The sequence below is a fragment of the Ambystoma mexicanum genome, chromosome 1p (genome assembly GCF_040938575.1).
Source record: "Ambystoma mexicanum isolate Mex_15411 chromosome 1p, UKY_AmexF1_1, whole genome shotgun sequence".
In the NCBI taxonomy this organism is placed as follows: domain Eukaryota; kingdom Metazoa; phylum Chordata; class Amphibia; order Caudata; family Ambystomatidae; genus Ambystoma; species Ambystoma mexicanum.
In genome coordinates, this window is record NC_090921.1 from 381,500,467 (window position 1) to 381,644,645 (window position 144,179).

At 48.2% G+C, this 144,179-nt stretch overlaps 1 protein-coding gene and 1 long non-coding RNA gene across 2 annotated transcripts; both read right to left on the reverse strand.

Annotated features, from left to right (window-relative positions):
* Positions 1–14,555: 14,555 nt before the first annotated feature.
* Positions 14,556–78,174, reverse strand: TMEM221 (transmembrane protein 221). Its single transcript, XM_069649126.1, has 3 exons — positions 77,042–78,174; positions 32,906–32,991; positions 14,556–15,779 (listed from the first exon to the last, which is right to left on the reverse strand). The coding sequence occupies exons 1-3, from the start codon at positions 77,323–77,325 to the stop codon at positions 15,241–15,243; spliced, it is 909 nt and encodes a 302-aa protein (XP_069505227.1). The 5' UTR covers positions 77,326–78,174; the 3' UTR covers positions 14,556–15,240.
* Positions 51,522–77,035, reverse strand: LOC138570530 (uncharacterized). The gene is made up of 3 exons (XR_011303575.1): positions 73,527–77,035; positions 73,323–73,420; positions 51,522–51,631 (listed from the first exon to the last, which is right to left on the reverse strand). It is a non-coding gene; the product is annotated as an uncharacterized lncRNA (long non-coding RNA).
* Positions 78,175–144,179: the final 66,005 nt, after the last annotated feature.

The window sequence follows — 144,179 nt, forward strand, 5'->3', positions numbered from 1 at the left end:
ATGCCTACCCATGTGTTGTATAAGGACTTGCATCAAAAATTCGGGCACACACAGATGAAACATAAACTTCATGTTTACTTATATTGTGATGTGTTCAAAATTAGTTCAAACAAAAGCAGTTTGCAAGAAATAGACAGGTTTCTCAGAACAATAAGCCTTTCATGAAACAATGGAACTAAAGAATGGACAGGTATTACAATACAATTGACCTGTCATAGAAACCTAGAGGCAACACATGTTTCGAGCCAAAAGGCTCTTCCTGAGGGGTCCCAAGTTTACATTCATTTGACATAAATCCAAAACAGAATCGTTTTCTATGATAACAAATTTAAATGTCCTCTTTTTGTTATTAAAGTCCTTTGCTTTTGTGAATAAAGAGATAATTGTATGGATGTCTGTAATATGTCAGACCATTCTGTGCAGCCAAAGTACAGTTCTGTCCTAAAAGATTGCCCCTTGGAGACGAGATGATTAATTATGCTTTCAACAATTGAATAGTACTCATGTGCATGTTAACACACTAAAGAGTATGCCGTCTTAGAATGCGAAATATAGTGTAATTGACTTTCATCTCACTGTTGACATGTTTCTCCCAATTGGTGCTCCCCTACTGGTCATAGACCTCCTGTGTTCCCCCAGGGTCGAGCCCTCTGATGTCTCTTCTTTTTTCACTCCGCATGACCATGACTGACTCCAAGGCTAAAAATATCCTTTGTAAGGCCTGTTTTAGTTGCAACCTTAAGAACATATATATGTCTTTATTGTTTATGTCTGGACTATGATGTCAACTCCAACTCCATATGCCACTCATTTTCAAATAAAACTTTAAACCACCAGCACAAGAGACTGATGGCCTGGCTGGATGAAGGAACTGTGGCCTCAGACTTGGCATCAGTGAGGATCCATTCCTCCTTGCACAATAGCAGGCCCCTAGATCGTGCTCCCTCTTCTAAGCGGTCAAGAGCACACAGGAGGCTTCATGTGGAAGCAGGGCGAGGAAAGCAGATGCCACCCATGCTCTTCCACCCACGGATAACGCTGCTGCCAAAATCCTCTTCATGGAATAAATCACCTGTTTCGTCAGTGAAACTATGGTGACAATGCCTTCAGCGAAACCGTCTGATACACCGACGAGCCACCTCGCCTCCAGGGTGCAATCTCCGTACACGAAGCTTCGACACTCGGCAGCTTCATTAGCGCCTTTCCCATCAGCGACAATGGTGAAGCCCGTGAAAGCCTGCTTCAGTGACACCTTCGACGATGACGACTGAGTCAACGATAAATATCCTGATGATGTCTGCACATCATCCCCAAGAGCCTCCACTGGTCAGGTCCACTGAGAGATCCAAAGAGCCAATCCTCACTCTCCAACTCTAAGTTTTGCTGGCTTTGCCGGGACCATCAAATGTGACTACCAGGGACATTTTGGAGCATGTGATTGACACTGAATAGCTGGAAGGAGTTTTTCAAGAAGATGACAAAGCTTTGTCTCCTGGGCAACCACCTTGTGCAGCACTGCCACCAGCCGAGCCTGGCCCATCACTGTTGTAGACTCATTACCTCTCCAAAGACATCTGTTCATGCTGTCCATGCTACAGACACGCTGTTGGAAGCGGCTGACTGCTTTCAGTCAGTGTGGCTTGACGGCATACTGCACGTCTGAGAGTCCTTTCATCAAGGGTTCCTGATCAGCACAGGCCAGGTGACCACGTTACGGATGGCTGCTGTGTGGGACAGCATTATAGTGGTACCAGAGGGGGCCATGCACCGCTGAGTAGCTGGCCAGTGGCTGAGTGGTTATAGTTTCTCTCTATTGTGTTCCAGTGTGAATTCTTGTGGAGCGTTGGGTGAGTTGCCCCAGTAGGTCCTGCTTGTTTGTTTGTTTGTTTATTTATATAGCGCTCCGCACCCATGGGTAGAAGGGCGCTTAAGAATGCGGTTACAGGCATGAGATATACATTTCCATATTACAACAGTTTACATAATTTACATGGTACAACAATTTACATATAGTATAGGCATGGTTGCGGTCTTAGGGAGTTAAGATATTGGAAAATGGAGGTGAATGCTATTCTTTGTTCAGTAACCAGCTGATAACATGTTTCCTAAAGATCGGAAAGGACTCAATAGTTTTAATGTTAAGTGGTAGGGTGTTCCAAAGTTGGGAGGCAAGCACTGTGAAACTGGCACCTCCTGCTCTTTTTAGGGCAAATCTAGGCACTGCCAGGCATAGGGAGTTGGATAATCTGGTGGCGAATTTTAAAGTACATTTATCAGTGAGATACGGTGGGGCTAGGTGGTTTAGGGACTTGTAAGTGAGGCAGATTGTTTGGAGGTCAATTTTGTGCTGTATGGAAAGCCATTTACACACTTTCCTGGTTGTGGAAATGTCCTCTCGCCTTGGGATGTTGAGTGCTGCGTGTAAAGCAGTGTTTTGGAGAACCTGGAGTTTGTTTATTATGGATTGGTTGGCTCCTAGGTACAGGCCATTGCAGTAGTCCAATTTGGACTGGATGAGGGCTATGGCAAGAGTGAGGCAGCTATTGGAGGATAGGAAGGGTCTGCTAGCCCTAATTAGCTTACCCGTATAGGCAGTGGCTGAGGCAGTCGTGTTAATTTGTTTGTTGAGGTTGGTGTTGGCATCAAAGTGGAAGCCTAGGGTTTTCACACTTTTGACAATGGGGATGGTATTGCCATCTATGATAATGTTGTTGTAGCAGGGACTGAGTTTTGCCAGGTTATTGGGAGAGCCGACCAGTAGAAGCTTTGTCTTCTCATCATTCAGGCAGAGGCCATGGGTGGCCATCCATGCCTGAATGAAGGAGATGATCTCGTTAATCCGGGTGACGTCCGCATTGTAGTTGCCAGAGATGGTGAGGAGGATCTGGGTTTCATCTGCATAGTTAGTGTAGGTGACGTCCAGGCGGTCCAGTTTGTCGAATAGCGGCTTTGTAAATATATTATACAACGTGGGAGAGACACAGGAGCCTTGTGGGACTCTGCATGTGATGGGGATAGGGTCCGCTGCTGCTGTTGTGGAGAAAACTTGCATAGTACTATTAGCCAGGAAGGATTGTATCCATGAGGAGGCAGAGGAAGAGAAGTGGGCATAGATAGATAGGTGGCTGCAGAGGATTTCGTGATCGACTAAATCGAAAGCCGCTGAGAGGTCTAAGAGAAGTAGGATTGCAGCATTGCCTTTGTCTTTGATTTCATCAATCTGGCTTTTGAGGTCAACCAAAGCGGTCTCTGTTCCGTGTTGAGGTCTGAAGCCAGATTGACGTATGCCTAGCAGTTGGTTGGATTCTAGGTACTCCTGAATCTGGATGTAGGCGACTCTGTCCAGGATTTTTAACAGGAAAGGGACAGTGATGATGGGTCTATAATTGGTTGGTATGGCTGGGTTAAGTGATTTGTTTTGTTTTGGTGAGGGAGAACCCAGGATTGTGTTAGGTTGCTGTGGACAGAGTTGTTAGCAAATGACAGGTTAATTAGCTTCGTGATAAAAGGGGAGAGGTCTTTGGCTGCATCTTTTATTATCTGTGCAGGACAGCTGGCCCCTTTGCAGTTAGATGGTTTTAAGGAGGTGATAATTTTTTGGACTTCTAGAATAGTTACTTTCTTAAAGGTGAAGGCTGTATTAACTTTGATAGGTGTTGGAGAGCTTAGGATTGGGTTCATGGTCAAGTTGCTGAAGAGTTGTTGACGTTTGTCCTCAATTTTGGTTTGGAGTCCTGTGATTTTGTTGTTAAGTGCGTTCTGGATGCTGGTGCACCAAGGTTATCTTTTGAACAAGTGTCTGGAGGTGGATTGGGGTTTTCTAGCTCCTTTAGTATTTTGAATAGTTCTTTATTGGAGGAGCCTGCCTGATCTATCATAACGTTGTAGGCCTCTTTTTTGGTGCGGTTTATCTCACTTTTGTATAGCACAGAGATGTTCTTAAGAGTGGATTTGTTTTCAGATGATGGGTTAGTTTTCCATAAGAGTTCAGATTTGGCCTTCTTTTTCCTAAGTAGTTTAAGTTCGGGGGTGTACCACGAATTTAGGTGGCTTATTGGCTTGCTTTTACGTAGTTTCAGAGGGGCAATGGTGTCAATGGCATGGCCATAAAGTTGTTGAAGGTGTCAACAAGGAGGTTTAGGTCAGCATTGTCCAGTAGAGCGTTAAGGATGGGTAGGACCAAGGGTAATAGGGCTTCGGCTGTGATGTTGCGCTTGTTTCTGGTTGGGCAGGCTGGTGCCATGGGGCACTTTTTAGGAACTGTATGGTTGATGTGAATTTCGAGAGGGATAAGGTAATGATCTGTCCATGTGAGAGGTTGGCGGTCCCTACAAGTGGTGTTGCAGTTAAAGGTTGCTACCCAGTCGATAATTCTACCTTTCTGGTGTGTCGGTGAGGTACTCAGTTGATTGAAACCATGCTCAGTTAGGGCGTTTGCTAGGGATGTGGCTGGGGCGTCCTTGGGGTCGTTGTAGCCAAGATTGAAGTCACCGAGGATAATAGTTTGTGCTAGAGGTTTGGAATTTTCAGTGATGTGTGCAGAGATGTCTTCTTCGAAGACTCCAGGAGGGCCTGGGGGTCTATATATAAGGTGAAGAGTGATTGTGCTTGTGGGAGAGGTTTGAAGCTTGACTGTGAGTAGCTCGCAGGATTTAAGTGTTAGGATGGAGACTAGTCTACAGCCTAGTAGTGTTTTAGAGATAATTGCTACGCCTCCTCCCTTGCCATTAGGTCTGTCGGCTCTGAGGATGGAATAGTTTACAGGAATAGCTAGCGATAGGTGTGGTCCTGATGCCTCATGTAGCCACGTTTCCGTTAGGGCAAGGAAGTCGAGATCGTAGGTTAGAATGGTATCGTCAATTTCTGTGGGGTGTGCGACCAGGGATCTGACATTGAGTAGGGCTCCTTTTAGGGGGAGTGGTTCAGGCTTGTTGGGGGTCTTTAAATTCTTCTTAGTTTTGGTGTTGAGTTTTGCAGGGTGGTTGCTGGCTGTATGGGGGAGCCTAGTGCCTAGTCTGTTGTTTCGGGCCATGATATCCGGGTTGGTTGAGCATACGGATTTAGGGGTTTCAGTGTGGGAGGTACAGTGTGGCATGGGGCACTGAGTCTACTATGGTTGGGAATGTTGCCAAGGGGGCTATTGTCTACAGAGGAGGTATGGTGAGGGTAGTGGTTGGGTGGGAAGGGCGTGGGGCAAGGGATCGGGTAGTGCCTAGGGCATCCAAGAGTGGTTAGGCCATCGGTGAAGGTTATGAAGTTGTTGCCGCTACAGGGTACATTGTCTGGCATGATGCAGAAGGGGAACATGGTAAGAGTAAGCCAGGTGATCATGGTCTAGGCGCAAGGTTGCACAATGCAGGTCCAGTACACTCTTAGGGTAGGTTACAATGGGGCAATGCCTAGATTGGAAAATACACTCTAAGGTTAAATGCCGTGAGGCAACAACTAGGAGTATGTGCTAGGCAGGTGTAGGTAGGCACATAGAGATACAAAGTTGGAGCACTGAGTGCAGTGACAGGTATGGTAGGCGAGAGACGGGCTAATAAGGGCTTCCCCTATCGATAGTTGGGCAGTAAGGCATAGGGCCACCTGGGGCTGGGTGCATCAGAGCATAGTCAGATCAAACATAGGCTAAATGCAGTAATCCAGCATGGGCAAATCAACATAGGCTAAATGCAGTAATCCAGCATGGGCAAATCAACATAGGCTAAATGCAATAATCCAGCATGGGCAGATCAGCGTAGGCTAAATGCAGTAATCCAGCATGGGCAAATCAACATAGGCTAAATGCAATAATCCAGCATGGGCAGATCAGCGTAGGCTAAATGCAGTAATCCAGCATGGGCAAATCAACATAGGCTAAATACAATGATCCAGTATGGGCAGATCAACATAAGCTAAATGCAATAACCCAGCATGGGCAAATCAACATAGGCTAAATACAATGATCCAGCATGGGCAGATCAGCGTAGGCTAAATGCAATAATCCAGCATGGGCAAATCAACATAGGCTAAATACAATGATCCAGCATGGGCAGATCAGCATAGGCTAAATGCAATAATCCAGCATGGAGCAGATGTTGTTGATCCAGTATAGAACCATCTAGGTCTAGGTATATCAGAGCAGCAAGACGGATTTAGTGCAAGCAAGTATCAAGGTTAAGGGTGACAGGCATACAGCATGTAGGTCACAGGACATGATTGGACAAGGTAACAATGGAAAACGCTGGTTTGCGCCTAACTAGGCAACGTGTGGCTTTTTGGCAGGGTTATACTAAATGAACAGATGGGGCAGCCAGTATAATGCTTGTGCTATCATTAAGAGGGAGTAGCATAAAGCAACATTGTGAGTTAGGCTGGACATGAGTGAAAGTAAGTGTTCCTGGTTGATTCCATGTGCGGGACGTTTGTCTGGATATTTGCATGGTTTCTGTGCCTTCTGGTGCTTGCTTTTCTGTTTGGCTGACCCTGCCATAGGTAAGAAGGATGCCAAACAGTTTACTGATTAGTAGCTTGTAAGGCTGCTGTACGCTGTGTCACGTTTTTCCATATGCTACTCGCTACTCCCCCTACTGCCACTGTTTTTGTGGTAATGTGCCTACTGGGCTGCTGTGTCTATTGGGGCTGTTGCAGCACTAATGTGGCCGTTTGCTCTTGCGGTGGGGGCTTGGGCACGAAAAGGTCATTGAACTAGTGGAATAATTGCTGGCGAAAGCTCGTTAGTGATTATTGCTAGGATTATCATTTGGATTTCATGCCTACCACCACGGCCTGAGCCAAAGTGACTAAAATGTTATTTGGAACTTCTGCTCATTTTGATGAGTCACCTGCTATTGACCATCTGACAGAGCCATCATGATTGGGAGTATTCAAATTGGCCTCAAAAGAAAGTCCCAACTTAAAAATGCGGGAGATATCTTTCACAAAGCAGGCCCCTAGTTCCGACCCCAATGCCTAACAGGAGTCAGTTAACTGAGGTTTTGGCCACAGGTACACCTAAAAGTAGGCACCTCCAGGATACAAGAACATGCCCTTCTGATTATGAGGACGTGGAATTCATAACAGACAGTCATGCTAAGCAGGGAGACTATAGCTATACATCTAAGGATGGCAACACTACTATTCATGCCGGACATCCTGAGTTCTTAGCTCTGTCTCTGCCTACGCCTGTCCATTCCAGTGTGGAAAAAGGGGAAAATGCTGCTATGAAGCCCCATTCACAGCCTTCTATGGGGTCATTGAGGATAAGTAGCGTGCGCTTTGTCAATACTACGCGTGGCATCTAGTTAAAGAAAGACTATTTGTTGAACTTCATTAATGTAGTAATTTTCATGATTTCTGTACATGGTTGGAATTACTGGATACAACTGTGCTACAATGCCTCCCAGTTAAGACGGACAACTCGTGCGAAACAGATCTGGTGTATGATTTGGATAAGCATGTATTACAAGCATGTTCTGATAAAATAGATAATTTTAGTCAAACATACTCCAACGTTGATATGGCAAAGCAGAGTTGCCAAACTTCTGAAAATGATTGTAGTAATCAGGTATGTGGAGTCAATAATCCATCTCAGACAGTTGACTTGACTAAGCATATTTCGGTTTTTAAGGATACAACCTGTCAGACTGAGCTGGATGCTTTGAATATGGCCAGAACAGGTTATTTGACCCATGTTCGTTCTCAGTAGAGGGGCTCCCACACTCCTTTGTAACTTTGTAAAACTTGGGGTTTCACCCTAAGTAATCCAGGGTAATCCAGACGTGGACCCCTTGCTCAGTGTGTCTTAGAGAGGCTCAGCTTCACCTCACTGATGAGGCCCAACAAGGCTAATTTAAGGAACAATTGCAAGGAACAGGGGGCGGGAAACGGATAAACCATGTGCGTAAGAAATATTTCACTTAGATAAAAGAAGAAGAAAACATTTGCAAGACCCAAGTACTGGACAATTAAAATAGCAGTAAATAAGATGTCAAAATTGACAAATTTGTGTTCTCCTCACACATGATTCAGAAGTTGAAAATAAAGGCTATTAATTAAGCTTCAGATGAACATAGTGATGTGCTTACACTGCCTTAAATGTCCAGGAACAGAGAGCAAGCTACAAGGTCAACTACAGACGGGAAACTCTGGCTTGTGGCCCGACCGATGAGAGATGATGGATTCATTGGGAAAGCATGGAATAATCTGACGTGTCTCAAACACCTGGGTTTCATTTCGCTTACATGCTGCTAACGAGCCGGAAGTCCACGGTTGGGTGAGAATGCCAACCAATCATCGGCTCTGTGGGGGCAAAGTGCTATGCAATGTTGCATAGACGAATCTGCTGCCGTTTTCTCTGCTATAATTAGTATTATTTGTATTTGGAGGTAGTTCGAGGGGTGCCTTACAGATAAGGGCAAGCCAATGATGTACTAACCCCTATGTATACCATATGTACATATGTTCTCTTAACCAATCACCTCTCTTCAATAGGTTTTACAGTTTGCCAGGTAGGATGACGTCATAAATGACGTATAGTGTGGTATAAAACCTCTGTATAATGAAGTTTGTGTGTGAGTGTGCAAACATCAGTCTGTTGTTCGCCAGTTTGCCCTGCTTTATTGAATTGGGAATAAAGTAGTATTTTGCCATATTCTTTGAGTTTGCCCAGTTGTTTGGTCTGAGATCTCTATTGGTAATCCCATCTAGCACAAGAGACGCTTCAAGGAGCTACAGCACATATATAATCATGGTCCTACTTGGCCTTGTGACATTCAGAAATGCAAGTGCATTGAAGGTAAGTGCAGGAGATAGGGAAGGGAGAGTGGTGGTAGGGGGGAAGGTATGGACAAGCGATGGTGGGAGCCCCAGGAGGGAAGTGAAAGGGGAGCCCGGGTGGAGGCCCGGGTGGAGGCCGAAGGCAAGTGCTATGGCGGAGGAATCTGTAAGGAAGGCATGGTATCAACAGTAAGACAGACACAAGTGACCACAGTTCAAGGGTGTTTAGGATCAAGCTACGACCATCAAATAATAATAATGCCGTCCTAGTGGTGTCTTGTCAAAATAAAAAGGCTTATGCTAAAAAAAAACTATTGCCAATCCTTACCTCTAAATACAAATAGTGTGGGGAATAATGTTATGAAAAAGAAAGAAGTGTTCAAAATGGTATGTCAGGATGTTCAGGCCATTGGTCTCCCTTCCCCACGGTTTCAGCTCGGGACAAGGCGGCACACTCGAGCATAGCACACTCTCTGGCTTCTTCGGCAAGAGGACACAATTCAATTACCAGCATCAGGGCCTTCTGTGCCCAAGTCACTTTACTTATCAAAGTGTCTTAATTCAAAAGCCCTGATGTACCAAAACAAACAAAGGTTTTTCTTAGTATATTCCCTTTTATTTGACAAGACGCCATTAGGACTGCCTTATTATTATTTGATGGTCGTATCTTGCTCCCATCTTAGTTTTAGGTTTAGATTAGGCGTTTTTCCAACCCACATGTACAATTTAATAAACAAACTTGAACTGTGACCACTGTGTTTGTCTTTACTATTGCCACCATGAGTTCCTTACATAACCATAAGTCGTTACGCACAGCAACAAGGAGCCCCGATTTCGGTCTGCCACTTGAGCCACAGATAGCAGTATTCAGGAAAATGGAGCAGCCATCCAGGCTTCGCTTGTTATGCAGCCAACTCTCCTCAAGGCAGAAAAGGTCAAAAGCACCCAAGTTCACCTGCCCCTTCACAAAGAGTTGACTGTGACCCATGGTGTTCCATGTGGCCAAAGAGTATAATTTCCTTCCCCCATCTGCCCTCTGCTAATTGGAGCTCTTAAACCCGGCCCAGGAGTCCTCCTCACCGAGCGCTGCATCTCTCCCCTCAGCTGTTTCAACCTTCCTTCCAAACTCAGTGCCTACCCTACACCCTATGGTGATGCTAGACTTATGTTTAGTAGGCACCATTTTCTCTCTCATATTCAAAGTCTGGTTATCAGCCTGTTGACCGGCTGCTGAGCAAAAGGCAACAGGACCCTTGCTTGTCTCCTTGCTGACTATTTGTTCCTTTTGACAGATGGTTAAGGGAGGAGTACCACCCCGCTGTCACAAATTGTCACAATCTGACTTTTCTTCTATTTGGTGGTCCCACACAGAGGTCATATTAAAGCCCAATAACATTAACCTTACACTCGCTGCCATGATTGAATTGAATATTTAATAATTGGTGACAAAATGTGGAGCTACACTGCTTCTAAGCAGACTTCGTCTACAAATTCTGTTAAAGCAAAATCATCGGAGCGAAGTTGCCTTAAGTTTGGAATACAGTGTAACAGCCCCAAAATATTGTGTCTGTTTAGTATTTGTTCCACCTCTCTATCAACCAGTCTTTCCAGTTTCAGGCTCCTTGTGGTAGCCCTGTTGATTATTTTAACCAAGCACTCCCCCTTCTTCTTTTGGGTTCCGTGTCTTAAAATTGCGGCAAAAATGGCCGTGTATACAAAATATTGCAGAAAAAATGCTGTGGTTTTGCCGCCACAATCATGTAAAGGATGCGGGGGACACCCACACAACCCCTGCTCCCCTTAAATGGAATAATGGGGTACACCTTTACCGGGACATACCACAGCATTTTTACCGCAATTCTTTTTTACCAGCAACATTTTTGCGGTGATTTTATTACCTGATACACTTCTTTTGCTGCTCATATAGCCAGCTAAACCCACACTGCGTTGACCCGTCCTTTTTTGGTGGAAACTTCACTCCGACCTGAGACAATAAGTTCACCCTCAGTAGTTGATCATCCGCAGAATCTAAATATCTATCAGCCTCCTCTTTTTTTCGCTAATGTCTGGAATTTCGTGTCTGCAATAGTCAGGTCGATTTTACAGGAGGGTTCAGAGGGGGACAAACCACCAGTTCCAGGGGCAGTAGGTGGTGCTTCCATTAACAGTCGCATTGTCAGCACATGAGTAAACCGACAAGTCCAACAGGGAGGTCAAGCCCTCCAGGTGCTCGACAAACTCGAGTGCTTTGTTTGGTGAACTCAGTGTTTGATCTAGAGCTTTGACTTCTTGGAGGCTTTCCTATTGTTGTCACTACTCAGCCCCTTCTGTTGCACTGGTTTGACAGGTTACTGAGGAATTTTCGCGAGTCATTAGGTCTCATCAATGCCTGAAGTTTTTGATTCTTCAACTTTGGCATTTGTGGTATTCTTCCCGTTTCTTTCCTCCTTTTACGACCAGAGATAGGGTAGGGTCTTGAGAGTTCTGATAGCAAATCACAGTTGGGTGAATTTTCACCACTAATATTCGCTTGACCTTGAGTTTGTGTATTTGGGACCACTTCCTGATGGACTACTTCATCAGCTATTTTTGAAGCTGGGATTTCCACAGGAATGATCTCAGGCGCCCCAACTAGGGGCTCAGGCTCCATCTCATCCCCAGTTGTGATACAATCACGCCCTTCCCTGACCAGGTTTTTCTAGCTAGTAAGCCACAAATGCTGTTCTAATGAGGTAACCGGAGGTACCACCTGATGCCTGAGTAGCCTGCTTGAGGGATAAGTCACTGAACCATTGGCTTCAAGATTTGCTTTCCTCTGCCGCAAATCCCGCTCTCCGATTTCCTTTGCAGGATTGATATAATCCTCAAGAAACAGCACTTCGGTGTGCAGCATAGCTATTAAGGTTGCTTGATCCTTCATGGTGTCATTAATGGACTTGTATAATTTCAAAAAGGGAGCCAAAGTGATGGTTAACATAAACATCACTCTCTGCGAGTCTACATGGTAAGTCCCTTCCTCTGCGGGGAGCCTTGTCTTAGGCCTCAAGGCCTCCTCCCTTCTTGTGTTATATATGACGAATCCAATGAGGCCGATGAGGAGTATGGCGACCGAGGTGCTTCTGCCCACTCCTCTTCCTCTACTTCTACCTGGTCTCCCGGCCCATGGGCCTCAGTGTTTCCCAGCTTGTTGATGGTTTCTTCAAATGGCTCCAGGCCCTCATTGCTACACACAAGAACCTCACCACCCAAATCCAGACCTGACTTGATTTCTCAAACAGGGGGCCTCAAGCTGGCCCTCAAGGTACAACAATCCACCATCTCAATCAACTTTTCAATCCTTGCGATGTCCAACCTCAGTGAGGTCTCCAGGAGTCGAGTGTTTTGTCTTATCCCAGCCACAACTTCATTGCTTGGGGTGCTGGTGTGAGGGGGTGGTTGTTCTCTGACACACCCCTCCAGTAAGATTTGACAGTTTGAACTTGCTTGTAGAGGGAAGGTTGCACTTCCATCCAGCATGGAATTTATGTACGCCAAGTTGTGTGGGGGGTTTGTGGTCAGTGGATCCCTTGGTATCTGACATGTTATTACAATAGCCTCGTCCAGCCTGTCTGCCCCTTCTAGTAGTTCAACATCTGTGAGGTCTCCCGTCGCTTTTTGATGCCAATCCAGTTTAGTTATTTTTTTCAGAAACGCCATGATTTTCAGACTCCAGTCTAATGCCAGGTTTGACCGATGGAGGTTCTTCAACTGTCAGATTCGCTCCTTGGATATTCAAGCTGTTCACCATTCCGTTTTGTTTTGGGGGCTGAACAACACGCCAGCCTTCTATGCCTCTCTGTGGCTGTTATTTGTCGGTTGGCCCCGACCATACAATGCTAGGGCTCAGGCCTAGCGCTGATGCCTCCCTGTATAGGGCCATGAACACCAAGCACACTCGGCTCAGACACCTGCCTGATCTCCAGGTCCTGCACCTGCTCCAGAATACATTTATCGGTTATAACCCCACCACCCCCCAAACCCCATTTAGATTGTACATAGGGATGGTCAAGTCCCCTCTTGATGTCTTGTCAAGGACCCCCCACACACCTGGGCTCGCGTGTCCTCGGGTTCCTCCACCGCACAAGAGGCAGTTTTCGGTGCTAACGTTAAACATACCCTTTGCGATAGGTTTGCAGGTGAGGGAGGGTTGATCATAGATGGAATAAGGTGGGCCTCGGCGGGAGTTCATATAGTGCAAGGGTTGGTACCACAGGGGTCTTACTCCCCTTACGAGCGGCGGTGTTAGTGCTTCTCGTCTGCAGTTCTCAGGTCAGAGGCGGATGCAGAAGCGCTGCCGAACGCAGCTCGCCGCACTCGCCCGCTTCTCACGTTTCCTCCGTCATCCGACATTGCACAGAGGTGACCACAAATCCAGGCTTTCTTGGCTGGCTGGCTGACTTCCGGCTGACTGTTAAGTAACTGAATACACCTGCCGGACTGCCACGTCTGGCGCTACGCGCCTCCAATGTCCTTTTGGATTTTAATTAAAGGCACGGGCAAAATTCACCACTTTTCCAGCTGCAGAAACGCAGTCATCTTTGTGTCGCACATCAGTGGCGCATCTCTGTTGGACAAGATGTAAAAAGGAACAGGATGCTACTGTACTAAATGTATGATTCAGCATGGAGATGTCCGTTCAACAACACCCCCATCCACTCCGTCTCCTCCGTTCTATGCCTAAGTGTGATGTATAACATGTGTGCAACATTTAACCATCTTTATATGTGTCTAACATGTCAATCCTTTTTATGTTCCATTTATCAGAAATGCAGATGCAGAACGGCAAGCATCTGCATACCAACAATCAGCTGACCAGGGAGAGTGTGTTGATGACCAAGCACAGCAGTCCCCAGTCACCATCAGGCAGGTCAACAACCCAGAAGATTCCAAGGGCACAAATCAAGAGGTACATGCACTGCCCCCACCACGCCAGCTCAGCAACGTGCAGACACCATCAGCCTGCGTGTCCCACATCCACAGATATTAGTGCCTGAAATGGGGGAGACTGAGGATGAGTGTGCTGACCTCTATGCACAGCTGTTGCACATACATAAATCAGTGATCAATCCCTGCATGTGAGTGCAGAGGAAAGTGATGCTGATCAGCTTACTGCCATCCAACCCATTGCCACACAGCCACCTTTCAGAAGAGGCACACACATTCGTTTTTAGTGATGCCTCTGTGGCCCCCAGTTCTATTGCGACTTGCGCGTGTGATATCCCCTCCCAATACCTCCCTCCTCACCGCCCAGCTGAGTGCCTCCACTCCCAGGTGCACACTGGCGGCTGAAATTACTGAGCAGGGCGGTGCACTTTGTCATTCGTCAGGGGTCACCCCCCACTTTTTAGACCTGATTGTTACTGCCTGCTTCTGCCGACAGTATGGCCGCCTATTTTCTTGTCTTATCCTGATTGAACCTGAGGTCCCACCTGGACAGGTGAAATCCTGGGTGGTTTCTTGTTATTCCTCCTGCCATAACTTTATAATGAGGGCCGTACTATTGTTCTTCGCTGCTGCAGACAACAATGCCAAAGGTTTTCGAGATGTCATGTTGATCGCCATCAGTCGTTTTTCTGCTCCTTGCCTGCTGTTCCCTTCTCGTTTGTAAGTCACCTGCTTGCAGGACTGCCAAGAGTAGGTTCCTGTGGAAGTGCTTGTGCTCGAAGCACCAGGTCCCCAATAATAATATGTTTACAAATACCAACACACGTTTTGTTTACATTCTTTTTATTGCTGCCAAAAATTTGCTCAGACAATTAGGGTAAAAGGTTTATTGAAAGTTGTATGCCAAACAAACTAACAAATGAAAGCCAACAGAGCAGTAGCCGCAAAGATTCCTCTTCCTACAATTCAAAAGTTTCGACTTGTTCCCAATGGGGCATGGGGAGACAGGAATCAACGAAGGACTTCGAAATACTTGGTAATGTGTTGCAGTCATCAGTTTCTGCAGACATACCTCGGTGTGTAAACCTAAATCAGCCACGTGATTTCACAGGTTAGTGTTCAAGTAGGTTGCTTTCCAGTTTTATGGAATAACATGTGTTTTTGAAAGTCTATGTACTAAGAATGGGGTTCTTTTGCACATCTGTTCACCAGCAGGCAGTTTCACCCATCTAATACTAACATGTGGAATTGCCATACCTATGTTCTCGGAGGTGGATTTTGTATTTCTGTGTATTATCATGTGGATTTCCCATCTCTGCGTACTGGTCGATAGCTTTGTACGTTATCTTTGTACAAGCCAGCAGTCTTGTAAGTCCTGGAAACATCGTGTGCACATTTACAAATGGTCGTGTTGGATGTTGCCTTACCGCCATGTGCTCTTCTACATTACTGTGCATTGCCTTGTGAAATCATTGTTGAATGTCTGTGCCTTGGGATAGGCCTTCGACCGCTGCACTATGCCGCTTGCATGGAGTCCTTGCTAATGGCCTCCCATTTTTAAACCAAGGTGGAATCTTTGGTGGCCAACCCCTGTTTCCGTGTCATCATAGTCCTCATCTCCTGTGTGATGCCGTTCCAGGGCTTTGAGTGTGATCGGAGTAAGCCCGATTCAGCCGACAAGGTGCGGTGCATACGCGGTATAGTGTAGCCATCTTTTTCGGCAGAGCTGCTCATGTGACTTGGGGCTGTGCCCTGGCTCCCTACTGATGTGAGGTCACTGCGTGTTGGCGAAATAGGTTGTGACTTCTCAACATAAGGAGGGTAGGAGAACTCCCTGTGGATCTCTGGCCGAGGCCTTGGGTTCGGCGTCTCCTTGACATTGTTGGATCCATTCACCGGGGTCTCCCCTCCGTGGGCAGAGTCGTTCTCATACATGGTGTTCGCCAGCTCGTTGCGGCCACGTTTCTTAGCCTGGGAGGCCTTGAAGATGGCATGAGTGGCAGTAAGCAGCAGCACAAGGATACCAGAAGACAGAATGCAGGCACTTGTCACTCCCGTCTCCATCTCAAACAAAAGCAACATATAGATGGACAAGGCTGAAAGGCAAGAGAAGAACAACAGCAGTGATTTTAGAGTGTTATAAATCATTTTACATAACACAACATAATGCACATGAGAGCATCCTGGAACATGCATGCATTGGTATGATTGTATGGCATTACAGACTTCCAACAGCAAATCAAATTCAGCATCTTACAAATCAAAACCCCCCAAATTAAAAACATGGGTAACATTCTTTTTCCAAATGAGGATTTCCATACTAACCAACATCCTACCCACATGTCCATGACCTCACTTCCTGCTCTGGACATGCTCCTTCTCTGACTTTGGGGCTTACCAGCAAATTAGGTTGCTATTTCGCGTAGCTTATAATATATTGCTCGTTGTTGTATAATTTGTTGGATCAGTGCAGTGTACACCAGCATTCACAACACTGTTTGGCGCCTGCACAGAGCCCGTGCCCAGGTGTAAGGGTCTGATCTGTGTATGCAGGATTAGTCGGGGTTACCTGGCACTCATGAACGGTCACCAAAGAATCGAGTGGTAGCGACTCTATTACCACACACACAATACGCCCCCAGCAACCCCCCCCGCACAAGCTCTTTATCTTTTTATCTTTGCAATCCCAGATTTTGAGTCTCATTAATTTGTAAAAGAAACGTTGATAAGTGTACTGGTGCATACTGCAACAATATACCCACTGACATATTTCTTGATACTTGGTACTTTCTATACTCCTCTACTCCCTTCCACAGACCATGCTAGTATGTCCATCTACTAATGCTCTGAACAATGAGCAAAATCCTCACATGCTATGTGACTGCTATGTGTAGGGGAGTCATGGCATCGCAAGCATGACACTGACACAATAGATACGATTTGTAAAACCTTTATTGAAGTTTATGGGGATGAAAAAACTCCTACGTTGCCCTATAACTAAGATGGGAGTAATCTCGACCATCAAACGATAAACTAAACAATCCTAGTGGAGTGCGTCAAATTAAAATGGCCTATGCTAACAAAATATAATGCCTGCCCTATCTCTTGTACAAAAAGTGTTTAAAGGAGAAATGTATGTAAAGGAAAAATTCAGTGTTCAAAAGAATACATTTGGCTGAATCAGCTCTCCACCCCACGTTAGACAGCACAGAATAAGGCGGTCCCTGTAGGCAGGATGACACACTCTGGCTTGGGTTTTCAACACAATAAACAGTCCAAAATGTGATTCGAGGCCCGCCTGGCCTTCCACGTTAAAGTCTCTGTTTCCAGATTTCGAAATAATGTTTCAACACAAAGTTTATTTAGGCCCCCACTGCGTCGGATTTAGACCTCTTCAAAACACAGTTCACGTGGGTCCCCCTTTGTTGGGCTCGGACCTCTCGTAGGTCCCCCTATGTCGGGCTCCAACCTCTTCAAAACACAGTTCACATAGGTTCCCCTCTGTCGGGCTCAGACCTCTTCAGACCAAATTTTAACAAAGCTTGCAAGGGGGCTCTCTTCCCCAAGCTTATTACACTTCGGGTCTCCCTTAGTCGGGCTCAGACCGCTTTCCTGATGTCAAAGACTTTAGAATGTACATGGCTTTCTATACAGACATCTGCAGGATCATGTTGACTAAAAGTGAAAAGGTTCAACTTTTATTCTCCCCCTCTCTAGGAATTAATTTTGCTTATTTCACTTTTGCAGTTCATTCGCTTTATCGTTACACACAATGTACCTTTCACTGAGACTTTCAAGTGAACTACTTCCTTTCGCTGGACCGTTCCGTTACTTAGTATTGCTGATTTCACAGCTGTCTTTACTTCAAAGTTCATTCACAGGTCTGCCTTTATTTGAGTCTCACCCACACGCGTACAGCCTTGACTTGTAATATAATGTTGCCACTTAAAATGTTCTTTAACACACACCTGTCTTTGAGGTCGCTTGCCAACTCACCTGCTGTGTGCGTTTCTTTCTTGGTTTTATAATTTCCAATTCATGAGTCAAGATTACTACCACAGGCTTGGCCTCACCTCCCCAACTCTGCCGTTCCCCCGGGAGGGTCGCTGGCATCCTTGAAACACAATGCAGCCTTCTGATGTGGGATCTGGCCTTCTCCACGTGTCTTTCATGGCCTGTGGGAGGCAAAGAACTACAGTAGGGAACTCTTGGTGTTTCTGGCCCACTGCTCTTGTCCCTTGGTCCGTCGCTCTGCTCCAGTAGGTTTGCCTTCACCATGGAAGCAGAACAACATTTCTGTTTCTTTTTTCTCTCTCATTGAAACTAATGGCCTGCTAATAGGCTTAAGTGGATGTGGAAACGGTTTCTATTGCTTGTCCATTGAAACTAATGCTGCCATAGCAAATAATGGAAATGCAGGTAAAAATAAATGATGGGCCGTGTTGCTATCTGGTGTCCAGTCAAAGTTTTGAAACAAAAGTTTCGAATGACAAACGTTCTGAAACAAAGGTTTAAAAAAAAAGTTTTTCGAATGTATTTTTTTTAATATTAAAGGTTTTTTGTAAAAGTTTGTCTAGTAAAATAAGTGTTTAAAAAAAACAAGAGTTTGGGGGGAACCCCCCCCCCCATAAAAAAAATTGAAACTTTTTTTTCCGACACTTTTGTGTCGGAATTTTTGTCATTCGAAACTGTGACTGTCGAAACAGTCACTATGAACCTTGCTATCTCATTGCAAATAAAGCTCCTGATGAAGCCCCACCCCTCAGTGTCCTACAGGGCAGATTTTCCTTTTCTCATTTGCGTATTCTAAAATGAAAAGAAAAGAAAAACAAAGGATCTCAGGTGCATGATGCAGCACCAGGAACCCTTCAAAACAAAAGAGAACATTAAACCTGACACAAGCAGGGGGCTTTTAATTCCATTTGGATTATGCCCGACCCTGAATTCTGAGGGTCAAGCTGGTAATAAAGAAAAGACATTGGGCCTCATTACAAGTTTGCCGGTCCGGGAACTACGGTATCGGTAAGCTTGCCGGTACTGTAGTTCCCGGACCGGCAAACTACGAGTTGTGCTTGCGGGTGCCTTTCTGCCCGCCAGGTCTAACCTGGCGGGCAGAGCGGCACCCACGAGCACAGCATGCCGGATACACCGGCACCATTCTGAATGGTGCCGGTGCATCCGACCTTGCCATTCCCATTAATGGGAATGGGGAGCATTTTCTTTCCGGCACCCGCGGATGGGCAAATAACGGGTCCGACGGGGCTGGATGCCCCGGTAATTGCCCATTCGTGGGTGCCAGAAAAATCACAAGTTTGGCGGCAGCCTGCCGGTTTTACCGTCAAGGCTATCACCAAACTTGTAATGAGGCCCATTAACCTGGTTGATTGTGCCGGGAACACTGCAATGGCCTGGGATTCGTAAATCTGTGGCACCTTGTTGCCTTAAGGGGTGCTGCACTGAATTTCACTACCACGGCCCAGAGTTTTGATTGGTGCTCTCCATGAGGCCAGGGTGTGCTCAACGTCACCACTGCCCTTCCCAGGCAGCATGTTACAGGCGCAGCGCTCCCAGCTAAGGAAGGGGAGCACTGCGTGAATACGGCAGGGCCTGCAGAGGCAGGCCTGCTTAGACTCCCCTGGCCGCTTCTGGAAGACGGTTCCCGGTTTGAAAGAAAGAACTGGGCCCCCCCATGCTGCAGTCAATGCCGGACTGTACCTGGCATGTACAGCCACTAATACTTAATACATAGCCCGCATCACGCTGCTGCTAATGTGTTTGCATGCCCCTGACATACGCAGCCCAGCCCACTAGAACTTTGGAGCCATTAACAGACTGCCGATGCCCTACTTGCCAGCTGATTACCCAGGAGCAACAAGACCTGAAACAGAAAGGACCTCGAGACAGCCCTGGTCAGGCTGTCTGTAAGGCTTTATTGTATATAGTTTTAAAGTGCACTTTATACATAATCTTTCTATATATTTACTTGCTTAGTTTCTTATATTTTTAAGAGAACTATTTTTTTTAAGGACTCTTTTTAGTGTTAAGGAACTCCTTTTTTTCTGCAACTGATTAGGAATGGGTATGGAGTTTGAATATAGTGTTTATTTTGATTCCCCCATCCTTTTATACAAAACATAAAAACTGTTGGTGTATTCGGGTAAAATGAAGTTTCTATATATCACAAACAACAACTAAGGGAACCTTACACCAGTATTTCCTTATCTGCCTTTCCTTGTGTGTGGTTTCTAGCTATTATAACCTCAATTTTCTTTCCTAGGGGGTTTGGGGAATCTTTACCATTTCCTTTCCTACCTGCGTCCATTTTCGGAAGCGTTGCACTGATGCTGATTCAGAGCTCACGTAAGCAGGGCTTGCCAAAGACATATAAGAGGGGCATCAAGTATTTAAATGCAAGAAAAAGTGCAAGACAAATGGCCTCATTACGAGTCCGGCTGTAACCCCGCTGGACTCGTAACATTTTACTGGTGCCTGACTTCCCGGTGCCACCAGGAGATTACAACTCCGGCGGCCCGGGAAGTCAGGCGCCGGTATAATCTAAGTCCCCATTCTCACAGAGTCCCATAACACTCTATGGAAATGGGGACACTGAAGTGTCAGCACTGTTGCTAACAGTGCCAGCACTTCCGTGAAGTGTTTGCCTACCGTGGCCACTGTGCCCGGCAGGGTCACACCTGTCAGGCACAGTGGCCACTGCAGGCAAATGCATAGTTTGAAAGTCCAGAAACAAGGGTACCGGTAAGCTTACCGGCACCCTTGATTCCGGACCAGCAAACTTACAATGAGGCTCAAAGTGTATTGCTGTGCCTGCTTAAACCTTTCACATAATGTAGTACAGTGGGTCTGATGACCCACACTTGAGCAGGACTTTTAAATATTTAAAGACCCTTCAGGTGCCGGCCATAAGACAAATTGAGAAGGAGTGGAAGTACCAGATGTTTGAGGAAGGTGCAGGAGACATAGCCACCGCTGTCGTGGAAGTGGGACGCTGCGTCATAGCTGTTGCAGAGGTCAGGAATCCTGTAGGATGCAGAGTGTGCACCGGGAAGCAGCATAGAAACTTGCTGCCCGGAGGGAGAGAGAAGCTCTCCCTTTCCTGCCTGCAGCTCCTTTGTATGACGTTCACCGTACTGGGAGCGGAGCAAAGGCAGCTCCAACTACAGGAGATGTGAGCCACAGAACCTTTACTGGGGCTGTCAGAAGCCTGTGTTTCCCCGACGAGAGACAAGAGCAGCATATCCAGAGGAGATGGATGAAGAGACCGATGAGTGGCATTTGTTAGGTCACCCTCGGACGCGCCAAAACCGACCGCTGGATGAGAAGGAATTATTTGAATATTGAACGACTAATTGAGAGCTTGGGTGATCAAATTTAACAAAAATGTTTCCTTTTAAGATGCAGAGTCTAGCTGCGGAATAACATTATTATTTTTATTTTATTATTTTTTGTTGCACACTAAACAGGAAGTGATCAAAAGAAAACAACTTCCAGCAGGGTTGTTATCATTAGATGTAGGAAAGTAGTGAGCGAGTTAAGCGACATTCTCTTCTCTATCCCCTTTTCTAGCTAGGCGGCACTACAGCACCAACTAGGGAAAGTAAAAACTATTTTGGGGCAGTTAGACTTTCCAAAAGGGAGATTTAGCAAGCAGTAGGCATCTATATATATAGAAGAAAAGAATAGAATCTCTAAGAACTTCTTCTCATGTTGTGTTACAAAACTGTGAGCATCAAGTAGACGTTGTTGCTCTTTGGCCCTTGTCCATGACAGTGTTGTTGATACAAATGTTTATTGAAATAATAATGGGGTTTGGGAAAGGCCTCACTGTCCCTAATCTAAGAGGTGTTTCCCTACCTCAACCAATAACTACGGGTCTGTCTGTTGTCAAGATGTCCAAATCAAAAAGGTCCTGTGTCCGAAATCCTATCCTAGCACTCTCACACTAAAAATAACTATAAGGTGCTAAGTTTCATGTCTTTGGCTTGAAAAAGTGCACACATGTTCAAGTTCAACAGAAAGTGTAAATCCAACAGAAATCTCTAACGGATAATGTTCACAGTTCCAGGGGATGGCCCCCTTCCCCAGGTTTCTCTCTATCAAAGTAAAAAGTTCAAAAAGAATAACCAAGTTTCTGAAGCACAAAGGGACAACTCAATTCTCATGGTATGACAATTCACTCCTGGGACGATGACTCCCTTCCCCAGGATTTCACCTCATGCAGTTTAGTTCAAAATCCTTAGGGTAAGCAACTTCCTTTGGATTCCTTTCAAATGTCCCAACTTAGGTGTGACTCCCAAACTCATACACAACACCTGGTATACTCCACTGACAGGTATTTTATACATTTCTCATCAAGAAGTGTTATAACTCTTCCTTTCTGTTTTGCTTGAGCTTTCTAGCTTGCCTAGTATACTCTCCTGCCAGGACTTTCAACACAACAATCAATAGCTTCAGGACCAAGGGCTATTTAGCTTCCCCAGGTTCCCCTTTCCATTCGGGATACTTGTATTTTTCTACTTCCCCAAGTACTGGTACTATGAAGATTACCCGTGTTAGAAGCCGTAGGGATTTGCCTCCCACTTGTGCCTGAGAGCGTCTTCTCCCATTCTCACACGGTGCCCCGGCCTTCTATTATGGGCTCATTGGTGCTGGGTCCTGTTCCGTGGCCTCTCTCTCCCTTCGGTTTGGATGGCTCGGCGCTGCAGTGGATGACGTTTGCTGTGCCGCCCCAGCTTCCAATGCTGGTCTGAAGCTTTGCATGTATCGTCCACTTCTGTGGTGCCTGGGCAGAAAGTGTGCCACCAACCCAGGCTCTTCCCTTCCAGCTCTCCCCTTGCTTTTCTGCTTTGCTCGATTCCTTCTGTTTCTCCACGGTTCACTTGAGTCTTTCTGCTTGTCTGTCCACCTGACAGCTTGTCTTACCCAGTGTAGGCTAGCCAGTTGGATCTCTCTGCATTGCTCAGTTGTTCCATCTTTGAACTCCCACACTGAGAAAGGGAGATGCTCAGAGCCAATCTTATTTCTCCAACTACTAGACTGCATGTTTTGGTTGATTTGAGGAATCTTCATCGTGGTTGCCCTGTTCCTTGTATCAGTGTTTGTCATTAGGTTGGTTACACAAAATTGAGGGATATTGCCAAGAGGTTTTGTGGGTTGCTGATGGGGTTTGCAATATGCCGTCATAGCATGTGAAGTGGAGGGGATATCCTTTGAAGGGAAAGGAGAATATCATGTCTCATCCGACAATGCCATACTCCCCCCTGAGAGTCACCTCCCTCCATGTGGTCCTCCCTCAAATAGCCAGCCCCAGGGTCAGGATCAGGTAGTGGCTGCTGTCCCCTGGCCACATAAGGAGAGTCTATCCTCAGGAGAAAGTGATGACATTATCAGATTCATCACAGATGATACAAAGCAGGAGGAACTCCCCTCCTTAGGATAAGAACAACCCCCTGGGTAAAAGTAGGCACAACACCCCAAGCCTAACCCCCTCATGCCTGTTACCAAAACAGTACTGAGACCAGGTGGACACCAGAAGCCATGAATAATGGCACATAGAAGATACAGGAATGGCTTAGACTTCCACGGGGGCGTTATCCTAAGAAACACATACAAACTGACAAAGGACTTTGAGAAAGAGAGCCACATACCATCACAAATGACAGTCAAAAGAAATGCAGAGGACGTGGTGGGTAAGAAGAGAGCAGTCCACTCCGAAAGGCAAGAGGCCGACGACGGGAGTGCTTTGCCCGTTGTTGTGGAGCTGGTCAAGGACGTGACTGGGGCCGGGAAGACGGTGGCATGACCTCTGGGAGGTGGACCAAGCGGCCATTAACAGCACTTACACCGTTAATGAAGAGACCGGGAAGAAGGTATGTGGAGTGAGAGCAGCAGGAGCCCGTGCAGCCCGGTGAGAAGACGCAAGCACCCAGGCAGAACCAGCCAAGAGGCCCGGAGCCAACAAAGGTAACGGTTATGTCACAGGGACCGGTAGGAGCTTGAAGATGTGCGAGAGAGAGAAACCGCACTGGAATAGCGATATGAAGCATCTTCCTTGTGGCATACTTGGGAAGAGAGTCAACCAAGTGGGCCTTGTGAGAAGTGAAGAGAATCAAGGGTCTGGGCCCCAAATCAAGTTGAAGTATATGTTAATATGAGTCATCTTCCTCTTGGCAGGGGAGTGAATCAAGTGGGCCTAATAAACGAAGAATAGAAACCAGGGTCTGGGACCCAATTCAAAGTCACGTATATCAGCATACTAGTCATTCTCCTTGTGACAGTAGCTGTCAGGAGAGGGAACCAAGTGGACCTGACAAGAAAGGGGGAGCAAACAGAGTCTGGGACCCAAAGATGTACAAGGCAAATGTCGGAGGGTGGAACCCTTTAAACAGTGGTAAAGAAAAGACCACTGACTGGCTAAGGAGAGCCTGGGACTGTTGTAAAAGGTACTTAAGAAGACGGGGGAAGGGAGCCATTCCCTCTGACCTCAACTGGAACTTTGTTAGAAACTAATATGCAGGGGAAGGGAATAATTCCCCCTGGGCACATTTGGCACTTTTTTGATACTAACATCCAGGGGAAGGGAGCCATTTCCCCTGGAACCAGCTTGAATATTTTCAGAGAAGCCAGGGGAAGGGAGTCATTTCCCCTGGTCGCTATTGGAGTACTGAAGAGACTTTCTTTTAAGATACCAGTAGAGGGGAGTCATTCTGCTGGTGAGATAACTTTACTTTTGATTAGGACTTTTTAGTTGTGGTGTAAGGGACAGGTGTCGGGTTCTGACTCAGGATGGTGGCTTTTCCAGTTTTTCAGACATTCTGATAGATCCTTTAGTTTTTAGTTTTAGGCAGGGAAACCCATTTTAGAGTTGGGGACAGCTAGGTTTTGAATTCAATAAAAGTATTTGCCAACCACCATAACATCTCCTGGTCAGTTGCCTTCTTCTGCACCCTTACAATATCCTTTTTGAGTTTCTTCATTCCAGTCTTAATAATGTATGTTTTCCTTTGTTTTCACACATCCAATGGTACGACTAGCCTGAGGGAGATCCTCATAGGATCGGAAGTCCTTGTCCCCTAAGGGGTAGTCTCTCCCAGTGAGGTCCCACTTGCTTCTACCTGTAGGGAGAGCATTATGGAGTGGGCTCACTTCCGTAGCCGCACAGAAAGGGGCTCCCCCTTGGGGAGAAGGGAGGAATTCCCTCAATTCGTCACATATCATTCCCCTTATCTTTGTGACTTCCCATTCCAGAGTTACTGTCCTTTTTGATCTTTTACTGAAGACCAGGTGTCTCTTTGCAAACTCATACATGTCAGTGGAGAGGGATCTGTGATTAGTCTAAATGTTCTGCCAGTGTAATGTTTATGCGAAATACGAGCTGAAACAACATGGTGTTGGTGCGCAGCCATTTTGGACACACATCTCCCAGCACCGTAATAAAAGCCTGCTTCTCTGCGGGCTTGGTAAAATAAACGAGTATTTCAGTATCGAAAGCAGAGCATGGTCACATAACTACATAAATATTGTTGCTGTGTGGACGAACTGTGGAGAATAGTTATTGTGTTGTCCACTGAAGGAGGAATACGGGAAGGGAGTCCAAGCATTCTGCAGGTGCATGATAAAGGGTTCTGGGAATGAATGCAAGGAGAGGAGCGCTAGGTTTTTCCACTCCTGACTGGTTTTTTCCACTCTCTGCCCCTTCCACTTGTGAACTGCTCTTCAGCCGAGGGTAGTCACAACTGAGAAGGGCGGGGCCATGCCCCATAAAGAGAAGGGGTATTCTGTGGAAGGCAGTTAGAACTTGGACCCCCGGGTGATGCAGTCTCGCTGAGAGGGAGGACGCTCTGCCTCAGACCCTGTTAGTACGAGTGATCTCTTCACCTACCTGCTCTGGGACTAAGCAGTGTCGTAGTGGCCAAGATGAAGGTGTCTTCTGCTTCCTAGCTAACGGTGATGCCATTTTTCTATATGTTTTTATATACCTGATTATATGTTTGTTTATGTATGCTGAGTTCATATACATATATATATCGAGAGAATAAAGGGCCTATAACGAGCCATTTTCATTTTTATTATAATGATTAGTCTAAGTGTGATTATCTTTTTGCCTGTTTGAGTCCAATAACTTGTTTTGTCAGGGGCCAGGGAAAACAAAAGTATAAGGATTCTCCTCACATGGCCAAGCTAAATCAAAACAGCCCGTCAGATAGTATCTCAAATAGGTAACAGCCCATTTTATGTCCAAGCCTTCCAGTTCCACAGTAGCATAAGATTGTTCCTGGTTAAAAGGTTTTCACCTGCTGTAATAAACATGATGTTTGACTCCCTTGTATTCTTGTGATAGTACAGCTCCTAACCCAACTTTAGAAGCATCTGTTTGTAACAAGAACTCTGTTAAAGTCCAGCATTTTAGGAACGGGTTCGCTTCAGAGAATGTTCTTTTTATTTTTCCTTTGATCTTTTATTCATTTTAGTGCCATTCAAACCTATATGGCACCCATTGGTCACCTCGCACTTTAATACGCACCCCAACTATGGAATTACTTTAGCAAGTACCTCCAAGATCCAACCACTTCAGAAACACAGGGGCAGACAATGTTCTTGAGGCCGTTGAAACATTCATGATCTTCCCTGTTCCAAATCAACTTTGTGGCTGGGCAAGTTGTCGGTCAGGCTAGCAGTGATGCGTGTATAATAAGAGATGCATCTTAAATACTAACCTGTCAACCCCAAAAAGGCATATAGCTCTCTCTAAGTCTTAGGGATAGGTGTTTTAGAACAGTCTTTACTTTCTTGAAGCCTAGGGATTTTACTGCAGACTGCCCTAGATGGCATGTACGTGGGTTTGCTTTGAGCCTGGCTTTCGTTAGGGTCACAGTAATCTAATAGGTGATGCAGGTGTTCCGGCCAACTACTACTATGGACCACAATATCATCTAGCTAAGCCCTGCAAATAGAAGAATAAGGTTTCAAAATTCTATCCATTAATTGTTCAAATGTAGCTGGGGCTCCGTGCAGGTCAAAGGGCAAGACCTTAAATTGAAACAGACCCTGTGGGGTTGAGAATGCTGTTTTTTTCTCTCAGTCGTCGGGATTTAAAAGTACTTGCCAATAGCCTTTTGTAAGATCTAACATCAATATATATTTAACTGTACTCAATGTCTCTATGAGTTCATTGATCCATAGCATCGTATACTTATTGAATAATGATATTGAGTTCAGTTTCCTGAAGTCGATACAAAATCGCCACGACTGATCGGGTTTAGCAAGCAAGACTATAGGGGAACACCAAGAACTCTCTGATGGTTCAATTATATCGGCCCTGAGAATGTCTTTTATTTCTTTTTCTATCACCTCCTTTCGGGCCTCAGGGACCCTGCATGGATCAAGATTTATAGCGTTCCCTGCTGGTGTGCTAATACAGTAGAAGAAGTTGGTAACTCCTCCTGGCTGGTCTGAGAATACCTCTTGGAACCTCATCTATCTTGAAGATCAGTGTATTGAGAGGGTGACAGTAGAGGGAGGATTAGTGTATGTTCCTTGGGGGAGTTAGTATGGATGGTGGCCATGGTAACCATAGATTTCTCACCAGGATCTATTTTCCACGGCTTCTGTACGTTTATGTAGTAGGCTTGTGTCTTCGGCGTTGGTCGGTATGAGCTATAAGATAGTTTAATGGACCCTTCTGTTCTTGGACCCTATAGGGGCCGTACCATTTTGAGAGAATTTAATTTTCTGTAGTGGGTACGAGGACCAATACCGACTGTCCAATGGAGAAAGTACATGACTGCCCGTCTATTATAGACAGCCTGCTGTTGTTCCTGGGCATGGCCTAGATGTTTCTTTGCAATTTCTCGGACAGCTTGCATGTGCTATTTCAATGATTGTGCTGTTTAGGAAATTGTTAATATGGCCTACTCTCTCTCCTCCAGCATGTCTAAGACATAGCACGGTTCCCTCCCATATAGGAGTTCAAGGGGAGAATATCCCAGAGAGCCTTGGGGGTTTTCCCTGACTGCAAAAAGAGACTCTGGGATCATCACGATCCAATTCTCTCATCTGTCTCTACCAGTATCCTTAATATTTGTTTCAACTTTTGGTTGAAACATTATTTTTATTTTTTTATAGATTTGATTTTACGCCCAAACCCGTGGGTATCACGGCGTAGGTTACAAGCATATTAAATACTTTGCAGTTACATGGAAGTTTAGACATCTTGGTATAAACCATGGCTTAATTTGCAGCTTATAGGTTACAAAACAGTGGTTACGATATTTGAATCACAATGAATACATAAGTAAGATATCCTGATGGTTGAAATAGCTTGAGTGGGGGTGCTAGATGGCGTCCGGCTTTGTTGAAGAGCCATGTTTTTAGTAGGTTCTTGAATATAGGATGGGAGGTCTTGTTGCAAATGTTGGGTGGTAGTGAGTTCCAGAGTCTGGGGGCTGCTAGGGGGAAGCTCGAACTACCTGTTTTAGCTTTGATGAAGCGCGGTATGATAAGGTGTGTATTGGCACTGGATCTTAAAGTTCTGGCTGAGGTTGTATGGGAAATGTTTTTGTTAAGGTACATGGGTGTGTTGTCGGAGATGCAATTTTGTGTGATGGTGAGGGTTTTGTAGAGTATTCTAGCATGCACGGGAAGCCAGTGAACCTCTCTTCTATGTTGTGATATGTGTTCTCTTCTGTTTATGCCCAGGGCTGCTCTAGGGCTTTATTTTGTAGTAGTTGTATTTTGTTTCTATTTTTCTTAGTGGTGCCTATTAGGGGGATATTGCAGTAATCGATTTTGGTTTACGCATATATAAGCATTCTACCAGACCGCTAGTCAGGCCATGGTATGCTGAGGTCTGAAGGTCTTGATAGTTAGTATTTCCTTCACCTCTTGCATCAGATTGGACATAAAGGTTGTACCTTGATCAATAGGGATCTCTTTCAGGACTGGCAACCGGTGTTTTAAAATGTTTTGCATGGTGTTATTTCGGTTGTATACGAATTGTACGAATGACAATTGTTCGAATAACAATTGACCTGCACAATTGACCGAATTTAAATGGTCAATTAGGATATATATGTGGGGGCGTAACCACCCCGCAGCCCACCACCCCCCACCCCAACCCCAACCCCCCACCCAACCCCCTTATATTATTATTACCCCAACCCAACCCATTATATATATAAAAATGACCATACGGTCAATTGTGCAGACGGTCCATTCGGACTCCTGTTATTCGAACAATTGTATCATTCGAACAATTGTAAACAAACAATTTGGGTAATACCGTTATTTCATAGAGGGAAAGCTTCCGGATAGCACGTGACATAATCCATGATTTCTAGGATGAATCAGTTCCACAGCTTTGAAAATGGGACATCAATTATTGGCAAAGGTTGTAAAGGTGCAGGTGGTACCGGAGTGTTGGTAGTTTTCAGACAGATCTCACAGGTAGTTATAAAGAATTTGATGTCAGCAAAGCCACCTGGTCAGTAGAACCTAGGGGTTATTTGGTCCAATGTTTTTCCTATTCCCTGGTGAGTTGCAGTTAGGTGGGAGTGTGCCAGGGGGCCTATTGGGTACTGGCCTCACCTCCCTTGCCTCATGGGATGGGACACTCCCATGGGAGCAGCGACAATATACTGGGATTTGTCACATAACCCAGAACAAAGCTTGGATGTCCCGTCCAATAGAGTGACTGGGTGATAACATGAAGCAAGGGATTTGCTACCTTTTTTGTAAATAGGCACAATTATACCAGTTTTCCAACTTGTAGGAATCTGCCCTGAACAAATAATAGCATTACATTCTTGTGTCAGAAAGGGTGGCCACAAATCAATATTGATAGTAAAAAGGTAATTGGGGATCCCATCATAGTGTTGCACAGTTTTTGTCTTGCAATTACCAAAGCAAATTCTCTACCGACAAAAGGTGTCAAAATGTCATGGTCCACAGGAACACAATCCTCGACTATCCCTACAGTATTGTCAATAAGACTATACAGGGGGGAGAGATGCTTGCTCCAGTCCCTTTCAGAGATATGAACTTCAGGGGTTTCACAGAACTCAAGATCCACGCTATTTATGGTTCTAGCCATGATCCTCGAAAGCGATTTGGAGTTTAGACGTGGCTGCCTCACAAAGGGCTTCCCAGTGGTACCTAGGAATCTCTGCTTTCCACAATTTCAGATCAGCTTTAAAGTCATTCTGCATCATCCTGTTGCCAATTATATTAAGGGGACAATCTTAAAGAGCTTCTGGGTTTCTCAGGACCCACAGTTGGCTAAATACAAACCAACAGCAGTAATAATATCTATTTGGGAAGATAGGGGGTGTAGGCAGATCTGCAGAGCTCGCCCATTCAAGACAACCACCTAAGAAGAGAGTTCGGGATCCCTCTCCACATTCCAGCGAAGTGCTCGACTTTGGGGTCCCTTCACCAAAATCTGAGGATACACTGCACCTAAATTAAATGCTCCCCATCCTCCCCAAGTCCATCCAAGGTCCTATCTTTAACATTAGTCCTTTTGCCAACATTAGGTCCATACTTGCCAGTATCCTGCACAGCTATTCTGATACCTGTTCGTCTCTCCCCTGAGAGACTAACCTATGATTGAACAGATTCAAATTCTAAGGTATTCCATGGGGATCCTGTGATTAGCTCGCACATGGCAATATGAACCTTGTAAACTGTGGTAAAGAAGCAACCTGGAATTTTTACACGGAGGGTAATGCCATCTTGCAATTTTACATGTGAAATTATTAATGATTTTATCACTTAATTATTTAATTTTAAGGTGTTTTCTTTACTTGGGGAGATTTGAAATAATGATGGTTTGTTTTATGTGCATCTGCATAAAAAGTCTTTATTGACTGTATTACATGTAATTAAAAAAAGATAAATAGCTTATCATAAGGCCACAGTGATCTTGGACCTTTCCAACCCCAAATGAATTACCTGTGACTGTACATATTGTCTTACCTACCTCTTGCGGAATTTAAAATGTATTTATATATCCTCTAAGTAAGCTCTATAAACATCTGCAAAGCAGAGCTAATATAAACACCTTACATCTCAAAATGCAGATGTGCTACATTAAACAATATTAATCAACCTGTTTGGATGAAAAATCATTTGCAATGTATTCAATATTACGCAGAGGCATATATATTAAAAATACGATATAAAAATAAACATTACTATTTTATTTACAAAACCAATGAACCTCGAGGGGAAGAAAGAAGGAATGTGCTAGAAAGTGTGTTGCCATGCCTAATACAAAAATATCCTAAGTCCAAAGAAGGTCGTCATCAGGACACGTTTCCCTCCATGTTACATAGTCGTTTGTCCAAATGCTCTTCAATATTGATTGATTTCACTTGCAAAGCACGCACAAGCCCTCGGGCCTCAAAGCAGGGCATTGACAGAGAGAAAAGAAAACCCCAAATGCTAGTATTCTACCAATACACTGTTCACAGGTCACATTGAGGACCACGCACGCTTTACGGAGCATGAAATAAAGAATGAGCTGTGACAATACTTCTATGAACATAGAAATATCATAGTAATCAGTGTTGTGTGATATCCTCATTAATGTAATCAGTGATGGACACCTAGTGTGCTTTATGTGACTTGTTTTCAAAACACGGAATTTCACACTTAAAGAAATGACAATGTAATATGGAGAGAATAGCGTTCTGACGAAGACCCTCGTGGCAGAATGTGTGTAAGGATTGAAACATCCATTTAGCTGCTTTTTCAGTGATGTAGGTTCGTGTATATACGGAAGTTTATAATGGACTTCTCCTTTCCTGTTGTTGCTTCTTTTGCAGTTAGGATGCTTTTGTTTTAGGCACAGCACAGCACTTTCTGGCACATCCTCCTTTTGTCCCCACGAGATTTGTTTTGTAGATGAAATATTTGTTTTTTATGTTGTCTTTTAAACATACATGCATGTACACAATTTTGAATACATTGCAAGTTATTTTTCATAGAACCAGTTTCATTAACCTCTGTGTGGACATTGCTTTGTATAAAGTAATACTGTGTTACTCTTTATTCTTATCTACTTAGAGTTAAATGCATGTTCACTACTAAAAATACGAGAGCAACAGAAGCTAAGGGATACCATTTCTGAAAATATTTGGGAAGGTAACACCGGCTCCTAAGCCTAGGTCTGCAGAACCCTCCTAAAACGTAGCAGCTTGAAAACCCTTTCTAAGCACCCATTCAATTTTCCAGCAATGATTTGTACAATCTACGTTCACTGGCCCCTTTTAATCTTTATGGATATTTTGGGCAATCTAGTCTTGCAATTTTACTTTATGGCTTATGCTTGTCAATGCAGAAATATTTTCCAACACTCTAGTCAAACCTTAAACGTTTGATTTCTAGGTTAAGAAAACATGTATTTGTAATTGGTTCAAGTCTATCTAGCTGGTACCCGCAGAATTAATCAATACAAAAATACCTAATGAGAAATGACCGAATTTATTTGGTCGAATTTGTTAGCTATTTTTATACATTTTTGTTAGCTATTTTTATACATTCTAAATAATATATACATGTGGGGTGGGGTAAGGGTATAGGTGAAGGTAGAGGGTAGTCGGGGTGGGGGGCAGGGAGTCTCCCCTGCATTATTAAAACAAGAATCAACCACATTTTTGGGTCGAATCTTTTTTTTTTAATTATTTGTTTATTTTTCATTAGGTATCTTTTACAGAGTGGGTACACTTTTCAAAGTGTTTTCATTCTGACTTGGAATGTTAGACAAGGGGTTGTTTCTTTCTTTCCAGGATTCCCAGTTCTATTTTCTAGAATACTTTGGTTTTAATAAAATGTGTATCTCTAATGATTTTGCCTGTTCCTTTATGCTCATTTTGCCTCTATTTTGTATGATGTGCGGGTGAGAGGTGTTGCATTATGTCATCTTCTGAGAGCAAACCCCAGTTTCTCAACCACATTACCCCAAGATAAACAAAAAGGATTTCTTACACAATAAAATGTAGTCGTACTGAATTTCTCAATAGGCCCATGCTGCAGACTGCTCTTCCCTTTCTTTCCCAGGTCTGATGTCGGATTTATTCCTTTAGAAATGTACCTTGCTCTATGCCCCTTCTATGTCCCACTCCCAGCATCAACACACCTTCTCAGAACGGTTAGAAATTCATTGAGCAGTCTACTGTCTACGTGTCAAGCTATAGAAATATACCTGCAAGGTACACAGCAACTCCGAAGCAAAAGAGGCCAACTGCTACATGTCGGATAATCCGGGTGTCCAGAAGGAACCAATCACCCCTAAAAAAAGAGGCAAGGGGAAAACACACAATTACTAATTTTTCATGATCGCCCCTATTCATTGTCAGTTTCTGTCACAACATATTTGAGCAGCACAAGCCCTCCCACCAGTCTTCACTATGCATGACAGCCAATGATTATTCTGGTACCACACGCTCAAATGTCACTTGAGTTAACTTTCCTGGGTAATGTCTTTCTGTGCATTTTTTGGGCATCCTTGCTGGAAGGGAATAACTTGGCCACATCAGATAAATAACCCAAACTCTCACTAAATTCATTTGAGTGCTGCTTAGTTTTACAATTAAACTCCAAGTTTGACAAACCGCGTATACATCTAGTTTGCACAATGCCTGTATAGTCTGTTGACAATCTCACTATGGCTCCAGTTTGACAGTATTCTGGGGTTGACCATCCATTTATAATCCTTGTTTGTACAGCTCCCCATTTGCCAACACCATAAATTTCCAATTTGCACTATGCCAGTATGTTCCTAGGTTTACAATCCTGGCATTTTTCCATTTTGTAGAATCACTCTATAGTATGATAATCCCTGTAGCTTTCTATTATTGTGCAGTATCACAGTATGCATAATTTAAGGATGCTATCTGTTCATTATACCAGTATATAGCCAGATTGCACCATGGTAGCATACTTCCAGTTGACTGTTGCTCAGTTCTTGGTATCATCGCACTGTGCTTTACACAATTACATCATACTCCTAGTTTAAAGTTAAATCATTCTAGTAAACCACCAATTCGAAAAATCTAAAGTCTCTTTGCAGCCTGCATAGTTCCTGTTTACCAGCAGTATATTACAAGTTTGACATTCTCTCTTTACACAGCCCCAGTATATTCATAGTTGATACATCTAGTATATGGTAATGACATTTGCATTGCTCTGTGGCCTAAGGGTATCCAAGTGCTTCGGCCCAGGTTTTCCAGGTTCCCAGTTTGTGTAATTAACATATAACCCTAATTTGACCATCCCAGTATATGTCCAGTTTGCAAAATGCCAATCTACTCTCACCTAGTTTTCACAATACCAGAATTTTTTAAATTTAAAAATCCTCAAATATTCCCAGTCCATCAAACCCCAGTATGCCCAACACCAGTTTATTCCCATTTTACCCGATTTCAGTGTATTCTCAGTTGGACCCTTCCAGTAAATTTTACATTTTACAATCAAAGTAAACTCCCAATGTGGCAACACCACTAACCGGCCAGTGTGATAAGTCCAGTTTTCTCCAAGTTTGCCAGACAAATTATATTCATGGGTTGAACTATTCTAGTAAATATCTAGTATGTACCATCCCAGTGGATTCCATAGTTGCTAACGCTGATAGAATTCCACCTTTTACAACACTGGCATGTTTCTAGTTAGAGAGTCCCAGTATCCTCTCAGTTTGCACTAGGCCTCCATATTCCTGGTTTTACTTCCCTCCATGTTTCCTTTGAGTAAAAGTATAAGACTAGTCTGACAATCACAGCATTTAGCACATCATCGCAATGCACAGTATTCTAGCATACTCCCAGTATATAATGTGCCAGAAAATGTCCAGCATACTCCCATCTTACTCTTGCATAATTTCTATATACTTCTTCTATGCGATTACACAATCCCATTTTAATGTCATGGTGCACTTCAAGTTTAACGATCCTGGCAGTTTCCCAATTCACAATAGCCCTGTGTACTCAGTATGATAAGACCAGTATACTCCCAGTTTGACAAACTCAATATAGTCCTACTTTGCACAATTTCAGCAGTTCTAATTCGAGTACACTCAAAATGTACTCTATGCCAGCACAATGCAGTGTTTCTAGTGTGTCAACTCGAGTTTATCTGTTTGACAATCCCAGAGATTTCCCATTTTGAATGCATTCACAATACACACAATTCCAATATGCACCGAACACTCACAATCCCAATGTATTGCTGGTTGAACAATCCCTGTATGTTTCCAATTTGGACATCTTAGTATACACCCTATTTCTACAGCCACTGCATATTCGGTTTGACTATCACAACATAGCCCCAAGTCTGACAGCCCCTGTAAATTCCCAGCTTGACAACCCTGGAATAGTTCCCATTTACACATTTCCAGCAGACATCCAATCTGCACAAACCCAGGATACACATAGTTTGACATCACAGTGCTTTACCAGTTTGCACCATCCCAGTGTGGCCAATGCCATTAGAATTTCAGTGTTTACACCCATAGTAAATTCCCAGTTTGTAGACTGCACTATACGCCAAGTGTACAAGTACTGTGACAGAATATTTCTAGCTTTACTACCCAGTATTGTCCCAGTTTTCTCAATCAAAGCATGTTGTAAGCTTTACAATCCATGCGTTTTCCAGTTGTGCATCGTATCTCCCTATACACAATTATAGTACACTTGCATATACAGAATTCCAGTATGCTCTCATCTTCTTCTTGCATCATTTTGGTATGATCCCTCCCTGTTATTGCACGATTGCATTTTAATTACAATTTACTTTTTTACACTCCTAGTCTATTGCCAGATTGCACAATTCCTTAATGTGGCAATTCTGCACATTCCTTTATACAATCATATATTCTGCACAATTCGTGTATACACCCACATTGACAATGCCAGCATACTCCTAGTTTGACATTCTCTGTTTTCATAGTCCCTGAATATTCCCAGTTTGACAGCCGCTTAAAAGACCCCCTTTACGGAATCCTACCACATTGACTGTTTGACAATCCAACACCATACTTATTGTTCTAAATCTGGATGGACAACTCATGTATATGTCGTGTTGGCCAATGAAAGTATCCTGCCATTCAGACTAGCCCGATATAGTTCCAGTTTAAAAACCCCATGTCACGATCTCAACCCGGCACAGGCGCTCGGCCCGTTTTTCCCATTCTGGAGCCTCCCCGTTCTTAATGCCATGGCGACTCGGTGGACACAAGGCACAGAGACGCTGCTCTGCAACGGTACGGTTTCCCTGTCGCACAGACTACAAATCAATACAGTCATATGACCGTCCGCACAACGTCATCACGTCAAGCCCGTTCCCTCGGGCTTCATAAAGAACTGCAGAACGGCAGAATGAATGCTTCTGATTGATGTTAGTACCCCTGCTTTTGTACTCTGTTGAAGAATCTTCTTGTTCTGTCCTTTGAGCCAGTTTCCTTGTCACGGACTGCCTCCGCCTCTCGATTCTGTTTGGTTCTGCTGATATCACTATATATAATCTTTTCTGCCTTGCTTTTGGATTGTCCCTTTGTTTATCCGATTTGTTACTCTCTGAAACTTAATATTGGAATCTGTCCATAGTACCTTGGGATATTACTAAGCGCACTGAACTAAGGATGCCTTGCTGACCATCACTGTGCACCATCCCGTTGTTAATGCGTCCTCATGCCGCCCGAGGTATTGGTCCCTTATGGATTATCTTAGATTAACTTCTGTGCCTTCACCTTCAGTTATTAACCTCTCATTTATTCCTTAGGTAAGGAAACCCTTGTTCAGAAATACTCTCTGTTTTAGAAAATCTAACAGGTGACTTACATTTATTCCTTTCCTATTCGATGGTGAAAACAGAGCTTTTGTTTTTACAACATCAGACGACAGTTGAAGCCCAAGTGTGTGGAATAATAAGGTCAGTGTTGTTCTTCACCCTCGTTTAATTGGTCTGTCAATCTGCAAATCGACACTAAGATCTGATCTTCTTTTACAGCCACACGCATACCTGGTGGTGTTTTTTCCGTTGCTCTTTCATTTGATCTACACCTCTGTTCATGTATACATAAACGAACAAAGGGGCATATCAACAGAAAGGTCATGTGATGTTAAGGCTGGTGATGGAGCTTGAGGATCCTCTATTTACCCCCTCTGGGTTCTGCATCATGGAGCGTGTGTTGGAACCTGACGGTCATGGTCTCACCAGTCACTGCACCCAGCCTATAACATGGGACAATATCCTTTCTGGTATATTCTCTGTTTGTCCTATATTCAGATAGATTGCCAATCTCAGTATTTTCAAAATGTAACCATCTAGGCAACCTCACAGGTTGGCAACCCTAGAATATTATTAGTTTGCATAAAACAGTATATTTCAAGATTAACAGTCCCATTACACACCCAATTTGCTAAGCCCCAGTTTGTAGTTATAGACGTACAATCAATGCATACTCCCCATTTGACAATCCCAGTATATTCCCAGTTTGCATAATCCAAGTACACTCCCAGTGTCATGATTTGCATCATCCCTGCATGCCAGGTCAAAATGCCCACTTGGGGCTGTGGCAAGTTTTGCAGCAGTGAATAGTGCGTACCCGAGACAAAGTTCTAGAGAGAGTCGGATTACCTGACAGGCCTACTAGTGGACGGCAATAGTGTCATGGGTCTATCTCTAGAGTATCTACAGGCCAATGCAGATTGCCCTTGTGAATACGATAAACATTCAATGATCTCACTATCTTCGGTTTTATCAATAAACCAAAAAAGCATTTATACTTGCAATATAGTGCCTTATGTACTCGCAAAGAAACATATTAAGAATTGTTTCACTCACATGTTTATCATTTATGTATATGTATGCTCTTGTGGAGGTAATATGAGCATTAAAAAAAATATAGTCAAACAATATGCTCTTCCCAATTTGAAAAATAACAATTGTTGAATAGATTCCCAGCATTCTTCCCTTCTATGGACTTATAAAATGGTAAAGCTTCCTTATCAATCAGCACGGTGTGTGTAGCCATTGTGGCACAATACAACTTAAAATCATAGTGCAATCATGATTGCCGAGCAAGGGAACAGTTGAGGTCATACCAACAGACCAACATACCAACCCCTGAATGACCCATGAATGAAACGGGTTAAAAAGCTCTGTCAAAAGTCCATGGCTTCTAAGAGCAGTTTACTAAGAATATCCTGGAAGCAAAGGATCCAACTCTTTCGTCCGCGGTGCTTTGATGGATACACTTATCCTGGCCAAAGAATTATGAAGGGCAGCACAGGCTGATTTTATGAAATGTGCCAAAACTAGGTATTGTGATAAACTTAGTGTTCCACCAGCAAAACAAAAGGTTGTTGAAAGGCTGCCTAACAAAAATACATCATGCTGTTTGTACCCCAGGACGAGCACTGTCGAGTGCTGTAGTGTTGGGGTACTAAGAGTTTGTTATCTCTGGAAGGTGAGAGAGAGAGAAGGTGAGCATTGGCAATAGCTGGCCAGCGAGATAGAAGGCAGGCTACCAGGAGGTAGATCCCAGAAGATGGAAACTCCATTAGCGAGGTGTCGACACCCCAAAACGAGTGCAGACACAAAAACAATGCAGCCTGTGCAGAGTTGCGTACTGTGGTTAAGTGTGGAGTAACATGAACCCAGGCCATGACAGGTGAGGTATGGTATTGTGTTGATGGAAGAAGTCAGCAAGCGGGACACAGCTAGGAGGAGTGCAAGGCCGGTGATGTTGGGAGAAGATTCAACATGAATTAGCCTTATTAGCCAATAGAATGATGACGCTTTCCCACCATGGGTACCAATTAAGCTGTGTAGCTGTACTAGGAGTTATGTTATGAAACGTGATGACAGAGTTAAAGGCCTGAGCGCAGCAAGAGCGTTTAACAGGATTTATGGGCCCAAAACGCCTGGTACGACTCAATGGGGGAGGAAGGTGGCCTATAAAACTATCATAACCTGCATCAGTTTTGATACCATAGAGAATGGTTACTCATTATACAGCCTTTCAGATGTTTTGAACTTCAACCGCTAGCCAGCATAGTCAATAGTGAAGAGCCATGGGAGTTGTAGTCTGAAACCTCTAAAGGCCAACATAATGAGTAACCACAGTACCTTGCTGCACAAGAAAGAGGACAATGGATGCTTCTTTCAAATAAAGCCCTTTAGAATATTATGTTGCCGAATAACATCCAACCTTATCTCTAAAAGTCCAGGTTTTCCAAACATTGTTTGTTAATCACTACATTAAGGTTTATTTATTTACCAGTGAGAAATGATCTTACTGGAAGGATGAAATGATTATTAAGAACATTCTTATCAACGTTGACATGTGATCTGTAAGAGGATGCTTTGGATTAATTCCAACCGTGGTGTAAATTATCCTACAGATGACTAGTCATTGGCCAGTAGGGGCTTTAACAGGGATCCTTGCACAGGGCATTGTACTGTTGGGTCGGATTTTCCCACTACATAGTTTAGGCATGCTTTAAGTGTATTTGCATTTTACCTTGCTAGTTTTAGTATGCAATTGATTTTATTAAATATTCTGACTTTCACATATTGTATTGTCTGTTTTTATTACCTTGCATATGCTTTATGGGATGTTTTACAGAGTGCGAATAAATGTATTTGAAATTGGAGAAAAAAAATGGGGAAACCATGGTTTGATGAATACCTTTTTATTTTATATTTTTATTTCTTATCGTGCGAGCCAAGTACGAGAGCAGCAGAGCGCTTTACAGTGGAGCCGGCCAATATTGGTATATAGTAGTTTCTAGTACATAAATCTCCTTGGGTGATTGTAGGGAATAGGCTGCAGGTTCACTTTGCCCTGAAAGTAGGTTTGGAGTGCAGTGTTGTGATCAATCTATGAGCTCTACAAACCAATTTGCAGGCTATATTGGTTCATATTGCCCACTTATGGTCCAGTGAGGTTGCTCTTTGAGCGTTCCAAGGGTTACTATTAAGACTCACAGACCGAGAAGAGGGGCAGGGTCATTATCGCGGAAGAATGACTAGCCCTCAAACTATTGCCCAATGCAGTGCTGAGGGCTATAAGTTGGGAAAAGGAAATTTTCTCAAGCAATAGTGACCTTTCCTGAATTCTATAAGGCTATTAAAACATGGAGTTCTGAAACTAAAAAGGAAAGTATTTTTATTGTGAAAATAAATGTACACACACACAAGTAACGTGTAATGTTAATTTGATGAGCATGGAACTAGTATCAATTAACCTAACACATTTTGTGTTTCATTTATGTTTGTTAGTTTGGGGAATTGAACTGCACATGCTGTTTTCTGCCTTTATACAGCAGAAGACACGCGTTTCTGGGCTGCTGATAAAGCTGCTGCTCATATCCGGATGTTTGGAATGAGGTCTATACAAGAGATTAGTACCTGGCGAGTGCCAATGAGCTTGTAACAAGCGAGCTCATTGGCCCTCGCAGGGTCGTTACCAGCCCAACAAAGCCTTTGTCACAGCACCCCTAGCAGCCGTGTCCTGGCCACCATGGAAAGACAGAAGGGATTATTTGTAGTGTTTCTCCCTGTTTCCCTGGTGGCCATCTTTTTTGTTGACTTTTTTCTTTGTTTTTTCAATGGCGTTCCGTGGCGACCATTACTTTTTCTTTTTTTTCGGTTGCGTGATGCCAAAGGTGTCAAAAAACGTTTTAAAAGTCACTATTAGTACCCCGGTCTAATGGGCCGGTGTACTAAAAGCAATGAGCCCCTCACCAGTGGCAGGGCATTAATGCATCAGGTAATGCCCCAGGGTGTTCGTAACTATGAGTCCCAGGGCATTACCTGACACGGTAATGCTCCCCGGCTTGGGGTTTATATATTAATTATAGACTAAATTCCAAACATTCTGATGGGCAGAGAGGAGGTCTATAATGGAATCCAAGGGATATAATATTTTGAGGGTGGATTATTATCGCACGATTCTGGCCATTTTTTGCATAGTCAAAGAGTATCCTTATAGGACAGTCGTGGTCTCTACAAAGCAGTATAGCCCACATTTTGCTCAGAATGCTGCATTCCATGGTTACTGCAAGTGTAGGACTATCCTCAGCCAATGCCCTGTGACCACCCAGGTACATTTATGTTCTTACAACTTCTACATTCTTTCACATACTAATTAGCATGGTTACTCATGTGACCCTCCAGATGTTTTCGACTGGATCTTCCATATCTTTCTGAATTGACTATGCTGGCAGCAGATCATGCAAGTTAAACTCCAAAACATGTGTAGGGCCACATAATGAACAATGCTATATATTATTAAGAGTGGCGCGGGGTACAATAGCGTCATAGACCTCACTCTCAGTCCATACCAGAAGGTATCGATCTGTGTTTCTTGTTAAATGCCCTCACTGCTCTCAGGCCTTTAACTTGGTCTTCTGGGCCCATATATCCCGGTGTGGCCCTTTGGTGGGGACTATCAAGCTTAATAAAATAAACAATACTAAAGAACCATTTTAAAATATAAATCCTAACACCACTCAATAAAAGTTAATAGCTCCCAAAATTAAACCCACCGTTGAAAAGCTCCATGTGTACAATGCTATTGGTTTCCCCACGTGTGACTTGATGCATGTAAAACAAATCGTACCAAAACTTCACAGAAATCAATATTGGAGTCCTGGGCCGATATATATTACTGAATGTGAACTGATTTTGCCGTTCGTGGTTATTTAGGATCTGATTGCTGCCAAGCGGGTAGTATGGTCCTATCTTCTGTACCCCTCTTAATAGAGGTGCTGACCTGTTACTCTGAATAGTTGCTCTGTGTGCCTGGGCTTAACTAAGCACTTCATGTAAAATGTCCAAATAGAAGAAATGCATACATGCAGTTTTGACTAACACAAAGGGGAGTCCCCCAGATGAACCATTAACACAATAGTTCAAAGGCCCAGTTTTTTCTACAACACTGACCTAGGATGTGCTTTAGGTCATGAATAATGATTTTTAGAATGTAAACTAAGTAACACTGTTTAATCGAGGATGTCTATGATTTATTAGAGAGATACGGCTAGTAAGATAGTTTTTGCCTGTGCATCCTCCAATTGGATTATTATATTGGGTCACTTAAGTTCCAACTGATTAATTAAAAAAAATGTTGATGTGTATATGCATGCATTTTTCATATTGGTTCATGTATTTATGTTTTGACTAATTTACATAACTACGAACAGATCTAATTGATGTTTTAAAGGTTGTAATCGTAGGACCTATGGCCTACGCAATAAATTATGGAATTTTTTATATAACAAAAATACTATTCTCTGTGTGTACTGTTCCTTGAGGCAATTCAATAACCCTTGGAATAGGGCCAAGTTGTAGAAAAAACGGGGCCTTTGAACTATTTTGTTAATGGTTCATCTGGGGGACTACCCTTTGTGTGTTAGTTCTGCTACTCATTTGTCCGCACAATGCCTTTTAAGTATTTATCCCTTTTGTGGCAATACATGCAGTTTTAAAGCTGGAGCAGTTATGAATTTCAGAAAATGATTAAACACACACACACACACACACATTCGATGTTTTGTGTGGTGAGCATAAATGAGTACCATGTGTGTTTCGTAGGCTTGTTGGCCTGATCGAACCGAGCTTACGTGCAGCTTTTCATATCGAGAGCACCTAGCTGTGAAGCAACCTGTTACTGTACACAAATGTGATTCAGTAATAGGGTATAATACAGCGGTAGAGGTGCACCAAAAAAAGTAGTGGAAATGTGACCCCGGCCGGGAGCAACGCACAACACAGTTTTCAAGGGTTGCAGCCATGCTGCTTGACAGCCAATTGAGTTGAAACAGATTTCAGTTTAGCTGCAACTGCTATTTGGTGTTAAAGTGGAGAAATAAGCTTTAACTTCATAATGAACTGTTCTGGAATGGGTGAAAATGGTTGAAAAAAGTAGTGGAGCTGTTAACTCTGCTCCTGACCGTTCCCGCTCACTTCGATCACTGGAATATGGGTACAATTAGATGGATAGATTACAGAGGGTAAAGTTGGACATCTATGGAGGGGAGGGGATGCACAGGTCAGCAAACAGGGAAAAGAAGGATCCCGTTTTTTTTTGTTTGTTGATGATCTGAAGCCCTGCTTGCGTTAAGCTATACTGATCGTCCTGCCTCCTTCTGCTACACGAGAGGAAGCAAAGTGTGTTCCCTCCCCCCAGAGCACTCCAATAGGTGGCAAGCCATTAAGCAACTCCTCACACGAAAACATTTTTTTGGGATTATATACTCCTCACACTTTTTTACTGCCTTTTTCTATGCCATGTTTAGATGGTGGCATGCAGAATATTTACAAAACGTACTGATTTGAAGGTAAAGTAGTGCCCGCATGTAAATACACCAATACAGCCAGCAGTGGCCTTGGCAAATTCCAATCCCTCAGCTTTGTCCAAAGCGGAACCCTATTGACTGTATCAAAAGCCTGAGAGAATTCAATTGCTGCCACATGTATAGGTAGAGCTTTGCTGCCTCTTGCGTTTTCTTGCAAACAGTGCATTCATTCCTTTCCAGAAACCGGTATGAAATGTTTGTAACCTCCCTGTATCTATTGCCCTCTTTTCCAAACCTTGTAAAATAATAGATGCAAAAATGTTACTGTCTATATCTACTAGGGCAATTGGTCGATTGTTCAGGGGCATGGAATAATCACCCTTCTTATATATATGAATAACAACTGCTTGCTTCCACAAGGGCGGGAAGGTTTAAGCTACAAGTATGTTATTAAATAAGACACATAATTAGTTACTCTAGAATGGAATGTCAGACTTCAAGGTGCAGTTACTGAGACAATTTGGTCGAGGGGTTCTTTAGTTTGGTGCTTTTCTTATAATGCGCTCAATAGTTTCGATATCAAAATTCAATTGCCAATCAGTTTCTATACAGACAGTAGCTGACTTCCACGATGCAATATTATATAGAGTGCCAGAATGTAATTCCCAAGCTGCTTCCGCAGCTGGGCTACACTGATGGGAGTTTTGCTATCTATTTGCTTGTTGATCAGAGACCAAAAGACACGCACATTTTTCCAAACAACTGTCCTCAACATTTATTCTCCTTCCTTCTGCAGCTGAATGTGCTGGTATGCCACCCGCCAGTTTTTAAATCCCTGTTTAATTTGTTTTGCTTTATGCCCATAACCTTCTACCACGGTGCCAGCTCTACCCAGTGCCCTTAGATGAGACCTGAGAGCTTTCTTTTTTACTGAATCATTGAGTTCACCTATTGCCCTTTACCAGTCCTGGCGATATTAAATCAATCTTCTTTTCTGAGGTCAAATCAAGATAACATTGTTTCATGCTACAATTAAATAGCAGTGGTTTATCTACACTTCCAGCAATATGATGTCCATTGCTATGCACCAGTAAGTCATTATATGCCGACTTAACTGCACCCTCCACTTCTAACTTGAAGGTAGCAGTCAAGGTATTATGGTTGCAAGCGTCTGTGTGAATTACCTCCAAGCCTATACAAGTATCACACAACTGAGTCGTCATGGCTAAATACTCAATGCAGGATCTAAAAACATGGTTTTCCCTGGTATATCTCCATCTATATTACCATTTGCTATTCTCAGATTCCAAGTTTCTAAAAACTTGACCCATTTTCCACATTTTTGAGGCTATTGCTTTTGGACAGGTGAGTAACATTCGGGTTTTTTAGCCCCCATGATTATCTCATCTACAGTCTGAATTGAAGTCACCAGCCAAAATAAGATTCTGCCCCTGCTTATCTGGAAAGAAAATTTCACAAACCTCTGTTAAGGTAACCAAAAAAACTTCCAATTTTGAAGACGAGAGGTTCCAATATACGTTGACTACCAACATATGTTTTGACTTTAATACTCTCTTTAATGTAATTTTTATTGAAAGTAAGCCATAGGCGTTATCTGAAAGAATTTAGCAATTTTGTAAAATGGTATTCTTAATCAAATATAAGGAGGCCTCCGGATGGACGGCCACCCATGGATTGTGTTGCTAGTTGCTGAAAATAAGCATAGCCATCTACCACAATTCCCATACTTAACCCAGTTTCTTGCAGCAAAATGATTCCAAATACATCCATCATTATTTTAATATCATTATTTTTAAAACGATTGTAACCCCTCATATTGTAATCAAAGATCTTTAAAACATCAACCACAGCCCCTAGATTAATTGCCAATTCCTCTTTATTCCAGTTTTCTAATGTTATTTGATACATTTTGAGGGAGCCAGGGACAGTCGTTCTGACCTTCAGGACTATTATTTCTTATAGAGTTCACAACTCGAACTGCGCGAGTTTTATGATCACCATTTCCACAGGCAATTTTTAACGGCTCATTTTTCCAGCTGGAGCATCCATGTTGAATATATAATACTGCTGACCCCCTGTTATGGTCTAACTCTGTAACACAGGGGGTAATGTTGCATACAATTTGCCCAATAGCTTCAACTTCTGCTAGAAGCATTTTCACCACTATTTTATCTCATATTGTCAATTGTACTATATCCATCCAGACATCATCAACAAAATAAACCAAGTCTATGTTCTTAGATGTTAGAAGGCAAAGGCAGGGTACTTGGTGAAATAGTCCTAAAACATGTGTACCATTCAAAATAACAGCCCTTCCATTGTTACAATTAATTCTAGTAAATGCTTCTGTGGGAGGACTTGGTCCAATGGAAGGCCGTCATTATGATCATGGCGAGACCCCCCCTGAGAGTCTAAGGGGCGTCTTAAGCTTGCTTGTGAAGGTGGTCAATCAATATTGCATGAGAAGAATGTGGCTACCTCAGTATTGTATTGTCTATCAGATGGTAATGACCTACTCCTTAAATCAGCAACCGTTTGTGTTCCTATATCTATTCTATTGTAGTCGGACTCCAATAATATGGAAGCTGCGAAGTTTTCCTTTGCTGGCTACTTCTGAAGGCACGGTCATATCCTCCACTATTTGAGTCACACAATCCTTCAACTCCATAGTAGCAACATGTGGCAATTCCCAACAGGCAGCACCTCTAAACAGTGGCGAAGGGAGTTTATTGAGGGTTTCTTTTGTTAGGGACATGCCGTCTTTTGACATCACTATAAAAACCTTCCCCAACTTGTCACATGCCATACCTCGAGTCAGGTCTAAAGGAGGTTTGTGTTTCTCGACTTTTTTTCGAGCGGTATCAGCCTACTTCCCAGCTTTTACTGCAACCTGCGAGGCGGCCTCTCTAGTTAAATGTAAATTGCGTAAGAATTTGTGGGAGGCTTATTTGTTCGTATTTGATTTATGACCATTCTTTCTGTAGCTTTTTGGTGAACTGGCTTATCAAATGTTAAAGGGACAGTGGGTTCTAAAACTGACACTTTAGGCAAGGCCATATCTTGCAACTTAGACAGACCTGCCGGAACCACAGATATTGTCTCTGCTTCTGCCCATGTAGACTTACATGTTAGTACCAAACCCTCTACCGCCTGCAAATTTAGCTTGAGATCACTTAATTTTATGTATTTATTTATTTATTTTATACTGCGCTGTCAGACACGCCTGGAGGCATAATAACGCACCACGTGAACGAACACACAGGCAACAGGAAATGTACTCCACCAAAGCAGACTGCAGATCAAATAAGATCAGAAGCAAGGAGTACAGAGTCAGAAAATAGGTGAGCATTTATTCAAAGAGATGTGTTTTAATCTGCTCTTGAAAAGTTGCAGATTAGTACATGACCTCACATCTAGCGGAAGCATATTCCACAGCCGTGGTGCTGCATGAGGAAAAGTTTGCCACTCCATGTAGGCCAGGTATGCTCTGTCTTTCCAGGAGGCTACTGGCATTAGACCTAAGAACTCTACGTGCCGATAGTCGAGAAATGCGACTGGCCAGGTACTTCGGGGCTTGCCCTGACAAGCAATTATGTGTGATGCACATCACCCAGAAAATAATCCTTCTGCGAGTAGGGAGCCAATATAAAGCTCTCCTAGCTGATGTAATATGGTCTCTTCTTTGAAGCCCTGCCACAATACGCACAGCCTTATTTTGAAGGAGGGTAGGGTAGATTCAGTGCTGTAATCTTTTCTGTCGCCTGATTGTTTAACACCCAAGATCTCATGAGCTGCCAAAAAGGCTTCAATCTGTAAGTGAGCCACCTTATCCAAAATATTAAACAGATAAGGCACGTTTGTAATAGGCTGGTAGTTTCCCGCAATACCAGGGTCATGAGATGGCTTCTTAATGAGAGGAGAAATCCATGCTTGCTTTATATTTTTAGGGAAAACATTTTCCCTAAATGAAGCATTAATAAACTTGGTAATAACAAGTACCAAATGTGAAGCACATGCCTTAATAGTAATTGCTGGACAGATATCACCTCTGCAGTTTGTAGGCACACTGTATGTAATAAGTATGTAATTAGAGGGTATGGGCTGACTTCATGTTGTCATACAGTGTTATGAAAGAACTGATCCATGTTCTGGGCTGATATTGAGGGCGCTGTTAGCTTAACATTATTCTCGAGATCCTGAAAAATATGTTCCAATCCTTGCCCTCCTGAAACATTACTAGACTGGCTTGAGTTAGGGTCAGGAGTGATTGGTACTCAGTCATCAATGACAATATGGCATCCCGTAGGTCTGTTGAACAGTCCTGATCAAAGAGGTACTTTCTCAGCTTCTCGTGTGTCATTGAATTCTAAGAGGCTGCCATCACTTATGTAATTGCTTTCTTCTTGCAAAAGCAAGCTAAGCCTTGGATTATGGCGCAATTCTGTACAAGTGCCCGCCACAGGATAGACCAGCCGAAGTTTTCTCTTCTTTTTTTGATGAAGAACCCTCTGAAATTTGCCTGATTGCATTCGCTGTAATTTGCACCACTGGGTTATTTCTTCGGATGGCTTACCTCAGTGCCGAGTTGAGTAGTTGAAGTACTTCTGATCCCCCTATAGTCACGGGAAATGCCTCATGATTGACACGCTCCTTATTAGCACATGTATCATTAGCAGATCATTGTTTGTGATCATCTATATCTACTGCGGGTAACTCGGCCCATGGCCAAATTGTCACCATCCGTTAGTTCCACAAAACAATCATCAGGAACTGACTTACTTGTGAGATTGTACATTTCTCGGGATGGTGAGGAAACAAACACACCAGGATTGTTTAACTAGCAAGTCAGCTGGTATCAATGGGTTAAGATGTGAATTGTGAATACTCACAAACGTCTTGGTCTGTATTATCCCAGACCAGTTATTCAAGTGCAGAAATTAATCTTCTAAACAACGCTCATCCTCCCAGCTCAGCTGTCCGCCTGCAGACTACTGCTGCAAGCAACACTTAGCAGCTCACTTCGCGCGGTGAGTGAGTACTTGAACCCCCTGGGAGCGGGGCACAACACGCCTCCAGGCACGTCGCCCAACTGGTATCACAGCCGAAAAGTAACTCCTTAGCCACAGAATAGAGTTTTGCTGTCGACTCCAGCAACACTTCGCAGCTCGTTTCGTGCACGCTTCGCGCAGCGAGTATTTGATACCCTTGGGGCCGGGGCACAACACGCCTCCAGGCAAATCTACCAATTGGTATCACAGCCAAAAATGTAACTCCATAGCCACAGAATGCAGTTTTGCTGCTGGCTGCAGCAACACTTAGCAGTTCACATCGCGCGCTGAGGGAGTATTTGAAACCCATGGGCGCGGGGCACAACACGCCTCCAGGCACGTCGCCCAACTGGTATCACAGCCGAATAGGTAACTCCTTAGCCACAGAACAGAGTCTTGCTGCCGACTGCAGCAACACTTCGCAGCTCACAAAGTATTGTTTGTTTACCCTGCTCTTGGAATAACCCATCTCTGACACCTGTTGTTCTCACGTTTTAATACTATATTTCCCATATGTTCCTATCTGTTTGGAAGTTGTAACATTGATACGTTTGGCTTCCTTTCTGCTTCACCCTGTTAAAGGATACAAAAAGTAAACAAAGACTTTTTTATACGAAAGGAAATATATGCAAAATATTTTTTTCATGTGAGGCTCGTGTAAATGCTCTTTTTGGGGGAGGGGGTAACGGCCGACGAACTCTCCAGGTGCCTCTGCCCCCGGTAAGTTCGCCTCCAGTCCATGGATGGAGGTTTTGTTGCCGTGTCACAATCGACCAGTTAGTGGCTTTTGTGGTCCACCCTCTCGGTACATTCAGTGCAACCGCGAAAAAGTAGGCCAGTAATTCAGTGTGACAGACAGGAGACGTGGGAAAGACAAGTGCGACGTGAACCGAAGGCATAATGAGGCTCGGACACAAGGCCTCCAAGCCCTCAGCACACACAGATGGAGGAGGGGGGATGGGCATAATACCCCTTGCTGATAATATATGCAGATTTATGTGCACTCAGTCACCAGATAATGACAGGCAGACGCAATCGACCATGCGTGAAAGGGCAGGAGCGGGAAAACTTTTAACTCGTCATTTCTTCTTGTGATGTTCATTTTGATTTTTTATATTCTAGGATATGTAAGTTGTGTAGTTCTGTGATAAATAGCAAGTACGTCACGCGGGTTTCTAGAAACGGGCATTCATAAACTCGTGTCTCGGTCCATTCCTGTCCCACCTCAGCCACGCGTAGCTGCCCTTTGGCTCCTCAACGAGGACCCCTTGCTGTTTCTGCCAAGTTGCACAAAACAAAGGCCTTTTAATGCAAACAAACCAGCTGAGTGCAGCGCCGCTGAAGTGGGCTCTGCGCTCACAGGGCAATTGAAAGTTGGTACAAAAGAAAGCTGGATACCGTTTTTTTTTAAAACATCTTACCCAATGAACTGTGGTCTTGCCAACTGCCTTGTCAGGAGACCTATTGCCAGGCATCGGATCAGTGAGTATATAAATCGGGCAGTCAAAATACTAATACTATAAATGTCAAATAAAATAAAGTACATTAAAAATCCCCTTTTAGAGGCTCAGTTAGCAGGAGGACTTCTTCAGTGGTGTGTGTAGGCTGCCCATATGGTATTCTTAGTGCGTGGAATAATGCTTCCTTTTTCACAGTCTTTTGTACTCAATGGCTCTGCAACCTCTCTTTTGTGTTGCTATGCCGTGCAGAGTGTTGTGGATGGTGAGGTGAGGGTTGGTCTGCTCTTGAGGTGAGGCGCAGCAATGATGGGTGGAAGCAGGAACTCTTTGCTAGGAGTGTTTGGCGTTGTGAGGCTAGTGTGCGGTGTGGAAGCTGTGTGGTTTGTGCGTGCTTGGGTGTGGTGTGGTAGCTGGTTGTGTGCTATGGGTACTTTTTACTTTATGTTATCGTTTATAGCATGAACCTAGTTCGAGAGCAGTGGAGCTCGTTGCAATGTGGGGAAGCCAGTGATGGGCATGGCGTTTTTGGACAGGTTGCCCGCAGTACTGTTGGAAGAGGGGCAGATGCACGTGGATTTTGTCGTGCCAGAGGTATTGGTGGATTGTGATTTTAATTCGTAATATTTTTCAGTTTGCTGGTTATGGGTTAATGACCCACCCCAAACTCATGGTCTGAGACGAAGCCCAGGGACATAAGTTGGATAAAGGTCCTTATCCCAAATAATAAAGTCTATATGGATCTTATCAAAGTGGTAATAGCCATATAGATGTTGGAGTTGTGGTGGTGAAGTAAAAAGCGGTACTTTGAAAGTGAGTACATTGACAACAGGTTTTTATTTTGAAATATTTATTTAACAAGATTGCCTTTATAAAGTAAGCATTTTAATTGTAAGCAGTGGAACAGTTTTCAACATGAGCACGTGCTGGATAAAATGCAAAAGAAAACAGTTTCTCTACACGAAAGTGAATGCATTTTTCCATGTTTTAGCTTTGACTATGCCACGTTGGCCTTCGACTGTCACATTGACGGTGCAGTGAAACTGCATACTCCCACAGTGTACGTGTATTGTTGAAAGAAACCTTACTCCTTCTTAAATGCAGAAAGAGGCTTCCTGCTGTTTCCTTGTATGCTTCTGAAGTTAAGATGTTTGGAATGCAGAACCAATAGTAATTTACTGCATTCCAAGCATTCTTATTGGCTGAGAAGAGGTCAATCATGATCGCCATGTGATAATAGGAGTTAAGGTCTACCAGGGCCATTTTAACAGTTTTTGGGGTCCGGGACACATGCAGCTTTGTCTCCCAGCCCCCGAAACCCACACTTGCCTCACCCCCTCCCCCAAACACCATGCCCTCCTCCCACACCACCCCCAAAACCCACACCCCTTCCAAATCCGCAAAATGAAAGGATTACATACCTCAAGTCAAATTCAACAGAAACTCGTCTAGGCTTTAAATGAAGTATCTAGTTAATAAAATACAAACATTACACATCTCTGTGACCTGTTTCCCCAACATGGGGCTGTGTTGATTTTGAAAGAAAATAAAGGAATACTTATTTAATAAAAAGGATAACCTAACAGTTCAACCTGATCATTTTTTTCTGTATGAATGTGTTCCAAGTACAGGCCATTGGAAAACATTACATGACTAGGCAGCAGAGAAAACAAAAAGGCATGTAACAAACATGAACATTCAAGTAATCATAGACTGAAATTAGAACCAACCAGTGAGTATATGCTTTGCTTTCTGCTGCTCAACACTGATGTGCCTGAAACACTTCCAACATTAAACTATATATTTCCATCAAGATTTGCATATTTTCCATCTAGATTTGCATATTGCAAAATCATTAATTATGTCAGAATAGTCTATCTCTTTAATCATTCTAGTCTCAAAGCTTAACAGAGCCAACACATTCAATCTGGCTTCAATCATAAAGGTAAAACAGGGACAGTTAAGAGATATACCTACTTTGCCTTTTGTGGTAATGTGGGCCCAAGGAAGGCTTTTCTCTTAAGAGGAGTGTGAAGGTGAACCAGTAGCGACTCGAACAACACAGGATCACAGTCCAAAATAAAGGGAATGTCCAATCAAGGTTCTATAAAAATGTATATGCTTTAATTAAACATACCACACCACCTGTTATAGAATACATTGAAAATACTTTACAAACTCCCACCCCAAAGGAAGAACAGAGAAGATGTAAGAATAAACTAGCACTCCGAACGTAGTTCCTCGGGTGGTAGGAGAATTACTAGCCACAAAAAGGATATGCCGGTGTTGAAAATATGGGCAATCGTGACCTAACAAGTCTCTAGGGCCCAAGTGGACCGAGGGGGTAGTTCAGGGTCAACAGTACCTGGATTCAGTACTTTGTGGGTGCCGACTAGGGGCGAATGTGGTCGATCTGTGCAGTAGAAGTGGTGCTCTCAATGACGCAGGTTGAGCGGTCCCAGGATTGCTTTGCAGTTGAGCCAGGCTGAGTCAGGCTTTAGCTGCTGGGAGGGGTCAATGAGTGATGCTCCAGTGGTTCCAGTCGGCAGGCAACAGTCGTCGAAGTGGTGACTTTGGGGGCGTCAATGTGCAGGTCGATGAGGCGACCGTTCAAGGGCTAGCTGGGCTGTGCCATGCTTGGAACCCTTTGTCAGATTTGGTGTGTGACTCACCAGTGATTCAGTTCCGATCCTGGCACTGAGCAGTCGTTTCGGGCCTAGCAGGTGACAGTTTTAGCTAGGGCATGAGGCAGCGTCAACCTGGTTCAAAGTGCAAGCACTATTTTGACTTGGTGGAGAAGCTTCAAAGCCAGCGCCTCCCCTCCCGTTTACGGTGCAATAAACACAGAGTGACCGGTTCGGTATAACAGAGAGCTTTGGTTGCTCTCATCCTCCAACTGCTGTGTAGACCGCTCAGGCAGACTTGAGGACAGAATGGTTCCGTTCAGGGTCTGCTTTCCCAGCTTTAGGAAATTCTGGTGCAGAGTGGAGGATCCTGGACCCCTGGGAGTGGGCAGCTGGCAGACCTTCCCTGGGGCCTTGGCCAGCTCTTTCTTCACCTTAGGCTGAGGGCTTTGGAAAGCACAACTTTCCCAAAGGAAGTCCAGTGAGTTTTTCTGAGGTGAATCGTTGTGTCTTGAGAGGATCTGAGAGGATCTGAGAGAATCTAAAGAAGGGGTGGGACATTTTTAAAGGCAAAAGTCAGCATGTGATTGAACTAAAGCTGGCCTGATTTAGGGGTCCAATCCCTGTTCTTGAACGTAGTGGATTTTGCCCTTCTGATGTCCCACTCAAAGTGCTTTGCTCCAGATGAAGTGGAGGGGACAGGAAAAAGATAGAAAGACAGAGAGAAACAAGATGGTGGAAGTCTCCTTCCATTGACCAGGGCCTACTGCCTACTCTAATCCCACTCCCCTCCCTTCTAACTGGTGTGAGGCTACTCCTTTTGAATAGGTGTGCTCCTTTCATTCCCAGGCACAGGACAGCTGCCTCTGGCGGAGCGTTTAACCTGCCCTCAAAAAGAGATCAAAGAAGAGACCCAGTCCTCCAGGTTCCTGTCCTTCCATTTCGCAGTCTCCATCCGTCTGGCCAGATACACATCACCGTCCACAGCACAGCTGTCTCACTCAAGCTGACACATATGCAATATCAACTGCGATGTCGTAGCGATGATCATATGTAGTACCATGCACCATGCCTAAACCCAGAAATAGCTTTATTTTGAGTTTACCCTGTCAACAGCATGGGTTACTAATAGTGTTTGTACAGGGACATTTCTTAAATGCCGCCCCTGCGCGGCAGACACTTGGCTGTCACTGTGACTGTCGAGTGGGCCCTTGTGACCTTTGAATCTGCTCTACGTCATGAGCAGAGCAGGTGCTGTGGATCCAGCTACGGATGCAGCAGGGCACAATTGCACTATTCTTTTGGCATGGAGTTGATGAGAAGGGGAATCTGGTTGGCAGATTACCCTTTTGGAGATGGAATTATCTGCATTATTTTATGCATTAACAAAAATAAAAAAGCCAGGGCTTTGCATCCTTGTCAGATGCCAATTCTTCACACTGTGTACATTCTAAAATGTGACATGCGTCTTGCTCAGGAATTGATTAAAACAACAGGACATTGATCAAAAGGGTCACATAATATGAAAGATACTTCTCAAAGAAATCACAGATTAAAGTAAAGTAAAGAAGAGATGAAGAGGGCAATTATAAGGGGGCTTTGAGATATGGTAACATCACTTCCCATTGCACATTTTGTATAAACTAGTAGATGGGTTACACTGAGAAATGTAGCAGCTATCATTTGTCTTGCAATGCTGTTCTTTCTATAAAAAATATTGGTGTGAGGAAAGACATGCACCACCACTAACAAGACCAGCACCATAATGACACTTTTTCCATTTATATAACTAGTAGTTTTTATTGTAGGTATGTTGTTTAGTAGCACCGTAAGTGCTCCTATCAACAGCATCTATATACACAAATATGTATCCCAGTACACAAACACATATCTATGCAACAAGTGTTTAACCAGCTATCCACTTCACTGTGGTGGAACTCAAACTTATAAATATTATTTCAACTTTAATTATTGCATTTTATTAATATACTAGCCTAAGTATTCGGTTTCGCCCGGGATGTCCATTCTCAGATTTGTATTCTTATTCCACTGCATCCAAAAGATGAACAAATATTGTTGTTTGGCTCAATGGTAAATTTTCATTTATCTCTGATTTAAATTCTCACATGAATATTATATTCATGTGGCCATTACATTCTCACATGAATATCATATTCATGAGGCCATTTTCGCTGCTAAACAAACACTGCAAATAATCAGAGTAAGCATATAAATATGATATTAATGTGAGAATTTAATTTGAGGGAAATAAAAATTGGGTGTTCAATTAATTAGTGAAATTAACATGTATCGAGTTTATTGCAAAACAAATCAATTAAAAGAAAGACACACACTCTCGTCTAAAAAAAATGAGAAAGCAAAAAACGCAAGATCAGTTCAGCACAGGCAGCGCGATGATGTGCACTTTCTACAAATGACCTGTAGATGCTGGGCGGAACACCACAAAACGTAATACAGAAAAATCAAAAACAATTAATTATCTCGGGAACGGAATGACCTGAAGCTAGAAATAGTTGCATTAATTCGGCAATGAAATAAAGAATATTCCATGGAAAATTCATGACGCCAGACCTCACCGTTCATGGGGAGTTACGTCCCCAAGATCAACGCCACATACAAACCCACAAACAAACACGATTTTGTTTTTTATATATAGATTCCCCAAAGAAAGATGGAATTGCCACAAAGGTTGTTCTGTAGTGAATGCACAAACTGGGCATTTAGAGGTTTAGTTGATATGATCTAAACTTGGTTGCAATACCTCATCAGCACAATATGCATTATAATGATGTGTTTAAGTCTTTAAAAATGTGTAACAACTTATTTGCTGGGTGGAGGCACCTTCCACAGTGCAACATCTCAAGTAGACAGACAAATAGATCTCACTTGCCCTGCCTGTTATCACTCACCTTATGTTGTCAGCTATCACCCTAGCTTGGCACTGATTGAGATTTACAAGTTGCTACTGGCTAGGGTGTGGATGCCAGCTCTGCACCAAAGATGAATTATAACAGGCGTGCTCTATTGCACGCACTTGCAGTAAGCATGTCAGTGGGCCTCATTACAACTCTGGTGGTAGACATGCCGGTAAAAATGGCAGGCTGCCGCCAGAGTTGTGTATTTTATACGGCGCCTGGCAATGGGGAATAACTGTGGCATTACAGCCCTGGCAGTCCCTGAAGCCAGGCATCGGAAAAAGTCACTGCCCATTCCCATTTGTGTCCCATAGGACTCAATGGAAATGGGGAAGTTGGCAGCACCAGCACCATTTCTAATGGTGCCGGTGCTACCATCAAAGTCTACGAGCGGGTGCCTTTCCGCCCACAGTTGTTTTCAGAATTGTTGCCATCTTGGGCTATACATCCCTGATTTCTGAAACCATACACTTATTTACAGACCCCATGGATGGAGGAGCCCCCTCACTGTGTGCATTGCAGAAACAAGGGCTCAGGGGGTGGTGCCACACCAGAAATACTTTCCACTATAGTGAGGACCTGCCAATGCCCTCCTCAGGCTCCCTCCTCCAATGTGGCAACCACAGTTCTTCCTCAGACAAGAATTTTAAAACATTTATGAGTCATGTCATTTTGGCACTTTAAGCTAACCTGGTGCTTCAGTAATCATGGTTTTCAATGCTCAGCTAAATGGTACTCATTTTATTCCACTCTGAAAGGATGACAGGCTGAGTCGGCCTTGATGGGGTTCAGGAATGGTGTCCTGCAGGTCGCAGAGCTCAGTGCCCCCTTTCCTTTTCCTTTAACTTTGTGTATATTTTTTGTACTCTGAGCAGGTTATTACAAATCCACCATAATGTAAAAGGTGAACTGGTACTGCCTGTCTCCCGTATCCTGCTGGATAAAAGCTGATATTTGACATAGATAGTGGCAGGGCCGCGCAAACATGTGCTACCGCAGGCATAACAATCTGCCTCGGGGCTGTGGAGCCCAAAATAGAGAATCCAGGTAGTGACGGGACGATATTAGCACACAGCAGCACAGCAACTGGCGGCTACAGTTTCACATCACATTCCACATAATAATTGCACTTATAGACACAAGGAGATCCAGAAATTGATCCAGAATAACACCATGCTGATTATATCCTGAAGCTAGGATTTAAATCAAAGTGTATGTATGCTAAGCTCAGTAATGTGGACACTAGGCCACACCTCCTAATTCATTGTCACTGGGATTTGGCCACTGACGCCAGAATTGCTATGCAAATAATAACCTACAACACAACACATGAGGAAGCCCCGCCCAATAGGGCCGCCCTGCGAGGTCTGGGGCAGTTTGCCCCTCTGACTGGCACCCTCCTTGTGACAGCCCTGCTTGGATGATGGATATATATGTACCTTCTCCAATTTGATGACCATCCGTCTCACTTGCCTCAAGCCTGGAGGAGGAGCAACTCGAGAAGAGATCCTCAGGCTCCTGGCTGGCTGTCCTTCTGTGGTAGGCAGGCTGTAGGCAGCAAATTGAAAGTGCTGGTCGTGGGGGGCATACAAACAGTAACAGTAGCGGTGACCTGCTACACCACATGCCAAGGGAAGGCAGAAGCAGAACAGCCACCTCAGGTAAGCTGCTGCAGTGTGCCAGCTGCACAGGAGGAGGGGAAGCATCCGATCCAAGGCAGGCAGGCAAAGAGAAAACTGACAAATGATTGGCTCACTGCAAAGAGGGGTGGAGGCATCCGACAACACAAGCACCTCTATGTCAATCATCAGTTCTGTTTTTTTAGCTTGGGCTGTTAGGTGGCACTTATGCACCACATATAAGCTGAAACTATTCATTAGAGTACAGATAGGAAGACATGGAAAAAGAGGAGGGACACAAAGCTTATTGTTATTTGCCCACCAGTTGACAGCCCATGGTCATGCAAATCCCTATTGCCATTCCCACCCAGTTACTGCCCAAAACACCTCCTCATGGGAACTCTTTTAGCTCGCTCTAATCAAGCCTTACCATGAAAATTTGTACCCGAAAAACACCTGCCAGTATTTTCTCAAAGCAGTGTTCTGAGATGTAATGACTTACTTGAAGTAATAAATGTGCCACTGGTGTAATAAAAGTTTATTAACCAGGTCTGCCTTCGGCCACTTGATTTATAAGCACTATGCATGTCCTTCAATGAAAGCCATTTAAAAACGAGCATTGGTAAAGCCAACAGTTTTGTCTTGTGTATAAGTATTAGGCATTTGCAGGCACTGCTATTAGATGCCCAGGTACTCACACCATTTTACACCTGACACCATCAATAGCCAGTTAAAACCACTGTGGCAGTGCCTTTCCTAGGCCTACACAAATGCTCAAACCGTTGGCTTTGCCATTGCTTATTTTGATATCTCCCTAGTTTCTGGCTGTCATCCTTGATCTGTCACCAGCAGTGAGCAGCACATATCCAAACTGATTGGTTACAATGTGGTGGGGGCTGCGCGGCCGTGGCGAGCAATGTGCCATCTCATTAGTTTGGGCTATTAGGTGGCAAGCCAAAGCAATTGCATTAGAGTACAGAGAGGGTGAAATGGCATCTGAGCAGGGACACAAAGGTTGATGGGGTTGTTTGTCTATTTGCCCACACATTGACTGCACATGGTTATGCTAATCCTTATGGCAATTCCATCCCAGTTCCTGCCTCTCCTGCCCCATAACACCTCCTCATGGGAACTCTTTCAGCTCACTTTAATCAAGCCTTACCATCAAACATTTCTTTCAAAGTGCCTGCCAGTGTTTTTTCAAAGCAGTCTTCTCTGAGTTGATTACATTTGAGTTGTAAACATGCTACTGGTGAAATAGAGGTGTCAACTACGTCTGCCTTCAGCTACCCGATGTATAAGCACTATGCGTGTCCTTCACTGAGGTCCTGTTAAAAAAGAAGAAGCATTGGCAAAGCCCACAGCTTTGGCTTGTGTATAGGTATTAGGCATTTGCCAGGTGCTGCTAATGGATGCATCATTTTTCACCTGCTACCATCAATGGCCAGTTAATACCACTACACAGGGGCTGGCAAGTGCTTTCTCATTCCTACACAAAGTCCAAACTGTTGGCATTACCAATGCTTGTTTTTTGGTTGTGAGAAATGCGCCTGCAGGGAGGCACACACAAAGTATATGCCTGTTTAGATCCACAAAATGTTATGTCTTGAGGTGGCTTGATGATCTTCTTCAGGGGAGAACTGATTGGGAGACGTTTCACCTTACTATACCCCTGTTGATGGGAGAGGAAGAAATCATTACATTATATGTCCATAAAAATAATTGTAAAGACATGTGGTGGGTATGTCATGTACACTGTGGCCCCCTGCAGAGCTTCTGTAAAGGCTGTGCATACTCATGTAAACAGTTCATGAAGAAAGGGCCTGCTGCGACTGGATGTCAGTAAGGAGAATTTGCATAAGTGACCAAATGTTCTTGTAATGGGTATTTGGCAGTGAGCTGCTGCGCAAACTTCGTTGATGCCTCGTGCACGGTGAAGAAAAGTGGCTGCACTCTGTGGCACTCACACCTATCATACATCAAGAACGACTCCCTTACACAAGACAATCTGGCTAAGTATAGCCTCACCCTACACCTTTCCTTCATCAGAAAGATCACAGAGTCAGCCGTCTCGCTTCAGCTGCACAAAAGGATCTTCAACACAATCTCTTAAAGCATTGCAAGCCTGGCTTCGAGCCACCATGCGGGATTGAGATTGTCACCATCCTAGTCATTGACAATGCCCTACATATCCTGGACAAAGGAGACACTTCATCCTCTGCCTTCCATTTTAGTTGACCACAAAGGACTCCTCAACCCTCTTGCCACCATGTGGGATTCAATTACGCTATTTGATGGGTTGGAGGAAAACCATAGTAGGACAGAAATCATTTCAACAAGATGAGCATCAACATTTCCTCCCATCGCCTATAACCCGTTGTGTCACACAGTGCTCCATCCTCTCACCATCATCTTCAACTTTTAGATGGTTAATTCAGTGGATACCTGGTCAACCACAACATCAGGATACACCAGTATGCTAATGACACACATCTCTAGCTTAAGGTCAACAGTACTAATGACATCCACCCATTAGAAAATCTGTGTCAGCTGCAATTCAATGACATCAATGACACCCCCTACCTCAACAAAAGGCTCCCCATCTTAAGATGCTAGCGCAGAACAAGACGCTAAAACATCACTAGGCTGCACATTTTTAAGTGCAAGACGGATAAAACAAGACCTCAAACATTCTCTTCATAGGCTCCTGAACTAAGGGACAATACTCCAATGCACCTCAGGATGGCAACCCCTCATGCACCCGAGAAAGGGACTTAAGAGTCTGCAGTTCAAAGAACACATCATCAGCAACTGAGATGTCAGAGGAGGAAACTGCTCAGTACTCCTCACCTCCCCTCTTCAATGGCTAAGTGGGAATTCGGGCAAGGCTATCTTGGCCCTTGCCCTGATGATGTGAGAACTTCTCTCCTGTCTATCTACTCTATTCATGCGTGATGCGTTTTCCATTGACTGTGCTTTCTCTGACTTTCAATGTGCACTTATGACTCCATTTGACCCACGTTATCTTGTTTGCACATTCACATCGTCTCATCCTAGTTCTCAAGCTTTGGTTACCGCTTAAATTAAGACCCTCAAAACAAGCATGCACCATCACCTACGATGCTGGTGCAAATGACGGCCACCTTCCCTACTGCTAGCCTACAAAAATGAATGTGCTGCCCTAACCTCTGCACTGGTCTCTGCCAAATCCTCCTACTTCACAATCCTAATCTCCTGGGCAATCACCCCTGCAAACTTTCATCTACCCTCCCATCTTTCATCACTCCTGCCAAGCCAATATCCATTGGCTCCGGCCTTTCTGCCAATGACGTTGCTCACTACACTACTTTTCCTAAAACATTCATGACACTCTCATAGCCCTCCTCTCTCTCCCTCCCCAACCCTGATTCCGTTCACTACCTCTCCCTCTACATCTACACTCAGCTACTTCTCCCCTACCTCTGGTATTGAATTAGCACCCATCCTTTTAATTGCCAACGCAACTTGCGCTCCTATCAACACTTTTGCTCCCCAAGTGGTCAAAGACTTAGTCTCAATAACTTGCTGTATCTCTCTGAACTCTTTCACCTCTCTTTCTCTCTCTCTCTCACTCCGATGGACTCTTCCCTGAGTCCATCAGATCGGCAACCATCTTACTCCTATTGATGAAATCATTTGCTGACACAAACATCTCAGCAAATTATTGCCCAGTTTCTCTCCTTTCCCCATTATTCATCAGGTGGTCTTCGACCAGATCACTAAGTACCTTGATGATAATGGCCTTGGAGATCTACTTCAATTTGGATTCTGTAGTAAACAATCCACAGAGACTGCACTCATGCATGTCTCCAACTTTGTCTCTAATGCTCACCTCTCCAAATGCTCTTTTATACTAATCCTTTTGGACCTTTCTGCTGCTTTTGACACTGTCAGACACTCCACTCCTCTCTTCTACTCACTCTTCAGAACCTTAGGTTTTGCAAGTCTGCTCTTGTTTTGACCTGGAAGGTCAATCCTTTAAAATCTATTGCAACTCACAAACCACTGACCCCTCCCTTCCACGTCCCCCCATGATCATTCCTTGGATCTATTTTCAACCTCTACACCTCTGCCCTAGGAAGACCTATCACATTCTTTGGCTTTCACTGTCACCTTTTTGCTGATCACACACAAATATTTCTCTCCTTTTCCTCCTTCGCCCCCAACAATCTTGCAACAGATTACGAACTGTCTCACTGCAATTCGACACTCGCTGGCTCTCTGCTGCCTCGTGCTCAACTCTTCAAAAACAGAAGTCATCTTTCTCACAGCTTTCAATGCCATCCCTCCCCTCCCCTATATCCTTCCAATTTGATATCTTGCTCCCTCACCCAAGACATGCAATCTTGGTGTCCTGCAACTGCAACAATTCATCACTACTAGTGCCTCTGCTGCTTTTATTAACCTCTTCAACCTTGTAAAAATGTGTCCTTTTCTTACTAACCACTCTACAAAAATTCTAATCTTCACTCTTCTGCTCAGCAAACTGTGTATTGCTAAATCCTACTCCTTGACCTTCCTCTTTACTCCTTCCTCTTTCCAGGTAAAGTCCTCAACTTTGCTACTCGCACTCTTTACAACCTACCCAGATGTTCCCACACTTCTACCTACTGACAACATGCTGGTTGGCTCTCCGTGCACAACCACTCCCTTATCGAGCTCCTTCTACTATCTACAAAGCTATCAGTGGTCTTGCTCCTTAGTGCCTGTCTGATTGTATCAGTTTACTCAAAATCTCATTCCCTGTGATCCTCTTCTGCACTCAACCTCACCATCCCACACCCTCCATGTGCCTCCTCTTACTTCTGCTCTGCTTACAGGCCCCGCCCCACTAGAACCCACTGTCCATAACAATCGAAGCCAGCGCAATTGTGGATCTCTTCAAAGCTCAGCTTAAACTTCATATACTTGCTAAAGAGGAAGCTCCCTTTGCCCTCTCTTCCATCCTCCATACATGACCACAACACTGCACCTAGTGGCGCTTAGTAATGTAATATTGTAATTAGTACTCCTTTTAGTTGGAAGCAATTTGTGCTTTAGTTTAATTTTACCTTTGTAAGTCACTTGTTTTCTTATTTACACTTTGTTCCTGTTTGTTTTGTCCTGGTATATGTCCTAATTTTGTATACCATCATAAACTGGCTCACTTCTTAATCTCATCTTTATGGTATGTACAGGCACCCTTTGTGGGAATGTTTCTGGCATCTGTAAAACTGTTATTTTAAGTGATTGCTGATTGAAATTGACATCCCTGTTATTCAAATAAATAAATAAAGATACAAAAAATAGCAGCAGGCACCATCCTATCGCTTGGTGGTCTAGCAAAGGCACCTTTGTGTAGGTTTCCATATGTTCTTTATAACCAGTTTGAAAAAACACCTACCTACAGACCATCTCCACCGTGGGACAATGTACATTGTGATGTTCTTTACAGGTCCCTACATTCAGTACTATTTTAAGCACTTTTGGGGCTTGGGCACAGACACTCCTGGGGGTCGTCAGGAGTTGGGTGGAACAGTAAAAATGCATTTGTAACGCTATTACCGTCACATTACTGATCCGCCCAATCCTGAGTTTGGGCGGAAAGTGGGAGGTTGTCCTCCAGCTTTTTGCTGAAGGTAAAAATCTCCCCTTTCTGCCCATTTTCACGGCTATTAGCACCCAGAATGTCTTATTGGGTCCATTGGACCCAATGGAAATGGGGATTTACCACCCCCCGAAACTCAGGATCCGGCGCTAATAGCCCCGGACCAACTTGCGGTAACGCAATTTGCGCTGGCGGTATCCCAGCAGAATTACCGCTGGGATACCGACAGATTTGTGATAGAGCCCAAAAAAGATCCAGAATATCTGGTTGCACACGTCTCGTCACAATCACAACCCGTAGCTTGAAATGCTGCCTCGCAGTGATCAAAATAAGCATGGTTACTCCCATTCAGTCCCCTTACGCTCTTCATTCTTGCTGTAATCATAATGGTAAACAAGTAGCATTTCAAGGCTAACATTAACAGTCCACGACAAGGGTACTTGTGCACTTGTGTTCTAGCATAGGTACAGGACACTTGTTATCAATAGCATTCACAAGGAAGGTGTATGGCCCATACGAACAATGGTACACATAACCCGTAATAGGACTCGATTAGCAGCCTCATAGAATGCAAAAGTTCTCAAGCATGGATACAGGAGCCCAATTGGAAGCAAAAGCAAGGAGCAAGCTACACTTACCATAGCATAGATAGTGGATGAAGATTAGAAGCTACCAGGCAGATGCCCATATCCAGACAGACTGAGATTAGAAGAGGGACATGGTTTTCAAGTAGTGTTACCACTAGAGAGCAAAGAAGCAAGGGGCTTTGGTGTGCAATATATCAATGCTCTCTATTATTATAGATGATGCAACACTTTCGCCGGTGAAACCAAGAGTGAGACTTTTTTTGAAGATCATGCCTTGAGAATTAAATCATTATGAAGGGTGTCAATTTTGAAAGGTTTAGGCACTGGCAATTTTGGTGAGCTAGGCAATACGAGATTATATGATATGCCCAGGATCACACACTTGTTAAGAGGTAAATGGATTTACACCAACTCTGCAATTTCTACACTTTAACACTTTCTTTTCAAGTTCTAACCATGAACTAAAATAATGCCATTTTATAGAACTGACTTGGAAAGTAAACGTATCACAAAACCAAACATGACCATTTTTTAGAAATAAAACCTTATAGATGCATATTATACAAAATGAGAATGATTCTAGCTTTGATTCCATCATCAAGGGAATTATATAAGTACCGGCATAATAACTGATGCAATTTAAACGATTTCACCTGGGTTTCTCTTTTGTATTGTTTCTCTTTTGTATTGTAAAGCTTTATATAAAACTCAGGCTTGTGAAATTGTTATTTATAAATGTGCAGAAAAACCTTTTACAAAAATGCAAACCATTTTTTGTGTCAAATGAGTAGGCCTTAAATTGCCAGAGGCCTGCGATATCTGGTCTACTCTGTTCTGTCTAGAACCCGTTCCACTTCATGAACTACATAAAAAGAAAGATTACTATATAGGCTAAACAATGCCACCAGCATATGAGAAGTCAAACCTTTTCACAGAAGACAGTACAGTATTGTAACTGATATAAGATGATTTACCCAGGATCACTGTATCGTCTGCTGGCAAAACCAGGGTACATGAATTAATGCTGTGGTTCCACTGTCTTGAATTTGGGTACCCAATTACCTCACAGGCTAACACTTTATGCTCAACGTTGGAGGTGATTGCCTTGGGTTTTCAACTCCTGATCGGAACAAACCAATTTCTAGACCTTCACCATATTCATGTTATGTTCGTTTTTATGACAACTGTTATTTGGTTCAGGTGCATTGCTAATAATAGCACTGGTTGTGCTACAAAATAAAGCACATACATATGCAGGTTTATCAACTTCAGACATAGAAAAAGCTGAGTTAGCCTTGCAGGAATTTGCAATCTTACATTTGGACACAGATCTCTGCAACAAGTGTTTAACACACTGAGCTAACTTCTGAACCACCATGGCACTCAAATTCATCAATATACATTTCAACTTTGGCTATTGCATATGATCAATATAACTGCCACGGAAAGTTGAAAATGCTACAGGAATTATGCCAAGTGAACGCACCAAATATGTTTACCACAGTAAACACAGAAAGCATTACAGGGGAAATTGATCAGAGCTAAATGTACTAGTCAGCAACAGACAGGCAACAGGTTTAGATCCTCAGCAGCACGCTATTAAATATCCTGACGTGTGCTATTTATGCCTGGTGAACAATGGGAATATAGCTCAGGCAGCTTTGTGTCCCCCACCCCCTGCTGAGTGGGGGCCCGGGCAGTGCCCCTTCTACCACCCCCCTTAAAGACGTCTATGCCTACATAGGCTGGTGGAGGAAGTATCAGTGTCACCTGCTACCCACTGATTTTAGAGCTAGAACAAAAATTTGTATTTTCTTCACTTCACTCTATAGGGAAGTGCCAGCAACATCTTGCGCAAAATCTTCCCCAGCACCCGTACCTCCCCCATCCTTCAGTGATTGTAACCATGGCACCCATATTGTTTAAAAGGAGAAGTGCGTAGGAAAGGTGCATAGTGTCTGACCTGTCCCACCCCCTTTCACACCATGCCTCCCTTTTGGCATCTTGACACTAGGGGTATCCATCCGGTATGTCATTTGTTCAATTGGTTTCTGACAGGCGCAGAGAGATGGGCTGCTTCATGGGTCTTTCAACCTTTTTTCCTTCATTTTGGAAAAGATACTCCCAAACCAATGTGGAATGGGTGCACCCAGGCCCCAAGCTCCTAGATTGCATAATGACTTATGGCAGAGGCTGAAGGCAGCGGAGGTAGGAGTCACTGTTAGTGCAGAAACCAAGATATAGTTAAGAGAGTTGCTTACCGGTCCAGGCAACCTAAAGATGTAAGGCTATAAATCTGACTTTTTGGTTGCAGCTCATCCCCGTGAATGCAGCAATAGAGACACAGCTCGGGCTAGAAAAGTAAGTGCCACGAGAATAAATAAATGAAGGATGGAGGGAAAGTGTCGCATGCTGGGCGTCTCTCCCATGTAGTCTCTGAATCCTCAATGACTTCACTGCCACAGGCAGTGTCATGCCTCCATACACCCGCTGCCTCCCACATAATCTCCGAAAGCCTCTGAAAAAACTCTATGCATATAGGTCCTGGACTATAAGGCATTCAACCCTTCACCTGCTTGCTCATCTACTGGCGAATGACCGTCCATGCTGGCGCAGTTTGCACCCCAGTACTGCCCCCCACCTGGAGTAGCTCCCCTTCCTAACCTCCCATCCCTGCCTAGAAGTGCCACCGTCCTGGAGTGGCTGCAATGTCCGAATTGTGGTCCCACCCCCAGGCTTTTCGCTCACCCTGTAATTGTTGTTCGAGGGCTATTGTCACCCATTCTGAAAGTGCTGCCAACGCTTGGTGCCAGCGTAGAAATTATTTATTTTCCAGTAAATGTCGCAACCATCATTAAATGAAAAACTGGAATTGAAGCAGATCCTGAAATCGAGGTCTTTTCTAAAATGGCTGCCAGCCTTGAACCTGTCGCCCAACCTGGCACTCATTCTGAGGCTGTCACTTGCTTCATATCTACTGCCCAATCTGAAGCTTTTTCTGATCCTGGATTCTTGCTCACCTTGAAACATCCACCTTAAATTGCTTTCTACCTTGAAAAGTAGCTCAACCTGCAGGGCTCACTCGCTGCTTACTGTTGCTTACCCTGAAGGTCCTCCTGCCATGAAATGTTACTCATCTTGGATTGGGTATGGTGCCTCCTTGTATCATTAGCCATTTTGTATTGCTGCATATCCTGAACGGTCATTTGGTTGGAATTGGAGTGTTGAACATCTTGAATTCTGTGCACAAAGGGTATTGGTCAACAGTGTTTAAATCACCTTAAATCATGAGCCACCGATTGCTGGGTCTTAAAGATTTGCTCTACCCTACCTTGTTCCTAGAGCACAGAACCCTCCATGTCCTTTCTCTCTCTCTACCACTTACCGTTTCACTATTGTATCCTCCAGTCTGTTGTGGAGCGCCCTGTTGCTCTTCAGGTTGGTACACACTTCAACACTCCCTTCCATATTTAATTACAGTGGGTGTATCCCGCGCCAATGGACGGGAGCGGTTATCTCACCCCCGTGAACACGCTAACCCTAAAGCCTAATATCTGCAATTTTCGAATGTGTTTATAGCGGTTCATTGAGGGAGGTTGTTATGAAGCACCATCTCCTTTACAGAGATCTGAAAAGAAAGTTATTGCTAAAACTTGACCCAGACACACATCCCTGAGACTTAGGATCAAACCCTCAGAGTTCCCAGGTAAACACGAGGAGCGCTCAGAGCAGCCCAGAGAGGCATGCGCCAATCAAAAGCTCTGAGGACATCTATCAGAAGGAGATGTCAGGGCAAGGGGCATGACCACGCCTTGGCAGAAAAGGCAAAGAGAACATAAAGCATTAGGAATATTGTTGGAGTTAATTCGAGTGGCTTGCCAACTCTTTGGAAGGTGAGTAAAATGAGAAACAAAGTTCCCTTACTCTATGGTGCGCCATATACTAAAAACATAACAATGGGGGACGGAAGGTTGTTTCACAAATGTGAAACAAAACATTTATTAAAATAATTAGGGCCTATTTCACAGAGGTCTTTCATAAAGGCAAAACCTCATTGGAAAACGCTCTGTGAATCAGGGCTTTAATGTACAATGAAAACCGATTTTTAAATCAAGGAAAACATTTTGCAGGCGAGTGTGCTCTGCTAGTCCATATCCAATTCATGATAATATTAGTGCAATTCACCTCAAAGGTTCCTATTTCAAAACCCCTAGTCGTCCATTTAGCTTGCCACCATACACTCCTGTTGCATGCATCTCCTTCATTCAGAGAACAAAGAATAGAAAACGTGTATTTGTTCATACACACATGAGTGTTGTGTGATCTCTTGATCACGTTTATTGGGATTTTCTGATTCCATCAAATACTGTCTTTGAATCAGTCATTCAAATTTCTTAAAAGAAAGGAGGTTATTTTGTCTTCATATTAATCCAATATATAAAAGGAGAGGCTGCTAGTTTCAGCTAAATGCGCCTCAATGGTTTAACATTGGCATTGCCTTCTTCAGGGCCTGATATATTTGCTGAAATAGACCATCGCTTTATAAAACCGTGGATTCCTCTTACCAGAGGTCTATGATGTTCACATGAAAGGGTTTGAAAGGAGAACGGTCATATTTCACAGTGGCTTCCTTCTGTGTTTCTTTTGATTTCTGGCAGATAGAAGAGTCTGAATGCATTTGTACTTCCATCAGTCCGACTTAGGCTTGTTGTATGACCATGTTTTGCAGACCATTATTTAAGAGTCTGCATTTTTTCGGCTACTTCTGGTCGATTCCTCCAAATACATATACATATGTGTGTAAGGGGGCAAGAGAGAAGGGAGGAGGGGCAAATGGAACCCCATAACCAAAAAAGGTTGAATTTAGGTCGAGGAAAATTAGTCAACCAAACTGAAGACTTTTAATTAATAGTATATGTAACAACGTAGAACCCCATAGTTGTGTACAGGAAGGGTTTTAACTATACAGCCCAGACAGCCTGCACTTCTGTTTTTCTCTACTGGCAATGAGGGTGGAGAACAGACCTTTTTTGAATACGAAGGCAAATGGCAGGTTCCGTTAATTGGAGCCCGGGCTCAGGGGCAGACGGTCCAATAAAGAGATTGGGCATTTGCCGGTTGGCCAGCAGCATCAGAGGTTCCAAGGCTGATCTTCTGTTGGTTTAGGGGTGCCACCCTCCTGTGTGTGATCAATGGCCTCCCCTTTCCCTCTCAAGCTAAGGGTCCTTTCAACAGGGACAACACAATTGAAAATCATACATTAGCAGAACTAAAGGACCTGCGAGACTAGTGTGAATACCAGTCATCTGCAGCTACATGACTCACTCTCGATGACCAGATAGCTCACTGCATTGGGTGCTAGTTGCTGAGATCTGTCCTTACACTGCACATACCATGTTCAAGGGCAGTAAGGGCCAAACCATTTATTTAGATTGAGGTTTAGAAAATATATCCTATTAAAAGGGATAATATTAACAACAGTGCAGTGATGCAGTGCAGGACGCATCATGTAAACGACCGATTATCAGTTATCTATTATGTACATTTTTTCCATGCCCCATGCTCTCTGTTGTCAGATTTAGCAGCGGGTGCAGAATTTGCTGCTGGTGGCCTCCCAGTCGCCCCTGGTTGAGCTGCTGCTGCCGCGAGCCTCTTCCTTCGGAGCTACGGTTCCGTTCTGGGATCCCTCTCTTTGGAAGATGCCATATTGCCATAAGAACTCTTGAATGCAATTACATTGAAAGGAATTCTTATAGAGTGCTCTAATGGCCGTAGGTCGCTTAGCACTTTCTACTAAAGGATGGACCATGAATATGGCAAGGCCAATTAAGGGAAGAAAATGAACATTTTCATATCCTTGGAAACAGCCAATGATCCTCGATATTTCTAATGGCAAATAAGAGAGAATTCCATGAGTGGGGGGCCTCCACAGAGAAGGAGATTCCACACATTCTCTTTATGGCATATTCAGGGGTCTAGAAGATGAGGGCAAAACGGGGCCATAAAGGATTTGGAGGAGTGTGATTATTTCGCCTCTCTATGAGGAACGATGGACCATGTATGAAAAAAGCCCTCACCGGAAGCCAATGACGGTGTCTAAAGACCTGTAGGATCCCTGCAGTGGGCAGCCTGGCAGCGGTGTTCTGCACCATCTGGGCCACCTGATCACATAGGGCTGCAGGCCAAATAACGTCTCTTGCCTTAGTCCAGCCTGGATGCCATGACAGCCGGAAGGAAAGGAAGCCCTTTTTGCAAGAAGTTGATAGAAACCTGCACTGGTCACAGAATGCATCTGCAGGCCTAGGGAGGGTGACATTTTGTAAAAACCTGGGTTTTTAACGTGGAGGCAGGGCTGGGATGTTTTGCCCGAGAAGTTGGCCGGAAGGAATGGTTCCAGTTGCCATCAGGATGTCCCAGGATCAAGACCTCTATTTTCTCTGCATTGAGCTATAGCCATAGTTTATCCATCCAATTCTGGATTGTTTATAAGCAGTGGTTTCTTGTCTTTTACAAACAACTGATTGTGTTGACCATTTACACAGCACACACACCACACACTGAATTGTATCTTAACGCCTAAACAGTAGATGTTATTAACTAACACAATGGTTCCTTTTTTCTGATCCTCAGAATGACGGAAGGATCAGTGGGCCCATTTTCTGACTTTGGGATAAACACAGATTTCTGAAGTGCGCTGTCAACCCAATGAATTGCCTTGCCAACTGTAATGGTGTTATTTTTTTATGCAAATACCACTTATTTACACACAACGCACTTGGGGCCTAGTACGCGAGTAGCCCACACCGCCTGGTATTGTACGCTTTGTAGAATATGCTTCCAAATAGCTTTTGAAAAGAGTAACCTATTGCTACAGGATAATGTTATGGGGTAGGAGCATAACATGGGATTTCAGTTATAAAACTATGGATTTGTTTGTACTTTATACGCGTCACATTGCACAAGATGGCCGACAACAAGCAAGACGGGGGTCAGCAGATTGGCGAGTTGGTTCTGCAAGAGCAAAGGATTCACATCTTCTCTAAATTTCAAGAGGGGAGATTCATGATGGCCTATGCATAAAACACTAGTCTAAATGTATTTCACTTGTACACTGTCGTCCCCTTTTCACCACACATTTCTGATGTTGATTTCTTGACGCAAAGGAACAGAAAAGTAATTTTTTTTAAAGCGGTGTGTTGTTCCCTGTTGGACGCCATCTTTAAAGGGCATACTATCAGCACTGGTCTACCCCACCTGGATGCTTTGGGCATTTCCCCTCATTTTACTGCACATTTCATCACATGTGCAAAAAGTTTGAATTCAGGATTTAGGATGCTTTGGGCATTTCCCCTCATTTTACTGCACATTTCATCACATGTGCAAAAAGTTTGATTTCAGGATTTAGGGATAACATCCAGGAATCTTCTTACAAGGAAATGCTCTTTTTCCTCCTTCCAGAATTTCCCATCCCATCTCATGTTGCTTTTTTATAGGTCCCAGTGGTCTTAAAATTATTGTTAGAAAAAGTTCTATCTAGTGCCTGGGTGCCTCCTTATTGGAAGGCGGGACTTCATGTTCACATTTTCCCCTCTCTGATCAAATCTGATCTTCAGCATTGTGACAATGCTTTGGCGCACAGGAAGTCCTGCCTTAAAGGACTGTATCCCCAGGAAACAATATGGCACTATACAAAAGGAAAGGTTGACCGCCCTGGGTCCTCACCATTCTGAAGGTTGTGGAAATTGGTAAAAGCTGCAATAGCTTCAAAACAGTTTAACTGGATTTCCCTTCCCAGTAAAACCTATTTTTTCAAAGTTTTATATTCATTGGGTCACTCGTTTACCAAACCTTTTGCACATTTCTAACATGTAAAACACTTAATATTACACATAAAGCAAAATCATTTTAAAATAATCCCAAATAACCATTCCATCTCTTCCATATTCATTTTACACATTCGTTGCATCCTTATATTTACATATAACTAATTTCGTCTAATGTAATATGAATATACTTTAAAAATCTTACAAATGTAAGCATCAAAGAAGTATTTCACCTTCCCACCAGTTCATCCCAAAACCATTCGCTTTGCATATTTTCTTCCTGGGCTGCAAAAATACCCCAATACCACGCCCTCTGGGATCCAATGGCAGGACAGCGAGAACCGATTAATTTTAGGCAATATTTTGAATGTGCAAGTCTAAAACGTGTGGGCGTGGCTTCCAACCCAGAGACCAAACAACTAATGATATTTGTATTAACCATGGTCCTGTTCACTTGGACACAGGTGAAGAAGCTGGTCTGATGCAGGGAGGGAGTGGGGGCAACCAGCACGATAATGTGGGAGAGTGCGAGAGGGGAATTAAATCTCGTATTCTTAAATCTAGGCAGCTAGCAGTCACAAGTGCAAAGATTGAGGCATCGGAATAGTCATGTAATTTTTATTTTAACATAGATGACTAGAAAGTTCCTTGCAAAAGGGTGGTTGCCCAGGGGGTGGGTAAGGTGATACCAAATTATCACTAAAAAATGCACTGTCCCACTTGTTATGGGATGGGAAAGCCCATGTTTTTTGGGTTTTCTCTCAATTTCATGCAGTAACCCCTGTTGGTCTTGGGGGTATCATAAAATGTTGTGGTGAAGCCACAACAGGTGAGGTCGACCGGTTTCGATGGTTCAAGGGTGATTACCGACCATCTTTCAACGGGTTGAAAACACCCTCTTAACTGCTTTCCCACCGCGCGGGAGCTGGCAGCCACTACCCAGACCCCAGCCCAGTGAAAATCTGACGCCACGACCGCGCTCCCCCTGGACACCACCCACCAAAACAGCCGGTGGAGAGCCGCAAACACGGATCCCCTTGCAGCCTGTTACCGCTGCCCTACTAAGAGGACAGTCGCTACTCAGTAGCACATGAAGATCGATCTTGTCCTGAAGAAGATGGTCGGTAATCACCCTTGAACCATCGAAACCGGTCGACCTCACCTGTTGTGGCTTCACCACAACATTTTATGATACCCCCAAGACCAACAGGGGTTACTGCATGAAATTGAGAGAAAACCCAAAAAACAAACATGGGCTTTCCCATCCCATAACAAGTGGGACAGTGCATTTTTTAGTGATAATTTGGTATCACCTTACCCCCCCCTGGGCAACCACCCTTTTGCAAGGAACTTTCTAGTCATCTATGTTAAAATAAAAATTACATGACTATTCCGATGCCTCAATCTTTGCACTTGTGACTGCTAGCTGCCTAGATTTAAGAATACGAGATTTAATTCCCCTCTCGCACTCTCCCACATTATCGTGCTGGTTGCCCCCACTCCCTCCCTGCATCAGACCAGCTTCTTCACCTGTGTCCAAATGAACAGGACCATGGTTAATACAAATATCATTAGTTGTTTGGTCTTGCCCTCACCGGCAAGTTGATGAATCCCCAGAAAACCGTTCCCTGTGTATCAGTATCTCCCTACGGATTGGGAAGGCAATTGCCACTCTGGCTCTTCGAGCTTTAATTTACCCTGTTGTTTTTTTCCAACCCAGAGTACAGGATGAAATGATCCAACTTGCCAAAGGGCAAGAAAGACAGCATGGGTCAGGTCAGAAATCAGGACAACAGGCTCACGCTTAAGTACACCAGGTTTGCTCCTTAAACTTGTCCAGTTGCCCGAGTAGACGTGGTGGACCAGGTCACGCTGCTCCCCTAGCACGTTGACCTCTACTGGGAGCAAAGTGTGGTAACCGTGTCACACCCGGGCTTCACCATCAAAGTTTTCCATTTCAGGTATTCTTGGACCAACATTAATTTCAGAGGGAGTGCTAGTCAATGAGGGTCGGGAGTCTGAGGAGCCACTGCAAAGTTTTGTACAGGGGGCAGAACTCCCCCTTCCCCCATCTGACTAATGGCAGTATTTAAAAGAGAGATATTGTATATAAGGAGAGGGTGCTTTACAGGAGAAAACTGTACTGGCGCAGGATTACTAGACACGAAGGATTCATCTCCAAAGAAAAAGGCATAATCTCCCAGTACATAACATGGGAATAGAATGATGAACCTGCCTTGAAAGCCAGCGAGCCCTCGCGTGCCCGAAAATATCCCGATGGCTGAACACGTAAGGCCTCCTGCTTTAACTTACCCTGACTCTTCAACAGCGCAAATGTGCAGAGTATATTGTGCCTCTATTTTCCTAAAAGATCTATGTATACTTATGTGTGTTGCCCTTAAAGGTATAGACTGACCATACCCATGGCAACACATATGTATAAGGCCTAGTGTAGCTATAGGTCCAGGCAACTCTAGTATATGTACTAAATATGTCAGCTACCCTATATATATATATACATATATATATATATATACACACACACTGAAGTATATATGCGCACTTGGGTGTAACGCTCACCTGGTTCCCACGGAGCCGCGGCGTCGAAGGCGCAGAACTCTGAAGATGGACAGGAAGGGCCCCTCTATTCTGGCTTCCCTGGCTCGTTGGATACCCTCCTGTGCGTGAAAAGGGAGTATTACCAACTGTGGAACAATGCTCAAGCCTCCCACTCCCTTCCAACCCTCCACGATACGTCCTCCACGATTCCCCGTGAAGCCTCACCTTAGGGTTTGGAAGGATGAGCTCTCCATCCTGCTTCTGATGCAGGGGCGCGTTGAAACCCAGTTACTTCACTGGATTGAGGATTGATGGGAGTTCAGGTAAGCTTGACTGTTCAGGTAAGGCGCTGTAAAAGTTCTGTTCAAAAGTTCAAGCTTAATAATAATGTTCGTTGTCTAATTGCAGCAAGCGCTAATGCTTATGTCTTTTTCCCCTTAGGGGCCGGGGTTCGGAGTGCCGGAGATATGGCGCCGACCCGAAGTGAAACAGTTCTGGATGAGCGTTCAGGTAATGTCTTTGCATTCGCTCATTCAATGTCTTTGTCTTTTTTCCCCATAGGGGCCGGGGTCCGGAGATACCAGGAAGCGGCAGGACCCGAAATGCAGTGGGAATAATCCAACAGGTAAGACTTAAAAGGAAACTGAGCTTTCCTTATTCCTTTTCTCCCTCTCACCTTTGTTCTTGTCTTTTTTCCTCTAGGCGCCGGGGCGTAGCTGAATCCGGAAGATCGCTGCTGAAGATGGAAGCGCCTTGCAAAGGTGAGTAAAATGCAGCGCTGCAGTGATCAAAACAAAATGCCTTTAAAATGATGTCTTCCTTTTCAGGGCGTTTGGAGAAATGACTCCGGGGTGCAGATTTAGCAGGTAAGGGCTTTTCTTCTCCTATTCTCTTCCTTTCTCCCCTTGCAGGTGTTCCAGGGTGCTGGCAGGCGTGGCTGAAGTCAGGATGCAGGAGCTGACACGGTGAGCGTCCAGCTGCTAGGTGCAGAACAACGCGAAGCACGTGTGGCTGTTCGGGTGGGGTTTAAATAGCCTTGGAAGAAGTTCCTGGTATGTATCCTTCCACCAATCAGGTATGTATCCTTCCCCGACCACACCCGGGTGGTGAAGTAGTCCTACAGGTAAAGTAGTCCCATTCAGGCCTCAAGAGGGCCTGGATGAAGCAGCAAGGTCTGCATCAGGTAAGTGTGCACCCAAGCACTTAAACACATCCTCTTCTATGAGCCTGGCGCCTAAGGCGCCAGGACTGGGGTCCGCTATGAGCCTGGCGCCTAAGGCGCCAGGACTGAGTCCAAAGGGCCCCGACTTGGGCCCGCTGAGACTTCCCTGGGGAAAATGATGTCTGCCTCTGGGGTTGCTGGGCCCGGCCTGGCTCCTTGGAGGTAGGCATCATGACATTGGGTAGCTACCGTAATACTTTGTAACTATGAGTAATAACTATACTAATAGTGTAGGTGTATTGTCTCAGCACCTCTGGGGATCTACCATCCGCCAAAAGTGAGGACATGTGCACACTTGAACTCCACCGGTGCAGGATGGAAAAAACAGAAGACAGGGCTTCTCAGTCTACTCCCCAAGATTCTGGAACCACCTCTCCATCAACATCTGATTGGCCCCCTCGCTTCAACAGTTCAGGAAGGCGCTCAAGACCCTTCTCTTCAGGGAATGGCTCCTCCCCAACACCTAGGTCCATATATTCTGTTTATCTTTCTTGTAACTGCATCACAGCAACACAATCTGCCTACATTGTGCAGTAAATTGAGCTTTCTTACAACCAACCTACTAAGACTATTTCAGCTTTCGACTGCTAATGTAACCTACCTACTATGACTATGTCAGCTTGTGCTGCATATGTATCTTACCCGCAACCAACCTACTATGACTATTTAAGCATTCTTACCTCCAACCATCCTACTATGACTATTAAAGCATTCTTACCTGCAACCAACCCACTATGACTATTAAAGCATTCTTACCTGCAAGCACCCTACTATGACTATTTCAGCATCGGCTGCTAATGTAACCTACCATGTCTATTTCTGCATTTTTCAGCAACCATAACCTACCCACTATGACTGCTTATATTTCAGCAATTTGCTACAAATATAACGTACCTGCAACCTATGTACTATGGTTTTTGAGCTTTGTGCTGTACATGCAACCAACCTGCAACAGCTGACAACATCCATCTGTACCACCATGTTCACTGTAACTAGCACCCAGATTCCACAGGGCTTTGTGTGTTGCTAGAAAAGCAACACAAATAAATAAATAATAAGAAATAAAAAATACACCATCCACTCCCCACCATTCCTGAGACTGGGTGATCTGATCTGATCCCCACTCTTTCCTTCCATGGTTACTTGTAGACCCATCGCTGACAATTGTTCTCCCACCCCTGCTGTGAGTGATGCCCACTCCCTTGTTTCTCTGCTCCCCAACCTTGTTCTTCCCCTATGATTGTAAAGTGCTCCGTTGCTTCCCGAAGCTGGGTCGGCGCTCAATAAATAACCTGATAATAATAATATTATAGAAAGTGCTAAGTAATGTACAGTAAGTAACTTTTGTAACAATACAACCTGGGTATTATATTAACAATGTTGAGTTCGCAACTAAACTCTATGGGCCTCATTACACGGATGGAGGTAAGGGTTTACCGGTACCGGTATTTTACCGGTACCCGTAAATCCTTACCGCCTTACTACCAGGTCCCTTTGCGGGTTGGGGAATTTAACGCCTGCTTTTTGCAGGTGTTAAAAACCAACCCGCAAAGGGACCAGTGAGCTAATTACGGTACCGCAATTTGCGGTACCGTAATTAGCGCCTTCGCCATTCCCATAGAGCCCTATGGGGCAAAAATGGGAATGGAGAAGGGCAATGGTGGAAGGGGGAATTACCGCCCCGCCAATCTTGGAATAGGGCGGTAATTCCCCTTTCCACCAAGGCGGTGCCGGTATTTTACCGGCACGAACCATGGCGCTAATAGCGCCATGGTTCACCGCCATCCGTGTAATGAGTCCCTATATGTCGCTAAAGTATCTCTGCCGCCTTACTACCTAACTATGCCTGCTACTACCCTAAAATATTCGACTATTTGACCGTACAAAGTAACTAAACTGTGTATCTATGGTAACCAGGGGTCAAGTCCTAAAAATTAAAGTGGAGGACTCATCAACAAACGCAATGGGATGTGACGTTGCTATAAATTTGCATATCAAGGTCAAATATAAACAATGAATTAAATTGGCTTTGCATAACCACCCAAATTGTACAGGACAAATGTCATTTGCCTTTCATAAAATCAACACACGCACACAAAACCAAGAGAGAATATGTTCTTCTAATAGAGTTTTTGAAAACGTTAAATGGTGTGCACGTTTTAAACTTCAAGAACTGCTGCAAATGTTTTCCCTGGGACTAGCAGTACCGAAATGGGACATTTCACCTTTAGTTGTTTGTTATTTTTCATCAGGTGATATAATGCAGTGGTGAAGTGTACGGCTGGGAACCTGACAACTTCCCCGAGATCGACTTTAATTCATAAATTCAAAGAGGACAGTCAATGTTTCTTATTTTAGCTGGGGGGACTGAGTCCACCCTCTGAAAAAAGTGGGGGGACTCCGTCCCCCGCGTGTACCCTCGACTTGAGCCCTGATGGTAACTATGCAAAACTTCTAAGAAACTATGTGACCACTGAATGTGCTCTTGTGGAATAGGGGGAAAGGTAAGGAAGGTCACCTGTCGGGCTCGCTGCCCTGCTCCCGGCAGACCTCGGTGCTGAAGTAGGCATGCAGTAGGCAGACGATGACGCAGCAGGCATTCAGGGTCAGGCAGAGGGCCGCGAGCCCCGTGCAGACAGGTAGGAGCACGCCGGTGGGCAGCGCGGGGCCCTCTTTCACCGCCCCCTGCTGGGCCTGGATCTGGAACACCAGGGTGGCGGCTAGCACCGACATGATGGCCGCCAGGACCCCCAGCAGCACCAGCACCGTCAGGGACCTCTGGCTGTACACCGAAGGGGGCATGACGGCGTCCCTCGCTGGCCACAAGTGGCTTCCTACCGCTCATACGTTGCAAGCAAACGCTGGCAACGCAGGTGACACGCGTGTAAAAAAAAAGGTGCCAATTGCAGATGCTGGCAACAATTGGGAAACTCCAGTTCAAATTGGACTTATGAAAGTGTCAAGGGATGCCGGAGTTGAAGCGGTTCTGATCCATAATGTACTGAAAAGCCACGGAGGTAACGGGGATGCAGCCCGACAATACTCCTAAGAATCGCAGACCCCAGAAATCCAGGTCTCTGGACCTTCGTTGTCTCTCAGCCGAACAAAAAAGCAGAATCCCTCCAACTTTAAAGCGCAGGTGCCCAGAGATGAGTGAGTGAGTCCTTAATCACAAGCACCTGGTGAAAATACAGTCCCTCCCGTCCAGGACCGCAGAGGCCGAAACAAAATACTGGAGATAACCAAAAAAGGCGCAGAAAGTTGTATGAAAGTGGCCACAGACTAGGTGAGGAAACTGAGCCAGTCACACACGCCGCTGCGCGAAAGGTCAGGGACGCAAAGAGCGACTATTTGTTGAAAGAATCTGTGCAGTTGGAAGCAGAAGAAAAGAAGCCGGAAAGTGCGTGAGCAAGTTGGAGACAGTCCTTTCGTGCCGTGGTTTCGTCCTTCTAGCCTCTGCTATGGTGCATCGCCCATGACTGCAGTTTACCTCCCTTCTCGTGGCCGCCTGTCTTCTGGCCGCCTTTCGCATTCTTTGAAAGGGACAGAGCGCCGGGCTGCGGGGGGAGTGGGCAGCCCCAACCCCCGCCAAGTTGGCCTGCCTCCTGGTAACCGGCCTGCCCATGTGACCCTCGGCTCGGGCAAGGGATTAAACTGACCCTGTCGGAACTTTTGTTCCTCAGGAATGTGGGGAGCAGGGGGTGCTTGGGAGCGAAGACTGCGCTTTTCATCCCCGGCTGAGGAGCTCAAGAGAAACTGAAAGCAGCCAATTCTCAAGACTCGCAAAGGCAAAGATGACTACTAAATACAGCATGTGTAGAGCGAGCTCAACGCCTATGTTCAAACTACCATGCTGAATGCAACAGTTTCAGTAAAACACTGAAGGTGTTTCACCTATGAACCCTTCCTTTAACACTGCAGTAATTTGCTAAATAACAAAATGTAGCTCTCAAGCTACAGAAAATGCCCCTCGCACTTCGCTAAATCAGTGAACATTCAGGCTTTTAAATGTATTACAATTGATGCACTATAAAAATGTTTAGGAAAATAAATCTACAAAAAGCCTTTTGGCTAAACCACAATGAAAATAAATAGTACAATCAAAACCCAGGGTGCCATTTGGAAACTGCAAGAAAAAGTAATATTAAAACATTGTACATTAAATTTAAACTGGGTGTTGAAAGTTCTAATTCCAAGCTCAGATGTTTCCTACAGCTTTCACCAGCGAGACCTTCCCAGTGGATATCACAGTGAAAGTGGCTAGTTTGCGCCACTACAATCTCCAGCCATAATGGCACCACTTTGCATGCCATAAGTTTGCAATCAGGTTATTAAACTTGAATAAAATGCGTCGATCAAATGTTATTTCCTCAACAAATCTTCAATGAAGCGGTCAAGTATTTATCACGAGAATAATTTGCTGCAAGGGCTAAAATAATATTTTTGTATGCAGTTTAACTTATGCTAACTTGGAGATGGCAACACCCATGTGAAATTGGACTCAACTTTACTGACACTTTACAAGGACATGAGACTTGTGCTCTTGAGCACGGAGAACTCACAGCCAGAGCACGCCCTACCTGGCTATATTGTTTGCATGATTTTCCTACATAGTTTACATCCAGCTGGCAAGTCAGTTTTACTCTCACAAAGTAACTTATCACAAACTGGAGTGGTGGGAGGAGAATGCTACAAAAAGAAATGTTGAGAAAACACCAAGTGCAAAGTCTCATTTAAAGATGCTCCTCATAGAAAAGCCATTCCAGACTTGCAGGCCGATTCATGGAATAATTAGCGCGGCGCAAGTGGCCAAAAACGTGCAAATCGCAGTGGAATAGCGAAAATCATGGAAGGCCGTGCGCGAGAAGACCATCGGATGTGCGATAAGAAAGTGCGCGGCGCACGTTGGCGCACAGGCCATCTAACGGCGTGCGCCAGGTTACAGCGAAATTCGCACAGGCCACAGCGAAAATCGCACATAGCGCGGCGCACGCAACAAAAGTAGGCGTAACACTCGGAATGGGGAACAACTTGCCAAAATGTGGGCGTCACGGGGGAAGCACAGGGTACAAGTGCGCGGAACGCCCACACGCTCGCCTACAACACGTATTCATGGAATAGAATAGGGCAAAAAAACGCACGCTCAAACCAGCGCACAGGCACAAACACGACCGCCACAAGAAAGCAGGCGGTAGCGTCTCTGCGCCTGGAAGAAATGTGCGCCAAAAGGTGCGCCAACAAATAGCACCTATATACAGCCATGATGAATGGCCAATACTGTGGCCCTCCAGGACAAATGACGTGCAAAGGGGTACCCACAAACACAGACACGCGCTGACAGAAAAAAAAACGTGTGCGTGTATACCGGGGTGCGCGGGAAGTCTCACACGCGAATTGGCCAGGTACGTGGATAACAGGGGTGCGCGGGAAGTACCACACGCGATTTGTCAGGGTACGTGGATTTCAGGGGTGCGCGGGAAGTTCCACACGCGACATGTCCGGGTACGTGGATTTCAGGGGTGCGCAGGAAGTTCCACACGCGATTAGGCAGGGTACGTGGATTTCAGGGGTGCGCGGGAAGTTCCACACGCGATTAGTCAGGGTACGTGGATTACAGGGGTGCGCGGGAAGTTCCACACGCGATTAGGCAGGGTACGTGGATTTCAGGGGTGCGCGGGAAGTTCCACACGCGATTAGTCAGGGTACGTGGATTGCAGGGGTGCGCGGGAAGTTCCACACACGATTAGTCAGGGTACGTGGATTGCAGGGGTGCGCGGGAAGTACCACACGCGATTTGTCAGGGTACGTGGATTTCAGGGGTGCGCGGGAAGTTCCACACGCGATTTGTCCGTGTACGTGGATTGCAGGGGTGCGCGAGAAGTTCCACACGCGATTAGGCAGGGTACGTGGATTGCAGGGGTGCACGTGAAGTTCCACACGCGATTAGTCAGGGTACGTGGATTGCAGGGGTGCGCGGGAAGTACCACACGCGATTTGGCCGGGTACGTGGATTGCAGGGGTGCGCGGGAAGTTCCACACGCGATTTGGCTGTGTGCTCCCAGGCATTACCTGTACATCCTCCACGGCCCCTGCAGGCAGCACACACCACAGGGGACTACCCTGCACACCTGCTCATGTCTCCCACCACCCCCACCCCCCAGGGGCAGCCTCCACCAGGCCCCCACTCATGTCCCCTATCACCCCCACCCCCCAGCCACCAGGGGCAGCCTCCACCAGGCCCCCACCCATGTCACCCACCACCCTCACCCCCCAGCACTGTGGGGCACCTGCCAGCAGGCCCCCACCCATGTCCAACCCATGTCACCCACCACCCCCACCCCCCAGCAGTGCAGGGGCACCCTCCACCAGGCCCCCAACCCTTGTCTCCCACCACCCCCACCCCCCAGCAGTGCAGGGGCACACTCCACCAGGCCCCCACCCATGTCTCCCACCACCCCCACCCCCCAGCCACCAGGGGCACCCTCCACCAGGCCCCCACCCATGTCACCCACCACCCCCACCCCCCAGCAGTGCAGGGGCACCCACCACCAGGCCCCCACCCATGTAACAAACCACCACCACCCCCCAGCACTGTGGGGCACCTGCCAGCAGGCCCCCACCCATGTCACCCACCACCCCCACCCCCCAGCACTGTGGGGCACCTGCCAGCAGGCCCCCACCCATGTCCAACCCATGTCTCCCACCACCCCCACCCCCCAGCAGTGCAGGGGCATCCTCCACCAGGCCCCCACCCATGTCTCCCACCACCCCCACCCCCCAGCCACCAGGGGCACCCTCCACCAGGCCCCCACCCATGTCTCCCACCACCCCCACCCCCAGCCACCAGGGGCACCCTCCACCAGGCCCCCACCCATGTCTCCCACCACCCCCACCCCCAGCCACCAGGGGCACCCTCCACCAGGCCCCCACCCATGTCTCCCACCACCCCCACCCCCCAGCCACCAGGGGCAGCCTCCACCAGGCCCCCACCCATGTCACCCACCACCCCCACCCCCCAGCAGTGCAGGGGCACCCTCCACCAGGCCCCCACCCATGTCTCCCAAACCCCCACCCCCCAGCAGTGCAGGGGCACCCTCCACCAGGCCCCCACCCATGTCACCCACCACCCCCACCCCCCAGCACTGTGGGGCACCTGCCAGCAGGCCCCCACCCATGTCCAACCCATGTCTCCCACCACCCCCACCCCCCAGCAGTGCAGGGGCACCCTCCACCAGGCCCCCACCCATGTCACCAACCACCCCCACCCCCAGCACTGTGGGGCACCTGCCAGCAGGCCCCCACCCATGTCCAACCCATGTCTCCCACCACCCCCACCCCCCAGCCACCAGGGGCACCCTCCACCAGGCCCCCACCCATGTCTCCCACCACCCCCACCCCCCAGCCACCAGGGGCAGCCTCCACCAGGCCCCCACCCATGTCTCCCACCACCCCCACCCCCCAGCAGTGCAGGGGCACCCACCACCAGGCCCCCACCCATGTCTCCCACCACCCCCACCCCCCAGCCACCAGGGGCAGCCTCCAACAGGCCCCCACCCATGTCTCCCACCACCCCCACCCCCAGCAGTGCAGGGGCACCCACCACCAGGCCCCCACCCATGTAACCCACCACCCCCACCCCCCAGCACTGTGGGGCACCTGCAAGCAGGCCCCCACCCATGTCACCCACCACCCCCACCCCCCAGCACTGTGGGGCACCTGCCAGCAGGCCCCCACCCATGTCCAACCCATGTCTCCCACCACCCCCACCCCCCAGCAGTGCAGGGGCATCCTCCACCAGGCCCCCACCCATGTCTCCCACCACCCCCACCCCCCAGCCACCAGGGGCACCCTCCACCAGGCCCCCACCCATGTCTCCCACCACCCCCACCCCCCAGCCACCAGGGGCACCCTCCACCAGGCCCCCACCCATGTCTCCCACCACCCCCACCCCCCAGCCACCAGGGGCACCCTCCACCAGGCCCCCACCCATGTCTCCCACCACCCCCACCCCCAGCCACCAGGGGCAGCCTCCACCAGGCCCCCACCCATGTCACCCACCACCCCCACCCCCCAGCAGTGCAGGGGCACCCTCCACCAGGCCCCCACCCATGTCTCCCACCACCCCCACCCCCCAGCAGTGCAGGGGCACCCTCCACCAGGCCCCCACCCATGTCACCCACCCCTCCCCACCCCCCAGCACTGTGGGGCACCTGCCAGCAGGCCCCCACCCATGTCCAACCCATGTCTCCCACCACCCCCACCCCCCAGCAGTGCAGGGGCACCCTCCACCAGGCCCCCACCCATGTCTCCCACCACCCCCACCCCCCAGCAGTGCAGGGGCACCCTCCACCAGGCCCCCACCCATGTCTCCAACCACCCCCACCCCCCAGCAGTGCAGGGGCACCCTCCACCAGGCCCCCACCCATGTCTCCCACCACCCCCACCCCCCAGCCACCAGGGGCACCCTCCACCAGGCCCCCACCCATGTCTCCCACCACCCCCACCCCCCAGCCACCAGGGGAAGCCTCCACTAGGCCCCCACCCATGTCACCCACCACCCCCACCCCCCAGCAGTGCAGGGGCACCCTCCACCAGGCCCCCACCCATGTCTCCCACCACCCCCACCCCCCAGCCACCAGGGGCACCCTCCACCAGGCCCCCACCCATGTCTCCCACCACCCCCACCCCCCAGCCACCAGGGGCAGCCTCCACCAGGCCCCCACCCATGTCACCCACCACCCCCACCCCCCAGCAGTGCAGGGGCACCCTCCACCAGGCCCCCACCCATGTCTCCCACCACCCCCACCCCCCAGCAGTGCAGGGGCACCCTCCACCAGGCCCCCACCCATGTCACCCACCATCCCCACACCCCAGCACTGTGGGGCACCTGCCAGCAGGCCCCCACCCATGTCCAACCCATGTCTCCCACCACCCCCACCCCCCAGCAGTGCAGGGACACCCTCCACCAGGCCCCCACCCATGTCACCCACCCCCCCACCCCCCAGCACGGTGGGGCACCTGCCAGCAGGCCCCCACCCATGTCCAACCCATGTCTCCCACCACCCCCACCCCCCAGCAGTGCAGGGGCACCCTCCACCAGGCCCCCACCCATGTCACCCACCCCTCCCCACCCCCCAGCACTGTGGGGCACCTGCCAGCAGGCCCCCACCCATGTCCAACCCATGTCTCCCACCACCCCCACCCCCCAGCAGTGCAGGGGCACCCTCCACCAGGCCCCCACCCATGTCTCCCACCACCCCCACCCCCCAGCAGTGCAGGGGCACCCTCCACCAGGCCCCCACCCATGTCTCCAACCACCCCCACCCCCCAGCAGTGCAGGGGCACCCTCCACCAGGCCCCCACCCATGTCTCCCACCACCCCCACCCCCCAGCCACCAGGGGCACCCTCCACCAGGCCCCCACCCATGTCTCCCACCACCCCCACCCCCCAGCCACCAGGGGCAGCCTCCACCAGGCCCCCACCCATGTCACCCACCACCCCCACCCCCCAGCAGTGCAGGGGCACCCTCCACCAGGCCCCCACCCATGTCTCCCACCACCCCCACCCCCCAGCCACCAGGGGCACCCTCCACCAGGCCCCCACCCATGTCTCCCACCACCCCCACCCCCCAGCCACCAGGGGCAGCCTCCACCAGGCCCCCACCCATGTCACCCACCACCCCCACCCCCCAGCAGTGCAGGGGCACCCTCCACCAGGCCCCCACCCATGTCTCCCACCACCCCCACCCCCCAGCAGTGCAGGGGCACCCTCCACCAGGCCCCCACCCATGTCACCCACCATCCCCACACCCCAGCACTGTGGGGCACCTGCCAGCAGGCCCCCACCCATGTCCAACCCATGTCTCCCACCACCCCCACCCCCCAGCAGTGCAGGGACACCCTCCACCAGGCCCCCACCCATGTCACCCACCCCCCCACCCCCCAGCACTGTGGGGCACCTGCCAGCAGGCCCCCACCCATGTCCAACCCATGTCTCCCACCACCCCCACCCCCCAGCAGTGCAGGGGCACCCTCCACCAGGCCCCCACCCATGTCTCCCACCACCCCCACCCCCCAGCAGTGCAGGGGCACACTCCACCAGGCCCCCACCCATGTCTCCCACCACCCCCACCCCCCAGCAGTGCAGGGGCACCCTCCACCAGGCCCCCACCCATGTCTCCCACCACCCCCACCCCCCAGCCACCAGGGGCACCCTCCACCAGGCCCCCACCCATGTCTCCCACCACCCCCACCCCCCAGCCACCAGGGGCAGCCTCCACCAGGCCCCCACCCATGTCACCCACCACCCCCACCCCCCAGCAGTGCAGGGGCACCCTCCACCAGGCCCCCACCCATGTCTCCCACCACCCCCACCCCCCAGCCACCAGGGGCACCCTCCACCAGGCCCCCACCCATGTCTCCCACCACCCCCACCCCCCAGCCACCAGGGGCAGCCTCCACCAGGCCCCCACCCATGTCACCCACCACCCCCACCCCCCAGCAGTGCAGGGGCACCCTCCACCAGGCCCCCACCCATGTCTCCCACCACCCCCACCCCCCAGCAGTGCAGGGGCACCCTCCACCAGGCCCCCACCCATGTCACCCACCACCCCCACCCCCAGCAGTGCAGGGGCACCCTCCACCAGGCCCCCACCCATGTCTCCCACCACCCCCACCCCCCAGCAGTGCAGGGGCACCCTCCACCAGGCCCCCACCCATGTCTCCCACCACCCCCACCCCCCAGCCACCAGGGGCAACCTCCAACAGGCCCCCACCCATGTCACCCACCACCCCACCCCCCAGCAGTGCAGGGGCACCCACCACCAGGCCCCCACCCATGTAACCCACCACCCCCACCCCCCAGCACTGTGGGGCACCTGCCAGCAAGCCCCCACCCATGTCACCCACCACCCCCACCCCCCAGCACTGTGGGGCACCTGCCAGCAGGCCCCCACCCATGTCACCCACCACCCCCACCCCCCAGCACTGTGGGGCACCTGCCAGCAGGCCCCCACCCATGTCCAACCCATGTCTCCCACCACCCCCACCCCCCAGCAGTGCAGGGGCACCCTCCACCAGGCCCCCACCCATGTCTCCCACCACCCCCACCCCCCAGCCACCAGGGGCAGCCTCCACCAGGCCCCCACCCATGTCACCCACCACCCCCACCCCCCAGCAGTGCAGGGGCACCCTCCACCAGGCCCCCACCCATGTCTCCCACCACCCCCACCCCCAGCAGTGCAGGGGCACCCTCCACCAGGCCCCCACCCATGTCACCCACCACCCCCACCCCCCAGCACTGTGGGGCACCTGCCAGCAGGCCCCCACCCATGTCCAACCCATGTCTCCCACCCCCCCCACCCCCCAGCAGTGCAGGGGCACCCTCCACCAGGCCCCCACCCATGTCACCCACCACCCCCACCCCCCAGCACTGTGGGGCACCTGCCAGCAGGCCCCCACCCATGTCCAACCCATGTCTCCCACCACCCCCACCCCCCAGCAGTGCAGGGGCACCCTCCACCAGGCCCCCACCTATGTCACCCACCAACCCCCACCCCCCAGCACTGTGGGGCACTGCCAGCAGGCCCCCACCCATGTCACCCACCACCCCCACCCCCCAGCAGTGCAGGGGCACCCTCCACCAGGCCCCCACCCATGTCTCCCACCACCCCCACCCCCCAGCCACCAGGGGCACCCTCCACCAGGCCCCCACCCATGTCTCCCACCACCCCCACCCCCCAGCCACCAGGGGCAGCCTCCACCAGGCCCCCACCCATGTCACCCACCACCCCCACCCCCCAGCAGTGCAGGGGCACCCTCCACCAGGCCCCCACCCATGTCTCCCACCACCCCCACCCCCCAGCCACCAGGGGCACCCTCCACCAGGCCCCCACCCATGTCTCCCACCACCCCCACCCCCCAGCCACCAGGGGCAGCCTCCACCAGGCCCCCACCCATGTCACCCACCACCCCCACCCCCCAGCAGTGCAGGGGCACCCTCCACCAGGCCCCCACCCATGTCTCCCACCACCCCCACCCCCCAGCAGTGCAGGGGCACCCTCCACCAGGCCCCCACCCATGTCACCCACCACCCCCACCCCCAGCAGTGCAGGGGCACCCTCCACCAGGCCCCCACCCATGTCTCCCACCACCCCACCCCCCAGCAGTGCAGGGGCACCCTCCACCAGGCCCCCACCCATGTCTCCCACCACCCCCACCCCCCAGCCACCAGGGGCAACCTCCAACAGGCCCCCACCCATGTCACCCACCACCCCCACCCCCCAGCAGTGCAGGGGCACCCACCACCAGGCCCCCACCCATGTAACCCACCACCCCCACCCCCCAGCACTGTGGGGCACCTGCCAGCAAGCCCCCACCCATGTCACCCACCACCCCCACCCCCCAGCACTGTGGGGCACCTGCCAGCAGGCCCCCACCCATGTCACCCACCACCCCCACCCCCAGCCACCAGGGGCAACCTCCAACAGGCCCCCACCCATGTCACCCACCACCCCCACCCCCCAGCAGTGCAGGGGCACCCACCACCAGGCCCCCACCCATGTAACCCACCACCCCCACCCCCCAGCACTGTGGGGCACCTGCCAGCAAGCCCCCACCCATGTCACCCACCACCCCCACCCCCCAGCACTGTGGGGCACCTGCCAGCAGGCCCCCACCCATGTCACCCACCACCCCCACCCCCGAGCACTGTGGGGCACCTGCCAGCAGGCCCCCACCCATGTCCAACCCATGTCTCCCACCACCCCCACCCCCCAGCAGTGCAGGGGCACCCTCCACCAGGCCCCCACCCATGTCTCCCACCACCCCCACCCCCCAGCCACCAGGGGCAGCCTCCACCAGGCCCCCACCCATGTCACCCACCACCCCCACCCCCCAGCAGTGCAGGGGCACCCTCCACCAGGCCCCCACCCATGTCTCCCACCACCCCCACCCCCCAGCAGTGCAGGGGCACCCTCCACCAGGCCCCCACCCATGTCACCCACCACCCCCACCCCCCAGCACTGTGGGGCACCTGCCAGCAGGCCCCCACCCATGTCCAACCCATGTCTCCCACCACCCCCACCCCCCAGCAGTGCAGGGGCACCCTCCACCAGGCCCCCACCCATGTCACCCACCACCCCCACCCCCCAGCACTGTGGGGCACCTGCCAGCAGGCCCCCACCCATGTCCAACCCATGTCTCCCACCACCCCCACCCCCCAGCAGTGCAGGGGCACCCTCCACCAGGCCCCCACCCATGTCACCCACCAACCCCCACCCCCCAGCACTGTGGGGCACCTGCCAGCAGGCCCCCACCCATGTCACCCACCACCCCCACCCCCCAGCAGTGCAGGGGCACCCTCCACCAGGCCCCCACACATGTCCCCCTGCCCCCAGGTCCTGACGATACACAATCATGGTAGTAATGGGCAGCATACCGAGCACAAACACCCAGGCAAGGATTGCATCCACCCACATAGTGAATGCAATTACATGATACAACCCCAATGGCAAGTATGTAAATGAACACCTGTCCGTCACACACACATACACAATGGCTGCAAGTGAATGTCAAAACCCATATCATGACATGTATGAAACCAATGAGAAAATAACACAAGTGAAAGTAAAAATAAAAAATGTATTAAAGAAGAAAAATAAGTAAACAAATCAAACATACAACTATGTGGATAACAAAATAAATGGTCCATGTCGGAGAACAAAAGTAAAAATCAAAAAAACAAAGGAATACAAAAACAAATGTTGACCAAAGCAATATCATGTAGAAGGAAAAGAATGAAAAACCATTTCCTCACGGTGAACACAATAAAAAAAAAAATGAAAATGTTTCTTCAAAAAGCAAACTATATACTGGAATGTACCAGGGTCCATGAGCCCAACACCATAAAGGAAACCTACTACTACCTAATGAAAATAATATATACAAAAAAGTGGCCATTGTCCGAGCGGTCCAAAATAATAAAAATAAATAAAGGAAACCTAACACTAACTAACTATATAACTATATACAAAGGCAGCGGGCAAGTCCTGCGGCTCACTTGGTGATGTTGCTGGCCAGGGCATCATCGAACTCCATGTCGATGTCCTGGAGGCGGGACTCTGTCCTGGCCCCGAGGTCTCACAGGGATAACCCCATGTTCAGCTCAAACTCCCTGCGAGCTTCCTCGAGGCACTCAGCCCGCCTCAACGCCCGACGCATGGAGAACTCCGCCCTGACCATGGCGAGCCGCTCCTCTTCCGCCCGCACCTATCCGCTGGACCAACTGCTCCCACACGGAAGACACCACCATCCCAGGGTTGCCCTGCCCTCCGGCCGATGCCTGCCCCTCTGATCTTGATGGCCCCGAGCCATGATGCCTCCCACGTCGAGCCCGCTGCTGCCTCCGACACCACTGCCTCTGCCAGCACGACGGCATCCAGGCTGATGGAAACCACCGACGCCGTCGTGCACGTGCCCTGCCCGATGATGCTGTCACATCTTCCATCTGCTGGGGTCCAGTTGCTGTGTTGTCCACCCCTGCTGGACCTCCGACTCCCAACTGTGGCAGGGATGGGATCCCCACCGAGCTGGCTGCATTGGTCGGGGCAGGTCCACAGGGGGCCCTGGTGGCATCTGGGTTGGAAGACGGCAAGGAGAACGACTGGTGTATAGCCTGCACAGAGGAGGAGAGGGCCGCCACATTGGCCAACACATGCAGGAAACCCCCGAACATGGCCGATCCCAATTGGGCCACGTCGGCACGGTGCACTTCGTGATGACGTGCGTGCTCCTCCCGGGAAGCACGCACGGCATCACGAATCACAGCCGTGCGCATCGCGACCCCAATCAGGACCTTCTCCACACGGCCAGGTGTTCCCACGTCCGCAGGTGGAGGGGAGTCAGGTGACATGGACATCCCCTCTACCTGCGGACGGGCCTGGGACGGGGCATCCCTGCTGGTGCATGGTGGTGCACTCACAGGGTCAGGGACAGCGAAATGCACAGGCCCCTCCACGGTGACCTGTGCTGCCTCCTGCCCCTGGCCCTGGACTGCACCACTTGCACCAGCAGGGATGCCCCCACCAGGCCCCATGTGTGCCCCAGTGGCGGCCTCCTCCTCCTCTGTGCAAACCACCAACCTGGATGGCTCCTCACCGTCTCCCACCGTAGCAGGCCCCTGTGGGGGCTCACCCACCCCTTCCGCTGCAGCCGTGGGGGCATCCCCGCCGCCTTGCTCCACAGCGCCGTCTCCGCCCTCTTCTTCACTAGCCGCTGCGTAGAGGGAGACAAAGAACAGAAGCATCAGGGTACTGTACAATGGTCCCCTAGACAGGAAGCAATAGCAGATGACCACCACTGTCAAAGTACACTTCCATCATGTCCCTCCACAACACATGGGTCAGTCCAGGCAAAACACACACAGTAACAGGCATGCTGCATGCCATGGACATTTCCATGCATGTCCAATGGACTCTTGAAACATTCAATGATATGGAACTCACATGCATCATGGCTCATGCCTATCACATGCACACACTTCACCTCAGTCACATCCATCTGGCCCCAAACACACCAAACACAGCGGATACAAGGGTAATTTGGCTGCTTCACTGAATCTGTGCATTGTCACACACATGTGTCATGCATCCATGGCATGCACAAGTCACAGACACACAGGTCAGGCACACAGACATGGCTACCACATATGTACCTGGCATCAGCACCCATCCCTCACCCCCACCCATGTCCCGGTACGGAGACTGGCATGCTCTCATGTTCAAAATCTGCATAGGGCTCCCCATGCGGCATTGGAACACATGCAACAACCATGTGGGTCACACATCACTGGTTGCACATGCATTACCATGATGTCCCTGCACACATACATGCATACATGGCCTATGGCACACATACAGGCAAGTATCATAGACCCAGCACACAGCAACATGCCCTGTCTCACACAGTAATGCTTGGACACTTACCACTCAACTCCAGACGGGCCTCCCTCTCAAGGATCTGGGCGTGGAGCGCTGGGCGTGCGCGTTCCAGGACCCTCATCTGGATGGAACTCATGCGGCCCCGGCCCCCCTCCACGAGGTGCCGGGCCTTCACAAGGGTCCTGGACCTCAAGTCCTCCCAGCGCTTCTTGATCTTCTGGACGTTGCGGGTTGCCACCCCCTCCGCGTTGATGGCAACCACACAGTCGGCCCAGATCCTCTCCCGTCCTTCCTTGCTGGCGCGGGACGATCCAAAGAGGGCATCATACTGCCCCAGGACATGCTCCACCAGGACACCAACTTCGGTGGCAGTGAAGCTGGTGCCCCTCTGCCCCTCTGGCCTGGGGTTGCCACTGGTGCCAGATGTGGAAGTGCCCGACATGGCAACCCCAGAGGCAGGTGTGGGTGGGCAACTGGGTCCTGGGGCTGGGCTGTGGAGCGATGTAATCCCAGTCGGGAGTCTTCAGTTCCAGCAGGGGTGGACACAGCAACTGGACCCCTGCAGATGGCTGATGTGCAGGCACCAAATGGCAGGGCACGGTGGCAGCAGGCAGGCAGGCAGGCAGGCAGGCAGCAGCAGATGGCACGTGGGAGGCTGCTCGGGGCACTGGGGGGCAGTAACTCGGCCTTCTGGGCAGGAGCGTGGTCTTCCGTGTGTTTTCGCGTGGCCAGCTTGATACGGAGTGATTTGGCACGTGAAAATTCGGGACGTCAGCGTGAAATCTGAGGAAAGGCCCTTAGCGCGTAAGCGCGTAAGCACGCATACCCGATTCTATTGGTCCAGAGTCCCTCAGCGCGTAAGCGCGTATGTGACGTGACCCGCACGGGTGTTCCCCACCCAGCAAGTGATGACGGAGCACACGTGTAAATACTGCACGTCAGAGTGTCATCACGTGTAATTGGACAAAAGTGCGCGTACACGCGAATGGCCTATGTACGTGTATTTCAGGGGTGCGCGGGCACTTACACACGCAAGTACGTCAGCGCACCTGTATCCCGTGGTGCGTGGGAATTTCCACATGCTATTGGACTGGGAACTGGATTCCAGGGGTGCGCGGGTCACACGCTCGCCTAGAACACGCGCAAAGCATGAATTTGCGCACTTTAACAATAACAAGCCAGACGCCAGGATGAACATACCGTTCCTAGCAGCAGTGGCAGTGGGCTACCAAAGGAGGAGGAGGAGGATAGTCAGGGCCAGAATATTCACACCCAGAACCAGCCTTTTCGGGATGCCTGATGACCAGGTGTATGGAAGGTACAGGTTTCCACCACACATAATACTGGACCTGGTGAGTGAGTGGGAGGATGACCTCACATCACCCACCCTGTGCTCCCAAGCACTCAGCCCCCTGGAGAAGGTCCTCAATGTACTGCACTTCCTAGCCACTGGATCATTTCAGCGGACAAGTGCCATAGTGGGTGGGGTCTCACAGGCCACCCAGTCACGCTGCCTACACCAGGTCTTGAACATCATCACTGCACGCCCATCAGTCCGCAGGCACATATACCTGCCCAGAACACCTGCAGAAAGGCATGCTGCCGCCCTGGATTTTTACGGTGTGGCATGATTCCCCAAAGTGCTAGGTGCCATCGACTGCACCCATGTGGCTCTACGTCCCCCCAGGGCATCTGAGCACATCTATAGGAACCGCAAGCACTGGCATTCCATCAACGTGCAGGTAGTATGTAATGCCAAGGGTATCATCACCTCAGTATATGCCAACTATCCCGGGTCCACCCACGACAGCTTCATTTACCGAATGTCCACCCTATGCCGGGACCTAGATGCTGGCCGGCATGGCGATACATGGCTGCTTGGTGAGTATGTATGCCACTGCACATGCATGCATGTTGGATACTGAGCAAGGTCACAACCCCACCAATGATACCAATCACCACCTCCACAGGGGACAGTGCCTACCCTCTCAGCCCCCACATGATGACGCCAATTCGGAACCCCACCACGCCACCCGAGGTAAGATATAACACAGCCCACATTACAACCCGGGGCATAGTGGAGCGCACATTCGGAGTGCTAAAGTCACGCTTTCGCTCCCTTGACCGTTCTGGCGGGCAGCTGTTATACGCTCCCCCAGTAGTGTGCAGGATCATAGTGGCAGCATGTGTCCTGCACAACGTTGCAACACGCCGGGGCCTGGCCGTGGACATGGTGGTGGCCCCACATCCCCAACCACATGCACAGCCGCTGCACATGGGAGGGGAAAGGGCATGGGGGGAGGCAGCCCGTACACAGCTAGTGGCTAATTACTTCACATAGTAATCACACCCCTGTGGACTGCACACTGGCCTGGCACATTCCATCTGACAGTCAATGATGACTCAACCTGACACTGATCCTGAATGTCTGGAGATTCAACCGTGAAAAGCATATCAGCCTGAGATTGTTCACCTGGAAGTGTTACAATGTGTGCATCCCTACCCACACACACCACCAATGCAGTTTTGTGAAGAAACACATTCAAGCAGCTAAAATGAATACCCACTTGCTAAATGCAACAAGAGGACAGTGCCATGTCACCCAACCCATCCCCAGCACCGCCACACAACACACCGTGCCATGTCATGCTATGTGCAGGTAAACAAAGTAATCCCCACAACATGACAAGTGTTGCGATGTACAGTGTCCCCAATTGAAACTTGCTACACCTGAAATGCTCACTGTAATGCAGGACCAACAACAAACTTGAGCAGGTACTACCATTAACATGACTTCACTAATGTGATAAATCAGTAGTCTCACCACCTGGAAATGCCTGCACTCCCACCACTTCCAACTGAACAGTGTTGGCGCCATGTAGAGTTGTAGGTGCACTGCTGCCAACAAGGACCCCATCTCCAGACTAGAGGGCCTTGTGTAGACATGAGGAAGGGACCTGCAAATTGGGAGGCAGACACAGATGATGAGTTACACATCAATGCAACATGCAGTGTACAACACAACAGCAATATGCACTAGGAATGTATACACAGTATTGACTAGACTACCCACACATGTAGTGGGAGTCCAATGTCACCATGTACTTCAATGTCACTTGGGCACACCCTTTGCAAGCCCATGGAAACGGGAAGCAGGAGGGGTGTGTGTGACTCAAACCCAGGCATCTGAACCTAATACATGACAAGCCTGCATGTGCCCAGCCACAATGCAGCGTATGCCCACAGGAACCACGGAAGCCAACAAATTGTCCCAAAAAAATTGGGAAAAATATAAAAATAAAAATAAAAATAAAAATAAAAAAAAATAAAAAATGGCCATTAAAGGGCCCGGGGGGGTTGGGGAGGCCACCCAGGAGGTCTGAGGTCAGGGTGCACACCAAAACCCACCTGTGTGGATCCTGGGAAAAAAAAACACCTCCATGGGCTCATGGCCCACACGGCTACCCTATTGTGGGAGTATCACTGCTGTCGCTATTATCACCCTGTGCAGCTGCATCCGTAGGTGGTTGCACTATGGGAGGCAGCCCACGCAAGGCCCTACTCTGTTCCTCCATGGCTGCAAGCATGCGGGTGTGGTAGGTCTCGTTCTGGAGGATGAGGGTGCGGAGGTCCCCATGCAACAACTCACGGGATGCCCGGACCTCCGCCCTCGTTGCTTGCATCTCAGCTGAGAGCGTACGGGTGAGACGCTCCAGCTGCTGTTCTGTCCTTTGGTGTGTTGAAGCCTCAAGCTCAACAAGAGTCGTCCTGAGTTGATGTAGCTCCTGCCTCAGGGCTTCCCTGTGGCCCTGGGACTCTATGGAGATGGCCTCCTGCAGAGTCGCCAGTGCCGCCCGCCTGTCCCTGTTGGACGCCAACATGTCCTCCCTGTGTGACTGGCAGATGGAGTCGGTTGCCTGCTCTAGTCGCTCCATCAGCCTATCAGGGGGGACAATGGAAGTGGCCACCCTATCCATGGCCTGAGCCATCATCTCGGATGATGCTGCCTGTTGGGTAGCCATACCGTAAATGGATTGCTCCCATGCGGTATTGCCAGGTGGCGTACGGCCACCACGTCGGCGGGCACCACACCTGTCTGGGGCAAGGCGGACTGCGCCTTGCTGTGCCGGCACTGCCTGAGGCTGCAGGACTGCATTCCCCCTCTGATCTGCTGGCCCAGGAACAGGATCAGATGTCGCGGAGTGTGACCCTGCATCCGTAACCACCAAAGGCCTAGCTGCCAACACTGACATCCCCATTGAGGGTTCTGACCCTGGTGCAGGTGGGTGGGACAGAACAGAATCCCTCCCTGGAACACTCACCTGCGACGGCACGTAGGTCTCATCATCCGAGTCAACAGCTGAGTACAGCTCGGGGGAGGTGCAGCCAGAGACACCCCTTGAGAGCACGACCTGCAGCACTTGTGGGTTCTCACCCACCAGCACACCACGTCCCTCACTGGTGGTTGGTCGGCCCTCGGACCCCTCCTGGCTCTGCACCATCTCCACAACCCCAGCAGTATCAGGTGCGTCTTCCCCTGCAATGACATAATGACAAAGAAATGGAAACCCGCATTAGCACCATGGCACACAATGAGGGCTGAGAAGCAAGAGAACCAGTACTTGATTGACGCATGTCCCACATGGCTAAGACCCTCCCATGCATGCACCCTCACTGCGTATGAAGGGCAGGCAAATGGCACACACTTATGACACATAGATGGAAGATGAACACATTTTCTGCATGCTGCCTGGCAGTGGCATCACACATTGGCCTGTGATTGCCAGGTGACACACACATGCCATCACACAGCTGGCATGTACCATTGCTATTGAGTGTAGATGGAGAGGAGGGCAGCACTTATTCATTAAGTCCAGTTCCCGCATGCAATAGCTTTTCTAATTCAAACAGGTCTGATTTTTCACCTGGAGCTGCCAGTCCAATATGGTCCAATTGCACAGGGACATGTGTGAACATATGATATCCAGGTAACAAAGTCACTCCACTTTACCATAGCCATGCCAGACATGTGACTAGAGGACTGAGGAATGCCTAGTATAAGTGGTGGAATGCAAACAATCTGTCTGATTGAACATAGAAAAATAAGCAACAATGTTGTGGCAAGGTGACACTTCAAGGGCAACTGGGGTGCTGTTGGGCTAGATGTCTACTGTTGGCAGAAGGGATACTGCAATGGCCAAATGCAGCTGCGCAGGATGTATTGCATGAAGCACATGGCTGACCCATACGACTCAGGCGCACACACTCTCACCTGGCACACAAACAGATGCCCTCACACACACACCATGCACATGGATGACACACACATGCATGTGCACTCACCGGACAATGCCTCGTAATCAGGCAGATCTCCCACGCCTTGGATCTGTTCCTCCGTGACGTAGGTCCTAGCGACTGACTCATGTGGAGTGAGTTCCATGTCTAATACTGGAGACCCACCTCCAGTCACTAGAGTTGCGGCATGACTTGAGGCCAGCTTCTTCTTTGCCCTGCGCTTTAGGTCATTCCAGCGCTTATAGCAATCATTGGCTGTGCGCCTCACGATTCCAAGGGCACTTACGATGTCCGCAACGGTCTGCCAGTGTGCCTGGCGTTGTGCAGGTGTGGTCTTGGATCCTGCAACAATGACCATCTCGTTATCATGTCCGGACACATACTCGACAAGTGCATTCAGTTCGTCATCCGTGAAGCTGGGCTTCCTCGACGGGCCGGACTGTGTAGCCGTGTCTGGGGCATCAGCCTGTGCCGGACGAGCACTCTTCCTCTTCCGCTTGGAAGGTGGTGGTGATCCTGAGTGTCCTGCGCCGCTCTGGACACTAGGGGCAGGAGCCCTGGTGGGCTCTGTATCAGGTGTGTGGGATTGCACACTCAGCATGGGAGTTGGTGCAGGCATTGGCTCAAGTGTAATGGTGTCAGGGGGAATGTCAGCAGGATGGACTAGGACCGACACTGTCCTGGCTGGGTGTGTGAGAGCTGGGGTGGATGGAGCCGCAGCTGCCCCTGCAGCCTCTCCGCCCTGCCTACTTGGGGCAGCAGATGACCTTGCTGCCCCAGATCCACGTGGCATGATGGCATCAACGTGCACCAGCGCACGTGTCGTAGCCCTGCTGACCTGGAAGTCAGCCATGGAGTCAGCCAGGTCTGGTGCCACAATGGGCTGGTCCAACAAGGGCTGAGCATGGATGGTGTCAGCCACATCAGCCTCAACGGGAGGGCGGGAGGGAGGGGATTATGGGTGCCCTTGACTGGTCCTCCACACATGGGGGGACAGGCTCACCCTGCAAGTTACGACCACGTCCCCTACCGGATCCACCACGGCCACCACTTGTGGCTCTTCCACCTTTGCCACCCTTACGGAATCCTCGCCTCCCAGCCATGGCACTGATATTAATGTGCGTATGGGAGTGGATGTAGACTATTGTCCTGGGCAATTGGGGGTCAAAGGGGTTGGGTACCAGATGGTAATTGTACCCTAGTGCTCTTGCAAGGCTGAATGTAACCCCTGGGGAAAGATGACGGGTCACGCAACGCACAGGAGGCCCAAAAAAGGGAGATGACGTGCACGCAACCCCTCCTAGACCACGTGTGCAGAAAGAAAATCCTGCACTACGCTGTGGCACCCAGTAACACAAGAATGAACGTATGCGTGTCTCACGCAGCCTAGAATGACCTCTGAAGGGGTAGGCTACACACTGGGCAAGCACAGAAGTTAGATACGTGCGTGACTCACCGTCTGCCAGGTAAAAGAGCGTGAAAAATGAGCGCGTTTGGTTGGCAACACCCCCGCCAAAAGAAGATATGTACGCTGTCTGAGGAGACAGGACAACAGTAGAAAGGGACACTGTTTGAGGGAACAGGCCCAGGTAAACCAGTACAAGAGAAAAAAGAGAAAAAGCTGTCAGAGGTAACAGGGAGTACGAACTGGAAACGCCGTGAAGTAAATCGCGTGTGAAACGACAAGAAGTGCAGAATTCACCCACTCGCTCTCCACGAAAAGCACGTACAAGGAAATGGTGTTCTACACGTACCTTATATACAGGCCCACACGTACAGCGTCACTTACGCGGCGTGTACGTGCTAGGCCCATTGCCACCAATCACACGCTTTGTCACTTCTGCGTGTAGGTCCTTTTTCACCAATCACACGCTTTGTCACTTCTGCGTGTAGGTCCATTTTCACCAATCACACGCTTTGTCACTTCTGCGTGTAGGTCCTTTTTCACCAATCACACGCTTTGTCACTTCTGCGTGTAGGTCCTTTTTCACCAATCACACGCTTTGTCACTTCTGCGTGTAGGTCCTTTTTCACCAATCACACGCTTTGTCACTTCTGCGTGTAGGTCCTTTTTCAACTATTACACGCTTTGACACTCGGACGTGTCACGCAACATTTTCCTACACGTGCACGTGACTTCATAGACGGGCATGCGCATACGCTGGTGACACGTTTAGGCGCTAGGGGCCTTTCCTCGATTTACACGTAGACGTGTTTGATTTTCGCGTGACAAATCACTCGTATCAAGCTGGCCACGCGTTCACACACGGAAGACCACGCTCCTGCCCAGGAGGCCAAATTACTGCCCCCCAGAGCCCTGAGCACGCTCCCACCTGCCATCTGCTGCAGCCTGACTGCCTGCTGGCCACGTGCCCTGCCATTTGCTGCCTGCACATCAGCCAGGGGTGCTGTTGCTGTGACCACCCCTGCTGGAACCAAAGGCTCCCGACTGCTTTTCCGTCGCCCCACAGCCCTGCCCCAGGACCCAGTTGCCCACCCACTCCTGCCTCTGGGGTTGCCATGTCGGCCACTACAACAGCTGGCACCAGTGCCAACCCCCGGCCAAGGAGGCAGAGGGGCACCAGCTTCAGTGCCAGGGAAGTTGGTGTCCTGGTGAGCATGTCCTGGGGCAGTATGATGCCCTATTTGGAGGATTGCGCGCTGACAAGGAAGGATGGACTCGGATCTGGATGGACATCGTAGTCCGCGACTACAAACGTGTCAGGAAGCGCTGGACTTCAGGTCCAGGACCCTCAACAAGGCCCGGCGCCTCATGATGGCAGCGGATGGTAAGGGGCGGTGGGGCCACTTGTCGGTAGATCAGATGAGGGTCCTGGAACGCATATCCCCAGCACTCCACATCCAGGTCCTTGAGAAGCAGACCCCTCTGGAGTCGAGCGGTAAGTGTACATGCATACTGATTGTAAGCTGTGCGTGTGGTGGTGTGCCAGGAGTGTGCAGGTTGAACATGTATTTTTATGTGGCCAAGTAGGGGGGGTGTACAGGGCTGTGAGGGTGACACATGCGAGGGGTCTCATGTGTGACACATGGATGGTGCTTGTGTGTGTGGGCTTGCATGGCACAGGATGTGGAGGAATGATTGTCAGGTGTGACATGGATGTCGATCGAGACACTGCGACAGTTGGCGGAGGTGTACACATGCATGCAGGTATGTTGTTGTGTGTGCATGTGTAGTGTACTCCCTATGTTGCATGTGATGTGTGGATGACCTTTGGCTGCTCATGCTGTTGTATATGAATGGATGGTGCTGCCTGTTGCATTGTGGCTGTGGTATGGCTCATGTGTGCAAGTTGAAATGACATGTGTGTTGGGGATTGTGATGCCATGTGTGAGGTTTACCAGTGCCACTCATGTATCACTTTCATGTGTGTATGAGTCCATTTTACAGTGCCCTGATGCCTGTGTTTTCTTTCTCCCTGTCTGCAGCGTCAACTGATGATGAGGGCGGAGAAGGTGCTGTGGAGCACAGCGGCAGGGGTCGCACCACCAGCCGGAGACGCAAGGGCCGGATCCCCTCCCAAGTTGTGATCTCGTCGGGGAGTGAGGAGTGTGGTGCCGCGTCCCAGGCCGCAACTGCCGGGGGAGGTCCAAGAGGCGGAGGTCGGAGTTGGACTCCTCGGCAGCAGAAGGGGCAGCTGGGACCCCGCAGGGCCCAACGGGGGAAGATGGCACGGAGTCATCCAGGTTGGTGGGGGGCCTGGTGGAAGGTGCCCCTGCACTGCTGGGGGGTGGGGGTGCAAGGGGACATGAGTGGGGGCCTGGTGGAGGCTGCCCCTGCACTGCTGGGGGGTGGGGGTGGTGGGAGACATGGGTGGGGGCCTGGTGGAGGCTGCCCCTGGTGGCTGGGGGGTGTGGGTGCAAGGGGACATGGGTGGGGGCCTGGTGGTGGGTGCCCCTGCACTGCTGGGGGGTGGGGTGGTGGGTGACATGGGTGGGGGCCTGGTGGAGGGTGCCCCTGCACTGCTGGGGGTGGGGGTGATAGGGGACATGAGTGGGGGCCTGGTGAAGGCTGCCCCTGCACTGCTGGGGGGTGGGGGTGGTGGGAGACATGGGTGGGGGCCTGGTGGAGGCTGCCCCTGGTGGCTGGGGGGTGGGGGTGCAAGGGGACATGAGTGGGGGCCTGGTGGAGGGTGCCCCTGCACTGCTGGGGGGTGGGGGTGGTGGGAGGCATGGGTGGGGGCCTGGTGGAGGCTGCCCCTGGTGGCTGGGGGGTGGGGGTGCAAGGGGACATGAGTGGGGACCTGGTGGAGGGTGCCCCTGCACTGCTGGGGGGTGGGGGTGGTGGGAGACATGGGTGGGGGCCTGGTGGAGGCTGCCCCTGGTGGCTGGGGGGTGGGGGTGATAGTGGACATGAGTGGGGGCCTGGTGGAGGCTGCCCCTGCACTGCTGGGGGGTGGGGGTGGTGGGAGACATGGGTGGGGGCCTGGTGGAGGCTGCCCCTGGTGGCTGGGGGGTGGGGGTGCAAGGGGACATGGGTGGGGGCCTGGTGGTGGGTGCCCCTGCACTGCTGGGGGGTGGGGGTGGTGGGTGACATGGGTGGGGGCCTGGTGGAGGGTGCCCCTGCACTGCTGGGGATGGGGGTGATAGGGGACATGAGTGGGGGCCTGGTGGAGGCTGCCCCTGCACTGCTGGGGGGTGGGGGTGGTGGGAGACATGGGTGGGGGCCTGGTGGAGGCTGCCCCTGGTGGCTGGGGGGTGGGGGTGCAAGGGGACATGAGTGGGGGCCTGGTGGAGGCTGCCCCTGGTGGCTGGGGGTTGGGGGTGCAAGGGGACATGAGTGGGGGCCTGGTGGAGGGTGCCCCTGCACTGCTGGGGGGTGGGGGTGGTGGGAGGCATGGGTGGGGGCCTGGTGGAGGGTGCCCCTGCACTGCTGGGGGTGGGGGTGATAGGGGACATGAGTGGGGGCCTGGTGGAGGGTGCCCCTGCACTGCTGGGCGGTGGGGGTGGTGGTAGACATGGGTGGGGGCCTGGTGGAGGCTGCCCCTGCACTGCTGGGGGGTGGGGGTGGTGGGAGACATGGGTGGGGGCCTGGTGGAGGGTGCCCCTGGTGGCTGGGGGGTGGGGGTGGTGGGAGACATGGGTGGGGGCCTGGTGGTGGGTGCCCCTGCACTGCTGGGGGTTGGGGGTGGTGGGTGACATGGGTGGGGGCCTGGTGGAGGGTGCCCCTGCACTGCTGGGGGTGGGGGTGATAGGGGACATGAGTGGGGGCCTGGTGGAGGGTGCCCCTGCACTGCTGGGGGGTGGGGGTGGTGGGAGGCATGGGTGGGGGCCTGGTGGAGGGTGCCCCTGCACTGCTGGGGGGTGGGGGTGGTGGGAGACATGGGTGGGGGCCTGGTGGAGGCTGCCCCTGGTGGCTGGGGGGTGGGGGTGCAAGGGGACATGAGTGGGGGCCTTGTGGAGGGTGCCCCTGCACTGCTGGGGGCTGGGGGTGGTGGGAGGCATGGGTGGGGGCCTGGTGGAGGGTGCCCCTGCACTGCTGGGGGTGGGGGTGATAGGGGACATGAGTGGGGGCCTGGTGGAGGCTGCCCCTGCACTGCTGGGGGGTGGGGGTGGTGGGAGACATGGGTGGGGGCCTGGTGGAGGCTGCCCCTGGGTGCTGGGGGGTGGGGGTGCAAGGGGACATGAGTGGGGGCCTGGTGGAGGGTGCCCCTGCACTGCTGGGGGGTGGGGGTGGTGGGAGGCATGGGTGGGGGCCTGGTGGAGGCTGCCCCTGGTGGCTGGCGGGTGGGGGTGCAAGGGGACATGAGTGGGGGCCTGGTGGAGGGTGCCCCTGCACTGCTGGGGGGTGGGGGTGGTGGGAGACATGGGTGGGGGCCTGGTGGAGGCTGCCCCTGGTGGCTGGGGGGTGGGGGTGATAGGGGACATGAGTGGGGGCCTGGTGGAGGGTGCCCCTGCACTGCTGGGGGGTGGGGGTGGTGCTAGACATGGGTGAGGGCCTGGTGGAGGCTGCCCCTGCACTGCTTGGGGGTGGGGGTGGTGGGAGACATGGGGGGGGCCTGGTGGAGGCTGCCCCTGGTGGCTGGGGGGTGGGGGTGCAAGGGGACATGAGTGGGGGCCTGGTGGAGGGTGCCCCTGCACTGCTGGGGGGTGGGGGTGGTGGGAGGCATGGGTGGGGGCCTGGTGGAGGCTGCCCCTGGTGGCTGGGGGGTGGGGGTGCAAGGGGACATGAGTGGGGACCTGGTGGAGGGTGCCCATGCACTGCTGGGGGGTGGGGGTGGTGGGAGACATGGGTGGGGGCCTGGTGGAGGCTGCCCCTGGTGGCTGGGGGGTGGGGGTGATAGTGGACATGAGTGGGGGCCTGGTGGAGGCTGCCCCTGCACTGCTGGGGGGTGGGGGTGGTGGGAGACATGGGTGGGGGCCTGGTGGAGGCTGCCCCTGGTGGCTGGGGGGTGGGGGTGCAAGGGGACATGGGTGGGGGCCTGGTGGTGGGTGCCCCTGCACTGCTGGGGGGTGGGGGTGGTGGGTGACATGGGTGGGGGCCTGGTGGAGGGTGCCCCTGCACTGCTGGGGATGGGGGTGATAGGGGACATGAGTGGGGGCCTGGTGGAGGCTGCCCCTGCACTGCTGGGGGGTGGGGGTGGTGGGAGACATGGGTGGGGGCCTGGTGGAGGCTGCCCCTGGTGGCTGGGGGGCGGGGGTGCAAGGGGACATGAGTGGGGGCCTGGTGGAGGCTGCCCCTGGTGGCTGGGGGTTGGGGGTGCAAGGGGACATGAGTGGGGGCCTGGTGGAGGGTGCCCCTGCACTGCTGGGGGGTGGGGGTGGTGGGAGGCATGGGTGGGGGCCTGGTGGAGGGTGCCCCTGCACTGCTGGGGGTGGGGGTGATAGGGGACATGAGTGGGGGCCTGGTGGAGGGTGCCCCTGCACTGCTGGGCGGTGGGGGTGGTGGTAGACATGGGTGGGGGCCTGGTGGAGGCTGCCCCTGCACTGCTGGGGGGTGGGGGTGGTGGGAGACATGGGTGGGGGCCTGGTGGAGGGTGCCCCTGGTGGCTGGGGGGTGGGGGTGGTGGGAGACATGGGTGGGGGCCTGGTGGTGGGTGCCCCTGCACTGCTGGGGGGTGGGGGTGGTGGGTGACATGGGTGGGGGCCTGGTGGAGGGTGCCCCTGCACTGCTGGGGGTGGGGGTGATAGGGGACATGAGTGGGGGCCTGGTGGAGGGTGCCCCTGCACTGCTGGGGGGTGGGGGTGGTGGGAGGCATGGGTGGGGGCCTGGTGGAGGGTGCCCCTGCACTGCTGGGGGGTGGGGGTGGTGGGAGACATGGGTGGGGGCCTGGTGGAGGCTGCCCCTGGTGGCTGGGGGGTGGGGGTGCAAGGGGACATGAGTGGGGGCCTTGTGGAGGGTGCCCCTGCACTGCTGGGGGCTGGGGGTGGTGGGAGGCATGGGTGGGGGCCTGGTGGAGGGTGCCCCTGCACTGCTGGGGGTGGGGGTGATAGGGGACATGAGTGGGGGCCTGTTGGAGGCTGCCCCTGCACTGCTGGGGGGTGGGGGCGGTGGGAGACATGGGTGGGGGCCTGGTGGAGGCTGCCCCTGGGTGCTGGGGGGTGGGGGTGCAAGGGGACATGAGTGGGGGCCTGGTGGAGGGTGCCCCTGCACTGCTGGGGGGTGGGGGTGGTGGGAGGCATGGGTGGGGGCCTGGTGGAGGCTGCCCCTGGTGGCTGGCGGGTGGGGGTGCAAGGGGACATGAGTGGGGGCCTGGTGGAGGGTGCCCCTGCACTGCTGGGGGGTGGGGGTGGTGGGAGACATGGGTGGGGGCCTGGTGGAGGCTGCCCCTGGTGGCTGGGGGGTGGGGGTGATAGGGGACATGAGTGGGGGCCTGGTGGAGGGTGCCCCTGCACTGCTGGGGGGTGGGGGTGGTGCTAGACATGGGTGAGGGCCTGGTGGAGGCTGCCCCTGCACTGCTTGGGGGTGGGGGTGGTGGGAGACATGGGTGGGGGCCTGGTGGAGGCTGCCCCTGGTGGCTGGGGGGTGGGGGTGCAAGGGGACATGAGTGGGGGCCTGGTGGAGGGTGCCCCTGCACTGCTGGGGGGTGGGGGTGGTGGGAGGCATGGGTGGGGGCCTGGTGGAGGGTGCCCCTGCACTGCTGGGGGTGGGGGTGATAGGGGACATGAGTGGGGGCCTGGTGGAGGGTGCCCCTGCACTGCTGGGGGGTGGGGGTGGTGGTAGACATGGGTGGGGGCCTGGTGGAGGCTGCCCCTGCACTGCTGGGGGTTGGGGGTGGTGGGAGACATGGGTGGGGGCCTGGTGGAGGCTGCCCCTGGTGGCTGGGGGGTGGGGGTGCAAGGGGACATGAGTGGGGGCCTGGTGGAGGGTGCCCCTGCACTGCTGGGGGGTGGGGGTGGTGGGAGGCATGGGTGGGGGCCTGGTGGAGGGTGCCCCTGCACTGCTGGGGGTGGGGGTGATAGGGGACATGAGTGGGGGCCTGGTGGAGGGTGCCCCTGCACTGCTGGGGGGTGGGGGTGGTGGGAGATATGGGTGGGGGCCTGGTGGAGGCTGCCCCTGGATGCTGGGGGGTGGGGGTGGTGGGAGACATGGGTGGGGGCCTGGTGGAGGCTGACCCTGCACTGCTGGGGGGTGGGGGTGCAGGGGGACGTGAGTGGGGGCCTGGTGGAGGCTGCCCCTGGTGGCTGGGGGGTGGGGGTGCAGGGGGACATGAGCAGGTGTGCAGGGTAGTCCCCTGTTTTGTGGGCTGCCTGCAGGGGCCGTGGAGGGTCTACAGGGAACACCTGTGAGGACCCACCCAGCCTAATCGCGTTTGTAACTTCCCACGCACCCCTGTAATACACGTACCCAGCCAAATCGCGTGTGATAATTCCCGCGCACCCCTGTAATACACGTACCTGGCCAAATCGCGTGTGATAATTCCCGCGCACCCCTGTTATACACGTACCCAGACAAATCGCGTGTAAAACTTCCCGTGTACCCCTGTAATACACGTACCCAGCCAAATCGCGTTTGATAATTCCCGCGTACCCCTGTAATACACGTGCCCTGGCTAATCGTGTGTAATACTTCACGCGTACCCCTGTAATACACGTACCCTGGGCAATCGCGTGTAAAACTGCCCGCGTACCCCTGTAATACACGTACTCTGGCTAATCGCGTGTAAAACTTCCCCCGTACCCCTGATATGAACGTTACCCACTTTGCATTCCTTGTTTGGCAGCCCTGTAAACTGGTCCAGGGTTAGCGCAGCCCTTTGCGATGATTTAGCGATTTTGATGGCTTTTCCTTGCGCGAGGGCGTTCTTGGGGGCGTTACTGGCGCTGCTGCAGGGTCGCTGCGATACTCTGCGCCACGGCTGGTTTGGGAGCCTAAAATCCATGAATACGCTGTGCGCGGAAATCGGTTTTAGCGCACGTGCCTGGCGCAGACAATCGCACGCGGACACTCTGCGCCAGCCGCTTGTGACACTTTTCTGCGAAATTCTATGAATTACCGTGTTGGTGTTTCCACAACCTGACGAAGCTGGTGAAGAGCCATTGCAACTGCATTGAGTGGAGCCACCATTTGAAATCCACAGTACATCCAGACAGAAACTGGAACTTCAGCAAATCGGCTTTCCTTCAAGCTTGTCCTTTTGTGAATCGCAGCCTTATTTCACCTGCAACAATCGCGCTCCAGTTGCTTGCAGGGGGGGGTTTCACACATCCGCAGACTGCCTTGCAGTCGAAACTTGCGGTTGCTTAGAGGGATTGTGGAACACTTCAGTGGCATTTTAAAAACCCCAGCTAAAATGTTAGGGGATAAAAGGCCAGGTTTCCTCCTTGCTTTAAAGTGTGCAGTGCATCATGGTAGCACCATCCTCAATCCCAGAGTCCATCGAGGAGGTGAAGGATCCAGTCAGTGAGGAGAAGTGCACAGTACACAGACTTTCCTGTCCTTCACAGGAGGCTAGCCAGGCTTGTGGTAGGACCATTCTGGGCTTGGAATTGTACCGGCGGCGGTCCATCTGTCCACTGAAAGAGAAGAGAACAGGAGGGGTTACCAATTAAAAATGGCAAAGAAACCATGAAGGTGAGCACTGATGCATAAGGCGATCAGGCAAAGAATGTGCTGTAGCATTTACAAATCTTGGCCCACGCATACTTATCTTCAATAATACATAACCTTGCACCAAAACAAGAATAAAAGCTTGTAGCAAACATGGCTTAACACAAAAATGCTGTGTTATAGCATATGCAAAGGAAAAGTGGCCCACATATCAACATTCAAAATATTATGCTACAAGAACGAGTCAGTCAAGTAACATGGTCTTTTCGGTCTTCCACTTCATCAGTCTGACACTCCTAGCACCGCTCTCAAAAGAGAGATGGTTGTTTGTGCATCAATTAGATTATGAATGTATCTTGTATTAGCTTAAAACTTTGGATTGATGCAATATTCTAATGCATTTGTTGACCATTGCCTGACAAAAGATGGGCTATCATTTGTAAAAAGGTTGGGTTAGTGTTAAAATTATTTTCATAGACCATAGGGGTACAAATCTGGGAGATTAATCCATGCCTACGATTCATGGCTTATTGGTATATGTCCGAGCTTGCAAAGGGGTAAATGTGACCGAGCAGTAAAGGCTGTGCTCTTAAGATCTGAGCAGGGTGGACAAAGGTAGAGGACAACATACAACACAATAAGGGAATGAAGTATATGTAACTTTATAGTTATATGATCACAGCAAAAACTTAATACAACAGGAGTAGATTTTTAGGATACTCACTTTAAGGATAAGGACTGCCTCAGAATCGCGATGCTCAGAAAAAGTTAGAGATTTGCTTGCAGTATTTTTGTTGGGTTTTTAGAAATGATCATAATCCAAACGCTCACCAATAGGATTAACTCAAAATGGAAATTTGCAGTTAGAAGTAAAATGAGAAGTAAAACTATAGTCAGAATCAGCACAAATCAATCTTGTGATCAGCTTGCACCCAATGTTACCCTGACTGCAATGTTAATCTATGTGACAATGCAGGTCAGCAAACCATCCTCCAGGTTCATATGCAAAGGAATTGGCAAATCACAGTTCAGTGAAGACTGCAGATTATTAGGACAGTGAACCTCGGCCAAGGAAGGATGCGCAAAGACCCAGAGTACATTGCTAGTCTCAGGTGCCAGAGCTCTGGCCAGCTATGTTTTATGCAGAGATGGCAGCTTCCAAAGAGACCACAACGTAGACAAAAGGTCTAGAGTTTCTGAAGACAGTAAGGCAACGCTGCAGGAATCTTAGTTCTTAAACACTACTGTTAAGATGATTTCGACAATCTGGCCTGGTGTACAGATTTTAGGAGGCCACCCTAGTTATAGTAAACAGGGCAGCTCAGAGGTTATCCAGCCAAATCCAAATAAGGGAAGGGAGCGTGGAGTGTTTAAGGATTATTCTCAGGAAAGTGCGAGTGGGGTCAGAGGTTCACTACAAGTCCACGCAGTGCCGCAATTCAATTCATACAGGCAGGTACACATAACCTATATTTATTCTAGGCCCGAAAACACTAGGAAATGAAACAAGCAGGTGATATTACACATTCAATTAACAAACATATATACAGTCACCTTTAGGTTCTTAGAAATGCATTCAATAACATTCAATAACAAAAATATGATAAATCGTGATACAGTAGAATTAAAAAAATAATCACCAAAAAGGTAGGTTTTCACACCGTTTGTTCCAGTGAGAGGTATCCAGGAGATGCAACTACAAGGATCAAGGATTCTTTGGTCAGTTCCAGAAGCAGAGTGCAATCCTTTGCGAAGACTTCAGGACACTTCACCAGACGGGGGAAGACTGGCTCCAGTTGCGGTTATGGAAGACCTTCCAGAGCAGAATCCCCCAATACTGGGAGGCTAGAATTCAGCAGCAGGGCGACTTTTACCTGAAGGTAGCGACCACGAAGTTCCGGCGACATATGCAGAACGTAGACTATTCCACAGAGGTAGTCCACCGGAGAGCTGGCCGCAGCTACACTTCGACGGCTCAGGACAGCTGGATCCTCGGGAATGCATCGAGAATGGTTGTCCCACCATTCCAAGGGTTTAAGCACCACTCATGGCCTTTGCAGATCGGGTAGTGCAGCAAGGCTTCCCCAGGCCATACACAGGAAGGGATGTTGGGACTCTTCAGGAGTCGTACACTAACCTTCAGTCGACTGCCCATCTACACAGGATACTTGGCTCCAATGCTCAGAGGGAACAGCTGCAGGAGCCCCCTTATCCTAAATCCTGGCTGGAAGCAAGTACAAGCCCACCAATGGTAAGGATCTGCAGCATCCAAACAGTAGCAGTGGCCCAATCAGGGACCCACTGTGGGTTTCACTCAAGCCACACACCTAGACTCTCAGGCACCACAGATGTGGAATGGGACCAGACAATCCCACCCCTTTCTGTGGCAAGCACACACAAAGGCATCACTAGCCCGGTAAAGCAGTAGCAAGTGCATGACCTTGTATTGGATTTGATAATCTGAGAAGGCAGAAAGAAGGTCAAACAATACGGACACAGAAAAAGTGAAAATCTCGTGGCACGCGCATGAGTGCTTGTCATGTTTAGCAGCCATATGCAATAAACCCGAATGTGTACACTAAAAATAAGGCAAAAACGGTAAAAAGGTAGTGTTAGCAAACATTTCTGATTTAGGCAACTTTCCCTCTGTATTCCAAGGACTCCCAAACTTTTTGCTTTGGTTTTCTGACCAGTCCAGGCTTTTTAAAGAGAGGTGAAGCCTTCAGCTTCACTTTCCTGGCCTTTTGCCTTTTGCTCATGTGGAAACTGAGCAGTCCAGCACTCCAAGTGCTGGGAAACTGTGCTTCCCTTTTGTCTTTTACTTTACCCGTTTTGGTAACTTTACTAAGAGTGCACAAAGCATCTTAAAAATGCAATGCATGGGAATAGTTTTAAATCACCCTAGACTTCCACACAAGGGATTTCTGGATACTTAGGTGTGCCTAAAGACAAACTGGTGGCAGCAGTTACATTTCTACCTTTTTTGCAGTATTTTTAGTGTGCATATTCGCTTTAATACCACTTCAATGGTGGTATTTAGGTTGCGATTCAAAGTAGAAAATCCAGGAGAGTCCAATAAGCTATTCAGTATACACATATACATATAGATAGTCACTAAAAATAAAACTTTAGTTAAGGTGAGCTAATGTAGCACAACAAGCCCTTGAAATTCAGTGGCTGTGCGAAGTGATAGGCATCCTAACTCTGTGACTTCCCCAAGTTTCGCATGATTTGCATTTGAACACAGTTACGTATTATGATGTGTTTTGCCACTCACTGATACTAACACCATACACTGTATGCCCTGAAGAAGAGCAGAGTGCTCGAAACACGTGTTGACATAGATGGCATAGGAATATTATGGCTGATATATGAACCATATGATTGTGGTAGGCATAGGCAGAATGGGAAGTGGATGACTGTGGTATCATTACATTTTTACATACTCTACACCAGAGTGTATTATTGTGTCAGCTCAAAGAACATATGTTGACAGATGTTATTAGACATTATTAGAACATGTTGGTGTTGTAACAAGTTAATCCTCTGAGGACTTCTGTTCCTATCTGTAGTACCTGTTCAGATCACTTTATTGAACCCTTTAAATTTATTGGTACTGCCCACCCCTCTATTCCTGACAAACCCAGAGCTAAAAGGCGTAACTGGCATTCGTTGGATACCTCTACGATAGCTGCACGACGTATTAATTCTAGCTGCAGTGGGTTCCCTCTCGTGGATATGGATATTTTATCCCAAGTTTTTACTACCACGGCTGATTCACTTGCTCCTCTACGAGAGATCCAAACTCGTAGACGGCCATCTCAGCCCAGGTTTGGTGAAGACAAGAATTTTCCGCCTTAAACGTAGGCAAGCAGAGCGCAAATGGCGTTCCACTTACTCTCCTTGTGATCGCATTGCTTTTTGTGCCACTACTTCTGTATACCATTTGGCCATTAGGCAAGCCACGCAAAAGTATTTTACTCTTCAAATCGGAAATGCTATCTCACAGACTAAAGAGCTTTTTAAGGTGGTTCGCATTTTGTCGGCTAGAGAGCCAGCTGATACTCTTCCTGCATCGCAGGCTCTCTGCAATTCTCTAGATAATTTCTTTACTAGTAAGATCGACAAACTTAGGGATTCCATTTTGACCGATTGTAATTGTTCGGTTGGTGGGTCATCTTCTCAAGTTGCTACATCTCTAGGGACCTTGTTTTCTACTGCTGCCTTATGGGATTCCTTTCCATCTTTTTCAGACTTGGAAGTTGCTGCAGCAGTCAACAATATGAAATATGCCTCTCTGTCTGCAGTGAAGGACGTGCTCCCTCTGATCCTGCCGCTCTTGACATCTGCAGTGAACCTTTCCTGCTCAATGGGGTTTATCCCGCCGGTGCTCAATTCTGCAACTGTGATCTCGCTCTTGAAGAAGCCGGCTCTTGTTCCCTTAGTCCTTGCTAACGTCCGCCCCATTTCTCTTCTGCCTTTTGGTATGAAATTACTTGAATCTTTGGTTTCTCCACTGTTGGTACAGTTTTGTGAGTCTCCATCTATGCTTGACGATTTCTAGTCTGGTTTTAGACCTGGCCAGGGCACCGAGACCGTTTTGGCTCAGTGCTTGACGATCTCACACTTATTGCTGATCAGGGTGGAGTAGTGGCCCTTATTTTATTAGATCCATCGGCCGCCTTCGACACCATCGATCACTCCGTCCTGATCAGTTGTTTAGCAGCTGCTGGCATGGCAGGCCCGGTCCTTGCTTGGTTTCACTACTTTCTATCTGATCGGTCACTGTGTCTTTTGCTCCAACCGTTTCATTCTGCAGTCTCGTCTCTGTTGTGTGGGGTTCCGCAGGGCTCTGCCCTGTCCCCCACCCTCTTAAACATCTATATCCGCCCTCTCATCATTCTCATCCGTGCCCACGGCTTCAGGTGTTACTCGTATGCTGACGACTCGCAGATCTTGGTTAGGCTGGATCTTTGTTATCCAGCCCATGCCGCTCAGCTGCGAGATTGTCTGATGGCCGTGGGTTGCTGGATGGCCGAGAATTGGCTTAAATTAAACGTAGATAAGACTGAGGTTCTGGTTGTGGGTTCCTCTTCTGCTTCTTCTCTATGGACTTCTTCCTTTTGGCCTTTTCCTTTGGTCCTTTTCCTGCTGCTGTTCCAGTGATCAGGAACTTGGGTGTTAAATTTGCTGCCTCTCTGTCTATGGCCCCTCAGGTTGGTGCGGTTTGTCAAGCTGGCCACTACCAACTGAAAATTCTTAGGAAGGTCTTTCAATTTATTCCCGTCCATCTGCGCGCCCCAGTGGTCTCTGCTTTAGTCCTCAGTAAGATTGACTACTGCAACTCTTTTTATCTGGCTCAGCCAGATTACCTCATACAGCGTCTGCAGGTTCTTCAGAATTCGGCCGCTCGCATCGCCACCGGCACTCATTTTCGGCAGCATATTTCTCCTGTTTTGTGATCCCTCTATTGGCTGCACAGGCGTGTTCATTTTAAATCACTGTGCCACATTGGGCATTTTATGGTATCAGGCCGGAGTACCTGCAGCAAAAGTTTCAGCCACATGTTCCTGCCCGCGCCTTACGATCCGGTGGATGCTTTGTTTTGGCTATCCACAGGATCCATCGTGCGAGAACTGGTGGCTGCTCTTTCTCGATCATAGCTGCTTCCCTGTGGAATGCTCTTCCCATCACTTTGCATATGGTTTCGGCTCATTTACAATTTAGGAAGGCCTTAAGAACTCTGCTGTTCTAGGTCCCCTCCGTTCTTCCACTTGATTTGTTGGTCCAGCTTCAGCACCAAGTTGCCTGTGGGTGTTGGTTGCGCTACTCCTTCTCGGGGTGTGAAAAATTATAACATAACATGACATAACATATATTCAGGACACAGCATCAGATCTCACAGTATACTGTACGTGGCATTACATGTATCTGTGGCTCCTGTAAGGGGGATTCCCATGTGAATAGATGCAGCATCACTGAAGTAATGATTGAAGTTGTGTACACAGAGCACTAAACTATACCATTATTCTCCTATCCCTACTTGTGATTTGGCCAATCGGCATGGCCCAGGCCCACAGTGTACATGTGCTGTGTCCATTGTACATGTTGCACCAACTCTTACCAAAGACCTTTTACCCTCCTGCCTAATAAATGTGATCTGTGCATGTTTATATGAGTGTTCAATTGACCCCCACCCCTTTCTATTCCTGCGATGATAATCACAGAGTATGCCATTCCCTGCTGAAACTTAATGTTTGCTAATTAGTGTGGTAATGAGAAAACACTTGAAAATTATAAAGTCTTCCCCGTCCTCACTGGCACCCACCAAGTGTCTCCCTTTTCTCCCCAATTACCCCCTTTCACTCTTCGGTTTCGTGTGACGTACTTTCATTTCTGAGCGCCTCTTGCAAGATTACCGCAATAATCTCACAAGATTTCCCCGTTATTGCCCTGATAAGCCGAAACATTTCTACCCCCAAACGGGATCCAGAGCCCAGCACTAAGCCCACCTGTGTTATCATGGGAATCACCTGCATCTAGCAAAAGATTGTGCCTTTGATTGTTTGGTATGTGAAAATCTTTGGGCTAAATTGCTTAGCCGTAATGTTCCTCTTAAACTGGTGCAGCTTATTGCCCTTCTACATAGGGATTCATCGATAAGGATCTGCCTGACCCGTGAGGGTGCTCTTTCTCGATCTATCCACTCTACGGAAGGTCTTAAGCAGGGCTACATTTTAGCCACCACACTCTTCAATTTTTACCTTAACGACATTGATGAGTTGTGGCAGGCGCATAACATGTACCCTTCCTGCATTGGCAAGTTGAAGCTGCATTGGCTTGCCTTTGCAGATGACTTGATCTTTATCGATCTCACACCTATTGGCACCCCAATCCCCCTGATTTTCTACCCTTATAAGACCACGCCAACCCCATTCTGACTCATTTTAACCCCTTACCTCACTACCCTATCTATATTTATTTAATATTTTCTGTGTTTTTCGGTATTATGGTCTTCGGTGGAATGTACCACTCTGAAATGTTTTCGGTAAATTGCCTGGGTACCAGGCTTAACATATTCTGTCAATATGCAAGCAGGAATAATCTCCAGGCAAACGGCTCAAAATGTAAAATAGTGGGGTTTTTAATTTTTATTTAATTTGTCATTTTTATGTTTACGTTAAACATTTTTGCAAAACTGTACCCATGTAAAAAAAATCTCCATTTCAATTATGTGTAATATAAACATCACTTCTGTATCTGTTTGTTCCTTAAATTAAGTGTAATGATTAATACATTAATGTCACAATTTCCTTAAGATCAGTGGTTCTAATGCATTCCAATAAAATGGGACCATCACAATTATCAATGTGATTTCGGTTCCTCCTAATAGAAATCTCCATCAGTCTTTCATTGTTATGGTTCAGAACTTCTCCACAAAGAGGCCAAAGTATTCAGTATGTTTCAAGGTGAAAGTCGGGCGGGTGGAAAATAAATGGCAGAGAGTTCCACAAAAAGTTGTTTTTTTCCAGCACTAACACACCATAGACTTTGGGAGATGAGAGAGGATAGAGCATGTTCCTTCCATTAGGTATTTGGGATACATCCTCACAAATGCCTCTTCTCTATCAATGTGGAGGGATTCTTTGAAGGTTAAGCTGCGCCCCCTCATCTCGCAGATGAAACTCCGGTTGTCTCGTGTTTGTAGATGCTCTATTCTCCCTCTCATACGCTACTACAACATGGAGATTGAGCCAGTTCTACTCTATGGGCTCGATCTATCCTTCCTGAACTTAGGTAACCATTTCAACGTTCTCCAGGGGTCTTTGTGGAAAAAGGTCCTTTGCCTCGCCATGTCCATTCCCAATGTAGTCATTCGGCACAAGCTTGCTCTTACGTCATTACAAGCTCGCTATTGGTCGACACAATTGCTAAATTACTCAAAATGTCCTGCTCCAGAAGGAAATTCGCCCTACATCGAATTGGGCGAGGCGGCTAGGGAAAAATCATCAAAATCCTTAAGGGTGAAACACGTGTATGGGGTTGCTGGTGGTACTCTCGTTCAGGTTGGAATTGCCATTGCATTTCGGTGCTGGACTGCCCCTGGGCAGGACAAAGACTGATATGCAAATGGATATTTCCCATCTGTGAAAGGCACAGTGAGTAAAAGCAGTGGCTGCGAACTCTCAAGTGGTTAATAACCACTGAACAGGTTATCAAGTCTGTTCTCTCGAGAGAGGGGCGCCCGCTACCTTTGCAAAACAATCCTTAAGCACCTATGTTCTAAGGATATAGGATCGAATTCTAATGATTAGCTTCTCGGACGAGGAACTTCTTAACGGCCCAGGGGGGGCAAAACAGAAACATTTTATGCAAGATTGGCGGTAGACAATTGACACTATTACCACATGTTCCTCCTTCAATGAGTGTGCAGAATTTGTGAGGAAAAGGGACCACCTACCTCTATATATGACCCACTTTCCTTGTAGTAAATATCGCTCACTTAATTTGCGATTTTAAATTAAATCAGCTTCCTACTAGATCACGGATGAAGAACTGGGGGTCCCTGGATAAATCGGAATGTTCCCTGAACTGTCGTTTTTGTAATCAGCCGGGTCTTCTGGAGGCCTACGGTCACTGGGATTTGGACTGACCAAATCTCCAGCAGAGTAGAGTCAGAGCGTTCAGGCATCCTGAACATTTTGATATAGATTAGTCTAGAGAAATGTTGTGGGCCAGATATATGTGGTGGGCAAATGTGTCTTTAATATTGCGCTATGTCATTTTCTTACTTATGTTGTAAGTTGTTTGGACTAATTGTATGTTTATTTCTTATTTTATCTCTTTGATATATGTACGATTTTGTGTAAACCACATCACAATAAAAAAATGTAAAAAATGTGGGCTTTTTATTTCTGAAAAACTCTCAGTCTTTCCGCTGCAAAGCACCATGGGAGATACGCTCTTTTGGGAGCAGGGAGTCCCCCCTTCTCCGTCAAATATTAAAAAAACAACTGGACGGATTTACCCCAAACCAGCAAAATAAATATCTGCAGCGCTTTCTGCCTAATATGTTTCTAACGTGATACACACCTGCCCAGCGGGTGTTCAATCACTGCACTTTTTCCCTATGGGAGAGTGAATGGCACTAAGTCGAAAACAGCATTTTTTTTTCTTCTTAACAACGTATTTTTTTTTTGACACATGCTTGTCAAAACGTCCTGTTTGTGGGAGAGAGGGGGAGGCTGGGACATTCTCTTTATTTGGAAAATCTCATCTAAATCAGTCTAGCGAGTCAAAAATTATTAGCAATAGAATTTTGGAAAAAGTCTATGTTCACTTTGACTATAGGGCGGTGACCTCTATCCTACAATATAAATGTATATATTATATGTATTATAGGGCGATGGTCATGGCATGTGTAGCAGGCATATGATGCCAACACCTGGAAAAAGGCAACATTTTCTCTTTCCAAATGCCAACTATTGACGTGTGAATGTTTGTTTTAGCTTCAATGATTGAAGGCAGTTGAAGTTTCCTAGGTCGGGGTCATTATAATGCTGGCAGTATGGTCTTCCCCTATGTAAGGAGAGAACTATAGTCATGGGAATGGAAAGGGAAAGCCATGACTGCATGAACCAGTCGCACCCGACAGAGGAGAGCTTGAGATGTTTACTATGTCACGTCCCTAGGTTTTCTATAGCGCAACTGATGCCATGTGCATGGTCTTTTGACACTTTAGGACCTGTGGGATTTGAGGGAATGGTGCAAGCTGGGTTCCCTTTGTGTTGGCGCGTGAAAGGAGTGCTGCATGCGGGAGAGCTTCTAGACATGTTTGTCAGCCTGTGTGTATCCTGAGTTGGAGAAGTTTTGTTGCATATCTGACCAATGTCTCTAATGGATTTTGTGATTCGTGATCTTCTGTTGTGTATCTGATCAATGTGTCTTATGGATATCGTGATTGACGATCTACCGGGATGGTCTGTGAGTGTTGCTTTTTTTCCGGCTCTGGGTGTGCGTTGTGAGCTTAGTCCCTTTATGCTTTGTCCGGGCTGTGCTTAGTGTTGGTTCTGGTCCTTGTGTTTTGGTGTGGAGTGTTAGGTGCTGTGGTGAAATGTGATGTCAGTTCTGGTGGAAGACTCTCTGCTAATAATTCCAAACAAACGCTCATGATAATATCCCAACCTAAATGCATTGCCATTGCAGGTCATCTTCATGTTTGCGCCCCAGCACGGTGCCGCAGTGTGCTTAGAGGTAGGCAAGCACAGCGTTCAGCAGGTGGCAGGTGTCAGGACCCACCAGGAACGCCCATTAAACACCTTTCACGTTACCCTTTAACAAAGATTGGCTTCTAATGAGCAAATTGGAGGTCGTTTTGCATCTAAACTGAAGTTGATCATTAATGGCAGGTTCACAAAAAGGACAAACCCATTATGCATTGTAGCGTCACCCACATAGCAGAGGAATGAGAGGTGGGCTGACTGACTGAGATCCTCCCACTCTCTGCAGGGGAACATTTAATTTGGCAATTTACAAATGGTTTCTTTTGGATCCAGCTGCGGCCAAATGCGTATGGACATCGGAAAAACTGCAATGGGCCAAGATACCAGTTGCATCTTGGAACTGGTTATGAAGCTATAGTGGTGTAACCAAGATACATGCATAGCCCGAGGGCTGGGACTTTCCCTAAGAAAGCTAATAAAAAGGTACCAGAAACACTGCAAGCACACTGTTAAAACACATTAACCCTGAAGGATTGCAGGTTCATGATGGCAGGAGTGTGACTCACAGCCAATAAAACACGCAAGAAATAGCCACGAGAAAGGGCCCGGAGTAGCCATACAGCTCAACCTTTCAGGCCCCCAGGGTGGGGAAAGCAGACTATTTTGTTTTTGGGTGGGTGGAGAGCCCATTGGATGATATGGGCGGGTACAGGGCTTGGCGGGCAACCAAACTATTTCCATGGTGGGTGACACCCGCCAAAAGCATGTGAGTTAAGAGCTATGAGTGAACCAGAGCAAAGGCCCTCACTCTGGGGCTCATTTTCTATTCAATGGAGCGTAAACATCAGGTGTAAAACTTGTACGCATGCTTTCCATTCCGTCAGATCTTCAATGATTTGGATGATGGAGTGCAGGCAAAGAGCGGAACTGCCGCCTTCGCTGCTTAGCCATACAAATACACCTGCATTACATCCAGCATCTAATTTTGATGTTGGCTGCAATGCATCGGATTCCGATGAACCCCCCACCCCCTGCTTTATTTTTATCCTATGGAGTTTAAAAAAAGAACGTGTAAATTCGATTTATCCTGTATGCACATGATGAAAATTGCAAAAAGGATATCTTTTCGCACATAACTGCATTCCCTCCATGGAATGTATTCTTTTAAAAAAATGTATTTTTATTGCATTTATATCAATCCAGGCACATAACAGTTTTCATACATCAAACCTTCCCAGAACCAACCACTCCTCAACCCCCTCCCTTTGGTGCCCCCTCAAAAAGCCTTCTCTACCCATCAGTCCGTTAACCCTACTATCCACCGCAGACCTCCAGGGCTGGGACACTATTCTTCCCCTGCTTGCAGATGAGTCCTCAACTGCCTGGGGCTTCTGCACCGATTCTCACACCCCCCCCCACCCACCCCCGACCTCTTCTGCACCCCACTACCTCATTAAGCCTGTGGTCGATACTTTTGCAAGAACATTTCCCACTCCAATTCTCTTGAAGTTTGTGCGCCGTGAATCATAGCTGTGACATGTTCCATGTCAAACAAGTCCCCCATTTTATGCACCCATTCTCTTTCCCATGGCAGGGACTCACATTTCTACTTTATCATCAAACATACCCTAGCCGCCAGTAAAGCAAAGTCAGTCATATGTGGGAGAGTGACCCATTTGTTCTGACTCCTCTCAAGTATGAATAGAATCAGCATCGGGTCCAAATCCCTATGTATCCCACCTAGCTCCCTTATCGTCCCTAGCACCTCCTTCCAATACCCTTGGACCCTAGTACATAACCACCACATGTGCCAGTAATTTACCCTTTCCCCACATTTTCTCGAACACTGTGGGCTCATCCCCTGGAACATTGTTGACAACTTCACGGGTCATAGTGCCATCGAGGTAACAATTTGATGCTGTCCAATTTATAATGACACGAAAATAATGTCTTATGGGTACTCCTACACAACATCTCCCACAACCAATAGTCCATGTTCCTGCCCATCTCTTTTGTAGCCTACCCGACCTCTCCACTCTAGCACTGACCAATATTGTTTATAGACCTGTGGTCAAGCCCCTTGAATTAATGTGCGTATCCAGGACTTGAGTTGTATGTAATTAAACACTGCCATTTTTCTGATATTTAATGCCTCTTCCAGCCTCTGTATCGTGATGAACTCCTTGCCCTTCCAGAGTTGACCTACCCTCTCCAGCACTGCCTCAAACCATGCGTATATTTTCCGCGGATTCCAGGAATCCATCTCCAATAGGGAGAGCCCATATGTGACTTAGCGGGGAAGGCCATGTGTAACTCCTTTCATGTTCTCCTGCTTCCTCCATATCGTGCCTTATATCAGATGACTCCTTACCCTCTTTAGCAGGTTTTTCACCAGCACCCATAGCCAATCCCCCACTGTGACCGGTCTCATCCAATGGTTCTTCAAGAACACCCAATGCTTTGACTTTTCCACCCACAGGTGAAAGACCAGGGCTCTCATTTGTGAGGCTCTGTAGCAGCATTCCAAGTCCGGTAGCCCTATGCCACCCGATTCTTTCGGAAGAATCAGCATGATATACGCAAATATGCCATGCTATGTTTTTTTCCCCTGCCACAAGTCAAGAATCAGGTTATCTTCCCCTTTGCCTCCCAGAACATGTACTCTGGGAGCCTTACCGGCCGTATCTGGAACAGACACAGGACCCTTGGTGATAGCACATTAATTTCGAGAGAATTCAACATGCCCATCCAGGAGAGTGTGAGTTTTCCCTACCTGTCCAAGTCCCCGTCCAGTTGTCTAAACAACTGCTGGAAATTTGCCTTCACTAGTCCTTCCAATGACCTTGATATTGTCACCCCTAGATACCTCAGTTGCTCTTTCTGTATCTCCACCTGTAGTTCCTGTAGATCCATGATGGGTTGTATACTAAATGACATTTTCACAATTGACCTCGGGAGAATTGACCTCGGGAGAATTGACCTAATTTAGAAGGTCAATTAGGACATATATGCGGGGAGAAACCCCCCATAATCCCCCCACCCAATCCAAAACCCCCTGCAACTACCCACCCAATCCCCTTATATTATTTCTAATCCAAAACCAACCCAATACATATATAAAATAACTAAAATAATATAAAGGTTAATTGTACAGAAGGTCAATTAGGACCACTATAATTAGGTCAATTGTGCAAAAGGTCAATTGTAAAAGGTCAATTTGGGTAATACCCCATGATGTCTATGTCTAGATCCCTACCATAAGGGAAAAGTATTGACTTTTGCACATTGGCCATGAAACCGAAAGGGCGCTGTTTTTCTATATCGTCCCCAATGCTTATGGAACAAATTACTCATGTTCTTTTGGAAGAATTATTCTTTATTTTTTTTCCACTGTAAAGAAGATTTATTTGTTTTCAATTTATAGTGGCTCCACCAAATGGAGTATAATGCCATCTGCGTGCATCCCCAATTCAAATTCCCTCTACCCCACTTTTATCCCCTTAATGTTTTGTTTACTTCTGATATTTACTACTCGTGGTTTGAGGGCAGGAACAAACAGCAGTGGAGAGAGGGGGCAGAACCTGCCTTGTTCCCCGCTGTAGGCTAAATTGAGTCGACTTCTTCCCATTTACTACCACCCTCGCCCACAGATTTATTTATTTTTATTTATTGGACATTTGTATGGCGCCTATACACAGGTGTTTCCAAATGCCACACGACAAGAAGGAGGGATATGGGAATCAATACGTAGAACAACAGAAAACGTTTATATTGGTCTTGTGACAATCCTACCGTGCAGGTGCATAGCAAGATGATAAGTGCAAGGAGGAGGGTGTAGAGGGAGAAGTGCCCAGTGAGGTTCCCCTAGGGGTGAGAGAGGACAAGTGCTGGGTAGGCCAAAGCGGCAACTGCCATGGGAAGAGGGTGGGCCAGGAGGGGTGGGTGCAGTGGACAGGGAGGACCAGGATGGGCTAGTCTGGGAAAGGGAGCCGGAGGGCAAGTGCTGGCACAGGATGCTGGGGGGACAGTTAGGGGGTGGTCTGGCCCTTGTATGCCTCTGAGGGGACCAGGCACAGTTGCAGCGGCAGATTGAGAGTTTAGCATGGGAGGGGGGAGGGAAGGAAGAGGAGAAAAAGAAAGGATTGGCATATGAAGTCTGTATCCCGTTTGGGATCCTCCTTCCAAACCCACATTTCCCCAGCACTCTATACAAGAATCCCAGTACACCCTGTTAAATGCCTTTACAGTATCTAGGGCAATCAATACTGGATCTCCAACTACCTCTATAGCTAACTCCATCAAGTTAAGGGTTTTACTCAATGTGTTGTCTCCTTGTCTCTAAGGGACAAACCCTTGATGGTCTGAGTGCACCAACCAAGGCATCAACGTCTCGAAGGTCAGAGACAATGTCCTAGTAAAGATCTTCGCATCCACATTTAAGAGGGATATCGGTCTATAAGATTAGCACTCCACCCGGTCTTTGAATTATTTATTTATCACTGAAATCAGCATCTAACTGAATGATGGTCTCGCTTCACCCTTTTCCACAGTCACATTAAACAACTTAACTATGTACGGAGCCAGTACCTCCACATATTTTTTGTGGATCCCTATCGTAAAACCGTCTTCCCCTATGGTTTTTCTGGCCAACATTCTACCTATGGTAGCCTTTATTTCTTCACTCATAAACTACGAGTCTAAGCAGGACTCTTCCTCTCCCATCAATTTGGACACCGTATTTAGGTATTCTCTTATTCACTCACACTTTTCCCTTTCGTAAAGTTTTGTGTGAAATCTTGCGAAACCTCCAGCTATACCTTTTCCTGTGGAGGTCACTCTCGCATCGCCCTCCCTGATCTCATCCATCCACCTTGTCTGCCTTTGTCTCCTGAGCCGTGCTACCAACATTGCATCTGCCTTATCCCCCACTTATCCCCCCACTCATAAATTGTCTGTTTTAAAAATCTAAATGTTCTGACCATTTCCCCCAATGCTAAGGCTTTCAATTCTTGTCTCTTCTGCTTTAGGGCCACTCTGTCATCCTGCGATCCTCCCGCCCTCTTCCATCTTGACTATGTCCCTTTTCAAAGTTGTCTCCACCAAAGCCCTCTCCCTCTTTTTCTCGGGCCCCTTCATGAATGAGAATGCCCCTCCACATCGCCTACACAGATTCCCACACTGTGCACTCATTAATCTCCCCCGTATTATTTAACACAAAGTAATCCTCTATCAGCTCTGCCACCTTGGCAAAAATGTAGTCCTTTCAAAGCAAATTGTTACACTTCCAAGTATATATATTCCTTCTTCTGAAGGCACATCACACCTATCTCCATAGTCACCAAATGGTGGTTTGTCCATCCCACTGGGTGTATACTGTTACTCAAGGTCATCTCCTCTGTCCCCTTACTCAACAACAAATAGTCAATCCTGATGTATGTATCATGCAGGGGAGGGGGGTGTATAAAAGTCAAGTCTTCTGCCCTTGGGTTCCTTAGCCTCCAAATTTCCACCAATCCCTGGGTGCTAAGGATCTCCGACAGCCCTCCCGTCCTCTGTAAACCCTCCCGTCCCCAGTATCACGCTGTTCTCCCCCCTCTTCTTCAGAGAGACACTATCTCTGCCCGGTCAGCCCACAGGTTGAGGTCACCACCAGGTATGAGTAAGCTCTCCGTTGCACAGAGCAACTGTTCCAATGCTCTTTGGTGGAATGAGATCTGCCCCTTGTTCAGGCAGTAAAGTGTCACTACCCCGATCTTTACGTCCCGTAGAGTCCCCCGTACCATGAGAGCCCTCTCTGCCACAGCTCTATTAACATTCACAACCTTGAATGTTAAAGCTTTATGGGAATTGATACCTACTTACCCCCTCCTTGAAGTCCCTGATGAGCAGTGGTCGAAGTGTACAAAAAGAAGTAGTGGAACTGTGTTCCCTGCTGGCCTGCCCCCACTTCCCACAAACTCGCTCGCCATACCCCCTCAGACGCACATTCCAAACCCCCAAAAACACACCTGCTGTTTAAAGGAAATGCACGTCTCAACTTTGTCCTACACTTTTATTTTAAAACGAAACCATTCCAGAATGGTTTCTTTTTAAAATAAAAGTATAGGAACAGTAAAACCTAATTAAAAAAAAGTAGAGGAGCACCGCTCCCAACCACTCCCCTGCCCACTTCGACCACTGGTGTTGGGTGGGAACGCCTGCTTGGTTCCGTCCGTGTTTGTTTGGTCACAGGGCTGATACAGAAAAAGAGTAAACTGGGTGCATGACAAATAAGGAAAAGGAGGTTTCCATACCTTCTAAACAAAAAGAACCTCTGGGCTCTGCAGATTGACAAAATACATTGATGGCATTTATTGAACACACAGTGGCCCAGGCTTGTGACTGCAATATTTGGGAGCAAGCCGAGCCAGTCAGTCATTAAGGAGTCAATGGCAGCGATCACCTTGAGCTTTGGAGAGTCAGTTGGAGCTGCCGTAAAGGAGGGACTGGCAGAGCAACCTAGCATCAAAGATGGATGTCCAGACGATGTGGGCATAGCTTCGGCTCCACGTAAAGCCACACAGAAGCTCTGCCAGGTTTGCACTGGCGCAGATTTGGGCATGGATTTGTCGAAGCAGTCCAGCATCCCCAGGACTGAGGCGCTGTTAGGAGCACAATTGGTATGTGACTTTGGTGCACCATGTGGGCTGCCTGGTGTATCGGGTCCAAAGCTCTATGTATCCCGTCCAGCTCCCTGATCTACCCTAGGACCTCCTTCCAATACCCTTGGACCCCAGTACATGACCACCACATGTGCCAGTAATTGACCCTTTCCCGACATTTTCTCCAACAGAGTGGAGGGGACGACAAATATCTGTCAAAGAGGGCTAGGTTATCAGCACTAAGCTCATTGTTTGTTTGTTTGTTTATTTTATTTCTATAGCACACCTGACCCTGAGGTATTTGGGCACGTGTGGTTACAAGTAGGTTGTTACAGGCAGTGTGGTCAAAATACAGTTGTTACGGGCAGTGTGGTCAAAATACAGTTGGGTCATAGGTGAATAGTTACAGACATAGGTCGTGTAGTCAAATTACAGTTACAGTGTAGTCAAAGTGCAATTACAAATGTTAAGTTACAAAAGATGAACATACAGAAGAAGCAGACAAGGGACTACCAATGATGCCAATAAGTGCAAGTAATAGGAGGGGGTTACACTTGTTAGTGTAATGAGGTCAGACTCTTGATCTCAGTTATTTCTTACTAAGTAGCCAGGAAGTGAAATTTCTCCGGAAGTTGGAGAACAGTCGGGTCGTCTTGAGGGCAGGTGGAGGGAGGGAGGGAGCAGTGGTCATACCCGACACACTGTCAGCAGGTGATTGGGTGGATTTAACAGCGGAGGATCCTGCCACATCAAGGGTGGTGAACCACATGGGTGAATCCATATCTAATCTGTTTGGTTTAATGTACCCTAATTTGTCAAACTGGTATGTCCTGTCCCACGTGAAATGCTTTGCACAATACTATCTGCTTAGGAAATTGAATAGTGGCTCTCGGAGGAAAATGTAAGTGGAGTGCCCTAATACATCCATGTCCAGCAAGCAACACTTAGTGCCAGGGCAAACTTTGTAAAAAGACGATACACCTGAGAAGCAATATCAGGATTCCTTCTGTTTGCATTCATCTTCCAGACTTTCTATTGGGAACATTAAGGAATTACTTCCCAATCATAGTGGCACAATACAATGCTGACTGTATTGATTTGTTCTTGAATTTGTGATATGACAGGCAGATGCACTCCTGTCCTACATTTTGCTGCTACTACTCACACCTTATATATTTCCCTTTCGTAATTTCAGCCTATCATTCCCTGCTCTCTCTTTTCTGCATTTCTGTCCACTTTTCTGACACCACCGCCTAAATTCAAATGTATTTATTTCTGTGATTAGATAACAGACACATTTCAGGTGTGTGCCATATTACCACAATTTGCTTTATGTGATTTAAGACTTATGCTTTTTCCTTCTTTTCCTTTTTCTGTTCCATTTGTTGACTGTTCCTTCATTACCTTTTATATATTAAAAATATTTTTGTATGATACCTGCGTCTCTTTGGTATTTTACCTGTTTTTTGTCAAGAGGATTAGATCTAAATACAACAGTGCAGCATTCATTGCTTCACTATTGGGTTAACAAGGGGAGTTTCAGGAATTAATTAACCCCCGCTTTTTGCTGAAAACCCAAGGCACAGCGACACCCCCCTTTTTTCATGATTTACTTGCACAATACTATCTGCTTAGGAAATTGAATAGTGGATCTCGGAGGAAAATGTAAATGGAGTGCCCTAATACATCCATGTCCAGCAAGCAACACTTAGTGCCAGGGGTAAACCGAAAGTTGTCAGTCTTCTTTTCCCGATATGGCAAGGATATGTCCAAGGGTCCCGACAAAGCCTGGTCTTTTTGTCAGGATTGGCTATTGACTACCTTTGGTCCGATTCTGAAGATGTGGGATTTGGTGGAAGACGATTGAGTTTTTAGGAGCCATTTGACCTTGAAGAGATCTCTGGCTGGGCCCAGAGTGCCTTGTTTCTCCTTGGGGACTCAAATACCTCCATAATTCAGGATAGCTGCAAAGGCATAATAATGAAGGCCAACCCTAAAGATTTTGGGTTAGCAGACGCACCTGCTTTTGGTGACACAGAAGATGTTCATTTTGGGGACAGATTCATCAAAGAGGTCTGTAAATTTGTGCCTACGTTTAGAGCCTTGAAAAAGGCACAAACCTCGCTTAAACCTATTTTTCAGCCACAGGTCTCTGGTTGGGCTGGCAGTTCCACGGGTCATGTGGCCGGCTGAGGTCAGGTCAGCAGGTTCACTTTAGGCCTTTCCAGCAGGTGTTCCGATGCCCATTCCATGGCTCCAAAGAATTTAACCAGAGGGGCATGCCTCCTTTCTTCCCACAAAGAGATCAATGTTGCCGCAGTGCCCAACAGGAGATACCACGACCTGCCTACACATATAAGTATTGTTCCGGTGCCTTTAGAACACATTCAGGTAAGGGGTTGAATTCAGTTTTTTTCAACAATTGCTGCTTGGTCTCCAGGGATCCTAAATTCTGGATACTGTCTGAGGTTACCACAGAGAATTCCTAAATCCTCCTTCCCAGGCAGGTACTGCAGGGTGGCTCAGGTTCGGCCGCAAGCAAGAGCAGGCAATTACTCTGGTGATTGCCTTGTTGTTCGAGAAGAGGGCTATAGACCATTGCACCCTCACCCGTTCAATGTATTCAGTGACATATTTAGGGTCTAGAAGAAGGACCGCTCAGTCTGTTCAGTATGCAATTTATACCCATTTAATACCTTTGTACGCTAGTGCCACTTCAAAATGGAGACGATTGCGTTGTCAAGCAACGTGTTAAGAGGCGCCTAGTTGCTCTTTACATTCTCCAGGGTGGCTCCCTGACTATTCCCATTGCTCTCGAACACAGGCAGTTTCTGTGCTTTCACTGCAAAGGGTGGTTGTTCTGTTTATCTTCTTTGGCCATTCGCACCCTGCTGTTTTTCAAAGCTGTTGTGGCCGTTTCTTTTGTGTGTGCAAGGTGTCAGACTGTTGATCTACCTCAATGACATCCTCCTTATGGGCCAGTCACCAGGCCTACTGTTGGACCATCTCGGTTAACGCCAATATCCTGATTTTCTTGGGGTTCCTCATAAATTGGGAGAAATCGTAATGTCTGCCATCTCAGTGGATTCAGTGTGATCAAGAGAGAAAGTGGGCACACCTTAGGGTTTCCCCTGGTTTTGATCCAGCTGATAGCCATGATTGTGGGTATTTTATCGGCCTCCATCCAGGCAATTGTTCCGGCCCTGTTGCATTAAGGGCCCTACCACAGTTTACAATTGAAAAGCTCAGTGCAGGTGCAAGGTTTGCCGAATGGGATCAAGTTTCTTCAGATGCTTGATCTGCTTTGGTGGCTCCATCCATGCAGCTACATGATGGAGTCCATCATGTAGCTGCATGGAATGGTCAAGCAATTTTCAGTACTTCCCCTGGTCTTGTCTTGCAATCCCCAGCAAGATGCAATGGCATTTCCATTCGAGGTCGGTGGACTAGGATGGAATCTCTGTGGCATATCAATTGTTTAGAGATTCTTGCTGAGTCCTCTGCAATCCAATGTTTCGCCAGAGACAGGTGGCACTGCTCCATCACCCTGCTCATGGACAATCCGGTAACAGTGCGTTACATCAACAAATTGGAGGCACATGCTCCAATGGTCTTTCGGATCTGTTGAAGAGATTTGTGGAATTGTGCCTACTTCAATAACTGAAGGTGCACACAGTGTTTATTCAGGGTCTTCCAATACTGTGGCCAGCTATTAGTCCCTTTATTGGTGGAAGCCAGTGGATTGGCAGCTGTTCTACAGCATTTCGCAGACTCTTCAGTTTTTCGAGATCCTTTTGGGTTGATCTGTTCACATCATGCCTCAACTTCCATGGTTCTTCAGTTGGAAGCCCGAACCAAGCCTCTGGCATTCACCCAGTTTTGGGACACAGACATGGTGTATTCATTTGCTCCATTTGCTTTAATACGCAGGGTTCTGGTTCACACACAGTTTCCAGTGCACAACCGTCATGCTGGTTACTCTGTGGTGGCCATCGCAGGCCTGGCACCCGTTGGTCCTACAAATACTCATCAGGATTTGCTTTTAGGGACTTTCCCAAGTGTTATATGGGGCGACAGGGGGAGTCACATCTGCTTGTTTTTGAAGGATCACTTTGGCTGGAGGCCTGGCTCATATCAGGGATTGTTGGCCTCTACAAGGCCTTTAAAATTCACTCACAAACTTCATGAACTCTTCCTGGGCTCCTATTGTATTGCAATCACATATTTATTTATTTATTTATTTATTTATTTATTTATTTGATATACTTACAACCAAAAGGTTTTGTATATATAACAGTACATTACAAATAAGTATCCAATAATTATCAATACATAAAAAACATTAAAAAACATACACAACACATCTAAAAACAGCAATGCTAACTTATTGACGTCTTACTAATTGAATTGTTTAGGTCACTCTATATTTCATTACATGACATCAATAAGATATATACTCAATAATGAAACTAATATCTCACACTCTATTCATTTAAAACATTATTCATTTTTAAAACAGGCTTAACAATAGTAAATTAAACATTTCTATACACTTCCAATAAAACTTTACCATAAAATAAATAAAATTCATATAATTTCCTTCTAAAAACAAATGTCCAAAAAGGTTTGATGTTATTAATATCAAACTGATTGTTACATTGTTTAAAAAAGATAATTCTTAATGAATTTAAACTTTCACAATCCATTAGTACATGTCTAAGTGTCTCTTGCTCTAAGTTTCCACATAACCAACACCACCTAACCAATCGTGGTATACCAAGCTGTGCTCCTTTTATTCCTAAGGTTCCACCTCTATTAAATTTAAGAAGGAGATATTGCCTAATAACTTTCTGGGATGGATAAGCCCGTATGTAGTTTGGTACTGAGAGCCGATAAATTCGATGTTGCAGATACATCCCACTATTATTTAATGTTTCTAATTGAACAACATTTGTTTCAGCACACTTTTCTCTATTATACTTTTGCAACCATGTTTTAAACCTTAGTACATTACTAACAATGTTTCTTTTTTCATATCTATCATAACATATTTTATGCAACAACATCATTTTACCTAATGGTCCAATCTTCTTACAGTTATCAATGTTCTTAAAAGATGTTACAAATTGCACTCCAATCGTGGTGATATTTAAGACCAGCAATTTATCATAGCTCATCGTTGCTCTATATGTCATGTCAACATCAATACTATTTAAATCAAATTCTAATAAAATATACTCGATAGAGACATTCTGTGGTAACCTAAGTAATTTACGAAGAATCCATGCTTTGAATTTACAAACAAGTGCAATGTATTTGTATCCCCATATCTCTATTCCATAAAGAAGAATTGATTTTATTCTTGATGTATACAACAGCAAGACTGTTTGTATCGACCAGCCCATGTTTCTTCCAATAAAACTACTAATCATATTTGCAACTTTTGTACATTTACTTTTAAGTTCTGACTAGTGAAAGCTCCAATTTAGGTGTTCCTCCACATACAGTCCAAGATATTTGTAGTGAGGTACTTGTTCCAATTGATCGCCCTCCAACGTCCATACATATTATTTCGTTTGTCTAGCTCGATTCTTCACAAATACCATGGATTTACTCATCTCTATGTTTATCTTAAGTTGGTTTGTTCTAGAGAATACACTCAGGGCATTGATAGTCTGCTGTAGACCATGCATGGTATGATCCAAAAGGATCAAATCGTCCGCATATGCTAACCAATTAAATGACAATGCCCCTACTTTAGCAGGCTACTTATTGTCTTGTGGCAGATTTTCCGGGAAATTGGCTAAGTACAAATAAAAAAAGGTAGCAGCCACTACACTCCCTTTGTTTACACCAAGGTATGTAGAGAATGATTGGGACAGCTTCCCCTTTGCGTCAAGACGAACCTGCACTGAGGTTTCGGAGTATAATAACATAATCATTTTGAGCAACCCAGATAGAATATTCCATTTAATTAACTTAGCCCAAAGTAAATTTCTATTCACTGAGTCGAATGCTGCGCTAAAGTCTAAATATGCACAGTATACGTTTGTCTTCTGACAATTCCAGGAATATTCAACCAAAGTGGTCAGAAATATCAGATTATGAGCTGTGTTTGAGCGTTCAATGAAGCCTTTCTGCTTCGGCTGAAGTATTATTTTTTTCTTGAATTCATTTCTTATGTTCTCCTAATAATACCCTTGCGAACATGTTAGCTGGAATGTCCAGCATAGCCAACAGGCTGTAATTGTCTGGCTTATTCCAAGCATCTATCTTATAAACAGGGAGTATATTGCTCTGTTTCCATGTTTCTGGAATTTTCCCATGAACTCCTATTGCACTAAATAAGATGTGGAGAGCATATGCCCACTGATCAGCTGACGCTTTTAACAAATTATTGCATACGCCATGTGGTCCGACAGCTCGTGAGCTATTAAAAATTATAATAATCTTCTTTATTTCAGCTACCGTGACTCTAGTTACCCAGATACTTTCAGGACACTGCACCTGTTCACCTATACTCTCATTTATTCCTAAGGTGCGTTGGATAGAAGTTTCCCATACACTTTCAGGAACACAATTGATAGGTTGATCTCTTTTTTTAGATTTACGTATTTCCCTCCAGATCTCAGTGGAATTGTTTGAGTGGCTAACAATGCAATTTATTTCCACCTCTCAACCTTGCAAGAGTATTTGTACGCTTTCAACCACCTTCGATATGATTGCTTGATCTTTTTTATTACTAAGATAGTGAGAGTAGATTCCACTATTCTTGTCAGTGGGTATAGTATATATGCAATCACATATGTTTGCCTTGTCGACTTGAGTATGCTGGTGTTGTGGAAGGGACCTGGATCCCTATCTGGCGGCTGAAGTTTCTGTGGGGAATTTCTTGGCTGAATTGGCAGCCTCTGCATTTTATCGGCCAGTGAACCTATACCGTTTGGCCATTTCCGCCCATCATGATCTGGTGTGGATGTTCTGCGGTTGATGAACATCCCTCAGTCTGTCAACTGCTAAGGGGGTGTGGATCCATACTCTCCTAGTTCCTCGCTATTCTCGTTTGTGGGACGTTATCCTCGTTATCTATTTATTCGAAATGTGGCCATTCAATGTACGATTGCCTCTAAGGTAGCTTTCGGCCAAATTGGTTACACTAATATGCCTCATGGTTTTTCGTCAAATTGCTGATGTACAAGCCCTGTAACTTAAAGGTCAAGTATTTACCCCTTCGGGTGTTTTGTTTTGTCAATGTTAATATTAAAGGTTTTCATAACGTGCAGAGGTGCCACTTGTGTGGTCTCTCTGCACTCTGGCGGTTCTGTGAAAAAAAAGAAGGGGGTGTAGGTTAGTGGGAGGAGTGGGAGAAAGAGCAAGGGCACTGTGATGTGTTGTTGGCAGCATCAGTACCGCTCACCAAGCTTCGGTGAGAGATTTTGGAGGCGAACGTCATGTGGTGTTGTGCAAGAACGTGTGTGCTATGTCTTGTTGTTGCGGTGTTGTGAAGTTTGTGCGGTTTGCTGGGGTAATTCCCTAGCCCTAGCATTTCTGGCTTATCACTCTCTCTTTTACGGAGCTCTATGTTGCCCTTGCACTTGCACGATCTGTATGACACATGGCCTAGTAAGATTGTTTGTTTTGTCCCCCTTTGTCTTCCCCTTCCTTGTCTTGTCGCACCTAGAAACACTTGTGTACCGGTGCGTTATAAATGACTTATCATATCATATGTTGGTCAGGGAGGTGGGGTGCTTCCCTTTCGGGTCCTATCCCACAATCTTGTTTTTCCTGGTGGCTTTTCTTTTTTCCCGTGCTTTGTTGATTGGGAGGTGTGTGGACATATTTTAGTTGGCTTTGTTGTGTTCTGAGTAGAAGAGCCAGGTTTTTTGCAGTTTCCTGAATTTTGTATGGTCCTCCACGGTTCTAATTCCCCTGGGAATAGAGTTCCATACATTTACAGCTAAGCAGGAGAATTTTGAGCCACCTAGTTTTTTCTTCCGGTACCATTTGGGTTCAAGACGGATGTCGGTGCAGGATCTCAGGGTTCTAGCTGGTTTGTAGATGGAGAATTTCGTTTGGATAAAGCCTGCTCCCTGGCCGTGTATTGCTATGTGTGTTACGCACAGGGCTTTGAAGGAGATTCTCTTTTTGACCGGGAGCCAATGTAACATCCTGAGAGCTGGTGTGATGTTATCTCTTCTGCTCAGTTTGACGAGGAATCTTGCTGCCGCCTTTTGTATTCATTGTAGTCTCCGGCACACTCTGCTGGACATATTTTGGATGTTCTCATCACCTCAGACATCCTCCTCTCTAACCCTCTCACTCCTACTCTCTCTCTTGGACCGACCACTTTCTACTCTCTTCTCATCTGAAACTCTCTATCCATCAGGCAAAGCCCCCTCCCCCAGCACTGCCACCTACCTTCTCGGTCATTTGGCCCATGAAGCGTGTGTTAGTGCATACCTTTGCCTCTACTTTCTCTGCTCCTCCTACACCTGCGACTGACTCACACCCTGATACAGCCCTTTCTAATCTGCATCTATTTCCAACACCCTGGACATCCTTGCCCCTGTCATGAGAATCTGTCTGAAGCCTACCTCCAAGTTCACCTCTTGGTATGATTCCGACCTCGCCGTCCTCAAACGGAAGTGCAGGCTTCGGGCGCATCCTCTGACAAACTGACCTGCCGCCTACTCCTAAACCCATACAGACTCTCTGACCTGTTCAAGAAGAGAGCACATATTCAAGCCTGTGAGCTTAGGGCCCTTTAGGAACTTGCATTTAATGGATGGGATCACACAGACAAACTCTGATTCCAAATAACGGAACCAACTCAGGAAGATGGCAAAGTACTGTTTTATTAACAATTATCTAAAACAGGTAGTTACAATGAAAATCAATGGACGTACGCTCGATTTCTCTCAGTGATCCTTTCACAAAACAAAGGTTATATATCCAAAATACGTCAGAGGTGATGTCATACGACATGGCAAATAATGAAAAACCTACTGGGGATCGGCGTAGGCTTAAGGGGAACATCTAAGTATATTATCTATAGGAACTAGGATTGTAATTGGCTGCCCACTGTCAGGTGGACTACATATGCCTACCACTAAAACATGCCATCTTCAGAAACATTAGATACACAGTTTCTCAATGGTTCTCAAACTATAAGGTCCTTCATTATATAGACCACTACAATTGGTTGGCACGCTTGTGCCATGTCTGGAACATTCGGTTCACTTACCAGCACGTAAACCCAGATCCAGGTGCAAGGAGATGGGGCCTGACTTTACCTCCCCACCCAATTAGCCTAACATCTCTCATCACCCATGCCTTCTGCCATGAAGATTGTCTTTGAACTTGGCCTTGCAAAGTATCCTTGTCTCTTGAGAATATACAGGAGTGAAGGCACTCACTATCGTGTTCTAGGACTCCGAGTTCGAACTCTATTTTCAACCCTGGCTCACATGACAGGAGACCATGATTTAGTCCATTTTGCAGCTTTTAAATGTCTTAAATGAATTAAACTTGGCACTCTTGGTGTTCCTTCTTTGCACCTTAACAAGGGATGATTCATCCTTTGTACGTTCGCTCCTTTCCCAAATAGATAGCTGACCTTGGCTGCTTCAGTCTTGACTCCAGGCCCGACAGCCTCGCCATGCAGCTCCACGATGCAGCTTTTTCCTTCATGGGTTCTGGCTTACCTAAATTCATGACACCAATGTCCAGCTTCTAAACAATGGTAGCTTTGCCTGCATTCTATTCACTACATATAGCCAGCTTCTCTGATCTTAGTCTACTTGTGTTTCAGCGTCTGTACAATTATTGAACGGTTGATTCTCTTACTTATTTCTTACGCACCATAGCCTGTTGGCATCAGGATCCGGAGAGGACAGGTGATAAACAGAGAGGGAAACTGAGAGTGAAAACAATTCTTAAGGAGGTACAATTACTTAAGAAATCAGAATAGTCGTTACTGCTTTTTTGAATGCAATCAGGTTTCCTTCCTGATGCAGCTTTACTGGTAGTTTATTCCATGCCATAGTGGCCTTCAAAGGATACAATTGTTCTTTTCCCTTTGACATCTAGGACAGACTAGTCGCATAGAACCTTTTGATCTAGTAGTCCCAGTGGAGGTTTGAATGGCAATGCGCTCTTTTAGATATTTGGGCGCATTTCCGAACAGGCATTTATGGGTCATAGTGTTTATTTTAAATACTATTCTTGCTTCTACAGGGAGCCAGTGTAAGCTCCTTCTGTGCAATGATATGTGTTCATGTTTCTTAACATTATTTATGACTGTAACCGTGTCATTTTGCATAATCTGCAGCTTTCTGACACATGCTTTGATGGCTCCTCCCAGCAAGGCATTGCAGTAATCTAACCTTGGCATAATTAAGGCTCTACCAAGGTTATGAAATATTGTCTGAGATGTAAGGGTTCACCAGACCTAAGAGCCTTAAGTAATACTGAGCATTCTTAATAACATTCGCATCAGCATTGAGAGATGCTTCAATAATGACGCCAAGTGTTTTTACTTTGCTCACTGTTTATGTGGGATGTTGGTCTATGCAGAAATGTGCATAGGCAGTTCCTAGTTTTTCTCTTTCTTGGACCGATCCGAAGACAAGAGGTTTGGTCTTCTCACTGTTGAGACATAGCCCGTTTTCTGCCATCCATATTCATATTTTGTCATATACGGACATAAAAAAGCTAGCATCTTTTTAATAATCTCCACTCAGTACTGAATCGGAAGCGGCTGTGTTTTCAGTGCGGCTTGATTCAGTTGGACGTGGTGCGCTGTGCTCTGTGCGTGCTCTGTCCGTGAAGCGTGAGCCGAGGCGCCTAGGTGCTGCCCTCTAGCCAGGAAAACAAAACCACTGAGGAGGACGGACGAATCGGACGGACAAATCGCTTGAGGTACCTGGTTTGCGGTAGCTGGTTTGCTTGCCGGTGCACAGTGTTGGTGTGCTGGTGTCCCCCGGTGGTGAATGGGGAACGGAGAGCGAGAGCCGTCTGTGGTGTGTTGCAACCTGAGATTGGGCACTGCACACACTGTTCGTACAGCGCTGGGAGCCTATGTGGCTCTGGTTCCCTCTTAGCGCCGACACCCTCAGTGGGGCGGCACGGTGACAACCCTTGTTGCTCCCAAAGCCCCCCCCCAGCTTTCATTCCACATTCCGTCTCTCACTCCTGCCCAGCTACCCTCCTCCCAAAGCAGCCCAACCCCCTCAACCAAAGAATAGGCAGAGACCAGTAGGATGAGTGGGAGAAAAATTGCCACAGCAAACTTTATTACACATAAAGTCAGGAGTTAGCTTACAGGTGTTCCGTTCACGCTCAGGATTTTCTACTCTGAGAGCAAGCAACTTTCCCCCCCGCACCTCCGGGTCCTTGGGGGACCCGACGCAGGCGCCCAGTCCCTTCCTCAGCAGTCCCTCTCTACCGTTTGGCCATTACTTTATTTTGCAATTTTTCTTTTCATTTTCTTTCCCCAACGCTATTTAAGTGCAATTGTATTCCGTGCTTTACTTTCTTTCCATTCTCCATTTCCGCTTAGGCTCCTTCTAAAGGATGCGTTCCGGTCTCCTTTCCCCTTTTTGCTCCCTTTCCCCTGGATTCCTTCTTCCCGCTTCCCCAGGTTGGCTTATTGATCTTAGTTAACTTTCCCAGCCCATCATGCCAGGGAGCCCCTCTCCCCTCTTCGGTCAAGACCCCGATCAGCCCTAGCTCTCCCTGCCGCCTTAGCTGTCCCATCCCCTCCGGCCCCCATCGCGCCCTCCTGTTCTAGAGAACCCCATCCATCAAGCGCTACCTATCCCTCCGAGCCCAGCACCTTCTTATCCCCATCCTCTTCCCCTGCCTTTCGCTAAGGAGGGGTCCACCCCAACTAACCCCCCTGATCCTGCTGGCCCCTACCCCCCGCACTCCCAGGCCTCCCCCTCCCCCAGTTTCTTTAGATCTCTTTAAGCTGCCAATCGCAAAGGGCCCCCCTTCTTTTGAGCCCCCCCTATCATCCCCCAATCTCCCAGGGGCCCCCCTTCCCCTCAGTTACCAACGTACTTGCCGGAGCCCTGTTTACAGTGCAAACGTTTCAATTCACCCCCCCCCCCCTTGCTGACTTCATTGTTACTTTCCAATTTTCAGTTTCCAACGATGCACTTCCCATTTCCCCCACCCACTTTTGGAGTTGGAAAGGTCTTCCAAGCCCCCTAACCCTCCCCATTAACGTGGGCCTCCCCTGAGTCTAATACTCCTGGGCGCCGTTCTTGATAAACTGATGGCTGTGCAGTTCCCCTTGTGGTCTCCGCCAGTACTTTCTAACGGGAACACCAGGTAACATCCGCTGGGCTTGTCTGCAAGAAAAAACATCCAACATCAGTACAACATTGTAAAGAGGGAGGGAGGGAGGGCAACGTAGGCGAGAGCCGGCAAAGTGAGACCCTGCAGCTCTTTCCAGGTGTATTTAGCGCCAATGCGCGCGCGGGATGATGACGTCATCCGCCCCCCCCCTTCCGGGTGGAGTGGTGCCTGTCTTGCCCCCCCGCTCCCGCCACGACTTCTCGTGCCCCCGTGCCTCGTGAGGAAGTCGGCACTAAGGGGGGGCCCCCGCCGAGGGGCCCTCCTTCGTAGGGCGCGGGAGCCCGTCGTAGCGCCGACACCCTCAGTGGGGCGGCACGGTGACAACCCTTGTTGCTCCCAAAGCCCCCCCCCCAGCTTTCATTCCACATTCCGTCTCTCACTCCTGCCCAGCTACCCTCCTCCCAAAGCAGCCCAACCCCCCTCCAACCAAAGGATAGGCAGAGACCAGTAGGATGAGTGGGAGAAAAATTGCCACAGCAAACTTTATTACACATAAAGTCAGGAGTTAGCTTACAGGTGTTCCGTTCACGCTCAGGATTTTCTACTCTGAGAGCAAGCAACTTTCCCCCCCCGCCCCTCCGGGTCCTTGGGGGACCCGACGCGGGCGCCCAGTCCCTTCCTCAGCAGTCCCTCTTTACCCTTTGGCCATTACTTTATTTTGCAATTTTTCTTTTCATTTTCTTTCCCCAACGCTACTTAAGTGCAATTGTATTCCGTGCTTTACTTTCTTTCCATTCTCCATTTCCGCTTAGGCTCCTTCTAAAGGATGCGTTCCGGTCTCCTTTCCCCTTTTTGCTCCCTTTCCCCTGGATTCCTTCTTCCCGCTTCCCCAGGTTGGCTTATTGATCTTAGTTAACTTTCCCTCCCCAAACAGGTCTTCCTCCAGCCCATCATGCCAGGGAGCCCCTCTCCCCCCTTCGGTCAAGACCCCAATCAGCCCTAGCTCTCCCTGCCGCCTTAGCTGTCCCATCCCCTCCGGCCCCCATCGTGCCCTCCTGTTCTAGAGAACCCCATCCATCAAGCGCTACCTATCCCTCCGAGCCCAGCACCTTCTTATCCCCATCCTCTTCCCCTGCCTTTCGCTAAGGAGGGGTCCACCCCAACTAACCTCCCTGATCCTGCTGACCCCTACACCCCGCACTCCCAGGCCTCCCCCTCCCCCAGTTTCTTTAGATCTCTTTAAGCTGCCAATCGCAAAGGGCCCCCCTTCTCTTGAGCCCCCCCCTGTCATCCTCCAATCTCCCAGGGGCCCCCCTTCCCCTCAGTTACCAACGTACTTGCCGGAGCCCTGTTTACAGTGCAAACTTTTCAATTCACTCCCCCCTTGCTGACTTCATTGTTACTTTCCAATTTTCAGTTTCCAACGATGCACTTCCCATTTCCCCCACCCACTTTTGGAGTTGGAAAGGTCTTCCAAGCCCCCTAACCCTCCCCATTAACGTGGGCCTCCCCTGAGTCTAATACTCCTGGGCGCCATTCTTGATAAACTGATGGCTGTGCAGTTCCCCTTGTGGTCTCCGCCAGTACTTTCTAACGGGAACACCAGGTAACATCCGCTGGGCTTGTCCGCCGAAGACCAGTCGCTGCGACCGGTGTCACCGCCAAGACTCACAGCGGGCCACCGGCCGTAGTGAGTTCCCCCTCATGCACTTGGTCGCCTTAGCTCAGGAATCCCCAGTTAAACTATCAATGCGCCTTTCACCCCTTTCACTCCGTCCGCAACAGGCACACAGGCCCTCCGGCTAACAACCGGTCGCGTGATGACTTGTGTTGCAGCCTTCCCCCGCTGGAGCTCCTCCTGACTGTTTGTAGCTTACATGGGCTCCCCTGCAGGAGGGCCAACTGACCTGGCAGCGGCGTGCCGAAAGAGGTCTTCCCTTGACCGTTCCGTTCCATAACTGGAGGCCCCCCCTCCCAGATTTAGGAGGGAGGGAGCGTTTCGGGCCTCTAAAGGCTTCCTTCCTTTGCAAAACCCAAATCGACACTCACCCCTGCCCCCCCCACCGCTGTTCAATTGCAGCCCATCCCCTGCAGAGCATCCTTTAGGTTGTACACGATCAACCTTACCCCCCACTTTGGATAAATGAACTCTGTCCTCCCCGAAGCAACCCGCAGTTTTCTAACTAATCGAAACCCATCCAGGGCCCCTGCTGATTAGGAATTTCTCCAGTTTGACGAACCATGCCAACAACGATAAGTAATGCACTTTTGTAAAATCTTTTTATTTTCTGACCCTTATTGTTGTCTACATTCCCATCTAGTAATGATTGCTGATAAAATTGGGTTCCGGCTGAGCCCTTGTGCCCCTTAAAAGAGAATTGTCCTGTGGGCCCCATACTTTCGATTGTTCGTGCCTTGTCCTTGTCCTTGCGGCTGCCCCTTCTATTGACGGTCCGGAGTGACCCCCCTTCTCCTAGCCACTAATCCCCCACCTGCTTGTGCTCCCATCGCAAGCCGGGGTCGCTCTCCATGCTTTTCCTAAACCTTAGGTCGTTCCTCAGCCAATACATGCCCCCCCACTTTCTGTGTTCCTCCACCACGCATTCTCTGTAGTGTTGAAGGGCTGGCCCCTGATCGTGATCCTTCTCCATTATTGTCTGCTCCATGACTCTGAATGCCGCCAACCAGTTCTGCAGGTTTTCATCAGGCCTCACCCTTTTTCCGGCCTGCCCTCTGCTCCCACATGCCTGCAGGGTGTCCTGCCCTCGGAACACGCCCTCCGGTAGGCCGCCGCCCCCTGGCGTTGGTGCCCCAAACCGTTCGCTCGACCTTGCGTTTCCACGCTCCTCGTATTTGTTGGCTGTAAAACTCGCCTGGTTAACCCTGTTCCCTGTAGGAAATGACGAGCCCGAGTAGGAGGAGGCGGCTGCAGCCCAGGAGCTGATTGCTTCGCTGTCTGGCTATGGGCCCCCCATCCTGGCCACCGTAGTTTCCCATCCTTCGGTCTTGGCCAACACTGCAAATCTTGCCCAGTCCTCTGCATTCATTATCTCAAGGGGGTGCGGCAAACGACCCTAGCTTCTGCTGCTGACTGCTCGTCTCCCTTCTTCTCCCGGTCCATCCTCAGAAGATGAAACGTGGTGACCCTGTCTTCCTAACCCAAACTAGGGGGCTCCTCTCCCTGCGTGGTACGTAAGCTGTCTGGTGGGCCCTGAAGGATGAAAGAAACACGGTGAGCGAGACGACAAACTGTCGTTGCTTCCCCCAAAACCCCATGCTCCAGGGCTATGTGTTGTCCTTTCAGTGTGCTGAAAGACCTGCCAATTCTTCCATCCCCCCTCCCGTGTACCCTCTACCATCGTCCACACCCCCTTCCTAGCAACCAACTGTAAATGTGCGCGTACTCTGCCCCACCTAGCGACCCCCTCCCTTTTCCCCCTTCCCTCGCCCGCCCGAGCACCCCTCTCCTACCAGAGAGAGAGGGGGATCAGGCTTGCGCGCCCTACCCTCGTTGCCTCCTAGTGACCGCCAACCTGGCCACAGTTCTATACTAATAATGTTGTACCCCCCCTCGCCTGGCCAGAGCCAATTGTACGTCCACGCCTGATGCCCAAAGAAACTTCCTGAACCCCATCTGCATGCCATCTGGATGCTACCCACACCCTTCCTTCTTTGGCCCCTCTGCTGGGATTTACCTATTTTGCCTTCCGCGCCCCCCACCCTCGCAACCCTGCCTTCAAACGTAACCGCATGCAGTGCAGTGCCTGATGTGTCTCCCTGCATGACCCCATTGAACATGCATTAACTCGAGATGCACTACCCCCAAACCTCTGCCTTGCCACGTGGCTAAATCACTAATATTGCACCGCACACCACCCGGTAATCGGGATCCCTTGCCATCCTATTTTGTTACCAACCCCACCAAGGGAACAAGGAAAAAACACACCTGAGAACGAATGCCATGGAGGAAAACATACCGACAGGCCATGGAAGCAGTCGCCCGTACAACTCCATCCCTTTGCATTGCCGCCTCTTATATAGGGCTGCCTGCCCCAATAATTCAAGTGCCCCACCCCCCTGCCACTCCATGCGATCCGCCCCCCCCCATTCACCCTAAGTGTAGCTAACTCCATAAAGCTTCCCATGGCCCCCGCTCAATTTCAAATGTCGTTTTTTTTTTTTTTTTTTTTTTGGGTCAGGGCAATCGTGCTTACTCCCGTGCCCGCAACTGAACTCCCGCTCACGAACCAAATCTCGACATACCCGAAGCTCTACTCGCTGTGCCACTTGACCGGCTTGAGTTAAAAGCATTACTTGCTGGGTGCTCTGGGCCCACCATCCTGAGGCTTAAACAAAACTACATATCCCGTTACCACCAACATCAGTAGTCTGTCTTCACGGCGCACCACTCGCACGATGCAAAGTTAAATTAAACGTGACGAGCCTCGGCCCCTCTAATGCATTGGCACGGTGGTCGTACCACAACTCCGCCTTTGCTAACAGTGCTTTTAAGATTGTCCATTATACAAGGCAACCCCCTATAAACATGTGGGCAGGCGCAACATTCACAACTCCAACCTTTCCCCCAAGAAAACACCCCTCGCCCAGTCTCGGCCCGTGGCGCCCCACAAACCGCACAAACAACAAACAGCTGCGTCCAAACAGACCGCAAAGCTGCTCGCAAACGACTCACTCCACCCCTTGGCCAATGCAACACTCCCCAACACCCAACGCCTCGCCCCTGCGTGGACCCCCCCCTCCACACGCCCAACCATGGCATCACAAACTCGGAAACGAGACCAACCCGCACCCAGAACTCCCCTGCCAAACCCTGTTGCTCAAGAACGAAGAAAAAGCATTCCCAGGGCGCCCAGCAGGGACGCAACTCCCTCCCCAACCAACCAAACAAGCAGACCCCTAACACTCCCACCTTGCGACCCCTTCTCCCCCGCAAATGTCCCGAAGCCCATTCCCTTTCCCTCTGCCACAACCAGCCCGCCCCGGTGGCTGAGTCGGCAAACCAACCCTAGGGGTCAGCAAAAATTCCCCAACGACCCTGCAAAAGGTGCGTTGCAAACACACATAAAGAACACAAATCACACGCGGTTCAGCCAGCAATCCGCTCGCAATGCACCCCCTAGCCCAGCCCCCCAGTGCGAGCGCTCCACTCGCTGTGCCACTCGACCGGCCCGAGCCAAAAGCACCACTTGCTGGGTGCTCCAGGCCCACAATCCTGAGGCTCAAACAAAAACCACACATCCCACAATGCAAAGCGTGCCTGCATATCAACGTAGGCAACAGGCACCTGTGGCACAACGGCTACACTGCAGAGCCCCTTTCCCCCCCCAGCGCATCCCTACTAGGGCTGCCTCTTAGCTGAGGATTATAGAAAACTAATTTAAACCGCACATGCATTACTTTATTTAAACTTGTATAATCGCCACCTACCCATGGTGAGGCATACAAAACGGCCAGCAGCTCAAAAGCTGCAACATTTCCAATACAAGCATTTACGCCCCAGGTGATTGTGCACGACAGTATTGAATATTTGCGTGCATGAGTTGTGCCTACCCCATTGCTTAATTACTGCAATGACCTACATGGTGCTTTCCTTTCGGCCGCTTCTGAAACACTCGAGTACGAGCGCGATACAATTCGCTTTCAATACCATATATAATGCTGGCGCTACTTAAATGCACGCATGCAGAAATGTAGCTCCCTCCTTCCACTTCAATTGATTACCAATGTATGTTGCATAACTGATGTGATACCCCCTCCTGATTAATACCTTCCCACAAACACGTACGTGCTGGGCTGTACTTTCCGAGGCCTGAGGGCTCTCGCTACCCTGCTTTGCTTAGCCTGGCCGCATGGATACTCTTAACTAAATCGCCCTAGCGTTACCCCCCCACCCTCTCACTGCTGGCACTGGGGTGTGATATGTTCATACGCCCCTACCATTCTTGCCTCAACTCCTCCCAGTGCGACCCCTGCCTTGCACCCTTCTGCCGCGCCGCCATTAACCACGAGGCTGCCCACAACCGCCCCCAAACCGCCCTCACCCTCGCTTTGCAGCGACATTTGGGCCACCATTTTGTGGCACCTAGGACGCACTTCATTGATCTGTAGATGCACGGGCACTTCTGGAACTACATATTGCAAATTGGATCAGTGGGACCGTTCATTGTCTGGCCCGTCTATGGATTATTTAATCTGAAGAGTGAGCAGCGCACAGTGTTCTCAGATTGGCGAGGCACTTGGCGGGCGAGGATGGATTGATTTGCGCCGTGTCTGCCATTTAGTGGGCCGCTAGCTCCCTAAGGATAGGGACTGGTTGTCCATGCCACTTCTCCCCTGCAGGGACACAGAATGTGCTTCTCTTTTTGGGTTTGGTCCTGAATGGCACGGGCAACAGTTCCCGATTCGGCTATGAAAGGAGCTTTAATCGAACCATTCAGATCAACCGCGGCTATTTTCAGCGCATGCGTCGACAGCAAGCCCCGCCTTGCCAGGAGCCCAGCGCTCCTCAGTCCAGATCAGAAGATGAATAGTTATGAGTTCTGCCTTTTGCAGAGGCGGAGGTCATCTCTGAGAAGCCGATGCTCATGTGTCATGTGCATGACAGAGCACAGCACTCGCAGTTCCCAGTGTAATGCCAGGGCAGGATATGGGAAGCTAAGCAGTACAGGGCGGGTACCTTCAGTTTGTAAACATCAAAGTGCTCCCGAGTGCAGCGAACATATTGCTTACATGTGCGTATTTACAGTGAAACCTATGAAGGTACGTGCTCCCCGTCTCGTTCCTGGCCATGTGACCACCATTTATTTATCAAGTGCTGGGTAGAAACCGTGCTATTGCAACCGTGCGGATGTGAGGTTTGGATCTAGTTGTGAGAACCCTTTGCAGAAAAGGAAGCTCGTTATTTTAAGGTATTTTGTTATGATTCATTGAATAGATGGCATCTGATGAATGGGGCAACTCTGAAACATTGCTCATGATAACTTGAGGCACAGTAAACATATACCAAGAATGCAAAGTTGCAAGCTATGAAGGACTTTTTAACACAAGTACACGTTATGAACATACGCGGGACAATCACAGGTATACAAACGTGGACTCTTCAATGTAATTCTGACCTATCAAACAACGCATCCCGAGCTCCGCGGACCACCCTGCGCAATGGCTGGATGCAACTCGTGTTTCCCTTCGAGCCCGCACCGTATGGAAACCTTGGACCTCACAAACTTAGTAACGACCGTGCGCAATCTAACACCCCCAGCGCCCTAACAATAACAAATGTGGTAATCTCCCTCCGCCCGTACCTTCTTTCTCTTGCTTTAGCAACACGACCGTCCTTCGAACTGGAACCAACACAGGAAATCCCCAGGCCTGGACACCGAAATCACAACCCCGCTGGAACCTCCTCGCTTCCAGCATCAGCACAAAACAGTCAGCAGCAAATTCGTGCCAAACAGAGGAAGGGCAAACACCGCTTGGGTGCCCACAGAGCCAGCACGTCACACCATATGTCGCGATCTCTGCAACTCCCCCCCTGCACACAGTGCCCCCCAAATTATCCACCATACAAGGCAACCCCCCATGCCACCCAATTCCATTCCGGCAAAAGGAACCCCACACAAGCCAACCGTCCCACAACAATGCCCCCTCTCAACCCGACCCCCACGATCTCCACCCCTCGCGATGCCCTCCGCCCCCCCCACACAACCCAATGCAAAAACTTACTTCCCGTAAAGCATCTACCTTCCCCTTCCTCCGGAACCGGTCAACTCTTTTCACTGGAACCGCAGGAACAACCCGACCTGGACGCCTCCTTCGTCGCACTGGAACAGACACAACAGCAACGTAGGCGAGAGCCGGCAAAGTGAGACCCTGCAGCTCTTTCCAGGTGTATTTAGCGCCAATGCGCGCGCGGGATGATGACGTCACCCGCCCCCCCCCTTCCGGGTGGAGTGGTGCCTGTCTCGCCCCCCCCTCCCACGACTTCTCGTGCCCCCGTGCCTCGTGAGGAAGTCGGCACTAAGCGGGCCCTCCTTCGTAGGGCGCGGGAGCCCGTCGGATTCCTTTGTGAGCACTCGGAATTAAGGTAATTCCGACTAAGGTAATATCGACTAAGGTAATATCCGGTTGTGATACTGGGACTATTTTGCGCTACACTCTGTGTGCCAGTTTTCTTTTTTTTTATTTTTTCGAGCTTACATGTGTTTTACATAGCTCCACACAGCTGGGTTTTGCTGAGAGAGGAGGCTGCATTTTGCATTTTGCTGGAGTGTCAGAGTATAGCCACGTGTAACCCATTGGAAGCCCGGCTGCGGTGGAAGGGCGACGTGTTTTCTCATCGACGAGGTGTTTACCTGCTGTTTTGCTCTGGCGGCTCGGAGATTCATTCTGCTGCAACGGATTTGAAGCAGATTTGAAGCGTTGCGTTGCCCCTCAGCCCTCTGTCACCTCTATTGAGGTTTCTCACCTCAGAGGCAGGCTTGGCAGATAATAGCCATCCCGCATTGACGTATTGACAAAGGAGCTTTTGCAAAAAGGTTAGCATAAAGGTAGTCTTAGTGAGAGTAAAAAAAAGAAAAAATAAAATAAAAATACTCGATCTGGAATTGCCACGACATTAGCTGGGAGACTGCGGAGTTGTTCTCTTTGATCCCAGCTACTCCATACCTTTTTTTCCTTTTACGGCAAGCAGGGAGTTACTGTTCTCTTCTTGAACTATTGGGACACCTACGGATCCTTATTTCTCTTTATACAAGGGGTTTGCTATTTTGAACTTTAGTTGCTGGTCACTGGGGAGGAGAGACGGACTAAGGCTGCTCCTCAAGCTATCGGGCGTTCCCAGGACAGCAAATAATTCACACATATTCTTTTGGTTATTTTCTACATTGTATTCTGGCTTTTAAAAGTGACAAGGACAAAATCTACATATAAATGATTCTTATCTTTACTTTCCTTGTGAAGCTATTACCCTGTGGGCTGTGAGAAGTTCTCTCCCCTAGAGCTATATTAATTTATGTACTAGTCATTTCACTGGGTAATATTATTTTGTATTTTTTATAAACCTTGTCCGCACCGGTGGAAGCCCCGGAAAGTCCCCTTAGCTGCTTTGCCGCGTTTGTCGCGGTTGGCGAGTTTAAGAGATTACTTTCCGGGCCTACTTTACAGTTTTGTGTTCTGCCCTATATTTTACCGCTGTCTTTTTTTTTTGCCTGTTGGCTAATACAATGAA

Bases quoted from the DNA above. Each gene is read 5' to 3' on its own strand.
- TMEM221 (XM_069649126.1), bottom strand. From the start codon at position 77,325: ATGCCCCCTTCGGTGTACAGCCAGAGGTCCCTGACGGTGCTGGTGCTG. The intron at 32,992-77,041 runs GTGACCTTCCTT...CTCTTTTTTTAG, and splicing joins CAGGGCAGCGAGCCCGACAG to GGGTGATTGGTTCCTTCTGG. The intron at 15,780-32,905 runs GTATATTTCTAT...CTTGCCTTTCAG, and splicing joins AGTTGCTGTGTACCTTGCAG to CCTTGTCCATCTATATGTTG.